We start from the raw sequence: 143,875 nt of genomic DNA on the forward strand, positions 1-143,875 counted from the left end.
TGTTTTTATTCAACCAAATTTAGCAATAGTTTTAGTGTGTAGGTGCAAAGTAGTTGATGACGTCATCGGGACACGCCCAATATGTAACGTGACCCAGAACAAAATACTGAGTTTTACGCAAGAAACTTACAGTTTTATCCTTAGTTTGTAGTATCATGTCAACTCTTACGTTAATCTTAAGAATTATAAGCATGCGTTTTCCGTTAGCACGAAATATTGAAAATAAGGACAAAAATTGTTCCCCGCTGACCACCTTCTTGAATGCAATTTCTACACTTTTTTTAGATTTTAATAAAACGCTTGCCTACGTTTCAAGAAAAATGTATTTTTATTCGATTTAGGCTTTTTTCTTCCTGAGAAAAGTAGGAATTTTCGTCAGCACCTGAAGTAAAACTGAATGTTGACTGATTGGTTGAAAGCATCGTAATTGGCATTGCTGCAGTAAGTTGGCTTCCTCATTGCTCACGTACGCTTCGATACATTTTTGGATGCGGCAAACTTTAATTACATCTTGCTTGTTTTCAAACAGCTTTAACAACGTTTACTGTAAGTCACTATAAACTGCGTAAGATATTATCTTGCCTTTGTGTCTTACAGCAGTTTTCTTATGTCCTTTGTTCAATTTAAGTATGCTTTAATTTTTGCCCATGGCTTTCATAGACTTCTGCAGTGAGCTGAAGGGGAAACCGCTCAAAACACGACCCGGTATAGAGCGATTTTCGCTTGACTTTGAAAAACAGTTTCCAGTTGTTAGCATGTTTTCTAATACATTGCCAAAAGATGCATAACTTCAGAGTTCTTAAAGTTTTGTTTCCTTGCTGAATTTAAAATTAGATGATTACCTGGTATGTTGAAAAGTTGTTTCATTCGCCAATAGTTTTTGAGTTCAGAACAAACTGATTTCTCACTGAAGGCGCCTTGTAGCGCACCTAATATGGAAATGGTATGGTATTGTTGGAAAGACCAATCAAAATTGCCGTAAACTGGTGGCGCTTACAAGAGAATATGGGAAGAACAGCTGAAAGGAAGCTAATGATTGGGATATTTCATTTGGATATTTTCGATGGATGTCTGCAATTTTTGCATCTGGTATGCCGCACCAAATTTATACATTCCCTCTTTCTGGTTTTCTCTCCAGTCTGGCATTTCTCTGGCCAGTTTTTATCCCTCGAAGTTGCAAGAAATTAGAAAATCACTTGTATTAGTTCGCTGAAATGCGTTGCGTGTTTGCCATCGTATCTGTTCGATAAACGAAACAAAATGCAGGATTTTTTTCGTTTGTTAGTCGTGTTCTGTTTGCTCTTTATCGACAGACGGGGATACTTAATTTAAATAATAATGACACGGCGGAAAGTATCGGTCAAGTGTCGGTCATGTATCGGTCGTGTTGGTCAAGTGTCGGTTAAGTATCGGTGAAGTGTCGGTCAATTGTTGGTCAAATATCGGTGAAGTATCGGTCAAGTATCGGTCATGTATCAGTCATGTATCGGTCGAGTATCGATGGACTAAGACTATATCGGTCGACATATTTATCGGTCGACAGTCGACCAATATATTGGTCGACTATTGACGGATATATCGGTGGACTGTCGGCCGACTATCGGTCGACTGTCGACCGAGTCCACCTATAGTACACAAGATCCCAAGAATCACATGTACGTGTCCATACTTCGTTCTGGTGCACTAAAGTGCCGAGGGAGTCAATAAGATAGCTCGTACATGTCCCGCGTACTATGTACTAGCGTACTAAAGTGCCGAAGGACTGAATGAGGTCACTCACATCTGCACTTAGTACTAACATACTTAAGTTCCGAGGGACGGAATGAGATAGGTTGCACACTTCTGTACTTAGTACTAAGGTACTAAAGTTCCGAGGGACTGAATGAGATGGTTCGCGCACGTCTGTACTTAGTACTAACGTACTTAAGTTCCGAGGGACTGAATGAGATAGGTCGCGCACGTCTGCACTTAGTACTAACCTACTAAAGTTCCAAGGGACTGAATGAGATAGGTTGTGCACTTCTGTACTTAGTACTAACGTACTTAAGTTCCGAGGGACTGAACGAGATGGGTTGCACACTTCTGTACTTAGTACTAATGTACTAAAGTTCCGAGGGACTGAATGAGATAGGTTGCGCACTTCTGTACTTAGTACTAACGTACTAAAGTTCCGAGGGACTGAATGAGATAGGTCGCGCACGTCTGCACTTAGTACTAACCTATCAAAGCGAAGGAATAAAGAACGTATGTCACAAACGTCTGTACTTAGTACTAATGTACTAATGTACCAAGGCAAATGAATAAAGAAAGTCCGTTACAAACGTCCATACTTAGTACTAACGTACTAACATACCATGGCGAATGAATAAAGAATGTACGTTACAAACGTCTGTACTTAGTACTAACATACTCACCTACCAAGGCAAATGAATAAAGAACATACGTTACAAACGTCTGTACTTAGTACTAACGTGCCAAGGAGAATGAATAAAGAAAGTCCGTTACAAACCTCCATACTTAGTACTAATGTACTAACGTACCATGGAGAATGAATGAAGAAAGTACGCTACACACATCTGTACAAAGTACTAACGTACTAACGTACCAAGGAGAATGAATGAAGAAAGTACGTTACACACATCCATAATTAGTACTAACGCACTAACGTACCAAGGCGAACGAATAAAGAAAGTCTGTTACAAACGTCCGTACTTAGCACTAATGTACTAACGTACCAAGGCGAATGAATAAAGAAAGTCCGTTACAAACGTCCGTACTTAGTACTAACGTACTAACGTACCATGGCGAATCAATAAAGAATGTTACAAACGTCTGTACTTAGTACTAACGTACCATGGCGAATGAATAAAGAAAGTACGTTACAAACGTCTGTACTTAGTACTAACGTACTCACCTACCAAGGCAAATGAATAAAGAACATACATTACAAACGTCCGTACTTAGTACTGACGCACTAACGTACCATGGCAAATGAATAAAGAAAGTCCGTTACAAACGTCCATACTTAGTACTAATGTACTAACGTACCAAGGAGAATGAATGAAGAAAGTACATAACACACATCCGTACTTAGTACTAACGTACCAAGGAGAATGAATGAAGAAAGTACGTTACACACATCTGTAATTAGTACTAACGCACTAATGTACCAAGGCAAACGAATAAAGAAAGTCCGTTACAAACGTCCATACTTAGCACTAACGTACTAATGTACCAAGGCGAATGAATAAAGAAAATACGTTGCAAACGTCCGTACTTAGTACTAACATAGTAACGTACCAAGACAAATGAATAAAGAAAGTACGTTGCAAACATCCGTACTCAGTACTAGCGTACTAATGTACTAAGGCAAATGAATAAAGAAAGTACGTTGCAAACGTCTGTACTTAGCGCTAACGTACTAACATACCAAGGCCAATGAATAAAGAAAGCACGTTACAAACGCCCATACATAGTACTAATGTACTAACATACCAAGGCAAATGAATAAAGAAAGTATGTTGCAAACGTCCGTACTTAGTACTAACGTACTAAGTACCAAGGCGAATGAATGAAGAAAGTACATTGCAAACGTCTGTACTTAGTACTAACATACTAACATACCAAGGGGAATGAATAAAGAAAGTATGTTACAAAAGTCTGTACTTAGTACTAATGTACTAACGTACCAAGGGGAATGAATAAAGGAAGTATGTCACAAACGTCTGTACTTAGTACTAATGTACTAACGTACCAAGGGGAATGAATGAAGAAAGTACGTTACAAACGTCTGTACTTAGTACTAACGTACTAACGTACCAAGGGGAATGAATAAGGAAAGTATGTTACAAATGTCTGTACTTAGTGCTAACGTACTAACGTACCAAAGTGAATGAATAAAGAAAGTACATTAAAAACATCTGTACTTAGTACTAACATACTTACGTACCAACGTACTTACGTGTACCAAGGCAAATGAATAGAGAAAGTACGTTACAAACATCTGTAATTAGTGTTTAGCCCTAACTGCAATAATATGTTAATGTGATCGCTCGGGTCTATGCACGCTAATGTGTGCAGTTATCCAAAGAGAAACCTTGGCGTATGAGCTCCCTTGTGAGGGTGGAGTAGTTAGAGTGGAACTCAATATCTAATTTTAAAACAACACTTAAAGCTCACTATTTCGTATGTCTCTAACTTTTACAAATATCTCTAGAGAAACCAACCGTTGCAAACCATTATCGAAATTTACCAAAAACAACGCACCAAAGCATGGATTCGGGGAATGTGCTGCCGGTTGCAGTTCGATTGCTTGAAACATGAACGAGATATTGACATTAATCCCGTTTTAAGGGGCATTAATGATCCTCTTTCGAGGCTTGGTCTGAGCTTCCACTAATGATACTACATTTAGGAAATAACACACTGGCTATGGGTAAAATTTGGGTGGCAGGGAAGGACGACTGGGGAGTAGGGGCCCAGGAAGGGGGCCCTCCTGGGGGAGTACAGATCGGGTGGTACTGGGGGTAGCCACCCTGGAATAAAAGTTCCAGACCTGCCTCCAGGGGTGAGGCCCATATCCCACAGTCCCAGGGGACTGAGGGAACCAGGAGGGGGAGCCCCTCCTGGGGGGAGTACAGATCAGGTGGTACCGGGGGTAGCCACCTTGGAATAGGTAATTTCTCCAGACCTGTCTCCAGTGGGCTAGAGCCTTACTGTGGGGTAAAGTGCAGCTAATGGGTGCACTTCCCTGCCACCGTCCTTTAATAGCAAACAACAGAAAGTCACCAAAATACAGTCTCTGTTCATTGCACCCTAAATGATAAGGTCTAAGGCTTGCAAGGAGACAGATAACCCTAGCCTATAGCCATTAATGGTATAATTATTATTATTATTATTTTATACTAAGCAAATGATATCATAAGTATATATGGATAAATGTTTTTCTAAAAGTAGTGGAATAGTAATGTTTAGTATCTATACACGACATTCTGAATTGTAGTGTCAAAGCTTGCCCCCATTTTTTTTTTGGGGGGGGGGGGGGGGAAAGACAGATTAGTAGCCTTATTCATGGTGCACATTTCTGTAGATCTAAATGATTTGTTTATTTGCTTGAAGATGGTCCTAAAGCATAGTATCAGGGGTTCAGATGTGGAGAGCAAGGGTCCCAGTCATGGGAGGGTGGGAGGGTAAAAGAAAAATCAGTGGCAAAGGATCGGCACAAACGAGAAGACTGAATACAACAAGGAGCGTGTGCTTGACTAGAGGTCAGGGGCATGAGGTGGACATGTGAGAGACATGACTGGAACCGTTGATACACTGTCTTTTACAGATGTAGATAACAGTGGCTTTACTTAGGAAATGAAAGGTTTGTTGTGATATCCAAAGGGGGTGATTGTTTTCAACTGGGAATCCCTGATGGACTTTGAGATCAGGAATTGGTGGCATGTTACCTATGTTACTGGGATTTACTTATGAGCATGACACGAGATTCATAGTGTTACATGTCTCTGAAATAAAGTGTTACAATGCAGAATGTGTGTGCCAGACTTTGAGATATTGTCTCTCAGGTCTCATTAACATCAGTTTATGGCTGCCATAAACTTAAACTAAGAGGTGGCATTTAGAGCTTTAAACTCGCTTAAACACAAGTTAAAGTTCCCAATTGTAATTGTAATTGTTTTAGAGGAGGGAGCAGAGGCTTGAAATAGTCGGCACGAAGTCAGGGGGCGCATTGATAACAGTGGCTTGTTTTCTTAAGAAAGGTCAGCACTCCAAGAAGTTCATTTTGCTGCCTTTAGACATCTTATGGATAATTATTGTAATTTTGACAAGTGTATTGAATATACGAATACATGTAAGCACGTTCCACAAGAACTACATGTCGGGCGTCTACATCTCGGCTATCTTCTTTAGTTTTTTACTCTTTCCCTTGTTGTCAAAATCATCCGATTTGTTCCCAATAACTTACTGTTTCTTGTTTTCGCAGACTTAATTTTCGGTACTTTTGTGACGTTTGGAAAAAACCCAAGAAATTAAAGTCCCCAAAAAAAAAACTTCTGCTAGATGTAATCGGTAACACAAAAGTAAAACATTGGTAGAGAAAATGCTATTATCAACCATTGTGCGATTCAGTTTACATGTTCATGCTCTCTTTCACTGACTCATATAACAGATTGAGAGAAGACATTTTTGAAAATGCAGAATTATGCACTTTTCAACGTTATCATTGAGTAATAGGGTTTAGCCCCCTTCAACACAATTTTCGGCTGCATCGCGACATTCAAGTCTTGCGACACCCTATTTTCATGAAATTAGGCTTGTATCCTTGTATTCTTGAAAAATACCTCGACGATGAAGACAAAGGTATCAAACCTACAAATTCATCGCACTGTGAGTTCATTATATTTGCTGGACATCATTCACGATTATTTCGGCTTTTCACTGTTAAAACGGGAGGGATAACAATGGGTTGACAGGCCTACACAACTCCTATCCACATGTAATAGCCGCTTTGAGAGTTTTGCTCAAACTAGTATATCTTTGAGGATCTGCCCCTTTTGTATTGTATGATAGGGGGATCTTTGAATATTTCGCTAAGCAATAATCCTGTTTTTAGGAGGACATTTCACCAGAGTAGAGCCGTTAGAGGTCATAGGTCTGTGTGGTTTCCGCTGTTATCCGCGCGTAATTTGTTGAGTTTGACAGCTCTGTTTTTTACCATGTGCTATTTTTTTTGGCTCATTTGATTGCAAGATATGTTTTAAGCTCTCTAAATATTAGCTCTGGAGGGACAAAGTTTGAAATATTCTGTGAGCATGTTGGTTACTTGCATTTTGTATTATTTTGCCAGGCCCGGCTGTTTGATTTACTGTTGCAAGTTATGCTGCTTGTTATCACGGGTGTCATATTTATCTTTGTCCGGCTTTGCCAGAGATAGCTGTAGCTTTCCTTGTTGAAAGCTATAAGTCTGTCTTAGAGAGACGTTTTTATGCTTCTTGCATCAATTTCATTGAGCTTTTTGTCCTTCCAGTTTGTTCGTTCTGGAACTGCAAAAGTAGGTGTTCACGCGCAAGTCTATGGACCGTTTTGCGTGTTGCTTATGATATTGTGTGGTTTTGTTCAGGCAAAAGCTCTGAATTTAGGAGTTCTTCCTACGATTGTTCATCCAGCTCCACGTTGTGGTTGTCATTGCTTTTATTTGCGATGTTGTCAGGTTTTCTGGAGACTGTTAATAGTCCCTCTTTTGTTAGGAGGCTCGTAGCCTTGTAGATCAGGCAAGACCACGGTTTCGATCCTTCTGGATCTCATCAGTTGCCGATAACAGGGAGTGGTAGAAACCAATGCTCGGTAACACTCCGCACCTGGCATATGTTTTTGGTATTATATACTTGTTCAGCAGATTGAGAATTCTTGATAGTGATTGGTAGTTTTGCCACCAGCAAATGGTGAGCATGAAGTCTTCGATCCTATTGTACACAGCTTGACACTGTGTTTTCTATGATGGCTATAACGCTTATTCTCTCCAGCATGTGCAATTTGAATTGAAGGATAAAGCGTAAGATAGTTATGTGTTGCATTTATACGGCATATCTCCAAGTTTTGGAGGGTTGCGTAGAGTATTTTGCATGCATTTCGTATGTTTATCCTTTGTTTTTAGTGTAGCTAATGTACACCTTGGACTCACATGCTGTAATTGGATTAAGTCTGTACTCGCACGTGATAGGAAGGGGCCTGCCTGGTAAAAATCAACAGTGATAACAATGGGTTGACAGGCCTACACAACTCCTATCCACGTGTAATAGCCGCTTTGAGAGTTTTGCTCAAACTAGTATATCTTAGAGGATCTGCCCCTTTTGTATTGTATGATAGGGGGATCTTTGAATATTTCGCTAAGCAATAATCCTGTTTTTAGGAGGACATTTCACCAGAGTAGAGCCGTTAGAGGTCATAGGTCTGCATGGTTTCCGCTGTTATCTGTGTGTAATCTGTTGAGTTTGACAGCTCTGTTTTTGGCCACGTGCTATTTTTTTTGGCTCATTTCATTGCAAGATATGTTTTAAGCTCTCTAAATATTAGCTCTGGAGGGACAAAGTTTGAAATATTCCATGAGCATGTTGGTTACTTGCATTTTGTATTATTTCGCCAGGCCCGGCTGTTTGATTTACTGTTGCAAGTTATGCTGCTTGTTATCACAGGCGTCATATTTATCTTTGTCCGGCTTTGCCAGAGATAGCTGTAGCTTTCCTTGTTTTTTTTTTTTGTGTGAAAATACATTCTTTATTGATACACATAAACCTATATACAGTACAATGCAATAAACTACAATTTTAACAGTTGCAAAATTAATACATTTATAAGCTATAGTAAATAAAAATAAAGAGAGATTAAATAATAATCATAATGACTTAACCAGAGTAGACCAAATCTGGAGCATCATTGCATGTAAATTTTAATCTAAATCTTCTAGCCTGTACTTAGAGGAGATTTTGCTGACAAAATCTGTGATGTGAAGAGAATTATTGCGTAACTTATTAGTATAGATAAAGTAGCGAGCAAAAAGCATGGTGTAATTAAATTTTTTCAGTAGTTCTTTATTGGCAGGATTGGAAAAAATCCGAAATAAATATTCTTGATTTGACGGTTTGAACGAAGAGTTATTACAGTTGTTGAACCATTGCACCACTTTCTACAAGAAATCCTTAGTAAAAAGACAGTCTGAAAAGGTATGATCTATCGAATCTTGTTCTCCACAATATGGGCAATCACTGTTGTTTTTGATGCCAAATCTACAGAGCTCTTTTTTAGTTACAACGATTCGGTGGAGAAATTTGAAGTGAAATTCCCTCAGCCTATTTTCTCTGGAAACCTGTTTAATCGATATAAAAATTTTTTCCCATTGTTTTGCACATATCGGCATAGATTTACTCCATTTAGTTGGTCCAGTATGTGGACTATTATTAACTTGTTTGTTCAATAACCAGTAGAAATCCTTTACCTTCGCAGTTTCAAAGTTTACCTTCGTTGAACTATCAAGATTGAAAATTGAGTGGTTTTGTAGAAAGATGCTCTTGGAGAGCGGTTCCAAGTTATTGTTCTTTGTCTTGGCCAGTAAGCTGTCTGGAATAGCACTTCTAACTTGATAGTAATTCAAGAAGTTAGTTTTACATTTATATTTCGCTTTAAAGGCTTGGTATGAGAGTAGCTGACCTTGTTCATCCAACAGGTCACTCATCAAAATAATTCCTTTTGAAAACCACTCTTGGATAAAAAACGGCTTGCCGTCTATTAGTATTTCCTGGTTATTAAATAAAACTGTTTGGCCCATATTATAATTATACAGAGTTTTAAGATCATCGAAGAAGGAGAGCATGTCCTTATAAAAGGTAGGTAATTTCGAATTAAGGAAAGTCACATCATAATTACAGCGCAGTAGAAAGTTTAAGCCACCTAGCCTTCTCAGGAAAAAATCAGGTACTGAATTCCAATTTGAGTTTGCATGTTTCAGCAGACGAGGTATCCATGCCAAACGCATGGCTTTTAACATTAGACCTACATCAGTCATACGAATACCACCTTCATCGTAATCTTGGTAAAGGCCTTCTCTTTTAATTTTGTCCTTTTTCTTGTTCCAAAGGAAACTAAAGAGTTTCCTTTTAACAGTTGTGATAGTATCTTTTGGCACATTGGTGTTAGAGGCTGAATACAGAATTTGTGATAATCCTAAAGATTTAATAATCAAAACTTTCCCAAACAAGGTGAGACTCCTTGAGCTCCACATATCGAGGTGGGTTTGGAGTTTTTGAACTTTTAAGTTGAAATTGTAGTGATCATTGTTTTTGTCGTCATAAGAGAAGTATATTCCCAGAATTTTAACAGGATCGCGTGGCCATGACAGTTGCAACGGTGTCGTTCTGTTGTTGTGCCATTTACCCAACCAAAGTGCCTTGGTCTTTTTGACATTGAGTTTTAAACCAGAAACAGGCACAAAGTCGTTAACTAAACAGAGGGCATTGTCAACAGAGGTAACATCTTCGCAAAAGAGGTTAGTATCATCTGCAAATTGGCTCACTTTAACTTCATTTCCATATATACCTGTAGCCGTTTTTGATGGATAGTTGGTGGTGGAATTCCTGGTAGAGGTCTACTTACTCGACTATGTTGATCATGAGAATAGCTGCTCCATTTTAGATTAAACGTTACTTTTAGACCTTATTTTAAATTATTTCCAATACTTCTTTACCTTAGCTCTTTCATATCGTTACAGACAGCAACATCTCTAACGTTACCATGTACTCTTGACCAAAATAAAGCAACTTGCCAATTTAATTACAAAGTGTCTTAATTGATCCATCTCAGTGTAGCAGACTCTATCAAAGCCGCACAACTTTATTCTCCTCTTACTTTACTCGGCCAACACATCTTAACACGACCTACGTGTACGCGATTCACTGAGAAATTTCTTTAAAACCACACAACTTGACTCTACTCGGTCTACCAGATGAACAAACTTTAAATCCACTCACCTTAAACCTTCCAAGCTGATCCTAACTTCTGACTCGACTTGACTCTCTACTCAAAATGGACTTTACTGTGCACTTTTGACTCGATTCTGCTCGACAGGACTCTCTAATCTACTGTACCCTAATGGACTTTAATGTACTCTTCTCGACTCGACTCAACTAGAGTTGTCTCTACTCGACTCAACTCGACTCTACGCAACTCTACTCTACTCTTCTCTACTCAACTGGACTCAACTCGACTCGACTCTACCTGACAGGACCCTTTCTGATTCAACTCGACTCTACTCTCTACTCAAGATGGACTTTAGTGTGCTCTTTTGACCTGATTCTACTCGACATGACTCTCTAATCTACTGTAGCCCAATGGACTTCAATGCACTCTTCTCGACTCGACTCAACTCGACTCTACACGACTCTACTCAACTCTAATCTTCTCTACTCAACTGGACTCGACTCGACTCTACCTGACCCGACCCTTTCTGATCCGACTCAACTCTACTCTCTACTCAAAATGGACTTTAGTGTGCTCTTTTGACCTGATTCTACTCGACATGACTCTCTAATCTACTGTAGCCCAATGGACTTTAATGCACTCTTCTCAACTCAACTCGACTAGAGTCGTCTCTACTCGACTCAACTCGACTCTACACGACTCTACTCTACTCTACTCTTCTCTACTCAGCTGGACTCAACTTGACTCGACTCGACTCTACCTGACCCGACCCTTTCTGATCAGACTTGACTCGACTCGACTCGACTCAAACAAATCACAAAAATTACTTCTAAGTAAACAGATCTTAGTCTGCTGGGCTAAACTGTATGAACTCATTCGTCCACAGTACACTTCCTGTTTTTTTACAAATTTCGTGAGGAGTAGCCTTTCAAAGCTTTGCCAGATTCTTTTAATTTTGAGCATCAATTCTCTTAAGTGCGTCATGGATATCGTGGGATGATGGAATGGTATTAAGATCTACGTTTCATGGGCACACGGTTTCAGCACAGGGAGGCCATACAAGCGGCGTGTCTGTTTGTATGTTCGAAATATAAAGAAATGTATGGAATATTGAAGAGTCTTAATATCATAAACTTATATCGAGTAATGTCTTTGTCAAAGCTCAAAATAAACATAAATTTACCTCAGTTCTTGGGTATTGTTGTTTCTGCGGCTCTAAATGGCGAATTAATTTGAGCGATTTGGTGGGTTTTGCATTGACTGTTACTACACGTTATAAGGAGACAAGCTTGTCTCCTTTTTGAGTGTCTAAGTTTTCAACTCTACGAGCACGCTAGATTAATATCAATATAACGTGGTGATAAAGCATAACCATTTCTTTTCGTCACGTTAAAAAGAAATCAGATTTTGGTCATAAATAGGGTAAGGGTTTTGGGAGGCGGGCCACACACCCCCACCTAATTTTTCTGGAACTACCCCCTCCCCACGGGTAAACGTTTGCTCTTCCTTTTAAAAGCTTGTTTTGAAATTTCCTTCCAGTTGTACCTAAGCGCACTCTTCTCCCACATAAACTCATTGAATTCTATATCAACGGAGAAAACTTGGACTCGAAATTGTAGGTTTTGTTGCTTCTGCAGACCTCGACATCCCGAGTCAATAATGTTTACAACAGGATGCGTTTGACAAAGAACTTTTATTGAGAAATATAATCTCATTAAATTTCTTTTTTTTTTACGGTTTGGTCGTTACTGTTTGTGAATACATACGTAATGAGTGCAAAGGCCCTACACGACCTTACTCTGCTTTAACAACTCTAGAACATCAATCAAAGCAATTTGAACATACTTAAATAAATAGTGTCCCCAATTAGTTTTTTTTTAAGCTGACTACTATCGACACTTAAATAAAGTCTTTCATTCATTAATTCATTCACTTGTATTACTGACTAGTGAGCTCATTAGCTCTCGTTCAAAGTCACCTCGGCACAATTAACGATCCTACCCGGCTTAGGAAACCAGACCTCTTAGCTCAGCTTAAATGACTCCAGGCAAACTATTTTCACATTGTCCCTTCTCTCCCTTCCCTCTCCTATACTGTGTCAATTACATGACATTTTGCATCCTGACTTCATTCACGGAAGCAACATTGTTTTTTCCCTTCCGTGGATCTATTGGTTACAACATTGGCTATCATGCATTGACAGAACCACGCGATACAGATAAGCGGCACATATGAATGAGGAAGGTTGCCGGCTGTAGCATGGAAAAAAAATCAAAGCACATTTTATTACTTCTTGTTATTTTACTTAGCCTGCGTGGCATACTCTCGCGTTCCTCTTGCACTCCTTTTGACCCTTTCCCTCCCCTTCTACGGCCTGCCACTCAGGCTATATTTTATTTATATCCACAATCTTGCATAGTCAAGGTTTTACACTCAAACCAGGGAAGAACACGTTGGCAGAGTAGAAGAAAAATAGCGAAGTTACAATAGCAAGGGAAATATCTTTATTTTCTTGATAGCGTATCAGTCCGTATTTATCTTGTAATAGATGAACTTCATTATAACCAGTCGTACTTACTGAAAGGTATTTATAAAATGTTAGGTAGCATTTTTGTTGTTGTTGTTTTGATGTCTATGAAATCATTAACAGCCAATGAATGAGTGTCTGTAAACTAAATCTAGGTGGGTAGAGTAGAAACGAAACAAACTAAACAAAGGAAAACAATGGTGTAGCCATGGTACAGCTGATGTCTAAATTCAACAATTATGCAACACGCCCGAGTTTTCCATGAACGCCAGAAAAAGTCAATGAGGTGCAGCCAAACCGGTTACATATATACATAAAGCCTTTACTTATAAACTATTAAAAAACATTAAAGCTAAAAGCTTGTGGGGTCGTGTACAGAATTAAAATGCAAGTTTAAATGATAAATATGCTAAGAATAACCAAAAGTAATAACAATGGGGTGACAGGCCTACACAAGTCCTATCCACGTGTAATAGCCGCTTTAAGAGTTTTGCTCGAACTAGTATACTTTTGAGGATCTGCCCCTTTTGTATGGTACGATAGGGGGATCTTTGAATATTTCACTAAGCAATAATCCTGTTTTTAGGAGGACATTTCACCAGAGTAGAGCCATTAGAGGTCATAGGTCTGCCTGGTTTCCGCTGTTATCTGCATGTAATTTGTAGAGTTCGACACCTCTGTTTTTTTGCCAAGTGCTAGTTTTTATTGGCTCATTTGTATTGCAAGATATGTTTTAAGCTCTCTAAATATTAGCTCTGGAGGGACAAATTTTAAAAATTCTGTGAACATGTTGGTCACTTGCATTTTGTATTATTATGCTGGGCACGGCTGTTTCATTAACTGTTGCAAGTTATGCTGCTTGTTATCATGGGTGTCATATTTATCTTTGTCCGGCTTCGCCAGAGATAGCAGTAGCTTTCCTTGTTGAAAGCTACAAGTCTCTCTTAGAGAGATGTGCTTATGCTTCTTGCATCAATTTCGAGCTTTTTGTCCTTCCAATTTGTTCGTTCTGGAGCTGCAAATGTAGATGTTCACGCGCAAGTCTGTGGACTGTTTTGCGTGTTGTTTATGATATTGGGTGGTTTTGTTCAGGCAAAAGCTCTGAATTTAGGAGTTCTTCCTACGATTGTTCATCCAGCTCCATGTTGTGGTTGTCATTGCTTTTATTTGCAATGTTGTCAGGTTTTCTTGAGACTGTTAATAGTCCCTCTTTTGTTAGGAGGCTCGTAGCCTTGTAGATCAGGCAAGACCGTGGTTTCGATCCTTCTGGATCTCATCTGTTGCCAATAACAGGGAGTGGTAGAGACCAATGCTCAGTAACACTCTGCACCTGGCATATTTTTTGGGTATTATATACTCGTTCGGCGGATCGAGAATTCTTGATTGTGATTGGTAGTTTTGCCACCAGTGAATGGTGAGCATGAAGTCTTCGATCCTATTGTACACAGCTTGACAGTGTGTTTTCTATGATGACTAAAACGCTTATTTTCTCCAGCATGTGTGATTTGAATTTAAGGATAAAGCGTAAGATAGTTATGCGTTGTATTTATGCGGCATATCTCACTGAAATTTCACTGAAATTCCAACTAAAAAAAGCTGCAAGAGCAAAGACTCACTAGACGTGTGCAACATCTGTCGAAGCAAGAAGAAAACGGGCCACATATGTTGCACCAATTGTAAGCAGTGGCAACATTTCAAATGTGCCAAAATTAACCTTCAAGAAGCAAAAGCAACCGGAGGGCATTTCAAATGCAACAAATGCAAAAACCAGTGACAAAAACAATAACTACACTTAGCCAACGTTTGTTAAATACATACCGACTCGCAAAAGCTCCTAACACGATAGTGATTATTGTGAACACCTAGATAAGGCTATAATGAAGCGATTTGAGTGACATCAGTTTGAGTTGAGAGAAGAAGAAAAAGGAATGCCTTAGTTCGACGGAATTTTAAAAATCTTCCAGGCCGGTTACAGCTAATTTTTTTTCCTTGCAAGATATGGTAACTTTCGTTTAGAAACATTAAAAGTTCATTTGAGTTCCACAAGTAGAGTACTGTCTGTTTATGGAAACATATTACTGGAGGTATATCACAATTCTATAGAATTTGATGGGAGGCAGTGCGTGATAAATATATAGTAGAGTCGACAAAGGTAGATTCGAGTCGAGTCAAGTAGAGATGCATTTATTAATATATTTTGTGGTAGAGTCAAGTCAGTCGAGTTGCGTCAAGTTAGGTGTTTTTTGGTAGAGTCGAGTCAGTCAGGTTTTAGTAGAATTAAGGGGAGGTAAAGTATAGTGGAGTCGAGATGATCGTCAAGGCATGACTGTTTTTGAGTCGAGTAGAGTCGAGTCGAGTCCAGTAGAGATGTGTCCGGTTATGTTTGGTAGAGTTGAGAAGAGTCTAGATGCGTGTGTTTGGTAGAGTAGAGGGTCGAGTAGAGTTACGTGATTTAGTATAGTCGAGAAAGGTAGGTTTGTGATGAGAAGAGATGCATAAGGTAATGTGATTTTCAAGTAGATGCAAGAACTCTACTACTGTTTGAGTTCGGCGATTTTTATAAATATTTCGTTTTCCAGAATCACGAAAAAAGGAAGACAATTTTTGTAATAACATGTTCTTACGCTAGAGGGAGTGCTTGACGAAAGCGAATTCATGAAAGGCTAAGTCCAAATAGTATATCTAAATCATTCTTGATAGAAGACTCTAACCATTCGGAGGACTCACGTCTCCACATCACGGAGAATAGAGTGGTAAAATCGTGAATAAAACCTTCCGGTCACGGATCACGAAGAATCATTTTCTAAATTCACATTTCACGGAAAAGCTAATCACGCATCACAAAAATACCCCTGTGCGACCGTCAAGAGACAAGTCGAAGATAACCATAATAATCTGCTTTACATTTTACATTACCTTCTCACATTATTTTGTCGACTTGACTATTACCTTGATCAAATGACGTTGAATGGTCGAGTCGAAGTTGATCAAAAATGGCGACACATTTGCCTTTTATCAAATAAATTCAGCCATTTAAAATGCTTGAATCTTCAACTCTAAACAGCCTGTTTGAACGGCGAGCTCTATCTGTTTAAAAACCGTTCAAACGCTTTGTCTTTACTGTTCTACACTGTTCAAACAGTTTCCTCTTTACCATTCAAAACACTTCCTTTAGCCCTTCAAAACCTCAAAATTAATGTCAAAAGACTGTAATTAAACCACTTAAAGAGTTCACAAATCTTAAGCCTTTTGTAAAAGACAATCACGCACAGGGTTTTCCTCTTCGGCCGGTGACCAGCGATCTTCGCCGCCTGTGAATGGCTACGTTGCCGGCAGCTTAAAGAATCCTTTCTGTTATATAATTTGTAGTATTCTTAAAAAAACAGAAACAGAAAAAGTACATATTTCCTGTGAGAAAATCGATAAACAGCAGCAAACGAAAAAGATTTCGAAAGACTTTTTTACTCGTGCACCGGCGCGTGACGTCCGATCCATTACAAGTTTGCACAATCAAGTCACGCATCACTGGCATCGCTTGAAAGCTTTGACAAGAGGCAGATCAAGGTACGTAATTTATTATACTTTTGCAGTTCTTATAAATATTCATCATTTGATGCAATGCTTAGGCGCTTTCATCATAGATTCAATTATGCCTTGCCCAACTAGAAATCGTCGTCCTCCCAAAGTAGTCAATCCAGCATCCATGGAGTTTGGCTAACTGCTGGCTTTACCACGCCAGACCTTGGTGTTGTTAGCCTCATCACGACATCTTGTGACAACTGGTTTAAAGGCGTGGCTCACCAAGTTCGTTCACGCATTTGAGCACACTATTCCACCAACTCCTGGCCCCATCAGTTTCTGCTTTTTAAGTGATATGATACTGCTATGTAGCGAGGAATATTTGCTATTGCTGAAAGTTTCCGCTTTTTAAGCGACAAGTTACCGCTACGTAGTGAGGAGTATTTGTTATTGGTGAAAGTTTCCCCTTTTTAAGCGATGAGTTACTGCTATGTAGCCAGGAATATTTGTTATTGCTAGAAGTTTCCACTTTTTTAATGATGAGATGGAATACCTGTTATTTTGTTTCATTATTGCTGGAAGTTTGGGCATTTTAATAAGTGATGAGTTACTGCTATGTAGCAAGGAAAATTTGTTGCTATATTGTTTTGTGTTTGTTGGGGGTTTCTGCTTTGTAAGCGAGGAGTTACCACTTAATGGCGAGGAATATTTGTTGTTAGATTATTTTTTGTTCATGTATCATTTCGTGTGTGGTGGAGGGATTCGCTTTGTAAGTTTAGATATACACCTGACTCCACTTTGTTACATAACTTGCACTTCGTGAAGTTTATTTGGTTTTATATGCACACTCGCGCGAGTCGCGTTGCCTTGTTAGAGTCCACTTATGGTGCTTTATTAAGCAAAGGGAATCTTGTTGCTATCTTTTGCGTTCATCAGTATTGTATATTATCTCGCACGCGAATTTTTTCTTTGTGTTTTTGCACGTGTGTTTAAGTTTCATTATTTTTATTATGCTGCTTATTTTCTTATCTTTGGTTGTATATTTTGATTATGTCGGAAGTGCTGTTGGGTTTGGCAGTGGATGCTTGCTATTTATTTCGTGGATATTATAGGTTATTCTACAGATCGGGCTTGAATTTTTGTGTTATTTCATTCACTAGTTTATATGCCAGTTTACCACTGTGCTTGTCTTTTCGATTTGTTTATGTTTTGTTCTTTATTTTATCTGTCCCTGAGGCCGGCTGTCAGTTGGTTCAGCTAGAGTGAAAGATCAGAACACTTAAGCAGAAGAGGACTTTCAAAACCACTGACAGTATTTTGACGAGTCTTAGATGATATCTTAACCGTCTCAATTGTGTGTTTTGACTTACATGTAGTTGTTTGGGACTCAGTTGCAAGCCTTTTGTTTAGCGTGTATTTTCTTTGCTGTAAAATTAACCAGTTTTTCCAAATATTTTCTGTTTTATCTCTTTAATTTTTTGTTTTTTAACCTTTCCCATTGTTGACACTGGGGGACCTTCTATGCATCTCTATTTTGGAACTGGTTCAGATTCTGGGGTCAACAAGGGGTTGGTTTCCCTGTCAAATTTTGCCTCTTGGAAGAGGGAGCCTCAGGACTTGCACATGCGGTCAAGTCAACTTATTCCTATCTGTTCTTTACCACAGGAAGCCAACCCTTTGTTCACCCACTTGCTTTTCCTTAGGCCCAGGCTTAAGTGTTTTTAATCATCTTCGTTTCCATGACCCGAACCATTCTAGAGCTGGTATGAATCATAGCAGTTTACCATTGTGTATTTCCTGGTTGGTTAAACTTTTTGTGCTATGGATCTTCTGGAGATAGTTCTGGTTGGTGTTAGGGTGAAGCTAGCGTTCACCCCATTTAGGGGAGAATTCTAAGAGAAGTTCTATCATACGCAATCGCTTTCTGCCATTCAGGTCAAGAACACTGCTGCTGGTGCACAGTTCTCTGATTTCATAACTGATACCATTGTTTAGTGTGGTACTCTGTAGTTTTAGCAGTTTGAGGTGAAGTTGGCATTGTGTCTCCGCCCCAAGTAGTTCTTCCTATTACAGTTGAACCGCCAAAGCCTTGTCTCTGCCATGTTAAAAAAAAATTGAATTTGTGGATCAGGGATCTTCCGGTTAAATTACATCACCTTTCAGATTTGCCTACAAGCAGGTATATCTTGCCTGTGCATCTCCAAACAAGACTTCACAATGAAAGTGGATATAAGCATGTCTGACTCCATCCATTGTAAGATAATTTTTTGAGGGGGGCTCAAGTGGGAATTTTCTTTGTGTTCCGTAGGCTGTCTCTTGGTTGGGGAGCAAGGGCCTCCATCTACCACAATCTCAGTCTTGTCATTTCGCACGCCACCTTATCACTTTATATTTGCAGCGGCTGCTCCTCTGGCGTGTTCTGTTTCTCCTCCAAGTGCACAGAGAGCCAAGGCTGCGTCTTCCATTGCGTGTTTCTTTTGATAGCAGCTGGCTATTTCATCACCACTGGTAAGTGACAGTGTGTCCTTTTCACAGTCACTTTTTGGGGTGCTTCCAGTGCGATTTTGTCTCATTCCCCCTCATTCCACCAAGTTTGGTATTTTGAGCAAAAGGATTTTATCACCTTTTCAGGTCAATCTTTAGACCCTGCAGCATTTCATGAGACCGGTCAATTCCTTTCGTTTAGATGTCCCTGGTTGCATGCTTTATGCCTGTTAGGTCTTTAATGTTGTATCCAAGCTTGCGCATTTTTCCAAGGTGGCTGCTAAAGTTCAGGGAAAACTCTGCTCAGATATGGTGATCTTTGTTTTCTCATTAACAAAAGAGTTTGCACAGAGAAGACATCAGGCAAGATACGATTTGACTAAACATTTAAAGAGCTTGTGAAACTTAGTGATCGCTGCAGTGTTTTGCTCTTTCAACGTTATATTCAAAGAGAAACTTGCTTTCAAAACTGTAATTTCTCTGGCGTCATAGCGCTAATGAGCTATACATTTTTTGTAAAGTTTGATTTCTCAAACCCGTATCACACAGAAAGTATTCAATACATCGGGCTCAAATTCTTTTGGGACAGTTAATAATGCTGTGCCCTTTCAATATTCAGAACTTACATTTTTGTAGTAGCTCCATCAGAAACTGTATTGCTTTTGCTAATGAGGCAAACAATGTAAACAAAGTTTCTCTCATTGGCATTTCTTCAGTGATTGGCCAGATGGCATTTCCTTGGAGGTCAGGGCAACATTGTACAGTCACCCAGTTTTGCGATGCCTCTAAATGCTTGTTGGGCGGTGTTGTCCTCAAAAGAGGGAAAAGGATGGAGTCCAGCGGAAGGTATGTTTGCAGATTGCAATTTAATTATAACTGGAAAACCGCTGGCACTAAAAATAATTAATAACCCATACACTTGTCAGAGGTTCTTACATAAAGTAGTTTGTGTCTTTCACATAGTGAAAACACGATCGATCCGCTATAAGTACTTATCGATCGACACACTGATCGCATGAGAGCAGTGAAATTTCTTCAAAGCCATCTGGATGGCCGCTCCACAGATGTTTCCATCAATTCCAGATTTGGCTCAGGTCTCCCCTCAACAACAGAAGATTGCCATCACAAATGAAGGAAATAAAGAAATGAAATAATATGTCTTAAGATTTTAACCGAGGGAATATACTAGCACAAGCTCAGTGTGCTTTCATTTTGGTACTCACAGGGAAGAAACCAAATTCAGCAGATATTTCAGATGATATTTCAGGTGTTTCTTCAAAAACGATAATTCATTGCAGGCTTAAAATAATAGGAGTATACTCTCTGCCCATCGCTTTGGCCGGTTTGCCACTTAGGTGGAAGCCATCTTATGGAGCAATTGTAAACAGTGTCATGTAACAGTCATGGTAAGTCTACCATCTGTACATTTCTGTGCCAGTGGTTTTCCAGTTATAATTAAATTTCAACCTGCAACCTGCAAAATGTACCCGCCGGGAGTTGAGGTTATTAATTAGACACTTCGGATGACAACAACTCTCTTGAAGCTAAGCATTTGAGGCTTTCCCTGCTTACTCTCAAGGATCACATCTGTGATTCTAGGGTTGATGTTCAAAGTTTCCTTGGAGTATTTGGAACTCACGAGATCCTTTGTTAACAAATCCGTCAAGGTGTTACTGTGAAGCCGTCAATTAATTGATTTTTTGCCATTGATGTCGTTATGTCCCTTCTCACGGCAATCCAGCTGTCAAACCATCACAGGCATGTTTTGTCCTTGATTGCATGCTGTCCAAGGGGGGCTTGAACTTGGTGGGGTACACTTTTGGTCCACATTCATTTGACCTCAAGTCGTAAGACCATTCTGCACAGATGCTACCTTATTTTTCTCCTTGCCCACTCTGGCCTCCCAAGGGGTTAATGCCTTTGAACAACCCATTCCATTAGGGAATAACATTTATGGTTAACTGCCCTTTGTTTTAGTCAAGCCACTCTTGAGATATTGTGGGGATCAGAATTCCCGTGAGGCCCTTACTTAGGTAGTTCCGGGCTTGCGTCTAAGGAATTTTTGGTGGGCTCCTCTTGGTTCTGTAGCAGTTGATCGTTCTTTGCTCCGCAGGAAAGGCGACAAAATCATGTTGACTCTCCCTTCTCACTCTGCATTTGTTTGGTCAGCACGTAACCTACAGTGTTCCAAGTTTTCCACATTTGATATGTTCTCTTTCAAGGTTGTGCGACCTTGGAAACCCCCTGTCACTGCGGTTCGAGTCTCTATCCCAATGATGTGAAGCAAATTTTTGCAGATATGTCTAGTGACCATCGTGCCTGTAATACCTGCTCTGCCCTAAGGACGAGATCCTGTTTATTATTAACGGCGAAGTACGCTTCCAAAACTAGAGTTTTCTTTTGGCTGCACACTTCATCAGCTTCAGAAGTTGGGTCTAGAGCAGCCATTTTCCACACTTCTTGCGTCGGTTACCCCGCCTGAGAGCTAGACTATATCGTCTCGTACTGCAGATGATGTTATCAAATTCGTCATTCATAAAAATAAATTAGGGCAAACAATGGTTCATGGCCCAGCATTCTCTGGAGTGATTTACAAGTGTCCCTGTCGTTTGGCCATTCGTAATATAGATTTAAGTGCTCAGCTAGCTCAGGTCCATCATTATGAGCTCAGGCTCCTTGGTCACGCTCAGCAAGCATGCAGGCCTGGCTGTTTCTCCATTGCAAGCAGTGCCATCGTTTTTTGTTAAGTTTCAGAAAGTATTTTGCTTTTTTACTGGAAGTAAGCATGTTTTCGTTCGAGAGGCTGTGCTTTTTGTCATTCATTTATTAATGGGCCATAATAGGGGGTCAGAATTGGGTCGGCTATTGGCTAGCCAGGTTTTCACATTAGAGGATCATTAGGGCTACCTGCTACAATTTACCCTCACTAAAACCTGATGCAAGGGCCCCCCTTTCGTTCCCTTCAATTTCCAGTTAACTGGATAACTTGTTACCTTTTCTGCGTGTGATTCACTTACGCTCTGCTTAGCTCCACATGTTTCTCTAGGGCGCCTGACTGTACTAGGGATGTTAGTTCCATAACCTTTTAATTTTTCAGCTCAACCATAATTAACCGACTTCGGGGATATCTGGCACAGTGGATATCTGGGTGTTTTTGTTTAATGTTTTGAGATTGTTGGGTTGTTCTCAACAGGATATTACACAGTACATACGGTGGTAGAGTGGGGAAATGGCTGAACATTACTCCCATATGTCACACATGACTGCATCTCTCTCAATTTTGAAGGGCAGTCAACTTGATTAGGACTCTAATCTCCCGTTTGCTTGTATAAATGAATGACATTTATTTCAGTTTGTTATCGTTACAATTAGCTCTCTTATCAGCTCTCGTCTTTCTGTTAGGGTTGTCCATTTATAATATTATGCATCTAAGAATGTGGAGATTTCTCAGTAATGGGAGGAGAGGTGGAATTAAAGTCATATTTCGTATGTTCTTGTCTGATTTTGTATATTTCTGGGCATTTTTCAGGGGTAGCGGTGGAGCTGTAGTGTGGTTTCAAGGATAGGAGCAGACTCCTCCCATAACTTAGTCTACCACGATGTGGTAATAAGTATGCAGTAAGGATACATCACTATTCTCACTGCATACATAATTAGCACATCACAGAAGTTGATTTGATCCCTCAAATTGCACCATGCTTTTATGCCCCAGGGTGGGATAATGCTTTGCGGTCTCTTTGTTTAAATTACCAGGTTTTGCCTTCAGTGATTATTGTAATTTTGCTGGCGTTCTGCTGGAGGAAGGTTTTGTTGCCCCACCCTCCTCCCCTGGAGCTGGTTGACACTGTCAGCCTTGTTTCTCGCTGCATACTTCAGCTGCCTTAGTAGTCACAGACTCATACATACATACATACATGCATAAACTTTATTAACGTATCTTTATATCTAGCTGATGGGGAAAAAAACTCTACTAATTGGGCACATTTAGTATAATTAATAACCTACAAACTATTTGCTAACAGACTATTAAAACTCCTCCCATAACTTAGTCTACTGCGATGTGGTAATAAGTATGCAGTGAGGATATATCACTAGAGAATATTTTGGACAATTACACAACCTTTATGTCGTATACTATATTTATATTTTTTGGTATACTATATTTATATAAAGCCAAGGTCAACAGCTGTCCTGTGTACCCTGTGCACGGACTGCACATGCCTCGCAGGTAGCTAATTTAAACTGACATTATTTCACTGCACAACTATGGAGTATATTTTTCAGTCAGTTTTTACTATTTAATTGACCGAGTGTTGTCTGTTTGCTAGGAGCAATCTATCTTTAAATGACCAAAAGTATGTTTGCGATGGTATAGCATTACTTACCAGTCAAACTTGCGTGACTGGAGAAATTCTGCATACACAGGTCTGAGCATAAAGTTATGTACCCACTCCCCACTCCAACACATTTCAGGAGCTAAATCGTATTAGCCCGGTCAAATGTGCTACATAACAACATAGGTAAGGTAAGGTTAAGTCTGCATGCGAGCTAAGTGGCCCATCAGGCTGGAGCTTATCCCGGTTTCTGTAGCATGAAGCGACTAGGAGTATTTCTACTCCCTGCTGGATGGGATGCTAGTCCATCGCAGGGTTACCCCCAGCATTAAGTTTGCCGGTACCCATTTATACACCTGGGTGGAGAGAGGCACTGTGAGAGTAAAATGTCTTGCCCAAGAACACGACACAATGTCCCCGGCCAGGGCTCGAACCCGGACCGCTCGATCCGGAGATGAGCACACTAACCATGAGGCCACCGCACCTCACACCATCAAAATTACAACATGAAAAAGATAAGTATTGCTTATATCGGGGGCCTTAAATCAGGGCCCTACGTGGGTATAAGTGGTACAAAAAATACGCTGAAAAAATGCTCAAAGTAAGCTTATGAAACCAGTATACAGCAGTATAAAGAATATGCTCTCTGTTCTTGAGAACAGCAAACACAGGAGGCAAGTACGCAATGCATTACAAAGCATTGAGGCCATTGTATTTAGCTTACTCATAATGGGAAGAACCGGCCAGTGAGGTACACAAAGTGAATAATAATAACAAACAAAAGAAGGAGTGTTTAAATCCGGGGGGTTTAAGTCTGGGGGGGGTGTATCACTGGAATAGTGTTTTTGTAAAAATAAATTTAAAAAAAAAATAAACAACTAATGCCAGCACAGACAGCACCTGATCTTGTTATACAAGGGTTAAATGTTAAATGTTTGTTTTTATAGTGGTCAATGTGCTTAGATAAACCTAAACCACTCCAGGAGACCGTTGAACAGAAACCAGAGAACTGCTACACAAGCTGAACAAATTCAGCGCATTGCTGTCATCTATTTGCCACCCAGTATGCGATCTGTGCCACATCAGGCACAGTTAATTGTGATGACAAACTCTGGCTCTGGATATGGCTATGCGAGAGGTGCTGATGCAGCAGGAACAATCCAGTGTCCAACAAATTTTCATTCCATCAGAGAATTTCTAAGGCATATGGCATGCCATTTACCCTGTTTGTGTGAAAATCCCTCTCAATATTTATTCTTTACAAGAACAAAGGGTCACTGAATGAGGCAGACTACATTCTCCAATTATCGAGAATTAAAACATGCTATTGGCGGTGGAGCGTTGGTGATACTACCAGACGACAATGTCTCGCTATCCAATGGCCAAATCCAGGTACAGCCAGCTCCATTCTCCCCACATGATCAAAGTTCCATCCAGCAGTCTACTGCCCGGCCAATAGCTTAACATCATCAGCATTACCATCTTCTTTACTGCAGCTAGCCATTATGAACACTTTGGCTTCAGCAACATGTAACCCACTGTGAGTACAGAATACCTCTTACTGAACTCTGGGGCGGATATGATTTTGAATAGTCTTCATGTAAAGTCTGACATCAGTGCTGTAATTAGTTTTTTGAAGATTTTTATTTGTTACTCTTTTAACATTAGACAAAATGACTGACTCCATTTTCGTCAAATATATGAAAACAAAAACATTCAGAAACATCCCAGCTACCTTAAGATGGCTTCATGGAGAATACAAAGTGGAGAAGAGGGAGGAGGAGGAGCAGCAGCAGGAGAAGAAGAAGAAGAGCACTGGTGGCCCGGAGATTATTGAATGAGATTTAGAGTTAGTTTTGTTTCATTAAATTGTTCTCTTTCAGTCGTTCTTATTGTTTCACCAATCATGCAACCCGAATATGTTCTGTTTATGTTATGAAATATTTCATTAATTATGCATAATTAATGAAATAAACGAGAGTTTAATCAAAAACTAGATATGCATCGACATTTGTCTGTGGGAGCCTTTCTAATGAAAACATGCATTAATGGCTCACGAATAACTAAATAATTAAAGATAAGATCACCTTTCCAGTTTGCTTTGGGCAAAAATTATAGTAACAAGTACAGTGACGATTAATATAGTCTGTTTCTTGCATCTTGTAACCAGCGTAAACAAAGTAGGTAGAATAATCTCCAAGCCGGATAGCTCTGAATGAGCTAGGTCTATTAATTCTTGAAGTTCCTGCAAAATGTTTGGAGATAAATCAAGGTCAATTTGTGGCATGTTCACCCTGTGCTCGTCTGCCTTGTGATCAGGACAAGGTCCTTCCCAGTCAATACCATACTGATCTCATAAACCTTCTACAAGGTCCCTATCAAATACCCCTCCCGGTGTGGCATAAAGGGAGTTCTGCAGGGTACTATTGTGCTCCCTTGCCAGCGGGTGTCTGTTATAAGCCTCAGCCCAATGCCTAAGAAGACTGTTTAACCTGGGTATAAAAACAAAATGTAAACAAAAAAGATGAAGTTCATCAGCTTGATCCAGAACGCCTAGTTCCTCTGTGAAATAAAACAAGAAATAAAAGATTGAGATAAAAAACCAAAACACGTCCCTCCAGTCTTCTAATTCTGCGATTGTGTACCAATCAACCAGCTATCAGACTTCCTCTGTAACAACCACGGACTTAACTCATTAAAACGGAGTCAAGATAATTCTCCCCACCTCTATCAGATCTGACTAGAGATGGAAGGCCATACTGTCCTGTACTTTGGTAAAAGCACCGCACAACTGTGCTGGTGCAGTTATTGTCAAAGCCCTGTAAATACGTTATTAATCGCGAGAAACCGGCAATCCCTCCAGCTATAGCTAAGTGCCAACGCACTAGGGCATGGTGTGTATCGATGTGCCATAATGCTTCTGCACCACCACCTTCTAACATGTACTTTAGACCAATAAATTGCTGCTCCAGCTGAATCAAACCTTTTCGTTGCTAGTCACGCTCTAAAGTGTTGAATTCTTAAACCATCGACAGCCTATTCGTGGAAAATGCAATTGAATATTTCAAATAAGCTGATCCAAGTCAACATCAGAAATTTGAGAATAAGTCTGGTCTAAGTCAATCCCATTGTCACACAACCTTCAACGGACAGTAGAGACACTCACGCCCAGGCAGTTTGCAATCCTACGAGTGTTGAAATTCTCCCCAACAAGATATGACAACTGGGCGAACATGACGGCATATCGTGGTCTACCAATATTAGAGCAATGAATGGAAGCATTGTATGCTGAGTTTGCACGGCTCTCTTCCACTTGGCTCACTGCATATGAATGCAATAAAAAAAACATATGTACTACATTGATGAGACGGTTGTATAATCCTCTGTCAATGACCTCAAAGAGGTTTACACAGTTCGACAAAAGATTTTCCAGTCAGGTGACACAATACTCCACAACATCTTGGTTTTCAGCCATGTCTAGCAGTTGCTATACATTGTACACCAAGCTAGGAGCTCTTCCAAAAAAGCTATCCAAACTACTAGGTTGTGCTCTTTCGTGGAAACGAGTAGCGGGAGCTCCGTAGGTATGCCCACTTAATAGTACAGTAATTACCAAAATTAACCAGTGAAAAAGTTTAGGGCAAGGCATTTCTTGTGAGCATAGAGTAGCAAACAGAAAAAAAATAAGGTTAATTGTTCCAAAAATATGGCAGAAAAAATCATTGAACAGGCTCCTGGATAAATTCAAAGACAAACTATTTTACACTTCAGACATTTAAAATAACAAGGATAAGGAGACAGGTTAGGGAATGGGTTACAAAAGAACTTGAAAAATGAATAGAAACGAGATCTTATCATGTATGATATCATGATGTCGTGATATCACCAAAGAGATATCATGACGTCAAGATATCTCTTATCAGGTGTCAAGATATTGGGATATCATGATCAAAACATCATGATATCAAGCAGATATCATGATATCTACTTTTGAGCGTGATGGCCTGCCATAAAACTACTCTGCTGTTCCAATTTGATGCTGAAACAAACCATTTGTCTTGATATACAAGCAAACACATCTCGAAAGCAGAAGAGAAGTGGAGATTTTTTATCAAGATGAAAGGAGAAGTATCACCTTACAGTCACCACATATGCAAATTAGTCAAGCTTTTTGTTCTCAACGAAACTGCTCCAAAACATTTACATTTACATCCCTGCAAAGTCACCCAGCCACCACATGAGCTCTATGCCATGTAAGATTACTCAATACAAATAAGCAATCCAAATAAAATATTACCCAAGACCACTGTGCGTGTCTAGTTTCATCAAATTGGGAACGCTTTGCACACTATCAACGCATTTCTTACTTGTTTGAAATTCCTTGTGTGTAGGGAATCCTAGAGTGCCTCCTCAGGTTTTGGCCTCTTGGCCGAAACTTTGCAGGAGCAATAAGTGACACTAGAAATAAAATTTAAATATACTCGCTGCACAAAAAGACTTTCAATACATGCACAAAAATTATTGCCCAGTTTGCTCCTCAAGTAAGATGGCACCAGAAACCATGTAAAGGCCTATTATCAGTTGAAAGAAATGCAAGGCCCAAACATTGAGACAAAACTTTTACTTCAGTAAACACTGCATTTGCCATTTTGCATAAAAAATACTTCAATTTTCTAACTTGCACAGACATGTCAGAAAATCGTGTGAAGGCAATATAGGTTAGTACCTTTTTGGCATTGCGATCGTGGTGCGATCGTTTGGTACATAAAGGGTTACTTTTCCAATTTGTCTCTCTTTGACAGTACCATAACCATTGCTTTTGGGTCATGAAAGCTGGCTTAGGCAAGCCAGCAGTGCTAAATTAACCTTTGCAATGATTATCGCTATTCCAAATAGGGCATTTCTCTGCACTTGGCTATTCTTGCTGTATTTAAATAATGTCCAAAGGAGGGAAGGTAATTTGCTCATCCTGCCAGCATGAGTACACAAACAAGTACAAACCAGAGTTTTCCCAATGTGGTGGGAAGTACGTTGGTGGGAAGTACGTTCCGTCCACGGCCAACAAGGTAAAGACAATACCAATTCCAGATGCTGTGAAAGTTATAACAAACGTATTTTCAACAAAAACAAGCTCTAGAAATGATCACTGCCTGACTGTTAGAGAGGGATTAAATTGGATCTGTTTGCATCCTGACTGTTTAAAGAATAGGGCAGCCTTTGTGTCAGTTGAAAGGGCAGAAATTTTTCCTTGTTAGCATGCTGACCTTGTGAAAAGTGGCTCCATTTCAAAACCCTTGGACATTTGGACACCGACAGACTTTGACATTGGCAACTACAAGGCCGGTGAAATTGTACAAACAGAAATAAAAAAGGTTGTTGAAAGTCTAAACACAGCTTCTCCTGCCGTTATCACCATTTGCGAGGACAGATTTGTAGTATATGGTTCTCCAACAGCAACTAACACTATTGGTTACTGCCATGCACAGAAAGAGGACACAACCTTTTGTGTGCAAGTAAAGACTGCAAGGCATGCGTTGCAAGATGCAAAAAGGAAAACAAAAAGGTGTTTGTCTTCATCTTCATTTCCTGTTGTTGAACAACAAGGTAACACAAAAGGTGTTCTTGGAGCTACCTCACAATCAGTCTGTACAGGAACCATCTGACTCTAGTGCAGTGGCAGGGCCCAGCAGTCAGTCTGATCCTTCGGCACCTTGCCCTGCAACAGATTATTCCAGTGCATCAAGAAAAGCAACCATAAAGCTTATTTCCAATAAAGCTTTGCTGTACGAAATACCAAAGGAAACCATATCTCTTATAGATCGCCTCAATGCCATAACTCTTATTGGAGTGCCACATCAAGAGGGTTGGCTGCTAGAATTTGCCCCCAAAGAAGGGAAGTGGGACTGTGGCTCGCTGCTGGGAACCTTGCGCTACCACCTTTTATGCTGAATCATACATAAATCGATGCGCTCTAACCTACAAAAGGCTGAATGGCAATACCCCAGAATATATAAATGATTTACTTATCAGAAACTCTGATACTCATAATAGATCAACCCGTTTTTGTAACATAAACTTAATGTGCCCGCAATTTAAGAGAATTACTGAAGGGGGTCGAGCGTTTACTGTGCGAGCCACAAAAGAATGGAACAAATTAAGTGTGGACATCAAACAGAGTACCAGTGTAACAAATTTTAAGCGCTCCCTTTTTAAAATAATTTTAGATAACCAAATTCTTAGCAAACTATTCCTGTAAATTTTTTTTTAAAATTTATAAATAATCACATTTTATAAATATTTTACGATGTATGTAGGCTTAATTATTTTATTTTAATTATTTTTAATATTGTTACGATTGTACTATTTCTTTCTTTTTCTAAAATTTTAATTTTTGAGGGCCATTAGGTTATCAGTTTTAATACTGTCAAATGTTACCCTCGTAAAATAAAGTCTTACCTACCTACCTACCTACCCCGGATCAAACGGAGAAGTCAAAGGAAAGGCTTATCTTTTCACAAAAATTAATCCATTTAGGATGGTATCTATTCATGCTTGGCAATGTACAGGTTGCAAAGCCATGCATCAAGCTGACAACCTCAAAATGGGTGAGACAATATTATTTTTACCACTTTTTATTGATGTTATAATTTCAGGTGTATTATATTTAGAGATGTGTTTTCTCTTCACTTGAAAATATCCTCTAATCCATTGTGTTGTGGTCTTTCTGGCAGTGTACAATGACAGCCCGGAGAGACACTAAAAATAAAATGAAATGAATTAATTTAAAAGCAAATTCATTTTAAAATTTAAAAATAAAAATTACAAGCTTGCAACTACCTGAACTACAGAAAAAACGAACGATGAAAAAGAAAAAACTTTCAACACCTGAAAAAGGAAAAATGCATAATGCTAGTGTTAGCAATTTCATGTCTGAATGAAAATTTGGAAAATTTTGCTTTCAGCCCGAAGTTCATTATAGACAGTCTTTGAAACCACTGCTTAAGTTAAAACATTTTTCCATTAAAACTTAATTTCATTATGCAAATTGAAAGGCTCGTCGCTGACTATAGAAACAGACGTGGTTAATGATTCGCACCACTCAGCTGGTAGGGCATCGATAACAGTATTTCACGGTGAGATGTTTAGTTCTCTCAACTTGTAATTACTTTTGAAAATAAACTCATTGTTAGTGGAGATTAGATCCCCCATTCTAAGAATTCCTTTTTCTGTGACATTTCTAAAATGCACAGATTTGCCTCCAATACAAATAAATTTATTGTTCCACAAAATAGCTTTTGAAAGATCTTGTCTATTTTCACCCTGTAAACTGCTGTGTTTTGCTGTGGAGATTTTTGCAAAACTTTTTAAGCATTTTTCGTAAAATGCTGGATGCTTTACAGGCAATTTCTTCAAATCAAAATCACAACGTAAGATAAATTTACCCCCAACAGGTTCAAGATATTGCAGAAGGATTTTTTCCAGTTGCTCGGTTGATCGCTTGCCAATTTCTTGCAACAAAGAACTCTCTGAGTTTCTATTATAGAATCTAAATGTGGAGCTTTAAGTCCACCGTCTTCAATGTCACTGATAAGAGCAGAACGTTTGACTTTATCCTTCCCCTTCCATATAAAATCAAAGATAATTTTATTCATGTCTTTCACAAATTCCTTATTTACTGATATCAACCTAGCACAATATGGGAAAATAGTAATGATAAAGGTTTTGACAATTTGAATCTAATGTGCCCAAAAAACTTTATTATTAAATTATTGAATTCTCCCAACAATGTTCAGATCCCTCCACCTCCAGGTTCGTTGTTTTTGAGATATTTTTTGTAAAAAAATACCTCTTAGTTGGCGCGTCAGGTATGTTATGGACGGGTCAATGGGTGAGTGAGTGAGTGAGCAAGTGAGTGAGAGATGTATGTATGTCACACCAATCAGATTGGATCTACCATGAACAGCCAATCAAAATTCATACAAAACTCCTCCCAAAAGGGCTAAGCTGTGGTCTCACTTTGTTCTAGCTACGTTTGGAAGATCAAAATGGGTAAGTGCTTCCTATTAAATTTTGTACCATACAGTGCTCAAATGTTAAGTTGCAGAAATTATGTAGTACAAAATCAGTTAAATCAAGGATTTGTACATATTAGCAGACTTTTGCGACTAAATTATGATCTTTTGTGTCAAATTAGCAAAAACGTCAAAAAAATCTCCAAGCAGTAACTTATTTAACTAGTTTGTGAATTCGATGTTTCTTTTCTATAAATATAAGCAACTTACATGAGTCTTTTTTAAGGTAACTATTATTATTACTTCTACTTTTACAGAAATTATTGTGATTTTTTGAATATCTTTATTTTGCGTTTTATATTTAAGAAATTGCATATTCATTATTCTCCAGTCAAACAAGAAGTTGAAGAGTTGATATCTTGTTATCACTCTTTCAGATCCCCGACTATATGTTTCAATTAAAAATGAACCAGATCTAGTGGACCAAACTGAAAGGTTACATCGTAAGTATTTGTTTTTCAACTGCTAGAATTTATTTCAAACTCTTTATTAAACCGAATTGCGTTAGTTATGCGAAACAAGTTTAAAATTCTTTGCATCCTTTTTTTTTTCTGAGAGCAAAATGGGGTTAAATGGGAGTTAAATGGGAGTTAAATTAGACTTACTGTCATTGCAAAACAACACAAGCCACTGCTGATAAAGAATTGTTTTCCGTATAATGCAATTTTACTGTCACGTCAGTAAAATATAGTTAATGGAACGTGACGCTCGTAATCAGTAAGCCTTTCATGGCGGCGTTGTTTTCAATTAAGCTATTGTGTAGGCAAGCTCCCAAGGCCAAGCAGACTCTGAGATACATTGTATTCTAGCTCAAACATTATGGCTTTGTTACCTCTAGCATATTATAACGATCAATAGCATTGGCCAAAAATATTAAAGCACTATTCACGGCTAAGAGTATACACGTGTAATGCTAAGCTGTCCGGTAGTACAGCTCTTTCTACTGGCCTTCCCAGCAGACAAGCGTCTAGCTATAAAAGCTCAAACAAACTGTTCAGAGTTCACTTTGGTGTTCTGTTGTACAGCGCAGTTAGCACTTGCTATACTATTGTTAAAAATTTCTTTTTTATGGCTCACCGCTCATGCCGTGCTTTGAACACAAACCCAGGAGAGGATCTCTCAAAGCTTTCCAGCAAAGTCCTCAAACTCCGTTTACAAGCCCTCAATCTTCCAATCACGGGCTCTAAAGGACACCTACTTAGCCGTCTCAAGCGGGCTATGCAGGGTAACACGGCTGCACCACAGCGAAAGCCACAAAAATGTCTGTCTCAGCCCAAAGCTTGGTGTGGGTGCTCAGCGAAAAGGACCGCCATCGAGTCGCAACCATCTGACAAAGCCGTAAACCTTCTATGCAGGCGAAATGTGCCATCAAGCCTCGAGCACGAGCAGGAACACAGCGCCCTGTCGGACAGAGCCTCCTTGTCCTCAATCGAGGAGATGTTGGAGTCCGATCCCGAGCCGGACATCCCAATTGTACCAAGTTCCCAACAGGACACCGGCCTCAGTCCCGTCCAGCGTTCAGCGATCGAAGCGATCGTGACACAATCGGTACACTCTGCATTCTCCACATTCCGTACACCGCCCGCAACAACTCCAAGCCCATTCACTCCTGGCATGGCTTCTCCTCTGGGTCTCTCGAGGCCAGTAGATAAAAGCTTGGAGGACAAGATACTCAGGGGTGAGTACATTGACTTTGCCTTTCTTTTGCCAGACAATCAATATCAATCCCAGATCCCTGAAATCCAGCTCCGCTTGGACGACCCGTCACCATGGTTAGAAGGAAAAAACCAGTTGTCGATACCTTTCAAAAGTGGCTCGACGCGTTCATGGTGTACATGATCGTCCTCGTCACCGCCTACCCACGTAGGGCACTCGAGCTGATTAAATATCAGCAAATTATTAGCAGAGCGGTCGCCAAATTTAAGGGCTTGGCCTGGCTATGGTACGACCAGCAATTCCGTCGCCGTGCAGCGTACGACTTATCCCTAAGCTGGGATAAGGTCGACCTCGAACTCTGGACGGTGACTTTCGCGGGCCTGGCTAAGCCCCACTGCAACATTTGCTCCAGCCCTTATCACGCTGAGGATGTCTGTCCTTCTGCTGAACTCAACAGAAAACCGCGTCGTTCCCAAACCGTGTGCTTCGACTTCAACAAGTCCTCCGGTTGCCGGCGCCACAACTGCAGCTACCCGCACGTGTGTCGCTGCTGCTACTCCAGTGACCACATCGCCCCAGACTGCACCAGGCAACAGTCCAGCCCCACTAGCAAGACCACGAAGCCCAGCGAGCGTAGCAAGAAGTAAAGTAGAGCAGCAATGGAGCCAGCGGAAGCCACTAGTATCCTCCCCTATTGTCATTTCTCACTTAGAATTAGAGTTAACTAATCATCCTGATCGTAATTTTGTTTTTAATTTGCTAAGTACGCTTAAGGAGGGCGCTCGCATTGGTTACTCCGGGCCACGTTCAGACCGGGTCTCCCCTAACCTTATTTTGGCAGTACAGCACCCGGATGTAGTTTCCTTGAATCTGCAAAAGGAAGTAGCTCTTGGGAGGGTAGTGGGTCCCTACCACTCCCCGCCCCTGCCCAAGTTTCAGTGTCACCCGGTGGGCATGGTTCCCAAAAAACATTCAACTGACTGGCACACTATCTACCACCTCTCCTACCCCCAGGGCGATAGCATTAACGATTACATTCCAAAGGACCCCTATTCCCTTAGTTATGTCCAGGTCGACGATGCCATCCATATTCTACAGTCCCTGGGAAGGGGAGCCTTCATGGCCAAGACTGATCTTAAATCAGCCTTCCGCCTGATACCAATTTATCCGGAGGACTGGAGCTTGCTGGGTATCCACTGGCAATCCCAATACTATGTAGACATGTACTTACCCTTTGGGCTTCGAAGCGCCCCGTTCCTTTTCAATCAGCTGTCGGACAGGCTTGAATGGATACTTAAAAGTAACTATGGCCTCCAGCATGTTATTCACATCCTAGACGACTTCTTCATTGCCGAACGGTCTAAATTGGCATGTTTATCAAGCTTTAGCACTCTGCTACGGGTGTTCATGTCCCTCAAGGCCCCTGTCGTAGCATCCAAGACAATAGGCTCCTCTCAGGAGATTGAGTTCATGGGAATTGTTTTAGACAGCATCCGCATGGAGGCCCGCTTACCAGAGGATAAACTCTCCAGGATTAATGAACTGTTGAATTCTTTCAAAATACGTCGCTCAGTACGCCTGGTCGAGTTACAATCACTCATTGGGACTCTTCAGTTTGCATGCAAGGTGGTTGTGCCCAGGAGAACCTTCCTTCAGCGGGCAATTAATTTGACCAGGGGGGTCCCAAGCCGCTTTCACCACATACGGCTTAATAAGGAGTTCTTTAAGGATCTAGAAATGTGGAAAGTTTTTCTCTTAAATTGGAACGGGCGTTCCTTTTTTCTAGAGTCTTCCCATACCCCAGCTCAGAATCTAGAGCTCTACACCGATGCTGCAGGCTCTATAGGCTTTGGTGGCTATTTCCAGGGAAGGTAGTTTCAGGGTCGCTGGCCTCCCCACATGCTCTTGAACCAAAAATGGGGAATAAGTATCAAATGGCAAGAACTCTTTCCCATCGTTGTCGCTTGCACCATGTGGCAACCCTCTCTTGCCGGGAAACGCCTTCAATTCTGGTGTGACAATATATCGGTCGTGTCTATTATAAATTCTGGGCATTCCAAAGTACCACGCATCATGGACTTGGTCAGGCAGCTCGTGCTCCTTTCTATGCAGCACAACTTTGTAGTCCGGGCTCGTCATGTCCCTGGGGTTTCAAATAAGATCGCTGATGCACTCTCCTGCGCCCTCGCTCCAAACGCCGACCAGAGTCCTTGTATCATCCCGCCTTCACTAATGACCCTTTGAGGGAGGAAGTCCTAATGTATGCCACCTGGGGTCTTGCCAGAACACAAATCGAGCTTACAGCTGTGGGGAAAAGCGCTTCCTAGAATTTTGCCTGATGAATCACCTCCTAGGCCCAGACGGGGACGTATTACCTGCCTCTGAAGGGACACTGGTTTATTTTGCATCCTATCTAGCTAGAACAGTGCGTCATAGCACTATTAAACTCTACCTAGCGGCCGTTCGTAATCTTCACATTACGGCAGGGTCTAACGACCCCCTTAAGGGTAAGCTCCTTCTCCAGAAAGTCCTGTGTGGCATTCTTCACTACCAGGGAGACCAGCGCATCCGTCGCCAACCAGTAACTCCTCGGGTCCTTTTAGCTATTTGTCCCGTCTTGCGGTCATGGCTCAGTCCGCGAGATTTTTCTATGATATGGGCCACTTTTAATTTGGCGTTTTTCGCCTTTCTCCGTTGCAGCAAGTTTACATACGCAGGGGTTCGTCAATTTAACCAACACTTTGATCTTTGTACTGATTGCATAGCCTTTCATCCCAACCTGGCAAGCCCGCAGCGTATGACGGTACATCTCAAGTCGTCCAAAACTGACATATCTAGGCAAGGGCAGTTCCTCACCATAGCCGGTACCTCGTCAGCCCTTTGTGCGGTTGCGGCCATGCAAAAGTACTTTCTTCTAGCTAGGCCAAAACAGGGGCCATTGTTTTACTTCCAGTCAGGTCGCTATCTTACCCGGGGTGTGGTGTCCAACCTCCTTAAGGACAGTTCTAGAGTTGCCGGCCTCCCTTATCAGTGTCTTAAAGGCCATAGCTTTCGCATAGGTGCGGCGTCAGTCGCAGCCACCGCTTGCTTGCCGGACTGGCTTATTAAAGTTCTAGGTCGCTGGTCCTCGGATTGCTACCAGCTTTATATTAGAACTCCTCAATCTACATTAGAGTCGGTCGCCCCCAGGATGGCTAATGTTTTGGGGGATTTCTCACTGATCTAACTCTTTTGTTTTGTTTTTCATATTTGCTTGGGGGGATGCATTGCCTCGCATGCATTGGTGGCGGTTAAGTCTGCACAGCGACTTCCCCCAAGCGTCTTGGCTACGTTGCCTATGAATATCACCCGCTACCAATACTCTTGTCCGATCCAGCACGTGCTGTCTTGCAGTCAGCTCGTAGTGCTGGGGAGATAAGTGAGGTTCTTGTTTCACACAATCTCCGGAAGTCGCACAGGCTTACCTAACGCAAGGCAGTGCTCCCCCATTAACGCCAACTTGGGGCATTGTTTGTTTTAATTAGTAATTTGCGTGATAACCAAACAACAAGTCACGATTAGATTATTTTGGAAGGAACAGTTACATTAAATGCAATTTTACTGTCACGTCAGTAAAATATAGTTAATGGAACATGACGCTCGTAATCAGTAAGCCTTTCATGGCGGCGTTGTTTTCAATTAAGCTATTGTGTAGGCAAGCTCCCAAGGCCAAGCAGACTCTGAGATACATTGTATTCTAGCTCAAACATGGCTTTGTTACCTCTAGCACATTATAACGATCGATAGCATTGGCCAAAAATATTAAAGCACTATTCATGGCTAAGAGTATACACGTGTAATGCTAAGCTGTCCGGTAGTACAGCTCTTTCTACTGGCCTTCCCAGCCGACAAGCGTCTAGCTATAAAAGCTCAAACAAACTGTTCAGAGTTCACTTTGGTGTTCTGTTGTACAGCGCAGTTAGCACTTGCTATACTATTGTTAAAAATTTTCCCTCCCTCCCTTTGGAGAAGAGGTTGGTTTGCTATTTCTTATTCTAATAAACTTGGGTCACTCCTGTGTGGTGCGGTTAAGTCTGCGCAGCAACTTCCCCCAAGCGTCTTGGCTACATTGCCTAAGAAAATCGCCCGCTACCAGTACTCTTGTCCAATCCAGCACGTGCTGTCTTGCAGTCAGCTCGTAGTGGTGGGGAGATAAGTGAGGTTCTTGTTTCACGCAATCTCCGGAAGTCGCACAGGCTTACCTAACGCAAGGCAGTGCTCCCCCATTAACGCCAACTTGGGGCATTGTTTGTTTTAATTAGTAATTTGCGTGATAACCAAACAGCAAGTCACAATTAGATTATTTTGAAAGGAACAGTTACATTAATGTGACCATGAACAGGAAAACGTACCTTAATGCTTATCCATTAGACAGGCAAAAGCGTTAAGCATCCATTAGTCATACGTTAGAAAGTTTTCTTAAAAACTTTAGGGCGTTAGCCCAACTGTTAGACATTAGCATCAGGCCGTTAGAACGGAGATTGCAACCGTTAGCAAGAGACATGTATCCGTTAGCTGTTAGCATCAGACCGTTAGATGGGACAGCATAAGCGTTAGCAAAAACTCTGTATCGGTTAGCACGGCTAGAGAAGCTTTTAGGATCCGTTAGAATAAACTAGCATACGTTAAACGGGTAACGATTCCGTTAGAATGGCATGACACGCATTGAAGTAGCACATGGTACATAGCCTAACACAGTGTGAAACGAGAGCAGCTCTTGGCTTCCATTTAGTTCAAAACAATCATGAGAGATAGCTGTCTTTTGACGAGAAGTTTGGCGATTATTATTTTTTGATGCCCTGATGATTGATAAATACAACTCAAATGAAGTTCAATAAAGCCTTCACACTATAATTATTAACACGATCCAAAACAAAACACGTTTGCCACTTTCGAAAACAGAAACAACAAGTAAAATCATAACAACGATCGTCATTATATCAATTGTTTTATTTATTCGGCAAAGTCCAGTTGTTTTGAGAACTTGTAATTTGTTACTGTAAGTCGTGAACAAACAAAAGTTAAAAATACCTTACAAATGCCATGAACGAACGAACCAAACACGGAGAAAACTCAACGAAAATGGCCATGGGATGAGTAAAGATGTTCTGCGTAGTAAACACTGATCACGTGTCAAGAACTTGTGCTCGTGTGTCAATGTCACAAAGTGTGGGTTCAAAAATTTGCATAAAGTTGTTTACATCTTCCAAGATGTGAGAAACGGTCATATTCCAGCGGAAAGTTTGATAAATATTATGATAGACCGTTGTCTGACTCTGAATCAGAAGAAACCAATTTAACTACATGTATGTGACACAAACAACTTTATCTGATGAAACCAGTGCCAACAAAATGCCCGTCACTTCGACACTAGCTTTGTGATTTCACAAGGTATCGCTTTTCGCATGCTCTGTCAAGAAAGTGTAATCTTTTGCGAATCCACAGCTGGAGAAAAGTTACTTTTAAAAAAACTCTAGACAAAGTCATTGTGTAAAAACAAGTACAAGCAACAAATCCATTTGAGTAAAACAATAAAAAATCTTCACCCTGCTCGACTTGTTTACACGTGGGTTTAGCGACGTTTCACGTCCCACACGATAATAAAGGACTCGAATTCTGAGTTTGTCTGTCTCGATGAGGAAGTGATAGTTATATCACTGAGTTTTGCTTTCAATGCTCACCGTGGAAATAATTTTTTAAATGTTTGTCCCATCGACGACTGATGAAATAGGGACTTTGTGATTCGTTTTTTTAAGAAACCGCAAGTGTAAGACATAATGGATTGGCACGGTTATGTGTTTATAACATTGGACTGAAAGCTATGCTGTTCGTTCGTTAAAAGTCCTTAGATGTAAACCGTTAGACAACCGTTAAATGTCCCTAGATGTAGGCCGTTAGACAACCGTTAAACGGCTTCAGTCATCCGTTAGAACAAATTGTGCAACTGTTAGAACGTGTTCTTCATCCGTTAGGCATACTTAGTTAGCCATTAGAACGTTAGGTGAGAGCGTTAGAACACTTTGATCATCCATTAGGCACAATTAGATAACCGTTAGAACATTAGGACAAAACGTTAGAATGTTGTCCGATCCTATCCTATATCTCTTTATGCCAAAAGGCACATAAGGCTTTGACATTCTCTTTCCAACCACTACGGTTTGCTGCGAAGTTTCTAACATTCGCCCATGACTGCCACCCAGCTGTTTTCCTTTTATCTTCAACCATTCTCCTCCATGTTGTTTTGGGTCGACCAGGCCTTCTTTTCCCTTCTGGCCTCCATTCCAGAGCTGTGATGCAATGTTCCTCTTTGTTTTTCCTCATTATATGTCCAATCCAATTCCATCTTCTACGTCTGATTTCATCACTTATTCTGTTCACTCCTGTGTTCTCCTGAATTTGTTGGTGGGAGATGGTCTGAGGCCACCTTATTCTTAAAATCCTCTTCATGCACTTGTATTGGAAACCGTCCAGCTTCTTTGCTTCTGTTTTCATAAGTTTCCCAGCATCACAGCCATACATCAAAACTGACCTAACAATTGAAAGGCCGCATGCAAGAACGTCCCCTAGATTTTTTGGCCATTTTGAAAGTGTTCAAAAATAGCTGAATTTTGGCATTTAGGCTTCGTTGTACCTCAGAAACATTGCTCTGGATTTTTTTTGGCTGGGGCGCTCTTCGTTCTCGAGAAATAACGTATGCAAAAAGCTGTTTTCCAAGCGGCATCTTTTGGAGATCTTTTGTTGAACAAAAAACAAAAGAAACATTTTGTTGAACAGCAAACAGGCAGACTGTTTATAGTGTATTCCACTGAGTCTTTGCTGTCTTAAAGTCAAAGGAAAATAGTATATAGCGTGGAAATCTGGGAACAGATTGTTTACATCGGTTATTGTGACGTAAACACAACACGTGAATCGATCGAGCGGCAAACGAAATACCATCGAACGAAAAAGAGATGTGCCGCATTAGAACTCTGTCAACTAATATCTTAAGCATAGTGTTAAAGTACCTTGTGTGCCTGCCTGGTGGTTGAGAGGCATCATAAAGCCTCGATAAACCCGTAAGTCATCAGCACGTTTTAAAGAATCAAAATGTGTTCTGAAACTTCGAAGGTAGCTGATATACCGTAATCGTGTTATCGGTGTTCGAAGTCAGATCGAGCCAGGCAGCAAAGTCCAAGAGCAGTTCTTGCCCAAGAAAAATACCATCTTGTGAGTTGTGGCCCATTTGCCAAGCGTTGCAAGTGTCAAAGTTTGGAAAGCGAAAACTGGTTTTTGACTTATAAAATTTCTCTTGTATCAACCACCATGTTTTCCCGCGCACGAGGTGTAAAGACCCTTCCCGGCATGCATTGCGATCACGTTCTGCTTGCGTTTCTCGAACTGGTAACTAGATTGTTTCGGCTTTTTTCATTTAAAGGTAATAATGGCCAACAAGCAGCGATCCATTGTAACATAGATCTGTGATCCAGGTTGCGTTGATTTTATTTCATATCGGCATGATTTGTAGTGTTTTGAACTTCTGGGATCAGCGGACATGCAGATGTATGGAGACCCGTACGTTGCGCAGACTGGTTAATTTGTTAATCTGTTAGGCGGTGCGTGACAAAGCTACGATCACGTTTGTCGAAAAATATGTATTTATCTTGTGATTTTTAGCCATTTAAGACGTTGCTGTATTTAGAAAAGTGCTTATTTGATGTTTATTTGTTCAGTGCAGATAATCATTGTCCCAGATAACCAAAGTAAGTTCCAGATGTTAACACTATTTTCCGGCTGCCATATTTTACCTATTTAAACCTGAAATCAACATTTTTGAACTTATATGTTGCGTGAAATTAACATTTTGCTGTTTTCTAAGTGAAATCAACATCCTTTCCGTCACGCGTTAAGTAAAATCAACATTTTTACCTGTTTAGACCTGAAATTAACAATTTTTAGTTTATAAGTTGCGTGAAATCGACATTTTGCTGTTTTCTAAGTGAAATCAACATCCTTGCCGTTACGCGTTAACGTGAAATCAGCATTTTTACCTATTTAGACCTGAAATCAACATTTTTGAGCTTATATGCAGCGTGAAATCAACATTTTGCTGTTTTCTAAGTGAAATCAACATCCTTTCCGTCACGCGTTACGTGAAATCAACATTTTTACCTGTTTAGATCTGAAATTAACAATTTTTAGTTTATAAGTTGCGTGAAATCATTTTGCTGTTTTCTAAGTGAAATCAACATCCTTGCCGTCACGCATTAACGTGAAATCAGCATTTTTACCTATTTAGACCTGAAATCAACATTTTCGAGCTTATACGCAGCGTGAAATCAACATTTCTGTTTTCTAAGTGAAATCAACATCCTTTCCGTCACGCGTTACGTGAAATCAACATTTTTATCTGTTTAGACATGAAATTAACAATTTTTAGTTTATAAATTGCGTGAAATCAACATTTTGCTGTTTTCTAAGTGAAATCAACATCCTTGCCGTCACGCATTAACGTAAAATCAGCATTTTTACCTATTTAGACCTGAAATTAACATTTTTGAGCTTATACGTTGCGTGAAATTAACATTTTGCTGTTTTCTAAGTGAAATCAACATCCTTGCCGTTACGCGTTAACGTGAAATCAGCATTTTTACCTATTTAGACCTGAAATCAACATTTTTGAGTTTATACGCTGCGTAAAATTAACACTGTGCTGTATTCTAAGTGAAATCAACATCCCTACCGTCACGGGTTAACATGAAATCAACATTTAAACCTTTTTTGACCTAAAATCGACATTCTTGAGCTTTTACGTTGCGTAAAATTGACATTTTGCTTCTTTCTAAGAGAAATCAACATCCTTGCCGCTGCGCGTTAACATGAGTCAACATTTTAAGCACTTTTGACCTGAAATCAAGAAATTTGAGCTTATATAAGCTGCGTGAAATTGATATTTTGCTGGTTTCTAAGTAAAATCAAAGTCCTTGCGGTCGTGGCGGGCCGATCCTTTGTTATAATAAACCGAGGCGAGACTTTGACTTATAACAAAGGCTTGGCTTGGCTATTATAACAAAGGATCGGCTCTGTTTATCATAACAAAGGCCTGGCTTCGTTTATTTGAAGGACTCGGCAGGAAAAGGGCGTCAGGTATTTTAATCAAAGGTGAACTTTGTCGAAAACGCTCCAAATTTCGCATGCAGTTTCGTTCAGGTATGTTAAGCAATGTCCCGTAGTTTTCGCGCTAAAGTTTGCTTCGTTCTCGAGATATTGGGTATGCAATAAACCACTCGGTTTTTCCAACCTGTGTGCCTTTTTTGCATACGTTATTTCTCGAGAACGAAAAGCAATCCAGCGAAAAAACGTCAGAGCAATGTTTCTCAGGTGAAACGAAGCCCACATGCCAAAATTCAGCTAGTTTTAAGCACTTTCAAAAATGGCCGAAAAATCTAGGGGACGTTCTTGCACGCTGCCTTTCAATTGTTTTAAACAATTGTACCTTCGTCTTTCTGCCAATCTCACTGGTGCCCCATATTCTTTGCATCCTATAAAAAGCCTGTCTAGCTTTACTCAGCCTATGCTGTATGTCCTTGGTTGTTCCACCTTCTTTGTCCAGCAGTGCGCCTAAGTACACAAACTCTTCCACCTCTTCTACCTGTTCACCATTAATCTCTATTTCTTGGTCTTTTTTGGCATTCACCTGCATGACTTTTGACTTCTTTGCATTGATCTTAAGACCGACTCTTGCAGCTTCATCGGCTAGTCTGTTGGTCTTATCTCTTATGTCGATGTACCTAGACGACAACAAAGCGATGTCGTCTGCAAAGTCTAAGTCTTCTAAGATCGAGGTGAACTTCCACCGTATACCAGTTCTTCTACCTTCCGTAGTTCTGCTCATGACCCAGTCAATTGCAAGTAGAAATAGGAAACCAGACATGACACAACCTTGCTTTACTCCTGACTGGACTTGAAACCATTCTGTTGTTTCACCCTCATCTAGAACTGCACACTCAAAGTTGCTGTACATCGCCTTCACCAATTCGATAAGCTCTTCTAGGATTCCGTACATTGACATGATGTTCCACAAACTTTCTCTATGTACAGAATTGAACGCTTTCTCAAAGTCTATGAAATGGGTGTACAGAATTGCGTTCCATTCATTGACTTGTTCAAGTATATTCCTGAGAGCAAAGATCTGATCAGTGGTACTTCTGTTCTCTCGAAAACCTGCTTGTTCCTTCCTCAGGATGTTGTTGACACCTTTTTTGATTCTACTTATCAACACTCTTCCAAAGATCTTACTGATGACTGGTAACAGTGTAATACCTCTCCAATTTGTACATTCGCGTAGGTCACCCTTCTTGGCTAACTTTACTATCAATCCTCTATTCCAACTTTTTGGTGCTACGCCCTCTTCTTTCACCTTGTTAAACAGTTTTGTTAGTTCCTGCATTCTCTCATCTAAATCTGTTTTTAGAAGTTTAGCTACTACGTTATCGAGTCCAGCTGCCTTTCCATTTTTCGTTGCTCTTATAGCACTTTTCACTTCGGTTGGTCAAAATGGCCCAATATCAAATTCTCTGTCATTTTGCCTTCTTTCCATTTCACGGGGCTGAATGGGCCTTTCAGGTGGGTCTTTGTTGAGTACTGCGTCAAAGTGTTCTTCCCAGATCTTCAGTCTTCTGCTCCCCTCATTTGTCGGTCTTCCGTTTTTATCGTTTAGTGATGTACTCGCTCTTCTCATCTCACCCGTCAAGGTCTTCAATATTTGATGTAAATCTTCAGTTCTTCCATTTTCTGCCGCTCTCTCAGCGTTTCCTGCCATCTCATTCAACCAGCGCCTCTTGTCTTCACGTGCACTCCTTTTCACTTCCTGGTCCTTTCCTTTATACTGCTCCCTTATTCTTTGTTTGACTCTTTCTGAACGTGTACTTTCGAGCTTCAGTTTAAGTTGTCTCCTTTCTTCTACTTTCTTCCACGTTCCTCCGCATAACCAGGGTTTGCTTGCCCTCTTGGCTGTCCCTAGTACCATTTTGGCAGTTGCAACATAGATATTCTCCATTCTGTTGTTCGTTTGATCCGCATTTTCTTCTTCTTCCAATCCCTCTAGGGCCAGGAATCTGTTTCTGACCTCAATGTTGTATTTGTTGCGTATTTCTTCATCTGTCAGCTTTTGCATGTCAAATCTTGTTCGACCTTCCTTTTCCCTTGGACTTCTCTTTAACTTCAGCTTAAGCCTAGTCTCCACTAGGTAATGGTCACTTCCCACATCTGCGCCTCGTCGAACTAGTGTCCATAACTGATGATCTGTATTCCTTAGCTATCATTGTGTGGTCTATCTGGTTTTTAGTTTTGCCATTTGGTGATGTCCATGTTGCTTTATGAATCTCCTTATGAGGGAAAATAGTTCCTGTAATAACTAACCCATTCATCTCACAGAACTCACACAGCCTTTCACCATTTTCATTCCTGACTCCTCTTCCGTGGTGTCCCAATACTTCTCTTTCCTCATTTGTTCCTTTCCCTACTTTAGCATTAAGGTCTCCAGTGATAATCAGAATGTCATTTCTGCTGCATTTTTGCATTGTACTTTCTAGCTGCTCGTAGAATTCATCTTTGCTCTCCACGCAGACATCATTGGTTGGGGAGTATACATGTATCAGTGTCAGTTTCCTATACTTTGAATAGAACCTTGCCCTGATGATCCTACTACTTTCAGGTGTCCACTCCATAAGGCATTTAGCCGCTTGCTGGGACATCATAATTGCCACAGCTCCTTGATGAATCTCTTCGTCACCGCTGTAAATTAGTACCTGCCCTGTGTTTAGTTTTAATTTTCCGCTTCCTCTCCACCTGCATTCGCTGATACCCAGAATGTCCAACCTATATCTTTCCATCTCTTGTGCTACTTGGCCAGCTTTTCCAGTCTCAAACATTGTTCTAACATTCCAATTTCCAATCCTGGTTTCGAGCTTCGGATTCACGATCGAAGCTGTCGGCTTTTGGGTTTCCTTTCGGCTTTGACCCAAATGCGTCATTCTGCTACTGTGAGCCCTCGTCGTTTCACCGATGTTGGTAGCAATTTGAATGTCTTCCGTTTCTGTAATAAACTTGTTTTTACGGGAGTGGGTTATCAACCCCCAGCCCAACCCCCAACCTAGGGGACCAGGGAGGTCACACCTTGTCTGGCCTCTACCCTTCGACCTGTTTGGCATGGGTGACCCTACCAGGAGTACAAGACTCCAGCCGACATAGCTCTAGGGGTCACTGAGACACACAAACCATCCCACGGCGGTAAGGTGGTGACCTATTGTGAAGGCTGTTAACTATCTGTTAGCTATCTGTTCGTTAGCAACCGTTTAACGGATAAGCGTTAAGGTATGTTTTCCCGTTCACGGTCACATATTTCCTACAAGCCAACCAGTTTACCATTGAAATTCATTTCTGTGATAATATACGTTTAGTTCTTTTTATTTCATAGTTTTACTGCATTCTTCAATAAGAAATAGAGTATTCATTTTAGTTATTCACTCGCCTTGAAATAAACATGTCTTGCCCAAGTCCTCTTTCACGAAACCTTAGTGGATTGCCAACAATAACTAGATTAATATTCGAGGCAGGAGGGGGGGAGAATTTTTGTTTCTTTAGATGGTACCTATGTCTATTTTAATACATGATTTATGAATAAAAATCACTTGTCACCATGTGTGTATTTTGGTTTTTGTTTCTATGGTGACTTTGGCTGCATATCAAATACTCTCTTGGGATATCTCCTTTCAAGGGAAACTTGGAATGTTTTATTCAGTGCAAGTCTGCCTGGTTCTTTTAGTTTTGTGTACCTGCTAATATCCAACACATGATCACATGTAAAAGAGAAAATTTCAGAATCATCTTGCTTATTCGTTTGTAAGACCAGCTGTGAAGTTTAAACTTTTTTTCTATAGAAGCAATATTTATGGCCTGAGAAGCCCTGGGAAGATCAAAAGTTAACATCAATACAAATTTAGTGTCCTTAAGTCCCTTAAAATATTTTGTTATGGTGATCACATATCTAATGGTGGGAGGTGCGGTGGCCTCATGGTTGGTGCACTCGACTCCTGCATGGGTGTTCCGGGTTTGAGCTCTGGCTGGGGACATTGTGTTGTGTTCTTGAGCAAGACACTTTACTTTGGGTAAATGGGTACTGGCAAATTTAATGCTGGGGGTAATCCTGCAATGGACTAGCATCCCATCTAGGGGGGAGTAGAAATACTCCCAGTCACTTCATGCTACACAAACTGGGATAAGCTCCAGCCTGATAAGCCACCTGGCTCATATTTAGACTTACATATCTAATGACATCATAATTTTAGCCTCTTTCAGGCATTCAGTTAATTGGGTTACAGTGCGAAAAACAGAGGGTAAAAAGGGGGTAGAAGACCATGAGAGAAAACCAAAGAACACCTGTAAGCTATCTTAACAAAAGGTCATTTCAGTATAACAGGATCTGGTATACCCTTTGGTTAGTCAATTTTGACAGATTTTGTTCATACTCAAGTGTTTCTGATGCAGATTAGCTTTATAATATCAACTGGCGGCAGTCACTATTTAAATTATACCAAGAATTATAAGTAAGCTAAGAGTAAGTTATATTATGTACATGTATTTTGTCTGCACTACACAACCAAAAAAAATGCACTCAAAGGTTATGAGGCATAGGTATATTTGTCAGAAGAGTCCAGCATATCCAAGATATGTTTTGATTGACACATCAATTGAGATAATTTACAGCAAAATGGATAAACAATATATCAATATCCTACATGCACCAAACTGGACAGGGGTTACAAGGCGATCATTTAAACAACAGATTGAAATAATTTATAAATTAGAGAACACTATTTGTACAACAGCAGGGAACAAATTAACCTTATTGGACAATGCGAATGGCAAGGCTGTCTGTAGAATGTCACAAATCTCTCAACCCTTTCTTTCTACAAAAATACTAATCCTGCAACTTTGTTTAAGAGCAGCTTGCTCTAACGATCACCTATACCTATGAAGGATAGAAAAATTCGATTTTCTGAAACTTTGTCAGGAAGGTTTTCACTAACTTATTTCAAAACTGTACCTTTGAGGTTGTTTGCATTTTTATTTTCTTGTGGAGACAGCCTTACGGATTTTGCCCCCAAAAAAGAAAAACTTGACCCCAAAATTACACTTTTCGTGAGCGCTAGCAAGCCAAATTAATAAGCGTGACTGGAAAAGCTTACCCATAGTACTAAAATATCATCTTTAAGCAGTTATTTAACATTGTCAGATTAGCATGAAATTTAAACCTGAATTTTTATCAAATTTTTAAACTTATATGCTTTGATGTTGCGTCACGTCAAAATTTAGGTCAATTTCGTGGACCAGAAAGTCCATCTGGTACATGGATTTACCTGCCCAAACTATTTTTCTGGTTAAGAGTATCCCTTAAGCTAAGTTTGTATCGCAAATCTAGCTTGGGTAAATAAAACCCAAAAAATTGAGAACGTCTTGAAGACTAGGCACTTGAGCTAATCACCTGACATTTTGACCTTTCACGCTGTGATCACTATCTCCAACAAATGTTTGCCTGTGGGTCTTGTCTCCACTAAAATAGAAGGGAGAAGCTCTTAGACTTTTACAGACTAACTCTTTAAGAACAAGATTTGAAGAGAACATTATTAAATTCAAATCACGTCTCCTTGCTAGAGGTTATCCAAAAAATCTGATTGAGACACTCCTATCAGATATCAGATTCACAGAAAGGGTATCAGTGCTACAACAAAAATACAAAAGCCAAAAAGATATCTTGCCTTTTGTAACACAATATCAACCGTCAGTGCCTAATCTCAAACATGTTTTAATGCAAAAATGGCACTTGATACAAAACCAGCCTTCACTACGGCAAATTTTCAAAGAGCCACCACTCACATCTTTTAAAAGGGGGAAATCCCTTAAAGACATAAAGGGGATTTTGCAATACATGAAATGTTATGCCTTTGGCACTCACCAAATACCTTTACATGATGTACAATGTACATCACATCAACATTCACAATTCTTTTTACTTTCATTGTAACTTTTTTGTGTCATTTTCCCTAACTCAAAGACAGGACTTCCCCATTAGGTAATAATTTGCCTCTGGAATCTCTATGAATTCACAGGGAGTGATAATAATTAAATCATGACTAATTTTAGCAAAGGAGGCATTCAAATGTCAGATTTTAATTTTAAGTTTATAACTTTACATTACTCTTCGTATATATATAACCTCTCAATAATTGCACCTGTAGACAGAAGGTGTGCCGGGGGAAAAAATGTTCTAAACTTTCTGAACTTTTCCCCCTTACCTGTAATAGGATGACTATTATGAACTACGATTTGCCACCAAAACCAACATCAGGTTATGTATACACATGTATATTTTGTTGTCTCCTGTAATCATAAAAAAATAAAAATTTAAAACCCTCCCCAAAGTTCATACTTAATAACACTGCTACATGTAGCGCTGTTACTGGAAATTAATTTAAGTAAATTTGTCGAAACAGCTCTGTCAAAATTGTGTCTAGCAGTTAAGGCAGGATAACAGAATATACACGTAGTACACAGCAAAGGCCAGAGATACACACATGTTGTTCATTAGTTAGGATTTTGTGAGCTTCTGTGCTACATGTAGGTATGGTGGAAAATAATGGACTTTCAAAAATGAAGGTTCCTGAGACATTTTGACAGCATGGAGAGGAATGAATATATAAATTTACAAAAGAAAGAGAAGTTCTTGTCCTGTCCAGTTCTCTGTCATAAAAATATCATTTACATACATTTATTAAATATGCTTTGTGTTTAAAGCTGATACAATGCACACTCTGATTGGCTAATTCTAGTGCATTATTTACATTTACATGGTATATGACGGTACAATCATAAAACATCACGTGCCACTAAAATAAAAAATAAAAAATAAAAATGCCTAATTCATAATAATTGAAAAATACTTAATACTAAAACGGATCTAATTCTTTACTTGAAAATTATTCTCCCATAATGCCCATGGGCCAATTACGAGCACGCTAAAAGGTCCTAACACAAAGTAAAAGGAAATAAAGAAAACTATTGCTTTTTTTCCTGAAAATTGTAGCGACTGAAAACAATGATTGAACACTCTGAGTGCATTCTATCACCCTGAGAGACAAAATTTAAGGAGAATAGAGAATTCACAAAGTTATATCACAAATGAATTGGTACTGGACAGGCCAAAGGAAACAGCCAGGAAGAAACTGAAACTTTTTCAACAAGCAAAAAAGTATGCATGCACAACAAAAAAAACAGTCAGTGACATTCGGTTAATGAGTTAGTTAATAACAAAATTAGTGTGAAGAAAATAGCAGAGAGAGAGAGTGGAGAGAGGAGAGCACTCTCACCAACTAAATTGTGTATATATGTATGTAAAAGTTATTTTTATTACCGAGAAATGGTCAGGGCAAGAACTTCTATGCCCTAATTTTTTTCTAAGTATGTAAATGTCATTTACACTGTTCAATTTACCAAGTAAAGCTCTTCACATTTTTTTTTCATTAGTTCTATCTCAATTTTGAGGAACATTTCATATTAAGTGTAAATACTGCATTGGGGAATAACCTCTCATTAAGAAAATAGAGCTCATGTACCCCCAACCAAAAGCAGTGGCACTAATAAAATGAAATAGTAAATCAAAATCAAAGTAGAGCTTTATTCGCAGACAGGATTTACATGCACAATCGTCTACTCGACATTTGGACTATATAAGCATTTCACTAAACTGAACTAATTGGACAGACAACAAAATAAAACGAGGAAATCTACATTATAAACACAATATGCACATCACTTCATCCGAGTATCAACAGGAAATCCCTTCCCAATCAAAGGTAACCGAATGAAAGAAAGGATAAAGAAAATTCATTTAAGCTTGCAGTGTTAAAGTTTAATAATTATTCATGCTTAAATTTGAATATTGCAGTGTGTATATGTTTGCCGACAGCTTAATTTAGCTTTGCAGTCATTTTATTGGTGGCAGCTTTGCCAGTCTTCAACCAAATTAACCTGGGAATTCACCCAAGCACTTTGCCAAACCGAATAAATTGAACTAACAAAACGAGGAAATCTCCATACTTTGTAATCACAATATGCAAATCTCCACATAGGAATGTCAAAAGTAAATTTAGCAAATCCTGTTTGCTTCAGCTTAAAATGGTTTGTACACCTTTCTTGGTTTTCAACAACAGAAGAAGAAATTTTAGCAGTCTACGACGCGGCTGTACTGACTAACTCAGAGAAAACTTCAAAACTCGCCCGGCTGTGTTTACAAATACAGTTTTGGTTAAGCTTATTTTTAGATGTGAGGTTATAAGCTTAAGTCGACAACAAAAATCGACAGAAAACTTAATTTGTTTACAACTTACAACGACCTCCACAAAGCGATTCATGTGTTATTGTTTAGAGATGAGCGAAATTAAAACGATGTAATCTATAAAATGTCTCACAGCATGGCTTCAAATAAGGAAGACTTTAAATAGGATTCCAATTGAAAAAAGCTTACATCGCCAAGGCAGCTTGTTAATTTTCATAGCAAACGCAACAACTAAAGTCACTTACCGCAAGTTAGCGATTCAGTTCGGCCAGTGTAAATCTTCCAGCTGGCAGAAACTTGTAGCAAAATTTGTGAAGACTGAAATGAAGTAATTTTTTTGATAGCTCGACGAATCAACCACTTTCTTCCGCTGTGTTTAGTTTCGTAATTTCTCTAAACACTCGGACACGCTTGATTTCTCTTGTTCATCACCTGACCAAATCATGTGACTTTTCTTGCAAGGCTGCACAGTGTCACGCTGTGCGAATTTTAAAAACTTGGCACTGCAGTCTTCCGAGTCAATTTGTCGGGTACTTTTGCCTCCTTTCCATGGCCCTCGTTAGCTTTAGGTTAATGGCATTGCTCGGTATTGTTTTACCTCCTTTCTCTATCCCTTGACTTGCTATAATTCACGGCATTGTTCAGTACTGTTTTGCCTCTTTCCCCAGTGCTAGCCCGCTCTTTTTCGCGATCTTCTTTGCTACTTCTTTGCCTGTTAATTCTTGATTTCTGTTTTTTTGCTTCAGTGCAACCCTATCTTAAGAACATTAGATCAACCTCCGCTATCGTTTGTCGACACAACAAACAGAAATGAATTTTCTTTTCTTTAAAAATCCCGCCAAGAAAAATAGCATTCTTCTGGTACAAACTGAGGGTGCATGTCTCTGTCAACATATTAACTGGAGTATGGCAGCCATGTTGGGCAACTGCGCCGTCGTTGTAGTCGTTGTCGTGTGTACGCGCCCACGAGCAATACCGCTAGACGTGTAAACCATGAGAAAAACCATTCATGGGTTTCCTTTTCTTTCCCATATGAGTATGGGGCTCTGCTTGGCAGCCCCTTTGGGCCACCAGAACTGCATTATTACATGTACTCGAAACAACAATGGCCACCATATCAAACGCTCACATCATATGAGCTTACTCAATTCCTCCCAGAAGAACTAGCGATACGCGACACGTAGACAAATAAATTCCTCTGACGGTAACATAGTGGAGGCTGAAGCCCCCACAAAAACGAATCACAAAGTGCCGATTTCATCAGTCATCGATGATTCAAACATTTAAGAAATTATTCCATGGTGAGCATTGAAAGCAAAACTCAGTGATATGAACTATCACTTCCTCATCGAGACAGATGAACTCAGTCCTTCATTATCATGTGGGACGTGAACCTAACGTCGCTAAACCCACGTGTAGACAATTTAACTCGCCAGTTGGGGTGAACGTTTTTTATTGTTTGACCCAAATGGATTTGTCGCTTGTACTTATTTTTACCCAATGACTTTGTATAAAATTTTTTAAAAGTAACTGTTTTATCCAGTTGTGGATTCGCAATGATTACACTTTCTTGACAGAATATGCGAAAAGCGGTACCTTTTGAAGTCATGAAGCTAGTCTCGAAGCCACGTACGTTTTGCTGGCACTGGTTTCATCAGATAAAGTTGTTTTTGTCACATACGTATAGTTTAAAGTGCCCCTGACCCCAATTTTTTTTTAGCCGTCTGAAAAACTCTGTTGTTGCTGATCACATTGATGAAAAAATTATAGTCGTACGATTTTTGCTCGATTTTCTGCGAATTTTTAAAGTTCGCAAATTACGCGCCATTTTGGTTCACCGCCGAGTTTTAAGGATATTGGGTTGAGTTTGGTCTAGGACGTCAACTGGGGAAGCCATTTCGTGTGGTCTAGAGACGCTGAGTGAGCAGCAGAGGAAATATTTTTCTACAATGCCCGATAGATGTGTTGCTGCGAATTGCAGTAATGTCGCAGATCCTGCGAAATGAATCTTTGTGCACAACATACCTTTCTTTGGTGATTCTCGACCCGAGGCAATCAAACAACGAAAGAAATGGGTCAACTTTGTCAAAGGCAAACAAGCCAAATGGGAACCAACAAAGCACTCTGCAGTGTGTTCAGTGCACTTTAAGCCGGATGACTACATCTTTCAGTACACCTTGGTGCCAGAGCTAGCCAAGCCCTCCGTGCCCAGGCTAAAAAGAGACGAGATCGGAGTTGTTGTCTTTCCGACGATTCACGCGATCAATGTGGATACATCTTTACCCCAAAGCGGAAGGGCCAAAAGAAAGGTGTGAATATTTCTCTTTGTGCCACCAGAACGAAACTTGTTTTGTTTTTGCCATGTGTTTCTATGCTTTACGCTGTTCGTCAGTTACTTCTTAAAGGTTCTACGAGATGCTCTAACAGAAGCATCGCCTAGTACGTCGTCGATAGAAAGTAGCGCAAAACCTTCTGAGCATATGGGAGAGGAAGCGAGCACGGAGGAGATGCCAGAAGATGTAACTGAGGAGATGCAAGAAGTTTATAATAATGTACGGACCGAGAACCCAGAAGACTTGAATGATTCCAGTTGTGCATGCTGTCTTGCCTTGAAAGGAGACAACAGGAAGCTGAGAAATCAGGTTAAGTCACTGCAGAGCAAATTGAAGGAGAGAAGAAAGAATCTGAGAAAGACTCAAACTCAAGGTGTGTATTCAGGTAAAATTTAGACGTGCATTTTTTCATTGGAAACGATAAGAGCTAATTGGAAATAATAATGTGCATACTTTTGATTCAATCAGAAAAAAAGTCATTGAGCAGTAAATGGTTGCCAAAGAAACCATTTTGAGTGAAGATTCAGATAGGCCACACAGTGACCATGAGGAGGAGTGTGCTGAGTTAGATGAAGGTGAAGAGACAGGTGAAGGTGACAATGGCACAGAGTATGAAGACGAAACAGGTACTACAACCGAAACAGAGACGGAGACAGAGGAAGAAATTGAAAACAGTAATAGGTGACCACTAGGATACTCAGAACTATGTGTCTTCAAAAAAAACAATTTTTGAAACTGAGCACTGTACCTACTAATCTACTCTTTCAGACATAAGCTTAATTTAGCTTTATAGTACGTGAAAAACTTACATTGCATTAACTATTGGGGGTCAATTTATTTTTATTTATTTTACATTGTTTTATACCCACTGTGCAATTTTCACATTTGTAGTATCAATGATATATACCTGCATGATCATGTCTGTTTTGTCTACAGGTTATCAGTTGCTGGTACAAATTTGAGGACAGAACCTAAACACATTGTGTTTCTCAGCCAATTGTTGCTTCTGTTTCAATTCTGTCATGTCTGCAAGACAGAAAATCCAGAGCTGGAGGCCAAGCAAGTTGGAACAGAGGCTGTCATTACCACCAGCTGTTCCAACCCCAAATGCCCTAAACAGGTGAATACCTGGCATAGTCAGCCTTCAATGCCAAATTCACAGATACCGGCTGGAAATTTCCTCCTTTGTATGGCTGTTCTTCTGGCTGGAAGTTCTGCCACAAAAGTGTTCCAAGTCTTCAAGCATATGGGCCTTTGCTGTGTTTCACTTAACACATTCTTCAAATACCAATGGGTTAGTGCTGAACATATTAGATAGACAGATATTACACTGAAACCAGTTGAAGCTAATCAAACAACTACAAGTACCTACACAAGGGGGAAATAAGCAGGCATGTAACAAAGTGCGGCTGTGCAACCTCTGGTAAACTCTGGGTCCACTATCCTCTCAGCAACCACTGACCATAGCTAATTGCTACTAATGGCTGAGTACTCTGCTAATCGCTGCACCTACAAGTGTTGCCTGTTGTTCTAATATTGCATTGTGTGGTTCTAGAAAATATCCATACTCCCTCCCACAGAAAGGATTGGAATTTCCTGGGGGGTGGGGGTGGGGGTTCTATGAGACCAAAAAATTGAAAGAAACATATGACTTTTAACTGGAATTTCCAGAGGGGTAGGGAGAGGTATAGATATTTTCTGGAACTACGCATTCCTTTATATGATTATTTTTGTATTTTTGTTATAGAGCAAATTGTTTTCAACAATATTGATGTACTGGGAAAGCAATCAAGCCAAGTTGCTAGCCAAAGTGAAAGCTGTCCAAGGGGTCTCCATTGCTGGTGATGGCAGACATGATAGCATGGGGCATAATGCAAAGTTTGGTGCATATACCATGTTCTGCTGCACTATCCCCATGATCATACACTTTGTTCTTATACAGGTACAATACATTTTTGCAATTTTAATGCTTTCTTTCAGATGAGAGAGGTGTCTTAGATCAAAAGCCCTTCAGAGAGAGTCCATGTCTATTGACCTGTCTCAGTTCATTATCAGCCTTCCCTCAGTCTTCTTTATTAGCCCTAAAAATTTATCCAGAATCCTGATTAATGCCTACAGTTCTCAATTTCGCTAACATGTACTTTCATATAAAAGGTTACTCATTTGTCATACTCACGGGACTTACTTTGCTTTATTTAGTTGCTATTTTAAAACCCATAGTAAGAATTACAAACTGACTAATAAGCAATATATTAGATTGCTATAAAAATGACAATTTGAACCAGTTGACTACTTGCTTTTGCACATGTAGGTCATTGCCAGTGCTAAACGTTATTATTTATTTACCTACTTTCAATATTGCAGAGAAACCAGGCAGGAAGTAGTCCTGCAATGGAGTTTATAGTGTTCAAGGAATGCATCAACTTCCTCCTTGCTTATGGCATAATTATAAAATGTTTTATCTCAGACCGCCATGTTAGCATTGTGTCACACATGAAGAAGGTGTTAACTGAAATAACACATTACTTCGACATTTGGCACTTGAAGAAAAGTAAGAGCTAGGTTCAGGTTGAGTCAGAAATAAATTATTAATCTATTGATTACTTGCACAGGGTTTTAGAAATTGACATAATTGGGAATGTCTTTCATGTTGTCAGTTATATATATGTATATACAGATAGATAATTATGTACTTAACAAAAGTATGCCTGTACATACATATCATGTATATGATTGTGCTAAGAAGCATTCCCATTTGCTGGCAGGTGGCTCACTATTTGCCTTTTTTTGTATATTCAGTTCATCCAGTATGTTTTATGCTCTTGGTCTCATTGAGGTAATAAAATATGTTACTTGGTCAGTTCTTTATATTTTGTTGCTTTTTTTGTTAGAAATCAGGAAAGTGTTGAGCAAAATTTCGAAAGAAAAAGGCTGTGAGGCACTATGTGATTGGATCAAGCCGTGTGAAAATCACCTATACTGGAGTGCGGCATCTACACATAGTGGCAATGGACTGGTTATCTATGCGAAATTTAAGGCATTCCTGAGCCATATTGTAAATAAGCATTCCTCACTGCCTGATGCTCTCTTCAACATATGTGCCCATGGAATAATAAGTCCAAGAAAGTGGCTTAGTGTTGGTAAGAGTGGTTTAAGTTTTCATCTTTTTACCAGGGGCACATGGTCCCAAAATTTGTCTCAAATGTAATACACGACCCCTCAAGCATGTAGTGCTTAAATGATAGTTGTGTTTTAAATAAAGGATTGTACTTTACTTTACTTACCAGTGATATGTCACAAAATGTACATGTACAGCTTATTTATTTATTAATAATTTTATTCGCACCTTATTTATATCTTTTTCTCAGGTTCTATTGTATATGAGAAGCTTTGCTCTGCTCTGACCAACAATAGTCTAGTGAAAGGAATTAAACAGGCCTCTCCATTTGCACAGACAAGCTGTCTTGAGGGATTTCACTCACTTTTAAACCAGTTCGCCCCGAAGATGATAGCCTATTCCTATGTTGGGATGTACTGCAGGTATTCATCATCATTTTGCTTACGACTTGATATCTACACATGTAGATATGGTGTTGGTAAAAAGAAAAAGCCACTGCAGTCCTAAACTCTGCTAACATTTCCATATTTTGCCTTCTTAGGCATATCCTGGCTATAGTGCACTTCAATTTTAACCTCCAAAGAGAGGTTAAAAAGAGAGATGGTGTGGAGCAGGTAAAGGTGTCTTACCCCAAGTTCAAAAATAGGGAAGCCACTGTGCACAATGCAAGAATTGTACAGAATTTTGGTAAGCAATATTTCTATATACCATCTCTTCTAGTTAGTGCAGTTATGTGTGTCATTTTTGTCCAGATGATATTTTTTATCCTGATGAACTAGCTTTTTCCATTGCACATGTTACATGTAAACATGTACATGTAATTTGTTGACAGTGATGGTTGTCTACTTGATGATTCATGTTGGTAATATGCTTGGTGACTTACTTTTTTGTAGATTATGTGGAAGAAATTTTTCAGACTTATCTGAAGACCAGTAAAGACAATTTAGACGATGCTGCCAGGAGGCTTAGAAGAATGACCCTGGCTCCTATGAACATGATGTTGGAAAAACAACCTAGAGGAGAGGCTATTAAAAAAGGGAAAAGAGAAAGAGTCTGGTTGTTGCTGATGTCCCTCCCACAACTCCTGGTACTTGTTGCATGCTCATTTTTCCTTTTAACAATGTGAATTACACATTTTTACACTGTTATTAGTTTTGCTGAGACAAGAGTCAAACAATTTTGAAAGGTAGACACTGTGTAAAATTAATTTTCTTTGCTACTATATCACATGTAGCTCATGCACCCGAATGCCAAATGACATGACATTTTGCAATATACTTCTGTTGGTTTATTTATTTCTGTCTTAGTGTCTCAAGCAACTGCAAGCACCACTAACAAGACAGCACCAAGAAGGCCTGCCAAGTCAAATGCAGACAGCACTGCACCCTCAAGAAGGCCCAAAAAAAGGTCAAATGCAGACAGCACTGCAGCTTCAGGCATACCTGCAGAAAGGCCTGCAGGAACAAGGCTTCGTCCACAAAAAGACAAAAAAAGGGTCTAATGCTAGCAGAAAAAGACAAAAAATACTTGTATGTTGCATTTGTTATTGACTTTTCAAACTTTGTGTGTTATTTGCTTTGAAGTTTTTCATATTTAAAGTACAACAATAAGGCTAAATGCCACAAAAAGTGTTTAGTGTTTTAAATATAAATAATTAAATAAATACAACATTCGAGAAAATATACTATTAGAGTAGCATAAAGTATAATTGGAGGGAAGAATGCAAAAAAAAGAAAACAAAACAGGGAGTGGTTCATCAAAGACACAGCATCCTAATTCTCTTCATCAAGGTCAAAGCCAGTGAATTTTTCTTCCTAAGAAGTTGGAAATTCTTTTCTGATCTTCGTATATGCACATGCTGGAAGAGGAATTCTTTTTTTGCCAAGAAAACCATAGACCAGGCGACAGAATTCCCTGTATGCAATGTTACAGAGGTAACTGTGAACAAGACGTAAAGGAAATAAGCAAAATGCATGTATTTTGCCAAAAATATATATATCGGTACATCCCTCAATCGGTGAACTTAGTTTTGTAAATTATGAAAAAGCCCGGGATCTGCTAGAGTGGTTTCAGCAATTTCATGGCAATTATTGGTTTTATTATATAAAAACCAATGAAATACCGGGTGAGCTTTCGCGGAAAAAGCATACCTCCACAGGTGAACAAGATCACCATTGCTATGGTTACATAATAACTGGTGCCTTTTGCAGCGAAAGTGAACTGGGTTGACTTTTTATTGGTGGTTATCTAATAAATATTCTTCAACACTCAAAGGGAATTTTCGTATCTCTGCGCGGCTATGTAATATCCTGTATCTCTGTAAAGTTTTATCGATTCCCAAGCCACTAAGACACATTCTTGTACGACTGTGGCCCTCCTGCCTCAGAAAGTTCACGAACGAGTTTCAAAACAAGTGGATAAATTAAAGCGGAACTTACCGTTCTTCCAAACTGGTTTCTCTGTATCTTTCTCTCGATTTCGTTCGAAATCGGTCAGCTGCCACGTGAAGACTCCACTTTTCAAGACACACAGGTTTGAAGCCAGGATGCGCAGTTATGCATTGGAGTGTCAAATCAGCTTGTATGTCTCGTTGAACGAGATCGCTGTTTAAGGCCTCTTCGCACCCTTCTAGTTCTTTACAACAATAGCACTTGCTTAAGTTCTGTAGTAGCTGTCGATCACAGTTTCCACAAGAACACCTTTGGAAAGGAGAGATTCGGCATAAAAATTTAATTCGGCTTACTGTGCAACAAACGTCTGATTTTATAGCGACATACCAGGAATCCACTCGTGTTGTCCCATTGAGTCTTTTCTCCGACATTCGCTCCAGTTTTTCGTTCTCCTTTTGCTCCTTTTCATACTCTTTCAACCATTCCTCATCTGCTATCGGTTCATCCGTATCAGCCAGGTCACAGCTGTCCAGACTTTCTTCACTTTTATTTGACGTAACTTCCAAATCACCATCTTCCTCTTCCAGTTCATACTCTGGGAGAGAACAGACATCAGAGTCCTCGGACTCGACCGAATAATCGGAATCTATGTTGTCAGATGCCATTTCTTAATGCATATAAATGATTTCGGTGACTGCAAGTCACAATAAGGAGATTTAAGGTCGGAATTTTCAGATGAAACCCAGCTGATCGCACGATCGTCTCAAACACTAAGAACTTGGCTTCCCCCGCTGACATCACAGCTACATTAGGCCCAGATCTCCTTTCGCGTGGCCGTGAACCAGAAGATCGCAAGTTTCAACCTTCATAGATATGCGAGGATTTGATCGATTACCTTAATTTTTTTTTAATCTTCACCAAGTTATGTATTCTTTTTGAAAAGCAGTAGAGAAAATTTGGGATTAGGGGCACTTTAAAATTGGTTTCTTCTGATAGAGTCAGACAACAGTCTATCAAAATATTCATCAAACTTTTTGCCGGAATATGGTCATTTCTCACATCTTGGAAGATGTAAACAACTTTATGCAAATTTTTGAACCCGTACTTTTGTGAATTGAAACCAAATAATTATTCTACTTCAGTTTGAAGACCTCTTAATTTTTGATGATAACAAATTGCGATTAAAGGGAACAGAAGGTTATTGATCACGTGGGATCCCATCTCGTAGTTTGTAGCACTTTATTAAGAAATTATACCCATGAATGAAGTCCTTTACACACGAGCATAAGTTCTTGACACGTGATGTGTGTTTACTTTGCAGAACATCATTATTCATTGCATCCTGCATGAAACGAGCAGATCTGCAGCGGATCTGCTGCAGACGTTAAGCTTGAATACTCTTTGTGATTTTAAGACTGCAGATGAAAAACAGATTAACAACAGATCTGCAGATTATCTGCAGCGTCTGCAGATGATCTACAACACGTTGAAGTCCAAAAACCGGATTGATAAACCATTCATTGTATTGCGACTTCGGTATAAACCTCAGTTGGATCAGTTATTACTAGTTCATTTTGAGATTGATAAAATAGTTCAATTCTACAGATAAAAAGATAGTTGAAAATTGAAAATGCATAAATAAGAAGCATAAATGGTCCGCCACTTACGTACGACGTGTTAGTAAATCAAATGTTATGTCAATTGAACACTTAAATTAAATGATAAATACACTTTCGACCTTAATTTATCCTTATTATATAGGAATTAGCCACATATACCTGACACATTCTTTCAATAAAATTTAAGAGCAGTGCAGGGTGTATTGGTGTTAAATTTCCTGTTCAAAACATTCAGGGAAAAACATTTCATAGATCGACATATCACTGTTGATAGAAGAACGATATGAAAGTTGAAGTCAACACGTGAATGAATCATGAGAAGTGGAATAAGATGGTTAAATTTCTTTACTATGACTATTTTTCTTACCTACAACAGTTTCAAAACATGAGGAGACGTTCTTAAAATCTTGACGTCTACTACACCCCGGAAATGGCAGTGGTGAAATACATCACGTTTCACACCATCATTATCTTACAAGAATGAGTCAGTAATGCAAACCCTGATTTGCATAACCGGATGACTAAGTGGCATGTTATTAGTGACAAGAAATGTGATGCCTCAATTTGGGGATACAAACATGTAGGTAAAGGTAAAGAATGCGATCCCACCGATGCATCGGCCGACAAATCACCGACGCGTTAGTCGACACATCACCAACACATCACCGACACACTACCGACACGTTGGTCAGCAAATTGATGCGTCGGCCGACACACTACCGACATGGTCGAAATATTTTCCCTTTTTAACTATTATTTTGTTATCTCTTTCAGTTGGAAGCAAGAACAACTTCATAAGAAAGGACGAAAATGTGATAGCTAAATAGCCGCCATTTTTAAAATGAAACCCTAGTACCGAGGTCTTCTCGATGTTTTGTCAAGGGTCGGTTACCAAAGGGAGTTTATTAGCAAGTCGGCCGACATATTGATCTCACCGACATGTTTATTTTTTGTTCATTCAGAAGTTTATACTCTTTATTGATCATTGACTTTCTAATATGTGGTGGCTCCTAAAGGAGCCGTTTTTAATTGCAATTTTACTGCAGTGGAAACTGTTCAGCGATGTCTTCTAGCAACTGCTCAAATGCTCGGTCTTTCCCGAAGTTCCAGAACCAGGTGAACTCATCCAAGTAGCTGGGTATGTATTCATACAGGGTACCAGGAGCAGCCGCAGGTAGCCGCAGCCCCAGGATCTCCAGAAGCTGAGCCTAACTACAGATCCATTTGTCGACAGCTGCAGCAGAAAAATCAACAACTTGGCAAGGCCTACCAAGATCTGAAGGCCCAATTCGACGAGCTCAAAGACAGTTGCCAAGAGAGGGAGGAGCAGGTAGCTCAGTCTCAACAGGACGCTGACGAGATGGCAGACTTGGTCCGGCAGAATGAACAGCGTATCGCCGCCTACAAAGAGCAGTTGAAAGAAAGAGATGACCGTATTAAGGCCCTGGAGCAGCAGCTACGAACTTTGCAGAACTCCTCAGAGCCATCAACTGGAACTAATCGTGAAGCTGCTGCGAAGGTCAACCGGAACGACCTTGCGGAAATCCATCGACGATACGTGGCGGTGCTCTCGACTCTGAACGAGAAGAAATGTAGCCTGAACAACGCTTACAGACTCGCACGCACAGCACGCAGCACGATCAGAGACTTCCTCGGCATAGCGGAGCTGCGAATTGTCAACGAAGTGACGTACAAAAGCACCTTGGAGAGGCTGGGAGACCCGAAACTTTCAGTGAAAAGGATCGAGCAGGAGTGTCGAAGGCAGCTGGGTGATCTGTTGCCGTTGGTGAAACGACTTCGCGTTGCGAAGAAGCTGTTACCACTGGCGTTGGATGCCTTCTATTCCTAGAGGGCTCTGTCAACAACAAAAAAACGGCTCCTTTAGGAGCCACCAAGTTTGAAAAAGTCAATGACGAAGTCAATAAAGTTTAGCTTAATAAATAAAGATAAAGTCTCCGCCGATGCGTCGCTCGACAGTCAGCCGACGCGTTGCCCGACAGTCGGCTAACGTGTTTGCCGAAGTGAGAACTGGGTTCTAATAACAGTTGTCGTAATGGGAACGGGGTTCTAAGAGCACGAAAAACAAGATGGCAGTCAAAAGTAAACTTCTTATTTTCATATCATAGTGAAAGTTTTCCATCGAAGGCATGTCAGTTCAGTTTGGAAAAGGTACGTTTAGCCTTGCAACAATTCAAAAAGGCTCAAATGAGTCACCGACACGGCACCGACGCAGTTTGTACGTTACAAGGTTAAAAAGTGGCCGACATGTCGGTCGACTGTCGGCCGACAGTCAACTGACGCGTCAGCCAACACGTCGGTAGGATCGGATTCTTTACATTTACCAACATGTAAGTATATCACAGCCATGAAAATGAAATAAATGTACAAATTATCTTTACCTGTATTTGCTCTTCTTGACAAAGAGAAAAAACCACAAGTGAAATCTCATCGGCCGCTGCGAATATGACAGATTCTCCTGGCTCATACCCGACACCTGTGACACTTGAAACGTCCAATAAGAGTAGGAGATGTTGCTAACACTGATATTCCTTTCAGTTGAAGTGTCATATTCCAATTTTGCATGGAAACAAGGCAGTCTGTAAGAAATTGCGCTTTGACATAAAAAGATGGCTTTCGCTATGATTCTTTGGATGGAAGAAGATTTATATAGCGTCGCAAGAGCTTCGCAAGTACATTATGCCGGACAAATCTTTGAGGGCTTAGAGCCATGGTTGACTGGGAGGAGGGAAAGAAAGGAAGGAAAACCGGTAAAAAAACTCCCTACCCAGGGAAAATTATTAAGACTGGAGGTTGGTGGTTTTTCAACTGTTTTAAGACCTCTTATAATGTAACATTCCAGTTTAACTAAACTCTGATGATTGTTCAAAAAACAGGGTAATTATTGGAGGTGAACAGCAAATCGAGAAACAATTTTATTCACAGCATTCGTCCCAAAATCAAATTAACTAAGTTTGGAGTAACGGTGACGTGATTTACAGATAATTTTTACTGTTTGAGCAGATTTACGTGCACATTGCACATATGTAGCTGTAGTTAATAGTAACATCTGAAGAACAGTTCAGGAGGCTTGGATCATTTAAATGGGTAGTTTTTGAAGCGAACAGACAATCCAGCCATGCAATTTCTTCACTAGAATAAATTATTTTTGGCGTGCAAAAGAGAGGTAAATGAGACCTTATGAAGCCTGTGAGCTTTTATCTGTTGCTTCCTATAGATATTTATGTACAAAATATAAAATCTCTGAAAACAAACTGGAGTAGGACTGAGTGGCACTTTAGTTATGTAGTCAACTTACACAAGAAGGTTGGCAATTTCTGGCTTTTATTCTGTACCTAAAACCATTCAACTCTTTTGTAGACTTTTCACCCTGACAAGGCAGCGGAAACTAACTCCAACTCGGTAGGTTCAACAATCGATTTAATAACCAATTTCGTATTACGATCAAACTGTCTAGTAGTATTAGTAGTACAATCAAACTCGCTATATACGCACAGGCTAGTATTAAGCAGTTCTGTTTGATTTAAGTTAATGTTTAGGTCGAGAACTTGCCGTCTGGTAATCAAGATGAGAGTAAAAAATACCACGTTGCAGGTCCTGGGAAACAAGAGCTTGTGCCAGGACCTGGAAGCTACATATCCTCAGCTAAACTTCACTCCATTCACAGTCAATGCGATAAAGACCCCAAGAAATTATACTTGCTGTTAATTGAAGCCTTCTTCAGTGAGGAGACTCTGGCAACAAGTCTTGCCCATGGCTCCCAAACACAGACAAGCAAAGCGGGTGTGCTTAGCAAGGCTCAGAATCAAGATGTGTTGAAGACTTTAAAGGGTAAGGGCATCAGGCAGCAACCTGTAGCAACATACGCACACAAACACACATGATCAGAGATGATGTGTCAGACTTTTGTAATCATATTGCTATAATTGTGATAATAATAAACTGACTACTTTTAAAAGTAATACATACATGTAGATTACAAATATATTTTTATTTTTTATAGTGTATGTTGGAAGGTTTGCCATTCTCAACGAAGTGGAGTTTTCCATGTCCCAGATGAACCGCATTTTAACAAAGTTGGAACAGCCAAAAGAAAAAACTACAGATGAGCTGTAACTAAATAAGAATGGAAAGTTCTACTAAGGTACATGTATTTTTGTGACTGTGACCATCTCTACGAAATGAAAACAGCTGACAGTTTTTCTCTCAGTATCAGTATAATAGTAACAATATGTATTCAAGTTATTTATTTCTTCCTTTGGCGTGAAATGGGCAAAATTGATATTACACTGATGTGAAACTAAATGCTTAAATCATTGATAAAACTCCCTCAGTAGTTTTTTTCCATTTTGGTGCTAACAAAAAAACAGATGTCAAGATAATTCTTCACTCAGTAACTTGCAGTGCTCAAATTGCCGTGTGACATACTCATTGTATTTTGGACTTAAGAAATGAAGAAAACATAGTGAGAAAAAGGGCTTATTGAAGCAAATGGAAGAAGTTGTTAAACGGAAAAAAAACATTTTTTTTGATAACGCAATCGAACAATGTAAACAAACGAGTATTAGTTGAGTGAAGAGAATGAAACATTTTGTCCAATCACTAAAAATATTTACAAAGAGTAATGTGTTAGTAATTTCTGACAGCATGGATTAATCTCATGTTTAGTTTATGTTTAGAGCAGTGTGTGAATCAAGTCATTTGCGGGTGTATTATGTTTATTCCAAGTATTTGGATGTGTGCTGTTGAACACATGAAATCTACAATGCTTGGTGGTAAACTCATTTATTGAGAATACTGTATGTCTTGAAAAACCTGGATTTACTCACTGCAGTGACTTAGAAACCGACCTTATCAAAAGGTCACCCCAAAAGTAACATTTAATCATTGTTCGCATATTGTGAATAATCTTTTGACTGGTCTGTAAAACTATGCCAAGTTGGCTTCAGGTTTTACTTTTATTGCTACCTGCTAGAATACAATGTATTATCTAAACTTGTTACAAATGTGTAAGCGTACTTACTCAGTATGCGATAACAGTGGGAGTCAAGTTTCCGTCAGTGTTCCGTAAACTCTTGGTGGTGACCTCTCTTAATTACAGTCTTCACTTGGCCCTGGTGTGCTGGAATAGACTTTAGGCCACAGTAGAATGCTGCACCATGAACCGAGTATCTAATGAACGAATATTTTTTTATATCTGTTGATATATCTAAGTAAGCTATGAAGCAAATGAAAAAATATATACATAAGGCGAACAGAAACACAATAAGCGATCGCTGTTGTGCATTATTCAGGTACTCTACTTACCTCTTTCGTTCCTTTAAACTGCCTTCATGTCAAGCAGGTGCCAAGCGCAGATGAGAAAGAAATGAATCTCACTCAGTATCCAGTTTACTTGATCTCGTTTCTGTAAATGACCTGCCAAGTGAACCAAAAAAAGCGAGTGAAGTCTAGCCTGTGAGCAAGCTCCCTTGTTGCTCGCAGGCTACGTGAAGCCTAGATTTTTGAAAGGAGTGGTTGCTACCCAAGGTTTTTTTACTCATTTGGAATGCGTGGAAAATGTCACGCTAAGAAAGTACTTTAAATTCCTGTTAGCATTATTATTTGCTTATCTGTCAACATTAATTGTTTACTTTCGATGAATAACAGACTGACCTCCTCTGTCTATCTTTTAAATAAACGTTGTTTGATTGGTGCATTTTGTGGGCTTTTTGTTTAACATAATATGCTGATTTCGTCTGCAGAGCGTCTGCAAATTTGCAGACTTATTGCAGATCATTGCTGCAGACACTCTGCAGACATTCTGCAGATGATCTGCAGATAATCTGTAGATTGTCTCCAGATCTGCTACAGATGTGCCAGCAGATCTGTAACAGACTATAAACAGATCTGCTCGTTTCGAACGGGATGGCCATTTTGGCCGAGTTTTCTCCGCGTCTGTTTATGCCCGTTTATGGCATTTGTAAGGTATTTTTAACTTTTGTTTGTTCATGAATTACAGTAACAAATTACAAGCTCTGGAAACAACCGGACTTTGCTGAAATAATAAAACAGTTCATGTAATCATGATCGTTGTTATGATTTTACATGTTGTTTTTGTTCTCAAAAGCGGCAAACGTGTTTGGTTTTGGATCGTGTAAGAATCATTATAGTATGAAGGGTTTATTGAATTTCATTTGAGTTGTATTTATCAATCATCAGGGCATCAAAAAATAATAATCGTTAAACTTCTCGTCAAAAGATAGCCATCTCTCACAATTGTTTTGAACTAGATGGAAGGCCAAGAGCTGCTCTCGCTTCACACTGTGTTAGGCTACCACATTCTCTTTCAAAACACGTGTCATGTCATTCTAACAGAATTGTTACCCATTTAACGAATGCTAGTTTATTCTGACGGATCCTAATGGCCTCGCTAGCTGTGCTGATGGATACAGAGTTTTTGCTAACGGTTATGCTGTCCCGTGTAATGGTCTGATGCTAACAGATACATGTCTCTTGCTAACGGTTGCACTCTCCATTTTAACAACCTGGTGCTAACATCTAACGGTTGGGCTAACGCCTCAAACTTTTTCAAGAAAACTTTCTAATGGATGACTAACGGGTGCGTAACTTTTTTGCCCGTTAAACAGATAAGTGTTAAGGTACATTTTCTCACACACGGTCACAATTTTGTAATGTGACGTTTACATCCAATGTGCCTTATTTTTCCATCAATAGCAAATATATTTCTTTCGCTTGTATATTTTGATGCATGATCTACATGAATGTTTGCAGGAATAAAAAGCAAGGAAAGGAGGGTGCTACTGCATTGCGAGAAGCACTTGGAAAGCTGTCCATCCTACGGTCTTTTAGTAAGAAAGGTGACATACAAATTTCCATGCTGCCTTGTATTACCATAACAATGCAGGATGATGGTATCTCCATTTGAACCAGCTTTATCGATATGATTATGTTATCTTTGTCAGTACTTATTTTTATCATTGTTGCTATAATTATTGTTTTCTTAAATGCGGTAACCCAGATGTCCCTAACAATTACTGCCCTATTTCATTACTGCCAATAGTTTCAAAAATTACTGAAAGGCTGGTACATGGGCAACTTATAGAGTATCTAATTAGAAACAATAAATTGGCAGTACATCAGAGGGGAAACAGAAATTTTCGCTCGACAGAAACAGCTCTGTTGTACGTTGCAGATCAGTTACTCCAGGCTATGGATGACAAGAAGTCTCGATCATGGTCTCATTTGATATGTCTAAAGCATTTGACAGTATTCAACACAATATCTTGTTATCCAAGCTACAAAGTCTCAACTTTTTTCAGGGTGCGTTAGATTGGTTCCGGAGTTACCTTTCTGACCGACAACAGTGCGTTCGAATTGGTGATGCAGTTTCTAAAGTACTCCCACTCGATTTCGGAGTTCCGCAAGGTTCTATTTTAGGTCCAGTTCTGTTTACAATCTACATTAACGGCCTCCTTTCTGTTCCTAAACGTTGTCTATCTGTCTCCTATATTGATGACTGCAAACTGTATTTGTCCTTCTCACCTGTTGAATTAACCACGTATATCTCTGCCTTGAATGAAGATCTTATGAGAATATCTCAGTGGTGCTGTAAAAACTCCCTCTTGATCAATCCGGACGAAACTAAAGTTCTAGCTGTCAGAGTACCACAACTTTTGCAGAACTGTCATCATTCAGATAACACTGTTTGACAAATAATTAACATGTGTGCCTGTTGTTAAAGACTTAGGTGTTCTTCTCAACACATGCCTCAGTTACAACAAACATATCACTAAGACTGCTTTGAATTGTCTTCTTAAACTGAAACAAATTAACAGAATTAAGCATCTCCTGGATAGGAAAACGCTTTTGTTAGTAATAAATTCCTTTGTTTTTAGTAAACTTCACTATTGTTCAACTGTTTGGAGTAATACCAGCAACAGCAACATTGGCAAGTTACAATAAGTCCAAAATTTTGCTGGACAAATTATTCTGGGGCTAAGAAAGTATGACCATATTTCAGATGGGCTGCGATCACTGAAATGGCTTCCTATTAGAGAGAAACTTACTCTAAACGATGTAACTATGGTGCATTGATGTATTAAAAAACTCGTTCCAGACTACCTTGCTGATATGTTCAAACTAAGTTCCCAACTCCATAATAGACAAACTCGATTGTCTGGTGCCTTGGACATACCCTTATGTTGCCTGTCAACAGGGCAGCACTCTTTTGCTTTCAGAGGAGCCAAACTCTGGAATTCTTTGAATAATAATATTAAGTCCTTAAAATGCCCCAAGAATTTTAGGCATCATTTTGGAAATGTTTTATTAGGTTAATTTTTTTCTTTTTAGATATATATATTTGAAATATTCTTGATATATTTATTGAAATTATAATATTAGTGTACTTATATTCTTAATTAAATTTAAATTTTTAATTGTAATTGTATTGAGCTGAAAAACCCACTTAGGGAGCATCAATAAAGTTTGTATGTATGTATGTATGTATGTAACTTCAGAGAAGTTCAGGTCTCACGAGTAATCATCGTTTTATTGCTACAGAACTGTTTCGTATGGTACAAGGACCACACTCATCAGGCAATTTTAACGACTGAACTGTATGTATGTATGTAACTTCAGAGAGGTTCAGGTCTCACGAGTAATCATCGTTTTATTGCTACAGAACTGTTTCGTATGGTACAAGGACCACACTCATCAGGCAATTTGAACGACTGAACTGTATGTATGTATGTATGTATGTATGTATTGTTATTGTTATTATTATTCCTTGCTACTTTAAAGTAAGAAATACTGTAATTCCTGCAATTCTGATTAAGTGTAAAACTTTAATCTTCAGGCCAAATTACAGCTAAAAATTGTTGCTACTTGTGTTGGCTTCTTTGTTGTCCATATGTGTTTATAGTTAAAGTACATGTTGTGATCATGGACCAGTATAAGGACTGTTTTGCCTGCAGCTTATTCAATGTACAGTATTGTGCAAAAGTAATTAGACCGAAATGCGTGAATTTCGTTCTGTCTCTGCGAACTTTCGAAGACAATTCGAGCGTCTTTCTTGCAATGTCTTGAGCGTTATTTTTTTAAAACAAAGGATGAAAATTTGTGGCATTTTCAACAACAGAACGAAAATTCCTTACCACAGGGATAATTCCGCTTGCAGTATGAGAAATATTGCAGTGTAGTGTGCTGGGCATTACTGAGCCATCAATGTACCATTCTCTTGTGTACAATCGCAGATGCTTTATTCCTCTAAAAAATTCCCTGTTGTTTATGTGTTAATCCGTCTTTCATGGCAAAGAACATAGAGAAATTGAATCTTTTGATCGTTTTCAATGACACGAACTCGCTAACTTAATCTTTGCCACATCACTTTGCCGGCAAGGCAGGTACAAAAGTCAAACTGCTAGTCTGGGTAAACTCGGATGAAAGTAAAATTCTTAATAAGGTCTTTTTGAAGGCCTACTTCACCTCAAAAATTCATCCAAAGTGACATCAAATTCAGTGATCGATGGACAAGCAGACATGTTGTTTATCTAGTGCAAGGTCTCCATATGGCCGCACCACCTGCCCAGTCCCCTCAGCTGTTATCACGTTAGCCACGTTCTTGTCTGCCTGCCATGATGGATAGAATATCATTCACGACAATCCCTCTTTATTTCACACTTGTTGAATAAGAGATGGAGACATGCGACTGCACTTGAGCATGTTGGAAGTGCAAAGAAATGGGATTAGGGAAGGAAAAGTGTTCAGAAGGTAAATGCAAAAGGGAGAGACGGCTGCCATGAGCCAAAGGATTCTTACGCAAACTGAGCCAAAATGAGATGCTGTTATTTAAGCTTATACCGTACTCCTGCTGTAACAGACTGGCCTGGATAGTTCAGTAATAGCTTTGAACCTTCGACAGTAATATCGCAAATCGCGCAGAGCCTGGGTTCATTGTACTACCACAAGTAGCATTTCTTGTTCAATGAAAACAGGTTGGCAAACAGACCATTTGAGCTTGCAAACTTTAAGACTAATAAACAAAGTGATCTCAGCTTTCTCTGGACATAAGCAAGGTAAGTTTGTGAGAAAAGGCTTTGAGATATTGCTATCACTTACGATGACATTAAGGTTTTCATCGCACATGTTCTTGTTTTGCTCTGGCTTAATTCATCTTACTACTGGGAATCGATAGGAAACTTAATGAACAGAGTGAATTTTTGCTAGAAAGTTCAAAGGAAAATTGGAGAAGAGCGAATTTTCGCTCGCAAAATCGGGCCAAATTATCAGTAGACATGAAGTACTGCTCAAAAATTCGCATCAACTAAAACAATGGGCAGTGGGAAAATTCACTGAATTTTCTTCAGACTTTCGAGGTGAACAAAACTTCGCCCTTTTTCGTCAGAAAGCCCAGAAATTTGTGAATTTCATTGAATCATGCTCACGCTGTATGAACCCAATTTGTTTGTCAGGATGAAGTGATATCCTATCTATGTGGCACTTAATTTGACAAACATTTCAGCATGTAAGTTCTTGAGACGGAATGTGCACTAAGACCGAGCCATATTGCAAATATCTGGCACATGATGAAAAATCAAAATCTTTCATATTCCTCCCAGAAATAGCCCATGGTAAGCCTAGAAACGTGGTGGGTCTTTTTTAGGCCCAACTTGCATTTTTTTGTCAAGAATGTTAAAAAGAATGAGATGTTTGATCAGCTGCAGTGGCTTATAAATTTGGTTTTGGAAAATGGGAAACTATGTCCAAAACTATAATTTTCTGCAAAACCTTGCACAAGTGCTCAAGTCATTGATGATGAAGCTTGGAGATGCTGTTTACTGTGGCACTAAGAGCAAAGAAACTTGTTTGATTGGTGTCTACCACTCCAATTCATGGTCAGCTTGCAAAGAAAGATTGGTTGCATTTATTAAGGAAATGGAATCAAGTGCATTGTAATTCCAACAAGTGCCCTAACCTCCCAGATATACGATATGTTGTAAACTGGGGTCTAGCAAAGACTATTCTTGACCAGCTACAAGAAGCAAGAAGAGTTGGAAGGGACAGATTACAATCATATGTTGTGGCTTTCTATCATGGACAACAACTTGCACATTGTGAAAAGGAGGTGAAGGAGTCTACGCATTCTTCAGGCTGCTTCAGGGTTGCTACTTTTCAATCACTAGACAATTCTATCCAACCACTGCATCTGCATCTGCCTCATGACTGCTGTAATTACTGCAGCTCAGTTTTTCAATGTGCTGGCAGCAAATGCAGTGCAGAAATTCCACCCTTTGTGTAAGTAAGTGACAGTTCAGAGGTTGAGCATCCTCAAAAGAGAACAGTGACACCTGATAACATGCGTGATGTTAAGTTGGCATTGATGGAAGTTCTCAATTAATCAAAGGAAGCTTGTTTGCTTGATAGCACTTCATCACACGGTTTTTCAACACAACTGCTGGATTTCAAAAAACTGTGGCACACACATGAAACATAATGGTGAACTTCCAATTACTGGTGTATTATTAAATGCTGTCAAAACAAGCCGGGTTTGTACCATGCAAGGTGGCACTTGACTCACAAAGTGTAGGTTTTTTGTTGGCTTCTTTTGCACACATATTATGACTAAAATAATTACATTTATTTGTAACCATATGAGGAAGTAGCAGATCCCATTAAAATAGTGCTCAATACACATATAGTGTAGAGCTGAGTATATGAGTAATAACGAAGAGGCAAGATTTGCTGTTACTCCGAGTTTCGTGCTTACGCACTCATCAGACAGTATTTAATGATAAGCATTCCTATCAACTAGATATATATACACGGTATTAAACAATAGGCTAATTGCTGGACTAGTTGCATTACAATAAGTGATAGTTATACTGGAAAACAATAGGTGTGAAGACAGAAATTACGGGGACGAGTATAAACTGCGTGGGTGCAGTACAATATAAAGAAAGTGTCAAGCGTTCTTCAAGTAGAATTTGTTCTCGTGCCGGCATTTAGAAATAAGTTCTGATCTTTTGTTTAGTAGATTGTCGTTGCTATGTTTGATAATCATTAGTTTTTCTGTGAGGCAGAGGTCGCATCGTTTGGAAATGTTGTTGTAGGGTCTTGCACGGCTAATAATTGACCATTTGATGTTGAAGTCTTGTTTTTTGTCGTGTAGTTGCCAGATGTATTTAGAAAGCTCGGTGCTGTTGATGTGTTTTCTGTGCTTAAATGTGGATTTGTGCTGCGAGAATCTCTGTTTGAATGTTCCTTCTGTCAGTCCAATGTAGTTCTTGGTTGTGTTGTTAGTTGTAACTTGTGCGTTGTAGATTACACTGGAAGTCAGGCATTTGTTGTCTAGCGGGCATTGGTCTTTTTTGCGGCAGTTGCATTGCTCTTCGGTGATTGCGTTGGCGTTGTTGTCGGCGTTTGTTATTTTCATGTTGTGTTTGTTGATTACTGTTTTCATGTTGTCCATGCAACTGTAGCTGACTTTGACGTTGTTTTTGTTGAAGAGGCTGTGGTATTTATGTTGGTTCGGAAAGTGCTTAGATATGAGCTTCAGGAATGTTCTACCGATGTTTGTCTTTACGTTTTTACTAAATGGAGGGTTGTACCATATAATGTTTCTTTGTCTGTTGCGTCGGGGGCATGTTGGTTGATTGTCTTCGTTGTAAATTAGTGTTTCAGAGTATCCGCTGGCTTTCAAAGCAGTTTCGTAGATTGGTTTGGCCTTGTTGAATTCGTGTTCGTTGCATGAGTTGGCGGAAATACGGCGATTGATGGATGCTGGAAGTTGCTTTATTATGTTAGGTGGGTGGTTAGACTTTGTGTTGATGTACTGCGGCTCGTCGTTAGGCTTTCTGTAGGGGCAGTAGGTACCTTTTGTAAGATCGAAGGTGACGTCCAGGTAGTTAACAATTTTCATGTTAGTCTGTATGGTAATGTTAAGTCCATATGTCTTGAAGCGTCTTGTTATGTCCTTCCTTGTACGGTCTGCTTGAGGTCCGGAGATGTTTTTGAAGATGGCAAGTCCGTCGTCTCTGTAAAGCCCGATGTTGTCTATCCCGTATATGTTACACAGGTCGTCGAGAATGAATAAGCCTACGAGCTCGCATACTTCGGCTCCGTCGAAGCTGCCCATGGTCTTAACCAATGGAAAAACTCATCATCCGTCATCAACTGGTTCTCCTCTATACAACACAAAGATCAACATACCTTCGCCGTATTTGACATTGAGAACTTCTACCCTTCCATTACTGAGAAACTTCTTACAGACGCAATCAACTTCGCCAAACAATTCACTTCCATTACGGACCGCGACATCGATATTATTATGCATTCAAGAAAATCCCTTCTCTTTGACAGTAACACCGCCTGGATCAAGAAAAACAACAGTTCTTTTGACGTTACCATGGGCAGCTTCGACGGAGCCGAAGTATGCGAGCTCGTAGGCTTATTCATTCTCGACGACCTGTGTAACATATACGGGATAGACAACATCGGGCTTTACAGAGACGACGGACTTGCCATCTTCAAAAACATCTCCGGACCTCAAGCAGACCGTACAAGGAAGGACATAACAAGACGCTTCAAGACATATGGACTTAACATTACCATACAGACTAACATGAAAATTGTTAACTACCTGGACGTCACCTTCGATCTTACAAAAGGTACCTACTGCCCCTACAGAAAGCCTAACGACGAGCCGCAGTACATCAACACAAAGTCTAACCACCCACCTAACATAATAAAGCAACTTCCAGCATCCATCAATCGCCGTATTTCCGCCAACTCATGCAACGAACAAGAATTCAACAAGGCCAAACCAATCTACGAAACTGCTTTGAAAGCCAGCGGATACTCTGAAACACTAATTTACAACGAAGACAATCAACCAACACGCCCCCGACGCAACAGACAAAGAAACATTATATGGTACAACCCTCCATTTAGTAAAAACGTAAAGACAAACATCGGTAGAACATTCCTGAAGCTCATATCTAAGCACTTTCCGAACCAACATAAATACCACAGCCTCTTCAACAAAAACAACGTCAAAGTCAGCTACAGTTGCATGGACAACATGAAAACAGTAATCAACAAACACAACATGAAAATAACAAACGCCGACAACAACGCCAACGCAATCACCGAAGAGCAATGCAACTGCCGCAAAAAAGACCAATGCCCGCTAGACAACAAATGCCTGACTTCCAGTGTAATCTACAACGCACAAGTTACAACTAACAACACAACCAAGAACTACATTGGACTGACAGAAGGAACATTCAAACAGAGATTCTCGCAGCACAAATCCACATTTGTGACCTGATTTGGGAAAACGTACCCTAACGGATATCCGTTTAACGGTTTGAAAGCGTTTTCTACCCGTTTAGTATCCGTTAAAACGGTTTCCAAAAGCGTTTAAACGGTTTCTAGAAGCGTTTAATCCGTTTTTTGATCCGTTTCATAAAATTGGCAAAACGTTTTTAAAAGACCATTATCCGTTTAAACGGAAGGACAATCCGTTTAAACGGGAGGGCAATCCATTTAAATGGAAGAACTATCCGTTTAACAGCAAACTTCTTCCGTTTTATAGAAAGTCTTAGTCCGTTTTATAGAACGGCTCGGTCCGTTTTATAGTAAGCCGTCCCAGTTTACATTGTCAGAACCAATCCCTCTGTCTTTCCTTTTGCCGTAACCATTGAGCCATAGTTTAGGAAACAACGTACAGCAGTTGCAAATGCCACGAAACAATGTCAACAAACAGCGGCAGAAGTTATAATATTTATTACGCTGGATCGTTCGAACACTTCGTTTCACTTCGAACATTTCGTTTGTTGTTTACTTAATATTATTACTTTGCTGTCTTTTATGTACCTTTCAGATAATTGTAAGACTAAAACAAAGAGTGAATCTTTTTCAAAGTTGAAGGTTTCGCTTTCTATGCCTATCTTATCGCAGTCACTTTATTCCTGGTTTATTTATTTTATCAATCAATTCGGCAAGCAAAACACACTTCAAATTTGCATACTGTAATTTCACTTTTTCCTAGAAAATCGCTTCTAGGAAAAAAGCTTCCAGTTTTGTTTATCATTGTTCTGAGCATCAACAGAAACACATGGTTATTGCTCGCAGACAATACTATCAGCTCTCATTTGAATATTCCATCCAGCGTGACTTGTAGCACAACAAGAATTTGTAATCACTGTGATTCGCTTCACTGAATTGAATACCTCACAGCTATTTTAGCTTACCTTGATGTATTGAGTAAAGATCTCATTTCTAAAAGCTCCCCGCAATCTCTTGTTTGGTGTTGAAACTCTTTAAAAAGCAGAATAAACTCTGATTGCTGACATAACGCAATTTTGTTGCGATCATCTGCTGGCACGTGCGCGAACTTCTGTTTGGTTAGTGACCAATTAGAAGCCGTGATTTGATCATCGATGACGCGTTGCTGCGGTAACAGCTCTCTCTCTCTCTCTCATATCTTGTGTTCCAAGTGCAAAGTCATAATTCTTGAAAACACTATCAGTTAAACATGGAGGAATCTTACATCGAGCAAAATGAAAATGAAGAAGAAGTGATTAACAGGGTCAAGCGATTTTTGCAAGAAGGATGCGGGTGCTCAAGAGGACCTAACTGTGGTCCTTGCTCTGGCTATTTTTCTGAAGAAAGTGTTATGTCAAACTTGAACAACTGCCTTGAATTATCAAGCGCAGAATTAGACTTGGTTATTCTGGCCAACATTCAAGCGTTCACCAGAATCGATCACATTGGCGATAAACGAAATCGAAGTCCTCGCTGTAATTTCCTGTTTCAATCATTAACCATCTGCAAGGAAATGTTTCTTCATCTGTATGGATTAAGTTACTCAAGATTTCGCCGACTAAAGGAACATTATGAAAACTATGGCATTTCACCAAGAACGCATGGAAACTGCAAAAGATTACCAAGCAACACACTCCCTACAACTGTGGTTGAAGATGTTAAATTATTCCTTACAAACTATGTTGAGGAGAACGCGATCTCGCTTCCTGGGAGGATTCCTGGTTATAAGAGTGACGACATAAAACTGTTGTCTGCAAGCGAAACGAAGATGAGCGTGTGGCGCGATTTTGTTGCGGCGTGTACAGCCTCAGAGAAGCAGGCGGTAAGCTATTCTAAGTTTAAAGATCTATGGGAACAATTTCACCCTAATGTGGTTGTAGCAAAACCAATGACTGACTTGTGCGTGACTTGCCAGCAAAACACTTCGAAACTTGTAAGATCGGCGAATCTTCCGGACGGAGAGAAATCAGAATGTGTCCGCGCTCAACAAGAACATCTCGACACTGTTAAAAGTGAGAGAGAGTTATACAACGAGGTTTGCGAGGAAGCGAAAAACACTTTTGAAACTGTGGAGCCGCCTATCCGATTAAGCGAATGTCATGAACCGTGCTCAATGAACGGTACAGTTCACTATTCGTTCGACTACGCGCAACAGATCCACTTTCCTAGCAACCCGATGCAACCAGGGCCCATCTACTTTAAGACCCCACGAAAATGTGGCATTTTCGGTGTCATGTGTGAAGGAGCAGGGCGCCAAGTAAATTATCTCATTGACGAAGCTAGTACAGTCGGAAAAGGAGCGAATTCCACAATTAGCTACGTCCACCACTACTTGGAGACCCACGGACTTGGAGAAACTCGTGCTTACTTACATGCTGACAATTGTACGGGGCAGAATAAAAACAATTACTTTTTGTGGTATTTCGCATGGAGAGTAATAAACGAACTGCATCAATCAATTAACTATTCCTTCTTAATCGCCGGACACACGAAATTTGCCCCAGACCGCTGCTTTGGCCTGATCAAGCGAGCATACAAAGTGAACTTTATATCGTCGCTCTACGAATTTGCACGAATGGTTGACTGTTGTAGTACTACAGGAGTAAAGCGCAGTTGGTGGGAACGCATGACGGCCAGGAAATTGTTCCCGTGTACGACTGGGCGGCATTTCTTTCGGAGTACTTCACAAAGCTCCCAAACATTAAGAAGTACCATCACTTTCATTTTTCCATGGACGAACCGGGAAAAGTTTACTTTAAGGAACACCGATTTTCACAAGAACGTTCTCTTATGTTATTAAAGGATCCTACAGTTATGCCCCCATTAGTTCTGCCATGCAAACTTCGCCCAGAAGGCCTTAGCCAGGAAAGAAAACAGTATTTGTATCGGGAGATACGACCATTCTGCAAATATGGAACCGAGGACCTAGTTGCACCAGCTCCCTGATTTGAATTAGTGTTACACTAAAATTGTAACTAATTTCTGCGCACAAAATTCAAAGATTTTGTATTCCTGATGTAAATATACCTTTAATGATTGTAAATATCTGCTTTTTGATTTGTAAAATAAAAATAATTTAAATGTTACTTCAATTTTAGTTTAAATTCACTGTCATTGGGATCACGATACGGGGTTTTTCGGATTTTGTTTGAAGCTATGGTAAAATTAGTGGAAGATAAGTGACTCCATCACAACACTTTTTTTCATTATGGAAAGAAAACAAACCCAATCTTCGATTTTTAACCGGGTTCTAAAGCGTGCGGAATCACTTGAAGTGAACAAAACGGTACGGTTGTAGTGTTTACAAAAGTTTTTACACCGCGCGCGTGTATACAGTGCCGCAATGTGTGATTTTTTTTTCAAAATTATAACCCACGCGCAATTTTTCATTTTTTTAATCAACAAAGGAATCTTCAATTCGCAATATCTAAAACTCAATGCCGTCTGAAAAGGTTTTAGTCACGCGTAAACCCGCGCGCTTTGTGTTAACTTTTTTTATACCCACGCGCAATGTGCGAAAATATGTTAATTCAAAGTGAGAATTTATGCTCATTAACAATGGTTCCCATAACCATTGTTGATCTCATTAACGATTCCTCCAATACCAACGCGTGTTTCTTTAGAGTGAAAATTTGGATCCTATTGACCCCGTATAAAAGGGCCACTTTATTGCGGTTGTTCATAACAGCTTTATCAGCCGTAAGTGAAAGTTGAATCCGGCCATTTGCAAACAATATTTTGAACATGTCTGTTAACGATAAAGTTAAAGTTCTTTGGAAAACTAACTGCCATTGGAGAGATCGTCCGCATTGGCCGAAGAGAAAAGAGATCAAATTCGCACGGGGCGATTTGGAAGAAACTTCTGCTACGCCGTTAAAAGTAGGAGACCTTGTGAAAGTCAAATTCGGCTCACGTTGGTACGACGCTGAGGTGGCAGAGAATTGGGAACCAAAGACAAAGAAAGGTAAGTAACTGATCAAATTCAGATTTACCGATTGTAACATTGAAGACAGGCCTAAGTTACAAGTTTCATTTCATCGAGCGAGAGCAAAGCCTTTTTCTTTTGGCTACACAGATTTACCGATTTGTATAACATTGAAGACCTAAGTTAGGACAAGTTTCATTTTTAGCTAATAAATTTTTTCATTTCCGCAGGAAAGAAATCAACTGTGCCGGTGAACGATGAAGTGTCTTCCGCCCAAGAAAAAGTTCCACCCCCAGTTTCAGACCATCCGTACCAGAAGTTCTTAGCCGAACAGAACGCGCGGGAACTACAGTTGGACGCCGCTCGCACAGCAAAACGAGCGAACGTACACTTGGCTGAGCAAGCAGATGTCGCCGAAAAGAAAACGAGTGGGGCTGACACTGATCACACAGCTAAACGGGCAAAGCTACACACAGATGTCGTCGAAAAGAATGGGAGTGAGCCTGAAACGGATTGGACAGCAAAAAGGGCTAGGCTGCAGGTTGAACAACCGGACGTTACCCTTGTACGCCGACAACTGGAGGCAAAGACGGAGGAATGTCAGCGCCTAAACAGCAAACTAAATAAAATTGAAAGTGAAATGAGAGTCCAGGAACAGTTGAGCGAGGTATATACCCTTGTCTTCAATCCACTAATTTCGCTGACTAAATCTCAGAATTGCGTTCGTTTCGCCAACGAGTAGAGTAGTTGCGCCAACGTTTAGTACGCTAGCGTAGTCACTCTTTTCTCGCAGCATTTTTACAAAGCTTCCGAACATTTTTGTCTGAACCAATTTGTTAGAAATTATTAGAAGAGAGTTTCGGTTAGAAAGAGCTTTGTCACCGCTCAATACAAAGGTTCTGAAGCAAAAATTCTCAATGATCTACAGCCAGAACAAAGCCGACATAACTTATTTATACTGGATTCTGTTGGCAATTAATCCGAAAAGAAGACGGAAAAAACTTAAACCGGATACGGTAACGTTAAAAACTTCAATCACAAGCTTAGCAATATATATTCACTCGAAGTTGTATCATTTTGTAAGCTGTTCGGATTTATTTTTAACTGTGTGCGTATGTAAGAGGCATGGGATAAATTACTTATGCAATGTTTTCTAGTGGCATACTGTGAAATATCCCACTCGTGACTTGATTTTTCCTTGAAAGGCTCGTGTGTATACAAAGAAAAATCAAGTCACGAGTGGGATATTTCACAGTATACCACTCGAAATCATTGCATAACTGGTATTTACATCCACTATATCGCAACAATCTTACGTAGTCTCTAAATGATTTCAACTTTGGTATTACTGGGAACCATTACATGTATTGATCTTACTATACTCGTTAATCAAACACGCGACCTATCCTTAAGTTTTTTTTTTAACGAGTATTCGTATATGACATTAATACCACCTTGTATTTGTTTCCTTTTTATTGTCTTACAGATGATAGTGGGAATTCAAGACTCGTTGCGAGCTATTGAGCACAAAATGACGGCTTGTTTTGACAAAATGGAAGAGCGTCTGGTGTCCTTAGAGGAGAAAATGGTCAGACAGAGTGACTTGGTGAGTAAGAATTATTTGCTACAAACATTTAATGCGCTCAAGTTGAGTGGGATGTATATTTGATTTACTGTAAAAAAGATACAGGTGTTTTGATGATCATACATACTTAGCCTTTGTTGCACATTACCCTTACCTCAGCTCAGGCGCATACTTTGTACTTCATGTCATATGATTAATACACAACCTGGTAAATAATTACTAGTTAAAGTATAGACATAGAATAGATTAAAATTTAAAGAAATTGGCATTTTCCTTGAAATCCTAAACCTCAATTGGCTGATTATAACAAAACAACTGATAATTCCATATTTGTTTCTTTATTAGATTCCTGAACCTGATGATTTTGCTCCAATCCTGCATGATATACCGCTCACTCCGCTCGACACCAGTGACCTTTCCACCATCGACACCAGCGCGTTGAGGGAGACCCTGTATGTAGATGAGTCTTGTTCCCGTTCTCCAGCAGTGAAGCTGCCTCCCAGCAATCCAGCAGTACAGTTACCTTCGAGCAGTCCAGCAGTACAGCTTCCCCCGCCCAGCAGTCCAGCCATACAGCTTCCCCCGCTCAGCAGTCCAGCAGTGCAGTTTCCTCTCCCCAGCAGTCCAGGCAGAGTTGGCGAGGAACTCATCCGGAACTGTGTAACACCTAGAAAGGTACGTGGAGTCCAGGAGGCACTGCGCCGAGAAAAGAATCTCTACAGGTGCGCACTGAAGCTGGTTCCAATCTTGTTTACAAAAGCAGAGCTTGCAAACAGCAACACAGATGGGTCACATAAGAAAGGGTCCCTGGATAGCGGCAGACTGAACTCCTTGAAAACTTTAATATTTACACAGTTTCCTGTTACCTCAAATGAGGAAAAAGAAAAAATCTGGCGGGGTATAAAAGGCAAGATTAACAACAAGTGTCGATCTATTACATATGCATCAGCTCGACTTTTTTAACTGTAATTAGGCTAACTAGGATAAGGGTCGAAATTTCAGATGTGAATGTTTTTTTGTAAATTTAAGATAGGACAAAACATGTAACATTGATTTAGTTGTAAAATAAATTCAATTGTTTATTTGAACAAGTCTCCGCTTGAAGTCAATGAATGAACGAATGAATGAATTCAACAAAGCGGTGAAATCGGTACGAACGAAAGTTTACAAAAAAATTAATATTGTGCTCTCTTGTAAACTTTCAGCTACTTTTGTTCGCACCGATTTCACCGCTTTGTTGACTTCATAATGTAGCGAAGCGCGCGCGCCTAGTCTTAAAATAGAATGCATGTGGAAGCCCGCACATAAGCGTGCTCTTAGTAGAAGTGTTCGTTTCTAAAAAGTTTCTTTAGAAAAGGTTTCAGACAGACAAACGATCAATTCAATCAGGTCAAATTACGCTTGTATTGTTAACAACGTACGAAAATTGGGTTTATTTTCATCTGGTCGGTATTAGGCTCGATTTAAGTGTCCATGTAAAACTAAAGGGAACCTATACTAACATAATAAGGATGTGTATGGGAGTTAAAAGTTTTAAAAGAGATGAGTATAAAATATTGCCGGGAAAAAACGTATAACCTCTAGCTCTCTCTGGTGGAATATTTTGTTTTATTTCCGTGGCAACCAACGACCAATCATCGCACACACTATTAACGGAAACCGCTGATCATGGACACAGCAGCTAATATGGCGTGTTACATGGCGACGTGAAAATTATTGCCGTCTTCGCCTTCTTCGCGGTCTCCGCAGGCTTATTCTCTTTGGACACAGACCAAACGGAAACATTGAGGGAATCTAAACCACTTTTTTATAAGCGATGTATCCTTTATTGAAGCGAAGTTTTGCCTTCGAACCAGCCATTTGTTCGATCACTGTACTGGCTCAGCTGGACTGGCGATGTGATTACATAATTTCTCAGGCGATCAAAAATAAAGAAGGAAGGTATATTTTAATGGCATTTGTTCTGTTGACTCGAAATCAATTTCTTCTAATCTTGACTTGGACTCGCTAACTGTAAGGATAAAGCAGACGGCGCGGTAAGACAATTTTCATGTGGCGATTTGCAATGAACGGAGCAAAATAATCTTGTCATGTCCACGACATTAATACGCACTTAGTGTAGAAATTATTTTACGTTTGAATGTTGTTCATTTCTACCGTTTCAAGAAAACGTTTGATTGAAGCGACCAACTGTTTAATTATGTCTCTGTCCGTTTAAACGTTTTGTTGACGTTTTTACGCATCCGTTCGAACGGTTTAGGAAACCGTTTTATGATTTGAGGAAATCGTTTAATTATTTTGCTCATCCGTTTAAACGGTTGCTCAAACCGTTTTAACGGTTTGAGCAACCGTTTAAACACTTTTGATGGCCGTTTTCTATCCGTTTGTTTACCGTTTTTTCAGGCCGTTAAACGGATATCCGTTAGTGTATGTTTTCCCAAATCAGGTCACATTTAAGCACAGAAAACACATCAACAGCACCGAGCTTTCTAAATACATCTGGCAACTACACGACAAAAAACAAGACTTCAACATCAAATGGTCAATTATTAGCCGTGCAAGACCCTACAACAACATTTCCAAACGATGCGACCTCTGCCTCACAGAAAAACTAATGATTATCAAACATAGCAACGACAATCTACCAAACAAAAGATCAGAACTTATTTCTAAATGCCGGCACGAGAACAAATTCTACTTGAAGAACGCTTGACACTTTCTTTATATTGTACTGCACCCACGCAGTTTATACTCGTCCCCGTAATTTCTGTCTTCACACCTATTGTTTTCCAGTATAACTATCACTTATTGTAATGCAACTAGTCCAGCAATTAGCCTATTGTTTAATACCGTGTATATATATCTAGTTGATAGGAATGCTTATCATTAAATACTGTCTGATGAGTGCGTAAGCACGAAACTCGGAGTAACAGCAAATCTTGCCTCTTCGTTATTACTCATATACATTTATTTGTATTTAACTCTGGAGGAAGGGAGAGAGGACTGGTACTAGTTTTCTCTGACATGCGCTCTATGCACTTCATTTGCCATGTGCTTGTGCACAGCGTAGCTTCCTTCAATGCAAGTTTCTATCCAGAATTCTTCTTTACAGTATGTATCTCAATGTTTACACTATGGCTTCTAGAAAGAGCAGCAGGACAACAAAACCTCTGCTTAAACTGAAAGATTTCGACATCGACGGCTTAATGGCAGAATCAACACCACAACAGATGAGCGAAGCAGTTGAAAGTGAACTGAGTCAGTTGAGTCCATGATCAAAGACCTCTCTCCGACAAAATTTAAAGCAGAGCAGTCCACTGTAGAGCAAGAGAGAGCGAGAGAAGATCTTTGAAACCAGAACTTAAGCTAGAATTGGACCTCACTCATACCAAACTCGAGCTGTTGAAGCTACAGCAAGATTAAGCGCAGCCCAGTGCCCCCGAGATGGCGACAACGATCACAACGCCTGATGATAATCCTATCGCAAAACCAACCTTAAAAAGCCTTCAGTAAGATCCTACCGTTCAATCAGAGCTTAAATCTCTCATGGACTTTTTGGGAGATCCAGTTTTACTGGGTTTAACTGAAGAGGAGCAGGATCCAGCTCAACAGCTGGTAAAGCCCACTACTTCAAGAGGTAAACGTCCTTTACTTATACCTGATTTCATTAGTTCCCTCCCCATAGTTCTGCAGGAGGATAAGGAGACCGTGCTTGGAACCTCTGGTGATGCTAGAATTGTGTTAAAATCCTCTCAGGAAAAGAAGCTATCCCTTGACAAAATTTCATTCCCACAGTGGTCAGCGGCTAACCTCCGTATGATGCATACTCTCATGAAAGATGGGCTTCTTTCGTCCAGCCAGGAAATTCTCGATTATATTGTGTACAGTTCAAAAATTTCTGAACTAGCAAAGTGTTACCCTTTGCCAAAAGTGATGTAGTATGATGATTTGCACCACAAAATGCAATTTGCCATAAGCTTTAAATGGGGGTCTGACAGCCAATTCATATCCCATCAAACGCTTCACAGACCAGATCCATCGACTCCCACATCCACACGTCCACCTCTTCGCAAAGCGTCCTGTCCAGTCATAAACCTAGCAACAGGGAAGCATGTTTGCTTTGAATTCCAACGGCGTGAAGGTTGCCTCTTTGGCTCCTCCTGTAGATATGATCATGTTTGCATCAAACCACAATGTATGGGAACCCACCCACAATGGCAACACCAGTCTGCTACTGCTCAAGACCCCCAATACTGAACCCACACTCAACTGCAGAGATCTCTCCTAATTGTACTCTAACGGCAGAACTAGCTGGAGATATCTCGACCACATTGTTACATGAAGGGACCAATCCTGCCTTAATGACATGCTGTCCCACAGAGTGTGGGGGAAGTTTACCTATTAAAGCAGGTGCCTTTTTGGAATCTATGCAGCAGCCCCAAGCAGCCAAGGTCTCCACAGACTTAATTTTTGGGACCTGGGCAGCAGAACTATCAAATTATCCCGACATGGAATTTATTCTAGATGGTGTTAAAAATGGATTTCAGCTACTCCCTCCTGATTCAACGGTCTCACATGCCTTTACACCCAACAATAAATCTGCTCTATGACCTGGAGCTAAAGATCAAATTGAAGTGCAACTGGTTATGGGTCTTCAAGAAGACCATTTTTCTGTAGCAGACAAGTCCCACATGCCCATAATCGTTAATGTACTTGGGGCCGTACCTACAAAGGACTCAAATGAACTATGGATGATCATGGATTGCAGCCGACCCTTAATGGCAAATGCTAACTCATACATGGATTTAGAACATTACAAGTATGTTACTGTTGATGATGCAGCAAACCTCTGTCAACCAGGTTGCTGGTTGGCAAAAGTTGACTTAAAACATGCTTACAGAAGTGTTGGTACTCCCCCAGACAGCTGGCAACTTACAGGGATGTCTTGGTGTTTCAAGGACTCTAAACATTCTACCTACCTCTATGATAAGCGACTCCCTTTTGGAGCCAGGGCCTCACCAATGATTTTTTGCCTCACACAATCAGTCTGTCAAATGATGGCCTGAAGAGGGTATAATTTGTTGGCGTACCTGGATGACTTCCTCATCATTGAACCAACTCAGCTTCAGTGCAAAGCAGCTTTTGACATTCTACTAAACTTACTAGGGTCTCTTGGCTTCACTGTCAACTGGACAAAAGTTGTCTTCCCAGCCCAATGTCTGGTTTTTCTGGGAGTTGAAATTGACACTGTTAAGTGTGAACTCCGCCTCTCAGAAGATTGTGTATCTGAGTTGTTATTCATCCTCAAGGAAACCAGTTCAAAACGTAAATGCTCCAAGCTTCACCTCCAACGACTCATTGGCAAGCTCAATTGGGCAGCACATGTTGTTTGAGGGGGCCACATGTTTCTCAGGCGTCTTATCACCTTGGCAAATGCTGTTAAATGCCCGTATCTCCGTGTTTATTTAAACTTATGTGCTAGAGCTGACCTCCTGTGGTGGACCTCCCCCTTGCCTGCACACAACAGTAAAACATTTTTCCGCTCAGCAACCCCAGAACTTCCTACAGCAGTGCCTACAGATGATTCCCTGTCTGGTGGGGGATGCATATGGGAAACTGACTGGATGTATGTTAACTGGGCATTAGACTACCCAGCTCTCTGCTCTCTGCACATCAATTCCAAGGAAACATTCACAATCGTTTTGGCAGCACATCATTGGGCACCCTTTTGGTCAGGTTATCAAGTGGTCAACAAGTCGGACAGCCAGGTGGCTGTGGCTATCTTAAACAAAGGTTCAACCTGTTGCCCAGTAATGATGGACTGGCTTTGTTCTCTGTTTTGGCTTAAGGAGGATTACAATTTCAGCCTGTTAGTCAAACACATTCCAGGAACAACCAAAACCCTAGCAGATAGTGTTTCACCCTTGACAATGTACACTACTGGTCAACGTTCCAGGCATGGCTCTCTGAATCCCCTGTATCATATGATTTAGAATGTCACATGTCATCATTGTCTCTTACACTCCTTAGATACAAAGGATCAGCAGCAACTTGACCGCGAAGTCATCAGTTTCCGGCGTCAAGCATATGCTCCTACTACCAAGTCCACCTATCTGAGTCAAATGCGCTCATACCTCTCCTTTTGTGTATACTATGGTTGCCAGCCTATCCCGGCATCAGTATCAACCCTTAACCGCTACACAGCCTTCCTAGCAAGATCACTTTCAGCATCCTCCATCCCAGCTTATTTGAATGCAGTTCGCATCCTACATCTTGAGCACGGACTTGTGGACCCAACCAAAAACAATTTTCAGCTGGCAACTATACTTCGGGGAATTAAACGCATAAAAAGTTTATCAGTATCCCAAAAGAAACCAATTACGCCTCAGATCCTGTTAGCCTTCAAGAATCACTTAAACTTAGATGATCCTTTGCATGCAACATTTTGGGCAGTCTGTCTGGTAGCTTTCTTTGGCCTCCTCCGTAAAGCTAACTTGCTATGCAGAGGATTAACACATTTCAACCCATCAAAACATCTGCATTGAGGGGACATCCTCTTCTTTACGGACTGGACCATCATTATCAACAGATGGTCAAAAACAATCCAATTTAGCCAGCGCATTTTGACTATTCCTTTACCACGCATTGCCCAGCACCCACTCTGCTTTTATACAACTCTCAAGCATGCTTTCAGCTTAGTACCAGCGTCCTTATCAGGCCCAGCCTTTGTCATTCCAGCTTCAACCAAAGGAGGTCTGGTCCCTCTGACATATGGAAAGTTTAACTCCCTACTTAAATTATTGACAACCACCATGAACTTGAATCCATCTAAATTTAGCGGACATAGTTTTCGATCAGGCGGGGCCACTCTGGCCGTTCAAGCTCAAATCCCAGCAGAACTTATTAAACATTTAAGGAGACCGGCAGTCAGATGCGTATAGATCTTATATTCACATCCCAGTTTAAGACAGAATGCAAGCAGTTAGTCAGCTGGCTTTGTTTGTTTAGATTTTCTTCCTTCCTCTGTTATTCGTCTGGGGTTAGGTCGTTCCTCCCTTAGGAAAATTTCTATTAAATTGAAGGGATCACTTCCGAGCCCTTCCCTTTTACCCCAGACTTTATTGTTGTAGTTTTGTTTCTTTGCCTTTTGTTTAGAGAGTTAAGTCTAAAATAATTACATTTATTTGTATTTAACTCTGGAGGAAGGGAGAGAGGACTGGTACTAGTTTTCTCTGACATGTGCTCTATGCACTTCATTCGCCATGTGCTTGTGCACAGCGTAGCTTCGCTCCCCCCCTTCCCCCCTAATTATTTGTTGCTGTTATATTTCTTGTACATTTACCTTTTCCAGTTGGAAAAATTTCTATTAAATGGAAGGGATCACTTCCGAGCCCTTTCCCTTTTACCCCAGACTTAATTGTTGTAGTTTTGTTTCTTCGCCTTTCGTTTAGAGAGTTAAAAAGACATACGTCCAGAATAGCTAGGGTGACAAAATTGCAGCAGAACATGGAGTAGTAAAGGCTAAGGTTCTTGGGTCACAGAGGACACTCCTGCCCAACAAATCATAGAGTACTCTCCCCTCCCTTCCCCCCTACCTTTCCTTCACACCCAGATCTTGATGTTGATCTGCCTGCTGGAAAAATGTGCATGTATTCAAGTCATACAAGTTCACAAAAGTTTTTTATTGCATTTCATTCAAGGCTATAGGTAAGGTTTCTTATGAGACGACACTTCTTTTCCAATGTGGAACCGCTTATCTCTATATATATTGCACGTAAAATACATCAAAATAAGTAGACTCATTTGCAAGCATTTTCAGTGTTGATCTGAAAAATCTGTCGACCCATAAATGTGTTCCAACAATAATAATAACAGCTTTATTGAAGTGTCCATGTATTTAGTATCAACTACTAACTGGGGACAAGCTCACAGGGCGTTTCTTTCCCTTTGTTATCTTTTCAATCAGGAAGCAAAAGAGTAAACAAAAGACAGGGTAAAAATCGTTTAAGCTTATCAAAATCAAGTATTTGGGAATTTCTTTCCAAGTTTTTGTGCATTTTAGATCCCACTTAGAGTTCAGATCAATGTACTAAAATAATCAAGACAACTATAGAGAACACAACTTTAATCTAAACTTAACTTGATCCCGGTTGAACATGGACAACTCAACATGAAAAACTTCAGTGTTTAAACTGCAAAGCTGTGAACGAAGGTCCAGCTTGATTGAACGTTAGATCTCACAGGAGATCTAATCAGCCAAACTTGAAAAGTAAAACGATAATACGTCACTTCTGCAAGGCTGACACAATGTCGTAGAGTTAAAACAATATTTTGGCTGGTCTCAGGTTTAGATGTTACTAAATTATAAAAATGAAATTACAATATTATACAATGGTGCTGATGTCTGTCCTTTATTCAACAGCTGTTTAGTTCATTAAACGTTCGTTTCGCTCATATAAATTCATTAAGGTTGAGGAATAAGACACATTCTCATCAAAGCTTACCACATCAGCATGAGATTTAATCATTCTCAGGTCACTTTCCAGCAAACAAATGCACATCTCCTGGTCATTTTGAACGCCTGCACGACTCAAATGCTCATGAAATTCAGTATCAAGTTGGCCATAGTACTAATTCAAACATTCGAAGTCAACTCCACTTCAATCTAGCGAAACACCTAATATTAATGATCGTGTAAAAGCTACAAAATCATCAATATTCGGGCTGGCACAATGCACGCATTGAGTAGTAGTCTTGCACTGACTGCACGGTTACTATTCCAATATGGCGGCGGGCTCGGTTACTATTCCAACATGGCGTTGGACTCAGGAGCTCTCGTTCGGACCGACTAATTATGAACAGTGTCTACACCTGAGTGAGTGAGCAAGTGACACATTTGCATATCGGAGTCCCCGCAACAAACACGTTTCTACGCTTCGCATAGCCATGAGTTTAAAAAGAAAGTGAAAGTCTTTAACTGTAACACCAGAAGAAAAAGAAAAACAATTGATTGTAAGACATGAATATGAGAAAAGAAGAAGGGTAAATGAAAGTGAGGAATCTAAGGAAAAGAGGCTAGCCCAGCAGTGTCTGAACAGGAAAAAGAAACATGCAAATGAATCTTCTGAATCAAGAAAAAAGAGGCTGGCAACCCATTCTCAGTATCAAAGACAGAAAATTGCAAACGAATCAGCAGAATGTAGGGAAGAGAGACTGTTAAACCAATGTCAATATCAGAATGAAAAAATTGCAAATGAATCAGTAAACCAATGTTAATATCAGAAAGAAAAAATTGCAAATGAAGCTGCAGACCATAGAAAAGAGAGACTAGTAAACCAGCGTCAATATCAGAAAGAGAAAAATGTATATAACTCAACCATTACTGATGAAATCAGAAAATTTCATGCTGATGTCTCTAGAGGTCCAGAGTACAGTTGCTCTTGTTGTAACCAGTTGTGGTATAAACACAGTGTTGTCACTACTGAAAAACTTAGGCTTTCCCACCCTGCTGCAGGAAAATATTTACTAACTAAAACAAGTGTTGATGGTATTGAGTGGATCATACCACCCTCAGCGCAGCTAAGAATGGAATGTCCTTTCCAGCTAAACCAGACTTTTTTATTTGAATGAGTTAGGGTGCAGAATATTGGCACCTCGGTTGGCTTTTCAAAAGCTTCTGCAAGCTCCCAGAGGAAATCAGTTCAAAATGAAAGGAACTGTAAGTGAAAGTGAAGAATGATCATTGCAGTTAATTTTCCAATTTAAGCAATTGGAAAGAAGAAGCCTGAAAAAAATCAGGGCTTCAATGGGATTCGAACCCGTGACCTCCGAGATACCGGTGCGATGCTCTACCAACTGAGCTATGAAGCCACACATTGGGAGCGAGGTCAATTAGTTGAGTTCATATCTTCCTGTGAGGAGTGAAATGATGTGAAGTTTATATGAAATAATTCATACATGAACTGCGGTTGAAGATGAAAGTGAAGAATGATCATCGCAGTTAATTTTCCAATTTAAGCAATTGGAAAGAAGCCTGAAAAAAAATCAGGGCTTCAACGGGATTCGAACCCGTGACCTCCGCAATACCGGTGCGATGCTCTACCAACTGAGCTATGAAGCCACACATTGGGAGCGAGGTCAATTAGTTGAGTTCATATCTTCCCGTGAGGAGTGAAATGATATATAGTTCATATATGAATTATTTCATATAAACTTCACATCAAAAGGAACTGTGGTAAATGTCCCAGCAGATGTTAACAATACTGTCAACATGTTATCATGACTGCCACAAGAAAGTGGAAGAATTAAAGTTCAATTAAAAAGACAATTAGAATATAAGAGTTATGCCTTGTCGTTGAATGTTAGACCTAATAAAATTTTGCAGGTAACAAACTGGCTAGCTCCAAATCACCGATTTCGCTCAGACTTTACACAAATATTGCGTTTGGTGTGTAAATGATTATGGCAAAAACTTAGGTCAAAATATTTCATACCCTTCAAGTTATGGTGACTCCATCCAAACATGGCCATCTGTCACTAATTTATGCATATTTCATTAGCTGTCTTTGATTTAGTATTTCTATAACAAGAAAGGCCATGTGAAAATGAAATCCACTGGATCATGTTCTACTATTATCAGTCTCAAAGCACAGATATTCGTTTCACCCAAACAATTTGATTTCTCTCCATGACTCCATCTTAAGTAAGGTGCATATTTCGTAGTGTTGTGAACAGCCTTTTGAGTAGCTGTCAAGAAAGCTACTCAAAAGGCCTTTTAAAATCCCGGGAGAGCAATCACTGCTGTTTTAACATACAGATTGCTTTTAAAATCCATCACAAAACACTCCACCATCTTTCACTTAGACGTTGAAAAGTCAGCGCTTTCTTTTCCTTTTAGCTCAGTCAGTACGTCATGTATGTAATATTTAACTAGTTAAATTATGTTAATGTAAATGAGGTGATGTCAACTTGATTATCGTCTCGAGTTACGGACACGTGTTACTGTGAACTTTGATCCCGACGATCAATACGCCTCGAGTTTTTACTGACATTGTATTTGTGCGTTTTCTCCGAGTATTCTGAGTTTTTCTTCGACGCTATGTCTTCTAGAAAAGGCAAATGTCCAGGGTGCAAGACCCGAAAATCCAGTCACCAGTTCAGTACACCAGGAAAGAACTGTACGGGCCCCAGTGATGGAACGGAGATTCAGGAATCTCCAACGTCAGATGAGGTGTCAACGTCGGTTCTTTTGGAGGCCATTCGCAACCTTTCTTCACAAATGGAGACCCTTCAAGCGTAGCACAACAATTTAAAAAAGCAAGTCCAATCGCCTCTGCCTCAGCCTCCTCCGGTTCTCGTCGAACAGGCCAGCAAAACAAACCAACAACCCTCTCAACAGACACTGATCACGACCTTCTCCCCAGCTCCAGCTGCGAATACCACAACAGCACTAACAAGAAGCATGTCCGAGAAGCTTTTGCAGGCGGCCACTAAGTATGAGTACATTGATTTCTCTGATCTATTATCCACCCTTAGCCCGTTCGCAAATTTGCCCAACAACGGAAGCATACCCCCTCCCCAGAGCGATATAAACTGTGTAACTTACGTAATCAAGGGGCCTCGAAAACGCCAAATCGACTCGTTTGACACCTGGTTACAAGCGTGGAATGCATACGAAAAGGTGGTAATGGCCGCACAACCATCACGTTATACTGAGCTTGCCTCATCGTGAACAGATTCAATTTGCCAATTGTAAATTTTGCTGGTCATTGGTGTATGTTTGACATTCACTCCAGCATGGCATACGCCAAACAATTTCAACTCGGAAACAGCGCAAGTCTTGATGCCATTGATACCACGCCATATGCAACCGCGTTAGATGCCTCTGCCTTATGCCCTCACCCCCGCCAATGCTCGTGTTGTAAGTCCTTTGACCATTTGGTCAAGGACTGTACATTTCTTGCACAAGACCAGATGGAGGAGAATTCACTACAAAAATCGACCGGATATGGCGCCAGGACCTCTGTCGGTAATCAAAACCTCTCTGGGAAATACACCAGGTGGTACTCGCCCGCAGGCCAGGAAGGATGCAATCTTTACCAGCGAAAAGCCCGCTCCCAAGGTACCCAATGTAAGCGAGCCCACATCTGCAAATCTTGTAATAGCAGAATAATAGTTCGCACTAATTTTGCATTATATTGTTTTTCTCTCTCTGGCTGTCATGTATACTAAAACACTTGTAATTTACTCAGTATTTAAGAATTTCTCAGCTGCACATCTACTACTACAGTATCAAAATTCATTTTGATGTATAGTTGTATCTATCTACTGGCACATTTCTTTAGTACTAAAAATTCCCATCATAAGATTTTACATTTTGTGAAGTACATGTACAGGTAAGAGGTTAAGTCCATAAAGTGAATTGAGTTTGTTTGTTCCACAGAAGCAGAGCAGTCCACATTACAGCCTGCAAGCGTGCCAAGTGACAGTACCCCAAGCACCAGTAGCCAAGGCAAAAGAAGGCCCTACAATTGTTCAATATGTAAAAAACCAGTGCGTTTGCACAAAACTAAATGCAAAAAATTTACTAGTCTGGGCAAAATAACCTCAATTTTCATTGTTTGCTGACAGAGTTAAAGTATATCTATTCACTGCAAACTTGTACTGGTCTCCATGGGGAGATATTACTCTTGATAGCCATTTGATAGTAGAGTTTCATTTTTATTTTCAAGTTACCAAATACAGGGTAGACAGGGTAGAGCCTCAGCTTTCGTCTCTGTATTGCAGTTTCAAAAACTATTATCACTGAACAAAACAGCTAGAGCTTAGCTTTAATTTGAGAAAAAATTACTGTTTTATTCAAATCTAAAACAAATGGAGAGTGAATATATAAATGTTTCTGTTGCTGCAAGAATTGTAAGGACACTCAGACGTGTGAATAATTCAATTGTTTTGGGTAGTGGTCACTCTCTATCCGTAAAACTGGCATATCCTCTTGACTGATTTGAGTGGTATTTTGTTCTGATACTGTGATAAACACAGGCTGGAAGTGGCCTGGTGTTGCCCCAGCCAATGTACCCACAAAGCCATCATGTGGTCCATCTGTATCCAACAGATCTAAGGAACCTAAAGTAGATGAAACATTTTGAAATATCTATTGGGAATCCCAGAAAATTGTTCATACCCAGTTACTGCTCCCCCACCCTATAAACTCAGCAAAACGTTCCTAGATGCTTTATAGGTTGTGTCAAAAATAGAGCTTTGACAGTAAGATTGCATCAAGTACAAAAAAAAAATAGCTGGATTTGGAAGTGCTGACCACAAAGAAAATAAATAGGAATTGGGGAAAAACAGCATGCAGGTTTCCTCAGCCATCGAGATATAGGAAAACGTGTTTAGCATTATAGCTCAAGAAATGTTACGTCAAATTTAAATATTCCTATGTCTTACTCGTTTTCTGACACTCCACTGCAGCGGCGATAGCTGCCTCCTTCCTTTTTCCTCAACAAGGGGGCCACTTGAGTGAGAACGGCTCGGTTTGTAATTGCACCATAGTCCTCATGTTGGGTGATACATGTTATGTACTTGATTGAACCATCAAAAAGCATCTTTGCGGACGAACTAGTTACTTCCCGGCAACAACGGTACTCGAGTGAGCCAACTAATGTGACGGTGTTGCAGTGACCACAGCTACACCTAAATAAAAGTAAACAGTGGCAGAGTTTATGTAAACAACCTTCCGAGTAAGTGAAGAAACCAGCGATAGCTCAAATAATTTCACATACCAAGTATCCACAAGCACGGTTCCTTCGTATCTTGCCTCAAAAACAGCTGGTGTCAAACCATCGAGGTCTCTTTCTTCGTGATCACTATCTTCCTCATGTGGAATGTTGGTGAGCGGCTCTTCGCAATATGGTCATATTTCGCTCTCTCTAACCCTCCAATCCTCGTCCAAATCTTCGCTTTCATGCAAGCTTCCAGCAACACATAAGGATTCATTCGTTTCTGAGTCGCTAGCTATTTCACAAATTTAACTAAATAGGCTTAAAACTGAGAAGAAATCGCACACAAACTCGAAGCTGCCATGCAACAAATTGACTAAAATCACTTATGTAAGAAAAGATGCGGAACTTTGATCAAACCAGCTGATGTCACACGCAAAATTTCTCACCCCAGTCTCCGGGACAATTTTGAAGGGAAAATGGAGTGTGTTTTGGTCACTAAAATGCAAGTAAAAAAAATAAATTTTTAAATCAATATTTTATTGTTACACATGTAAGTGAAGGAAAAGAGCCAAAAAAATTTTGTGTCATATACACTTTAAAGGTTTCTTGATATTCTAAAAGTAAAGAGCAGCACTTTTCCAGTTTGGTGTGTTGGGCTATCAATTTCCTTTCCACAAAGCATGTGAATCAATATGGTTCAGTAGGCTGAATAAACAATCACCTTGTACATAAAATGCATCTTGCTAATGTCAGTTTGATTATTTCACATAATATTTATTACTGTCAGTAACAGCTTGTGTTTACCAAGTGTTCAATACTGTTTACAATTAAAAAACAAATCTTACCTTACAGCAAGTATGCAGTATATTCATTTTAGATGATACACAGTTTCCACCAGCAGCTGCACCAACAACCTCTTCTTCCCCAAAGGATAAAGTTTAAGAAACCTTCAAATTTCGCATACCAGCAGAGCTCCAAAGCAGGAAAGGCAGGCCAGCTGAGATCATAGTTCACGAGTTCATTTGAGACTAAGTGGCCTGTCTTCAACAGTCTGGAATATCCCGATAAATTAGGACGGTCATGACGTCATGAAGCTATTGTTAGCAAGGAAAATGGCAGACCTTTTATGTGGACAAAGAAAATATGTTGTTTCCAGTCTCGCATAGAGTCTGGCCAGCATTATCTAGGACTTTTTGCAACCAAACTTTGAGAAGGAGAATACACCGAATGCAAATATGGCAGACCACTCGGGCGGCCCAGGACAAGTTGCATGAAGTCGAGGCTAGTTAGGCCTCGAACTTGTTTACAAAACACGTATTCAGCAACGCGTCTCTTGCACTTGTCGAAGTTTTAGCGAAGTTTTTACTATGCCTACGGGTTGTTGTGTCCCTCAGTGTCACCAGAAAGGGGTTAAATTGCCAACAGGAGAGAAAGTGTCGTTTTTTGCGTTTCCAAAATCACCCGAAAGAAGAAAACAGTGGATTCACGCGATCTGCCGAGATGAAGGAAAACAGTGGCAGATCACACCCGATACAAAAGTATGTTCATTGCACTTCAGACGAGAGGATCTCAGGACATCTTTAAACAGCCGACAATATATTGCCGAACGCGGTGTGCCTTCACGGTTTGCTTGGTCTGTTCCTTCTCCAACAAAAAGAAAAGCACTTACCGAAAGGGTTTCCATGCCTATGAAGAAAACGTTGTTTACACCTGAGGTGAGTTCTGAAACGAACGATGAAGGTTCGACTGCTCCTGAAACCGTGCATGTAGATTCAGGAATTCCAGATTCAGCATGTCAAACAAGCGAAATGGATCAAATAAAACGAATTCAGGAACTTGAGATCCAGCTTCTGCAAGCTCAACAGGAGTTAACAAGTCTTCGCCTCGAGAACACTGAACTAAAGAGAAAGCTTGCTGAAAGTGACAGCCAGCAGGAAGAAATTTCTTCTCGTTTATTTTCACTTGATTGCTTCAAGTCTGATGCCGATATTAGTTTTTACATGGGTCTTCCCAATTATGCCACTTTCACAGCCATTTATGAGTTCTTGAATCCTGGCGAGGACTGTGAAAATATTCACCCTCGGAGCAGCTCAGACATCCCAGAGGAGTTTTACAACTCAGACAGCTCCGATGAGGAGGAAGACGTCCAAGCGGCGAAGAAAGGACGCCAATGAAAAATTAGGCCAGTAGATGAATTTTTTATTGTTTTGTGTCGCTTAAGAAGAGGGTTTTCTGAACGACATCTAGCCAATCTTTATGGTGTGGCACAATCTACTATAAGCAGAATGTTTATACCGTGGATCAATTTTATGTACTTGAAATTTGGTCAAGTCTGTTTTTGGCCATCTAAGGAAGTTATTCAAAAAACCATGCCAGCTGATTTCAAAGAGAAATTCCCCTCAACAAGCATTGTAATAGACTGCACTGAGGTTTTTTGTGAGATGCCTAGTAGTCTGCTTCTGAACTCTGAGCTTTTCAGCTCATATAAGAACCATGTGACACTAAAGGGGCTTGTTGGAATTTCCCCAAGTGGGGCCATCACCTTCGTGAGCCAGCTTTACACTGGGAGTATTTCTGATCGGGAAATTGTGCTGCGAAGTGGTTTACTGTCCCAAGCATTTGATGATGGGGATTCAGTGATGGCCGACAAAGGTTTTCAAATTCAAGACATTTTACCCCTGGCTGTAAGTTTAAACATCCCACCCTTTCTTGGAGGCAACAGTCAGATGTCAGCAGAGGATGTGGTCAGAACTCAACAAATTGCCAGTGTGAGAATTCATGTGGAAAGGGCAATTAACAAAATTAAAAACGTTTGGATCTGGGAAGGAGTTGTACCTTTGAGTTTATTCGGAGTTGTAAATCAGATGTGGACTGTATGCGCATTCCTCTGCAATACTCAGGATCCACTTATATCAGGATAAGTAAAGTTTTCTAGTCTGCGTGTAACTGTCTCGTATATTTTCCTCAAATAGGAAACCCCTGGCTAAAGCTAACAATAATTATTATAAGTTGTTTGGACAAATATTTTGTCATTTTGTCATACTTTTTAACATTCTCTACATTTTATTGATAAAATTATTTCAAGGTTTTACAATCTAATTTGGTTTGCTCAAAAATACCAGCACTTAAATAACATGAGTAAAGATTTTTATCATATGCATTGTCATGTATATTTACAGAGAATTATTACTCCTTCTGCGGCTAACTACTGTTGTTTGTACAAAATAATGGACAGTATTAAACAGGAACATAACATTACTGTTTTGTTAAATTGGAGTACTAAATAACATCAGTATTGTTATAATGGTTCTCTTGCTGCTAAAGCTAGAAAGTGCCTGAAGTAATACAACTTTAGTGTTTCCCTTAAATTATTCCAGTACTGAACATCAAATGGGATGCGCTCGATACTCATTCCTTTGCTGGTGTAGACAACAAAATTGCACCACCTGGCCCCAGTTACCCCCATCAAACCCTGAACTTGAGTAAAGTACTTATGCGTTCGCTTAAGTTTTGGCATCCCGTTCACTTCTTCCAAAAAGAAATTACTATCCGAACATGCATCTAGAGGAGTCACTAGATATTTGGTCTCAGGGCACTTAACTTCAGAGAGTCCAAAAGGGTTTGAACACCCGGGGTCAATGACCTTTCCATCGGGGGAGGCACCTAAGTATGGGGAATCAGAGCTTATGACAAGTCCTGACTTAAAGACCTGTACAGGCCTGCGAATTGACATCATGTACTTCTGGTACTGTTCCAATGCAATAGGCTCATATTTGAGACCATGATTCGTGTACCTTGAAGTGAAGGGTTTTGGGTTCAGCAGATTCTTCACTAGGGTCTCATGGTTCCTTTTCCTGTCCCGTATCAGGCCAAAGTTTGAAGCAGTGAACCTCAATTTCCTTTCATCCTTCCACTCTTGGCAGTTTGACTGACCTTGTGTTTTTCTTTCAATTTCATTTACTTTGTTCTCATCTGCTTTTAGTTTTTCTAGTAAAGATCTCTCATCCCCAGAAATATCAGCTGGTATTTCAAATTGTTCATTTAATTGGCTGAGGGGGAATCTGGGATATTCAGTTATTTGCAAGTCATTAGAGTTGTCTGAGTCTAACCTGGGCACAGATGAAATGTCACAGAACACTTTAAAGTTATCTTCAGTCACAGATAGTTGATAGCTGCAATAGGACCGCTGTGGACTTTTACCAAACTTAGTTTTCAACAGTGGTGTTGTTTCTGACCTTGGAGTCATAACTTGTGCCAAGGCCATTTTGGGGTTTATCTCCTTCAAATGCTCCAGTAATTTGGATTCATCTGTCTGCTGATTCTTCAGGGATTTCCCTGCCTCGTATAGTAGACATTTAACACCAGGGTCTCTAGACTTTGATGGCTGGTCTTGATCTAGGGAAGTTTTGTTTACCAAAACTTCCATAACCGGCTGTGGATTTATTGAGTCTCCTCTGCCCTTGCGATGCCATTGCTGCAAACTTGATGTGCAGCTACGTTTTGGCTGCATGTCCTCTTCACTGTTAAGGTCAGTAATACTTTTGCATTCATATAAGGTGAACTTGCATAATTTGAGCAAAAGAGCTAGAATATGATTGCAGTACCCAACCTGACCAGCAACACAGGAGCAAGAGGCGTCAATGACCTCCCCACTTAAAATACACAACGCGACCTTTAAGTTGTGCGGAGGATCGTTTTTTCTAAAACTGTGGTGGCAATGACAATGGAAATAAAAATAGTTATCGTCGCTTGCTGCTGACAAGGCCTTTAAATATTCGTCGTTAAGAAACGTTGTGGCTTTTCGCACGTTAGTCGGTACAGAGTGACTGTTTCTGGAGTCTACGTTTTTACCAGACTTTGAGATGTGACTGTTCATTTCAGCACGAGAGAAAAAAGGCATTCGCTTTAAGTTGCTGGACCAGCCTTGCGAAGGGTACTTTGGTAGCAGCTGCAAACTGGAAGTAGTTTTCGAACTGTCGCCGTCGCTTGCATTTTGGTGTTCCTTGCGTTTTGTGTAAATGCTGTGAGGATCTGGATCCACAATATTTCGGTCAAGGCCCTTTTTGATATACTCTTCAACCCTTGAAATGAGGAAATAATAAAGTAATCTCCTTAGTTTAGAAGGCTACAGCATGGTCTAAGTTCAGGGGTTCTTCGCACGTGTAAACATTTGACAAGTTGTAAATTCGAAGCAATCTTGCACCTTACCTCTTCACTAAAGCAGCTTTTGTTTTTAAACCCTTTAATGAATCTCGTCTGCATTTTAGCCAAAAACGGAGTTCTTCGTTTTTTAATGCTGCTGGGGCTCTACCGGCAAGAGAAGCTCCGGGAATATCATCCTCAGTAAGCACACGTGGAGCCATTCGTGACGATCAAAACATCAGGGAAAAATCGCTGGAGGCCTAACTAGCCTCGACTTCGTGCAACTCGTCCTGGGCCACCCGAGTGGTCCGCCATATTTGCATTCGGTGTATAAGCAGCCATTTTGGTAGTGGCAGAACGTTGACTGTCCTCTAATCATTGAGTTTTTTTGGTGTCAAGCGACGATGTAGAAGCGATTTTGTGGCCAAATATTAAGGTTAGTATAGAGTACGCGTTATTTTCTAGTATTCACATATTTTTCATTGAGCTGTGTATATTTTTTACTGGTTCTAGTGTTGTTAAAGTTTCATCATGCCAAATTACACGGTTGTAAACAATGCCAATATTTTGTAAACTCTCTTTGAATTTGAGGTGTTACAAGTGTACCTGAACCGCTGTTGTTGTAAGGCTTGAGTAATGCATCGTTCCTTCATTTGTATGACAGTTGTTTTGAATTTCTCTCTCTTAAGTAGATGGAAGAGCATATTCGACTGCTTGAGACACTTTGCCGAATTTTTTTGGAAAAAACAAAGTCAAAAGAGAGGAAAGAAGATGTCGCTAAGTAGGCGCACGAAATTAAACAAATTTGGGAGGTCTCTTTTTTGGTGGATTCACCGAATGTGCACCACAGTTTTATCACTGGAGAGCCAGCAGCCTATTGAAAACCACGTACAGCACAGAAGTGGCAGCGAAACAGACAGGCCAGGGGTAGTGCAGTGATTCCCTGTGAATGGATGCTATCAGTATCCCAAGGAATGGCACAAAGGGTAGAGAGATTGTTTGTGCTCATTTACCAGACATTGAGGGCCATGCAAACATGTAAGTTAAGGTTTGTAGGGGGCATTGTACTCTTTTTTTTTTTTTTGGCATTTTTTAAAAACCATACACACTGCAGCTGTTCCTAGTAGATGATGATTCTTTTCACCTCCCCATGAAGCTTGAATGTACCAGAAAGTAATATTTTTGCTAAACAATTTTTATGAACGCAAAGACTGAAAAGGTACAAGAGTTGAGAATGTAGTGTCGAGTGTTGAGCATTACTAATTGTGTAACTAGTGCAAAACATTAATTGGTTGTGAACGGGAAACATATCAGTTTGGTTACGACTGTAAAAAAAAATAGAAAACATAGGAGTTATCAGACCACTTGAGGGCAATCTCTTTTTTAGTGAGACTAAGGTGGTAACTACATTCAAAATAAATTCATATGTTAAAACGAAAAATACATTTGTAATAATATTGACATCTGCAAGCAATGCAATAATCTTCTAAGTGCTTGTGATCTGTTTCAGGTCCTGCATTCTGCTAAGAGGCAAATTCAAGGTCGAGAGTACCTAAAGAGTGAATAAAATAAAATGGATTTCACTTTCAAGACTGAATTTGGTTTGTATACTTTAAATAAATATATCATAAAACCTTGGGACATGTGGATGGATTGTGAATGATCCCTTGTCAACCTGTCCAGGAATTATATTGATATTTTTGGGTAAATAACTTGTGAAAGTCAGCAATTATATGTAAGTTTTCATAATTTAAATGTGGAAATCAGACATGATATCTTTTAGCACAGTGACAAATAGATACAAGAAATATTTGAAATAAATCCCAAAATAGAGAAATTTCAGATTTACAAAGAATATATTAACAGAAGTTTTGACTATCCCTGCATCTGACAACAGTAAATTTTTGGATACATTTTTTCAAGCTTAGTTTATTTCGTATAAAAGAAAAAGAATTTCTCACTCGTATACGTTATTGAAAATTCTGTTTTAATGATGACTTCATTTCCGCGATTTAGCCAAAACGTATAACATTTTGGACATTTACAATTTATCTTTACTGGCATATAAGAACACGTGCGTGCTGTCGATTTCGGCCCAATAATCCCCAGATAAGAGGAAAGCCCCAATTCTCATATCGATCATTTCTGTGCTTAGAAAAATGCAGAGTAACAATGCTTACCGATTGTAAGGTCTCTTTCCAAAGGATGATAGCAGCTCGTCAAACGTGGCCCACATTGCTTTCCGTGGTGCTTCCTTCGGTCCAAGGATAATCGTTATCTGGGCAGAATGGTCTGTGACTTGGGACGCGAACACAAACTTTCTTTTTAGTTTATAATTTGGACAGTATTTAACTCAATTCGAGATAAATATATACCTCCTGAAGGCCCGCATTCATGGCATTGGAAAGTATTAGCGACTCTCTTTGTCTGCCATCTTGAATCTCTTGGTTTGTTGTGAAACACAACACTCCAACCAAAGCACGCATTCTCATTGGTTGAAACGTGAGTTTTGTGACATCACAGATGTCCTAATTTATCGGGATATTCTGGACTGTTCAAGCTTTATATGGGAGTGACACAATGGACATATCAATATAAACAGCTGTAAAGTGACCAGCTCGCAGATGGCTTGATAGCTCAGTTAGTAGAGCACTGCACTGGTATCGCAGAGGTCATGAGTTCAAATCCCGTTCAGGCCTGCATTTTCTTCAGGCTTCAATTGCACAACTGCTCAAGTTGAGTGTATACCTGCAATGATCATGTCTGTCGTAGTATCATTAAGCAACCTGTCTCGGTTTCCGGTCTGTGGTCGCTTGTTAATTCCCAGGAGCCCGATATATATAAGCAGTATTCATAATGCAACTTGTAACTTTTTCTATATCACGCTTGTGTGATTTAAGTGTGTGTTTTTCCTTCGCCGTACGCCTCCTAGTTTCCTCGAGAACTACAACATGGTGTCAGGAGTGGTTGTCAATTTGTGAACTGCTCACTGCTACTGTTTCTTCAGCGAACCAGGCTGACAGTTATTCCTGTTTTACGCTCGTCGGAACCAACATGGCGGAACTTGCAGGTTTACTTATCTCAACAGTGGATTGGCATTCGCCGGATGCTCCGCAAGTGTTCAAGAAGTTTAAAGCTCAATGTCAACTTTTCTTCCCTGGCCCACTGAAAGAAAAATCGCAGGAAGAACAAAATAAGCTACCTTCTTGTCTAGTTGGGTGACAATGGCATCGAACTAGATTCCACGTGGGCCTTATCTGCCGTGGAAATGAAACTCAATACCAACTGGACTCGCTTTGAGAACTACTTGTCTCCAAAGAGCAACTCTTGGCTCTCAAGGTACAAGCTCAGGACCCTGAAGCAAGAACCTGGTGAGACAGTGCATTCATTTGTTAAGAAAATTTGAATTCTGGTCGAAGAATGTTGGTTTACGAGCCCTGATGTGAATATCATTGATGCTCTTATCTTTGGATCTAATTCCAAGCGTACGCAAACCAAGCTCGTAGACAAGGACACCACTCTCACACTTGATACCACTCTGGATATCACCCAGACTGAAGAGGTAACAACTAACCAAATTAAAGAAATTTCACCTGGTACTTCAACTCACGTTGACCCATTAAATTGTGATCCTCCCATCAGGCCCCGCAGCCCCACCATTCTTTTGTGTGGATGTTGCAGCCTTGAGCACGATGTTGCTGAGCTATCTTGTCCTGCTTTGGTTCAAAATGTAGTGCATGCGGAAAAGAGAATCCCTGGAGAAATGTCTGTCGTTCATCAGTCTGACAAAAAGGGAAAAACTAAGCATGGTGGTCAAAAGCTTCCTAAACCCTCAAAAAGGGAAACATGATAGAAAGAAGCATTTCCACAGCCTTGAAGCTCATGATCAAAGTGAAAACAGCTCTCCTAAACATCATTTCCAGATCAGCTATACTTCCATACCTTGTCAGTTAATCAAGTCACCAAGAATGACACTGCAGCCTTCCCAAAGGTGGAAGTGGTCTCAGATCACTGTAAGAAATCTCTCTTGTGTAAGGTTGATACTGGCACTGAGGGAAACATTGTCTCTCTGAGTACGTAGAAGTCGCTCTTCCCAAATGCATACTGTAACCCTGGTGGGATTCCCACTAGCTTCACACCATCTAGCACCATCATCACTACGTTTGGTGGACATGCTGTTGGTCATCATGGCACTTGATGACCAACTACTCAAACTGGATTATGGTGGCTCCTGTAAATCATGCCCATTCCATGTTGTTGATGCTGATGGTCCAACATATTAGGCCTACCAACTTGTGCAGATTTGAACCTGATAACCATGAATTTCAGTATCACAAACCATGAAGGGGCTTTCAAGCCAAGCACTCCACCTTGACCTATGTGCAACCCAGATCCAGTTGCTGAAGAGCAGGTGCTCAAACAGTTCAATGATTGCTTTGAAGGTGTTGGTTGCTTTCAGGGCAAATATCACATTACAGTTGATCCTTCCATTCCCCCAGTTATGCACCCTCCATGAAGAGTTCCAGAGGTTCTCAGGGAGCCCTTGAAGAAGGAACTTGATTCATTGGTTTAGCAAATCTTAGCAAAAGTTACTGATCCTACTGACTGGGTCAACTCCCTTGTGTGCGTCGCTAAGAGCACTGGTGCACTGCGGCTTTGCTTGGACCCTAAAGATCTGAACTGTGCTATCAAGAGGCCACACTAGTTTACACCTACATTAGAGGATGTTCTACCTAAACTTAATGGTGCTAAATGCTTCGCAATCCTTGATGCACGCAGCAGTTACTGGAATATCAAGGTTACCCAGGAGAGCTCGCTTTTGACAACCTTTAATTCACCGTTTGGAAGATACAGACTGTTATGTCTGCCTTTCGGCCTAGTTTGTGCCCAGGACATTTTCCAAAGGAAGGTGGACAAAAACTTTGGTGATTTACCATGTGTCACTGGAATTGTGGATGCCAATGTTGTGTATAACCACAACAGTGATTTTAGTGATCATGATGAAGACCTTCGTGCTGTTCTTTAGTGTGCTTGCGAGACTGGTCTTTGCTTAAACCTGAACAAATGTAAATTCAGGTGCACTCAAATTCCCTTCTTTGGCCATATCATAGGTGCTGAAGGTCTCCAGCCTGATCCACAGAAGATTAGCCTGCAGAGTAGGCGAGATTTTTTCGAGTGAGCCCTCACATCGTAAAAGTGAATTTTTCATGCAGTGGAAGGCTGGAGAGAAGTTCTACCAAGGGGGTGAACGATAGGTAAGAGAAAGGATAGGGGATGGGGTGGGGCAAAGAAAATCTTGGCTGCCCGAGTTCATTGTTCTTTAAAGAAACTCTGTTCGCCCATGAATGGAGTTTCTGATTGGTGTGGCTTGACCCTACCTGTCAATTGTCTGTCAATCACCAGTCAAATTCCTTCGTTTGATTTGTGCGGGAAAGAAACATGGCGAACTCTGTCGAAAGTGGTATTGTTAGTTTCAATTCTGCTCTCGAGGAATCTCTTAAGTGTTTATGTGAACTTGGAATGTCTTGGAAATTACCAACAGAGCAAAGACGTAATTTCCACACTGGTATCCAGAAATGTTTGGGAAAAACTTAAAGAATCTGACCCACCCAGTCAATCAGCCATTATTGGGCACCCGAAAGAAGGCAGAGTTACTGTCTGAGAATTTCCATCCATTTGCATTGAGTGTTTTCTGCTTTAAACAAGTCATGTCTTTCCGTAAATATTCTCTCCGCTTCTTATACTTGTTTTTTGGTTGGTTATTTTCGAACGATTGCTGTTTTTGAAAGCGTTATCATGGTAGTTTGTGTGGGTCTCTGAGCTCAAAATGGCAACGAGCCAGCCAAGGAAGGGACGTCCACGACGACCAGAAGGTATAAAACGCTGAAATTAAGAGAGTCAATATACAATCTTTGGATTGAGCAAAAGGAGACCCTTGGTGCTCAAAGAATTACCAATGGCGAGTTCACTGAGATGCTGCTCCATCAAAACCTCGGCATTACTAGATTCACTACAGATCGAGATCACGATAGATCGAGTGAGCTTGTGCTCCCAGGGACTGCAACACCAATGCAAGGTACATGTTAAGACTTCACAAGATAACTTCAAGAGAGAACCTAAAATTTGGGTTAGTCTTTCACACTATTTAAGCAAGCTTTCTTTCCTGTTTTAATTCAAGTCATCATAAGGGCAAGCATTTCCAGTTCGTCTTGTGGAAATATTTACAATGTAAATGTGTGACAAATTACTGATGCTGATATTTTTTTGACCTTCACAGGAAGGCAGTTGTTTTTGCAGTCGACCCCAGTGGGAAGAGCTGGTACCATTGGTGAAATACCAGTTTCCCCTGTACCGTTCAGCAGTGCTCCAGACAACACATCAGTTAGCAAGTGTTTGTCGTTAACTTTGAACATACTAATGGTTGCATCCATGTTTCAATGTTCGTCACATACAAAGACTGTGCAATGATTTTCACAAATCACACATGAGAAGTAAAAATGATTTCGTTATTTTACCGTATTTTCAGCAGTGAAGTTGACGTAACTGGTACCTCAATGCTTACACCTGAGGATCAAGAAGAACCAACAGGGCACCAGACTCTGTTGGATAAAATGATGACATGGAATCCTGGCTTCTCTTCCATGGAAGGAAATCTGCACTCAGAAGTGGTCAACGAAGAAGAGTAAGGCAGTTTTCTTTCCATTCTTACTTGTATTATATTGGACTGTATCTGTTCTCATTTTAGTTCTAATCTTTTTGTTGTTAGGCTTGTACAAGCATATTTATTAGTGTGTTTTTGCTAAAGCTAATGCTACATGTAGAATGCTAGAAAGCCAGATAGTGTGTTGTCATACATTATTCTTTATTCTCCTCATTTGAATTTGAATTTCAAGTAATTCATTACATGTATATTCAGAACTGTTGATCATATGAAAATGTGCACTTTTTAATATTTCAATTTTAATACCTGTTTTGCCTTGATCACACACACTGCAATATTTGCAGCACTTGGGAGTACAATAAGTTGTAATTTCTAGTGTAAAAAATATATTACAAAGGTTAGAGGTCCACTGCAAACTGTTCTGGCTAAACCCAATTTGACGCTCGATGCAGTTAAAGGAGTTGGACTGGCTTGTTACCGTAATTTCTGGCAGATTACCCACGGGTAATGCGTTAATTTTTCAGTAAACTACCGTTGCTGCGGGTAATAGGGTGGTGCGGGTTATCTGATAATTTTTTAATCTTCCCGTAAGTATTTAACAGTAATTATTATAGTACTGACAGAAGATAAAACAAAGCTAAGAGTCATTAAATATACGCTTGCCACAAACCTGTGTAATGCCTCATTTGTTTAAACAAGAAACACGTCCTATCAACTCTTGTATCGTGCTTTATTTGCTATAAAATTCTTTTAAACGTTGATCGATTATAGCTGATGCAGTTGGATGAAATCATACAAAAAAAAATTCCATACAAACAAATTTTTCGCTACGCGTTTGTGCTTTGATAGTTTTCTTACCTTGTCAATTTCACAGCTAGTTTTTTTTTTGCTTAGAAAAATTCTCACTTAAACCTTTTAACGTGTCTTTTATTGTGGAAAACACAAAGCCTAACTGAAACATGATGCCGACGTTTGTCGGCACGCGTGCAGTGAAAAATAGCATTGACTGTGATAAAAAAAAATGTAAGAATACTCGACGCATCAGCGAAATATTCCTAGCTAGCGCAGCCTTGAGTTATAGAGTATTTTCCCGTTTCAAGCAATTTCTTAGACCCAGTAGAACCTGAGATACCATAAATATCTTGGTGATCTGTTGAATTCATGGCGCCGCATAATTAGTGGAACGTGATAAAAAATATAATTGTCGGCACGAGTGTAAACAAAACACTGACAAGTGAAGAAATAATACAAAAATACTCGACGCATCAGTGGAAAATTTACAGTTAGTACTGCCTTGATTTAAAAAGTATTTTCCCGTTTCAAGCGATTTCTAAGACCAAGTAGATCCCGAGATATTGTTTTTTTGAGAAAATTGCGAGCCGAATTTTACAAGTCAGTTCAACTCTCAATGAATATCGAAAACAATGGGTGTGAAAATTTACTAATTGCACGCTGGAAATTGCTTTGTTAACAAAAACAATGAATAAAGTTTTCTTCGATGCAAAATCGTTATAAAAGGCTAACTGACTCAATAAGTTTTACAGACATCAATCATTTACGATAAGTGCATCCACAAGTCAGTTACGAGTTTAATACGAGTTCAATTTAAAAATGCCTGGTTTGAAACGCCCACGACAAAGTTTCACATTTGAGTACAAGCTGAGAGTTATCGCCCGGGCAGATGAAATCGGTAACAGAGCAGCAGCACGAGAGTTTGAGATCGACGAATCCATGATCCGTTACTGGCGAAAGAAGAAGGCTGTAATGACGAAAATGCCAAAGCGTCAACGCACCTGCCGTACTGGTAAAGTGAAGTTTCCTGCATTGGAGAGAACTTTGAAAGAGTGGGTCATCAGCCAAAGAGAAAAGAGCCGTGCAGTCACCACCGTTATGATCCGTTTCAAAGCGAAGGAATTGGCAAAACAGATGAATGTCGCTGAATTTGTTGGTGGTCCGAGCTGGTGTAGCGGATTCATGCGCCGAAATCGCCTATCCGTGCGTGTGAGAACCACTCTTGGCCAGAAGCTGCTAGATGACTGGGAGGAGAAAGTTGTGAACTTTCGCGAGTTTGTTTCGCGAAGAAAAGAGGAGCTTGGCATCCAAGCAGATCGTGTTTTCAACATGGATGAAGTTCCGATGTCATTTGATGCTCCTCATTCCAGAACTGTTGATTCAACCGGCACTGAAAGCGTTCCTGTTTCAACCACCGGTCACGAGAAAACTGGCTTCACTGTTGTACTTGCGTGCTCGGAGTCAGGGAAAAAGCTCAAACTAATGGTCATCTTTAAATGCAAAACAATGCCAAAAGAAAAGCTCCCAGATGGTGTGGTTGTCCACTGCCACGGCAAAGGATGGATGGATTGCGACGGAATGGCTGTTTGGGGCGAGAAAGTTTGGCGACCAAGACCTGTGTCTTTCTTCGACAGAACATCGCTTCTGATCTTCGACAGTTTCAGCGCGCACATTGATGAAGATGTTCGGAACACTTTCAAAAACGAGCACAAAACAACCACTGCAGTGATTCCTGGCGGCCTTACTAAGAAATTGCAGCCATTAGACATTTCTGTGAATCGCTCATTTAAAAACCATATCCGTGCCGAGTGGGAAAAGTGGATGTCGGAGGGCCTACACACCTTCACCGAAACCGGGAAAATGAGGAGGGCAACACATGCGGAAGTCTGCGATTGGGTTATTCGAGCATGGAGGGCAGTGAAAACAACGTCAATCACAAATGGTTTCAGCAAGGCAGGCATTACGGGTTGTGCCGAGGATAGAGCGAGCGATGAGTCGGACATCAGTGACTATGACGAAATGGAATCCGCGACCGCTCTGGATCCTGTTATGGATGCCCATTTAATTGACTTGTTTAATAGTGACACGGAAGATGAGGACTTTAATGGATTTTAAACTGAACTTGATCAAACTGAACACTAGCCTGGGATCATTTAGGTTTTAGTGAAGGAATGCATGTTTCAGGTATTTTTCGAACATTTTAGAAGTGAATGAACTGTTTGTTATTTCTAGTGTTTTAAAATAGTTTTGAAGATCGTTTTTACTTAGCATATTAAGAACTGTTTGTTATTTCTAGTGTTTTAAAAGAGTTTTGAAGATCGTTTTTACTTAGCACATTAAAGGTATTGTTATAAGTTCTAAATTGCAGTTTTGCTGTTTTGCGGGTACTTTTTGACTGCCCCTCACCCCTACCCCATAAGGATCTTTTACATTCGTCCCAGCTTTCTCTCAACCTTACAAAAATGGCGCTCAACGATCGATTGCTCCAACAACGAACGCTTCGCATTCTGTTAAGTCTTAAACATCAAAACATTGGATATTTAACTTGTAAAATCAAACTTAAGAAAGTAATGCTGAGGAGAGTGCTTTTAACTGCCCTATTGGTGGCCAAGTAGCAGAAACTTTTATCTTATTCCAAATGGACACGAACATGAAAGGCTTAGTCTCGCTCGATCACTTCAAATTTGTGAGTTCTCGAACTATTTAGCATAACTTTCTTTTGTTTTTTGGTGCGGGTTATCTGCCAGTGCGGGAAATCTGCTGAATCTTTTTTCTCATTTTGGCAAAAAACGACCAGTGCAGGTAATCTGCCGTGCGGGTAAACTGCCGGAAATTACAGTACTCTGTTGAGAAATGAGGGTGTCAATTTCCCAAAGACAATTGTGTTTTGTAACACAATCAATCAAATAGCATTAGTCACAAATTATTTAATGTCCAAGCTGGGAAATCAAGTGTTTTCTCCTGCATATTCTCCTGTGCAGGATAACGGTTTGATTGGAATTTATCATTCAAATTCCTGGAAAAGTAGTAAAAACAGACTGATGGACCAGTTCAAGGGTTGTGGAGTTGAACGTGTCATTGTGACAACAGCACTTTTGCGATCTCCGTTTTATAGTTAACTGGGGCCCAGCACAATCAATCCTAGACCAACATCAAGAGGCTGGAAGAGCTGGGAGGCACAGGAAGAAGTCACGTCATTATAATTTATCACGGTCAGGAAGTTGGACATTGCGAAACGAAGTGAAAGACTTTGTCCGTGCAAGAGGCTGTTTTCGTGTTTTGGCCTATAAAACTCTGGAAAATTTAATTCAGCCCCTCTCCATGACTGTAGCTCTCTTTGTTCTGAGCTTTGCAAGTGTGGGGGTGAAAGTTGCAGTGCAACCACTCTACCCTTTGACGTTAGTGAACAAGTAGTGGAGAACCTTTCTGACACTAAGGGACATCTTAGGCAGGTTATCTGACAGGACAGAAATGTATTAAAGGAAGCCTTGTACGAGGTTCTTAATGGGATGAGCAGTGAAGCCCTGTGCTAGATGAAAGCTCAAGTCATGGTTTCTCTGCACAACTAATTGGTGATATCACACCAAACTGTGAGAGCATTTTTACTCTAGAAGATTTCGTCACTGGTTATCCTGTATTTCCCATTTCAAACGTCCTGAAAGTGTTGGAAGTTATTCAAGAAGTGTTTATGGACATCCCTAACTTCAAGGAATCATTGGCACTCATCACCCAAAATTTTCATGGGTCATTCTTGCAAGTGGAACCGGATACCAATGAGTGGTTTGACTTTGAAAGTATTACTTTACGTATAGACAGTGACCCAGAACTGCAGGAACTCTAATGTTCTTGTTTATATTATAAAAATATTTACGTTAAGACTGTGCAGCCCAGAGGTTACAGAAAGCGAGAAGACTGTAGTAATATTTTAGTTTCTTGAAAAGCTGAGGTTTTCAATTCACTAATTTTTTTTTGTGTTTGCCAAGACAAAAATGTAGAATTGTTTCTCTCATGAAAAGTGTACCTTGATTTGAATATGTAATAGGACTACATGCTGTCCAATTTGGAATTGGATGGAAAAAATTCCGAGGACAGCCAAAATCGGACAAGGCTGCAGGCCAAGTCCAATTTGGCTGTCAGAGTTTCTTGAATTTCTTAAATCCAATTATTTCCAAATTGGACAAGCATGTAGTCCTGTTACTTATTAATTTTATAACTCGTGAGGTAATACAGCTTTAACATGCAAACTGCGGTGATAAACATGGCGTATAAGGCTAGTTGCTGGGACTGCCAGGATTTCTACATTGGAAAAACAAAACGTAGATTGCATGACAGAAAAACTGAACATTTTAAATTGATCACAAGTAGCTGTCATGCTTCTGCTACTACAGACCACATCACGTCAACTGGTCACAACTCCAAATGGGACCACTTTGATATATTAGCAAAAGGTCAGACAGATACACATTGCAAGATAAAACAGACTCTGTTAATAAGGGAATTAAAACCCACCCTAAATGATAATGTAAGCAGCGAAAAGCTTTATCTTTATTAGTTTGCATTCTTTATATTCAAATTTTTCTCAGCTTCTGTCATTGTAATTGTTAATTAGTTACTTATTTTAAATTGTAATTTAGTTGTTACTTCTATTCCTAACAGTCACTTCTGAAGATGTATGTTGAAACATATGAAACGTCAAGTAAATGAACTTTGCTTTTTTAACATGCGTTTTATTGCCATGTTTATCACCACAGTTTGCGTGTTATTTCTTATCAAGTTACGATGGCCAAAGAAAAAGAGTAATACAGCTTTGCAAGGAAAACTACAGTAACTGTCTCTGAAAAAAAACAGACTGGGCCCTTCCGATCTCCTGAAACTTGGGAAAGCTTCGAAAATATCCGGTTATCTTCGGAGATCGCCGGAGATTGTCACAAGTCCTCAGAAATCCTGGGAAGTGTTTGGGTGATCTTTAGAAATCCTTGGAAGTGTTCAGGCAGTCTTCAGAAGAACTCAAGTGATCTTTGGAAATCTTCGGAGATGTTCGGGTGATATTCGGAAATCTTCAGAAATGTTCGGGTGATCTTTGGAAGTCTTTGGAATTGTTCAGGTGATCTTCGGAAATCTTTGGAAGTGTTCAGGGATCTTCGGAAATCTACGGGAGTGTTCGGGTGATCTTTGCAAATCTTCGGAAGGTTTTGTGTGGCCTTCAATAATCTTCGGAAGGTTAATAGCTTAATTTCATTGGCTGAGACAAACTGTCCTCTTTTTTCCCAAATTGGACAGTTTCTGCGTTTTTACTCAAAGTCCTTATTGAAAACTGTCCAAATTAAATCCCAAAATTGGACAGTTTTCAGAAATTAAAGGATAACAGCTGTGCTGAATATACTGGATTAACTGACTGCTATATTGTTATGTACTTAAATCATTCTTTTGAGTGACATTGTTGAGTATTATATTGAAGCTCATAGCAAACAATGTAATGAAATTTTGTAGCAACCTATACTTTTGTTTTTCATTAGTCAATTGAACTTATTGTTCATACAGTGTATGTATCCTGATTTTTTCCTTCTGAAGACAGCTTAACATTTACTTTCTTGTTATTAAACAAAACAAGTGAATTAATGCAGGAGTATGGGAATAACAAACTCCCAAGATACTGGTTTTTGATTAATACTTAAGAAAATTTAGGATAGTGGCCTCGCCTATTTCAATGAATCATTGATTTTACTGTTTGAAGCAGACATTCTCACAGTTTGTGGACATGAAATGTCGGAAAAATACAACAGTTTTTGGTGAACCAAAATACTTCATGATACTGAAAGTATATTCATGGAAAACGTGCACTGTATACTAACATTTTTGTTTTGATAGTACACCCTGTGATGACATTTTGACTCTTTGTCCACAATTAAGATCGTCTTTCCTGTTGGTAGATGGTGCCCCATAGGTCAATATGCTCTCTAAGCCAATGGTACAAGTCCCTGTAGTCAAGGCCATGCAGCAGATTACGTTCAAACTTTGGAAAGGATGGATACCCCTCTTTACCAGATTGTTTGTTAAAAGCAACTTGTGTCATCAGGTCAATAATGATCTGATTTACCGCTTCTTCCTCCTTTGGTATCCTTCTTCCAAAGTGGTGTTCTGTTACAATGCAGTCTCTGTCAACTGAATGGTAGATGAGCTTGATGTCTTGATTCAAGTGTCCCTGCTGTTCTTTCTGCATTTTGCTCATCAAGGTTGGCTCCAAGATTACCCCACATACACTTTATGCCTTTGTTGTCATGTTCCTTTTGCAAGTCTAGGGAAATATTCCATCCTGGCAGGCCACTGACATTGTAGGTACGGTTCCACTTCAGCTGTAGTGCTTGAGATGGGGGGAGGATAGCAATGCACTTCACTAAATACAAGAGAACTGTATAGGCATACTTATAATGGCCATGGTTCTTGTAAAGCAGTAAGGCAAGTTTGTAGGCATCAAAGAGCCTGTCACCATCTCCTTCTTTCACAGCATCCTTAAATGCAAATAACACAAGCTCAAATGCAAGTCTGGCTCTGTCATAATTGAATTTATGGTCAGCTTTATTCTCTTCCAGGGGAGTCTCATCCGCTTCTAGCTTTTGGCCATGTTGCTGCTCTTCATGTTTACAGAGACAAAGAAGTATAGAATAAATCTTAAGTGTGGGACTGTTTATCTGAACACAGTTTGTGGTTTTGTTGCACTATTAATGTTTACACTTTTCTTAAGATAAAGTGAGGGATTTTGTAGTATTGGTACACCATGTAAGCTCACCTGTTACAGGCTATTTATTGTCTTGAAGACTAAACCACAATGCACTCTGCAAAAGTAATAACCAAATGGATCTCGTATGTCAGAGCCATTATCAAATGACAGGCTGTGTGCTTCAACTTCATGCCTGAAAGGTACAAAGAGAGTACCTTTGATAAGATAACAGAGCATACTTTATTGTCTTTCAAGTTAAATCTGAAACCCAAACACTGATATTTTATGACAATATAGTTTAATATAAGCCTTTTGATCCACATCAAACTTTGCCTGTTATGGTTTAAATTTTTTAAGACAATAAGCCTTTTGTTGTCTGTCCATAGAGATTTTTTTGTCCTAATTTGCAAAATTATAATCGGGTCAAATCAGATTCAGTCGGCAACTTGTTGCTGATGACAAATTTTTCCCAACGGTAGCCTACTTGGGAAAATGAAGACAAACTAACTAGGGGTACGTCAACAGATTTGACTACGCTTTTGTCATACCATGCGTGCATGTTTTGACCTAACCCAGCCTAACTGTACTTTACTTTCATTTTAGTCATCAAGTAAGTATTATTTTTTAGCTCATGTTTTAGCGAGCAAGTGGCAATGAGTAGTTGGAAGCAATAAGAACAGGGCGGCTGTTTCATTTTATCTCAGTTTAATATGCTTTATATGCTATGCTACTTTGAAAATGACTTTTGTTTAAAATTTGGCGTGGCTTAATAATTATTTAACCAATTGCACCGGGATCTAAGAAAACAATAAACGAAAACAGAACTGTTGCCGATCAGCAAGAAGACAAGTTTTTCTTTTGCACCTTTTCATGATTAAATGATTTCACATTTCACATATTGTTGCACTGCTAAAAGCAACCAAATAAAAAAGGAATAGGAAGGAAAAAATACAATGAAGACACACTGCTTGATGTCGAGAGTGTGTGAAAAGGCGGGTTTACTTAAACTATAGTTAGGCCTCGTGTTTTGTTTTTTGGTCTATTGAAGCAAGTAAACATCACTGTTGAAGGTAAAACAATAGGTGCAATTTTCGTACCTTTTTCCATTTCAGTGATTTTATTCTCCGGTTGGCCAAAAATTCTCAAGCAAAAATCTTTATCATTGCATTCATAGAGTGAAAAACAAATGAGTGTGAATGTTTGGAATTGCCTGCGCAAACTGTTGTTTTTTCCCCTTTTTTTCGTGACAACTCCTTACCTTGCATGCACTCACATTTGTCACAGATTTGTCTTTAAACCTTGCCCATGTGACACTGTTCAAAGATAAATGGGGGCGGGCCATTCACTAAGAGTATTGGTCTGGTGTTGAAAAGCTCATAAATTTCATTCATGATGCTTGCATGTAAAACTCTCGTAAACGCAAGTTATAATTACTTTGGACAATCTCTGAGAGAAGAGCAAAGAAACATGAGTAAGTTTTATGAAACATCGAAAGCACTCGATAAGCATACAGACACTCACGGTCACATTCAGTACTTTGTCCGCTGGCATGGCTATGGAAAGAACTACGATAGCTGGGTGGAGAAAACTGATACAAACGAGTGCCTAAAACAAGTGTTCAGGACATGCCACCAAGGAACTCCAGGCTTGCTGCAGACTTTGGCAGTGTTAGTTGCAGAGAAGCTGAACATGAAGAAACCGCCAACAACCAGCATCGTGTGATGTGCGTTTGTTTTTTGATCATTCGGGGTGTTTGTGCTGTCAAGACAGGAATGAAGCCCCTGTCACTTGTAAAGACGTGGTGTGGAGAGTAGTGTGCGGTTCAACTCTTTTAAGAGGGAATTTCCACTAACTTAGAGCCGGAGGTGGCACATGATGAAAAATCAAAATTTTTCTTATTTCGTCCAGAGATGGTCAGCCTAGAACCGTGGCAGGATTTTTTCTTGAAATACTTTTTAATCCCACCAAAAACGTACAAAACTGTTGAGGCCATACCGTTTTGTAATAAACAACCAAAATGGATATGACTCGTACCTTCTCAGGAACTTTGCTCTGTATATTCCACATCATACAAAACCCAGTTTTGAGCTTAGAAATTAAGAGTGCGTGTCCACAAAAATCAAAAATTGAGCGGCAAATTTCAAAATTTCAAAATCGGTCAAACATTGGCTATTAGTAGTCCATATTGAACTATTTATTGCTATGTGGTTCATTTGTCAAATGGGGTTTTGTTTCCGCAGAAAATGACGATACTCAATTTCGGGGCCAGGCACTGGAAAATTAGACTCAAAAATTAGCCATTTTGAAGCTAACAGCTTGCCATAACTATACACCCAGAAGACATTCACTTGAATTCAGCTTATTCTACAACTTTTGCAGGTTTTATTTTACAATTCCTATGACATTTGAAAAACATTTAGAAAATACAGCGGCTAATGGTATGCTTGTTTTATCACTAACTTGTATGATATTTTTTACGTGAACAGTGCATATGCAGTGCGTTTACTGTATTCTTTTCAGGTGAATTATACTGTTTTACCGGTACAAGAGTTAATTAATTGATACCATTTCTATTTTTTAAACAGCTGCCAATTGTAAGGAATTTATGGTTTAAAGAATCAAGATTTCATCATTAATCACTAGGGGCTACGCAATTTTTGATATAAAGCCTTGAAATGAACTATTTGTCATTGTTGTTATGGTTGCTAAAGTAGTTAATGGGCATTCTGGGCCAGGTCGTGTCAGTTGACCTTGGAATTGAACCATCTTTGACCACGTTGACCTTGACCAAAGGATTTCAACCATCTTTGACCACGTTGACCCTGATCAAAGGATTTTGACCATCTTTGACCACGTTGACCCTGACCAAAGGATTTCGACCATCTTTGACCACGTTGACCCTGACCAAAGGATTTTGACCATCTTTGTCCACTTTGACCCTGATCAAAGGATTTCGACCATCTTTGTCCACTTTGACCTTGACCAAAGGATTTCGACCATCTTTGACCACATTGACCCTGATCAAAGGATTTCAACCATCTTTGACCACTTTGACCTTGGGACAATAAAACCCCCTCAAAAAAGAATTTATTCATTAAATAAATTATTCCAAAAACCTCACACAGGAGGAAACTCAGTATCCCTCGGGACGACCATCAACTTTTCTTTGACGAAACCCCTCCCCAGCCCATCCTTCAGATAGTACAGAACCGGCTCACCCTCTTTCACAATGGATCTATTGATTCTGTAAACTTTCAATGACCAGTTGGGATCTGTGGCTCTCTTCTTACCGCCTTCAAGCTCGCTAGAGGCATATAGATATCTCACGTTCACCGAAGAATTCAATCGCTTCTCTCTCAAACCAACAGGTCTCGAATATCTCATTGAACTCTTCGCATTGACCGCCTTCTCCTTTATCGCGTCAACCGGTCTCTTCCCAGTCAAACGAGTAACCTCGTTGTTCAGAGCTCTCATGACTTCTGGAAGCCTCTTCACCCATTCTCTTGATCTCTCAGAGGATTTCATGTTCATCTCTTGAGAATATTGAAAGCTGAAAAGACGTTCACTCAACGTGCGATTGAAACGTTCAACAATCCCCTGATCACAATAAACGTCCACATTTCCCGTCCTGATCCTCACATCGTGCTTCGCCATTTCTTTCCTTACTTCACCCATGAATTCACGTCCGGGTTCAACCTGAAGAACTGAAGGCCACTTTAATGGTCCTTTGTCAATTCTCTGAAAAGCCCTTGAAACTTCTGAAGACTCCTTGGAAGACAATGGTTCTGCGGCGTTGAATCTGCTCGCGACATCAATGACCATCAACGCATACTTCTAGATCTTCCTTCCTCTCAGGAGTCGGTCATGAGGGAGGAAAAGAAAATCGGCTTGATGAACTGAATTCAGGGATGAGACATCAAACTTTGGTCTCGGGATATTCTTTGGAACCGGGAGATAAATCTGCCAGATGGCCTGCTTCATCAGCCAGAGTTTTGCTTCATCCTCAGAAACTCCAGCTTCCCGAGCCAACTTCTTCACGGCATCCAATCCCTTCCAGAAACCTTTGGGGCTGCAATAAATTCTTGATAGAGTCTTGTCACTCATTTTTTATTACAGGAAATGACTCACTACCAATCCAATCGCCAGGGCCGAAGCTCCAACGTAAATTAACTCTCCCTGTTTTTGTTGAACACTCGGTTAGTAAAAGTTTCAATGTGTAGTCCGTGTTGTCGAAATTATGTTTCGCTCTATCTTTGATTTTGCAATCAGTGGCTATCCAACCCAGTAACTTTGTTCTGTTTTCTCGATATTTCTGATATTCTTTTTCATATTTTTCCACAGCGAGATCGTGTCTTTTCTTTTCTTGACTGGCTGGATCACCACTCAAATATTTTGCCAGGTAATTCCCTCCGATGAATGCCGTGGCATTGATAATTGCTCCTCCAATCATTATCGCAATGCTCGCCATTTTAATATTATTAAACCTTAATAACAATGAAAATTTATTCATTAGAAAGCTCTCCTCGAATCTCTTTTCTTAACATGATCATCGCAGCCTCAACAAATAAGCAGAAAGTGGCAAATCTGAAGGCGGAAACAGTTATCTCACTCATTCAACTTTATTTAACTTGGTAAAATCTTTTGATCTTCGAGATACCGTTTTGTAGCGATCGAAGCCGCCACTATCACCGTGAATTTACATAATTCATCAAATTCACTGAAGGATCAGAAGTCATCAGCTCTCTGACGACTTTTTTTGCTATCCATCCATATCCAGCCGCTATTCCAGTGATCGTCGCGACATCAGTCAATGTTTTTACAAGCTTATTATCAGACATTTTAGAGGATATAATAAATATAGCTCGCTTGAGTCGCAGACGCTGTTGCTGACCATGGGTTTTATTTTTGATGATGTTTGATCTTCGCATCGCTCGCTTCTTGCGGGAACTTCAGGCACACTCTCTTGCTCAATCTTTTTAGGTTTAACGAGAGACATCACCTCTTCTCTCTTGAGATATAACCCAGCGAGACGATACTCACCGCTGCAAGAACTTGAGTGAGTGAGAATGAAGAAAAAGGAGAAGAATTTCCATTATTTTCATTTTTAACATTCGAGCCAATATGAGTTCCTTTCTGACATGCGGCCAACCGCTCTCTCGTTCCTGACTCGCATTCCGCCTCAAGAATGTTTATTACATCTTTCAAGGCTTCTAGCTCAGTCATTTCCATTTTAGTACTCGAGATTAATTTCAAAAGGATGTCTTAGGGAGAAAATTAGTTTTGAATATTCCTTTTTTTTCAACTCGGAAATCTTTTTCAACCTCTCAAATTTCGTCAATCCTCCTCCGTAATTGTCAAAAATCTCTTTCATGTCCCTCCGAGAAGGGTATAGAACAGGACCAAAAAGGTGATATTCTTGCAGAATGGCTTGGCGATGCTCGTCATCTGCTGAGTTGTTACCCAGACCTGATTCCACTGTCTCGTGCTGAATGCCAAGTTTACCAACTCATTCATCCTCTTTTTCACATTCTTCGAACTGGTGCAATCATCGAGAATGATCAGGGAATTTGTTCCCTCAAACACGAAACTCACTATCCTCAGCCAATCATCGATTTGATCTTGATTAGGAGACAACATGAAGAAATCTCTGTCATCCTCGGCAAAACCCTGATATATCCTATTGAATGTATAAGTCGGACAGAGAAGGATCACGTAGTCAAACTTTCCTCTGAATTCATTGCTTAGTATTTCGACCAAATATTTGGTCTCTCCCGAGTTCATGGGACCGACTATCAATGCTTTGAACAAGGGGGGAATTTCATATATCCCATGATGCATTGCTTCGAACTATATTATCAACTGTTATGTACCACGTGATCTTCTCATTTCAAAATGGACGCGATCAAGGAAACACGATGGCAGGCTGAACAATTCCGAAATCAAAACCTTCTTTACCTTTATTGTGTTGATTTAAGTTATGTTTTTGAACTCACAATTCCCAGTTTGCCGTTCTTAAAATTGGAGTGCGTGTTTGCACATGTTTGTTTCCCGTCTTCTCTCTCCGAGAGAAGAATGGTGGTTTTACCTCGAAGTCATAAACTGCTCGGCAAGCTGAAAGACATTACTTCACTGTGTGTTATTGAGACAATTTCAAGCGTGGATTTCGAGGTAATAAACCTATTCTTTCTTTACTTGATTAACCTATAATTTTGTAAGTGTTTGAGTTTCGATTGTATTTAATGCGTGTACTTTTACGTGGTTTGACAGATTCATCCTGAAGAAGTGGAAGACGACAAGGGTACGTTGTTGATTTGGGATTTTCAACTCCAGGAGACGAACCTTTCCGTAACATCATCTCGATGTCTTGTTCGTCTGAAGATTCCTAGTGCACCGAACAACATTCCCTCGATGCCTCCGTTAGACTTGACAGTCGTGGACTGCAACTGCAGTAATTTTCCCCGACGAGGAAACGTCCTTTTAGAAATTGTAGCACAGGGCCCCGCAAGAGGGATACAAAAATTATCAATCTCTGAAAACAATCGTTCAGAAGACGATGAGGTAAACATGGAAGGAAACTTGAGTGAAGAGGAAGATGAGGAGGGGTTCGATTTTGACTCTAGTGTTCCCAACCCCAGCAATGGTGCAAGAGAGTTCATTCCTGATGCGAGTGGTCCTTCGGGTAAAGCGGCTGAAGATTCATGTACCTTATTCACGGAAACTTTCACTTTGAAAGGCAGCAGCTTTCATGAGCATTTCCAGCTTGGTCTAAAGATGTGCAAAGAGGCCTTAATTAAAAAGGACACTGTCCCAGTGAAGCTCGTTTATGAGCCCATTAACCGAAGAGACGAGAACGCTATACTTGTTCACACTGAATGTGTCAACACATGGAGACCAATCGGCTATATACCTGGTATCAAAGTACCCAAAGTAACACAAGCCATTGAAGACAAAGAAATAACAAAGATTGTGTTAACAAATGTAAAATACCAGTTTATTTTTCCTATTTCAAGTTTTAAGTACTTTGCCACAATCTCAATCACTAAGGAAAAGTGGAGAAAAAACAGAGACTCCTATAAGTTTAATGACGATATTTGATTTGTCATCAGTTTCCATGAGTACATTTCGACTCTTCAAGACAGACACCATTGTGCGCACTTACTGTATGTGTTTGTCCTGCTTATGAGCTTAGTGACTGAATAACAGCATGCAGAGACCAACCCGGTGTCCCAATTTGGAGGTGTCAGTGAATGAAGGGTTGATTGTTGCATAAATGGATATTTTGTTGCCTTACATTATTAAGAGCAAGGTTTCAAGAAATATTTTGCATTTCTTTGGTCACGAAACTTCTTTCTCCCCAAACAGTGTTCAATAGAGCTGTCACTCTATTGAACATCATCAAATCTATCCCAAATTCAATTTAATTATCACATTAATTATTATAATTGGACACCATCACTTCAACTAATGACTAATAAGTAACTTTTTATTTAGTTTAGTTCTGTTAAATCAGTTCAGCATCTTTTCTTAAGGTAATTTCCTGTAAACATTTTTTCACTCAAACTCACAGCATTGGAATAATTTAACTACAGAAACATCTTGATATGGCACTAACTTGCCAATAATAATAATTCAAAAGTATATTATAGTGGTTAAATTTTGAAATTTTATATTGCATGTAAACTGTTGTGTCCATGTTACAAGGGATAAGAAATTTGATGGACAATGTTGCAACTGTTAAAAAATGTATGGTAGCTCATGTTGCTCTTGTTAATGTTATAAATAAATGACTATCACATGAATTTGATAATATTAACCTTGTGATTTTTTTTACAATACACGACAGCACTGATACGAGACAAGAAACCTAGAAATAAGCGCAAATGCTTGAGATAAACACTTTTCCTGATTCAAAAATGGACAAAAATTTTAACAAACAATATTATTAATCTGACTTAACATGAGGTTTTTTTCCCTTCCTTTCCATTGGCTGAGATCCCACTGCATCACCTTCAAATAAGTCCAGACAACTCTTATTTATAAAATCTGATTTACAACTACAACCTGTAAGTTGCTTCAGAACCCACAGTTTAAAAATGGTGTTTTGACTGAGATAGTATGAGAACAAAGTATAAATAACTATTATTAATTTAACATCCACGCATACTTGAGTATCCCTTTACTCGTTAGAGTGTCATTTGGCAAACAACGTCATAACTTTGTGAACATTTGACAGATTTCTATGAATTTTTAGCCCATGAAAATTGTCATGTAAACATCCGCTCATTGAAGGCATAACCTTCCTATCTAAGACATGTTTGACAACACCCACACATTTCCACCTCCTTCATTGCTACTGATGAGCATCTCAGTGGTTGCAAATGGTATATTGCACACAGGCAGAAGAAAGTCTTAATTTGCTGATTTGGGAAAAACTGCCATTTGCCTTAGGGGGTGAAGAGTTATAGGCAGTACCTAGTAATAGATGTAGGTGATGAGGCATGACCATTGCACACCTATTAGGCAAGTAATGTATTATTGGGTGCAGCTGTACTGGCCCACTGGGCACCTGGATTTCAAAATACTATTCATGACCTACTTATAAAGCTAAAAATAATCTAATAAATATGCTAAATAATGTTAACAAGCCAATGCACAACCCTTGTACCCAATTTCTTGACAGAATATACCAGATTACCATGGGATGGTATTATTGATGATGACTCAAAACACACTTATGCAAAGAAAGGTACTACTTTGTCCATAATAATTATTGGGGATTTGCTTGATACCATTATTTAGCATCAATTGATGAGGAGTAAGTTAACAACATAATATTTATTTAGCTAGGTGCTGGAGGAAGATAATTTCCAGGCCTATGGAATGACTGGCGTATGGTCTACCGATGATGGGCAGGAAGATGAGCTCTTCCCACAACAAATATTGAACTATCCTCCCTCTGATGTATTCACAATCGGTGTCGACGCAAAGGGTGATTCCGTGCATCCACATCTTCATCAGCATCTGGTCTGTTATCAAATGAGGGATACGCCTCATCTGAATATCGTTCATTCAGTGTCCAGTAATGGAACGGTAAATCTGCATCCATTCGTTTAGAGAACTCCCTGATTAAAATAATAATGAATGAGAGTTAACACAAAATCATGTCAGATCTGCTAAAATGTGGCTTGTACATACCTGTAGTGATAAAAGTGGCCCAAATTTATTAATAGGCAGAGTTGCTGCATAAAGCTTTAAAACTTAGAAGGTTGAATAATGATAAAGCAGTCCACATAAAATTCCTGGGATTCCATGTTACGTATCTGACAATCATTTTGTTTCACTACTTGCTGTATTAATGTAAATAACAAGATTTTATTACCTGATGCTCTTGGGCCAATATGGCTTGAACTGCTTTAATGTAAAGATGGAACCCAGATCCCTATGACAAACACAGAAGTAGGCCTCAAGGTCATCTGTTTCAGCAGCCCTGGGGTGCTCTTCATACCCAACTACTCCATTAGCCATGTGGCGGAGCTCTTGACTCTCTATGTTTGTGGTCACTTCAATCACTGTCTCTTGGGAAAAACCCCGTATGCCTCCAACAGGCCTTTTAGAAATTAAAAGAAGTACATCTTTCAGAATGATAAATACAATGCTTGCAATAAACCCTGTAACAACAGGTATCACAGCTGAAATTAAATAATTTATTTATTTGGTTGATTGCTGGTGCATTGCCAAACCAGAATTTTAATTAGATTTATATGTAGGAAATTTTGAAACAAATCAGCAAGAGTTAAACTGCTTGATCAAGAATAATAATATTTGGTAAACAAATTGCAGTACTATGATTGTCTTCTGTGGGTCAATGCTTTTTTTGTTGTTTACCTAACAGCAAACGAAACAGTATTTAGCTTTGTTACATCCTCTCCTGAAATTGTCTTTAAACAAAGATAGCCAGCAGGAAACTTGCAGGGCAACCCTGGTATTTTAGAATTTCAATGGTAAATAGACCTGTACAAAAACTAACCCTGAATGAATTCCAGTACTAGGCACATGAAAACACAGCTGTCCAAGCATGCAACTTAAATTTGACAAAGCTTGAACATCCAATATCAAGTAGTTGAAGATAACACAACTTTCAAAAAAAAAGCTATACCTGTTTATGTCAATGGTTGAAAAGTCATAGCACTCGTCATACCAAGACATCCACTCTTCCAAGATGAAGTTCAACATTTGGTAGTTGAACCTGCATCGCTGGAGCTGGCTCAAACCCTGACCATCAGAAGACTCATGCCACTGAGCAACAATCCTTACATAGTTTGCCTCTTCAACATTGCCATGCCTCTGAAGCGAATCTGCAACATGATATGAAAGGAGACATTCTGCATCCTTTACACTTTGGCGTTGTTTGCCAACCAGGGCTGCATGTGTGAGACTACTGAGTGGGTCAGCTAAGACATCTGAAAAGGCCTCATAGTTAAAGGCCTCATATCCACCATCTCTGATATGTTGAGCAATTCTCTTTAGGAGATGGTTGTGATCAGCACGATCATGTCGAACACTACTGGTAACAGGGTCAACCTCTGGAACATACAGATGCTGAGTGAAATCCACTCCTTCTTCTTGCAGTTCCCTTACCCTGTTCCTGAAAGTGTAGGTGGCAACCAAAGACCTCAGCTTGTCAAGAAGGGATTCTTCAGTATTTTTTCGGAAAGGATAGGGAGTATATCCTGCAGGGACAAGCTTTCCTCTCATGTATGGGACAGCATCCTCCACACTTAGCCCACTATGGATTAACTCATCAAGCTGCAACACTACATGGTCTGGAATGGCACTGTTGGGTCTGGCAACAATAGGACTCCCATCTGCTGCAGCTGAAAATAAGATATCATGGACTATATAGAATATGTTGATGAACAAAACCCCATAAACAATTATCAATGCCATGCATGCATTATTTTGAAGCTGCCACAGGCAATGCTTCATCAGACTAAGAACTTGCTAGTAAACACACCCAGAAAAAACCCAGGTCTGATTGCCCAGGGCAAGTAACTTTTGCTCTTGGGCAAATGAAAATGGAAGATTGTTGGTCCAGTGGTCAAGCGAAAGTAGCAAGTGATATTTTACCAGGGACAACTGGATTTCAAATATTTATTTTAAACTGTTTGACACCAGACATCAGTAAAGACCACTGAAACTATATACATCTAGTGCAGTTAAAACATATCCGTACTATTTTCATCAGTACTGCATTTCTGTAAAACAACTTACTGTTGGTCAAAATCAGCATTTCTAGCAAAGTGTCTTTTCTCAACTTTTGTACACTTTCCCGGGCATCATGGATTAACTGCCATAAGTGAAGAGCCCTTGTTTCACCTCTTGATTGAAGAGAACAGAACTCTCCATCTGTAACAGTGCCTACAGGAGATAGAGGATGGCAATAGCAAATAAATTATCCCAGAATTTAACACTGAGTGTTACAAACTGGAACTAATCTTTATAAATGATAAAATGAGGAAAAATTGGTATAAACTGTTTGACATTGAAATGTTGATTTAATTTAACCATTCTGCTTTCCAAATATTAAACAACTTTAAATTCAATAGCATTTATTATTAATATTAATGTTGTTTTGTTAGTTAATTTTGTTAAACTCATCCAAGTCAATATTAATTAATTACAGGAAAAAGACCTGTCTTTTAAAACAAAAGTGAATGAAATTTCTAGCCGAACTACCATTCATATCACGCTTACAAACAAGATTTAGTCCTCTGTCTTGCATTACTCATGTCATGAGCAACATCATATCATTATTCATATCATGCTTACCTACAAGATTTAGTCCTCTCTCTTGCATTACTCGTTTTACATCCTTGTTCAGATCATGAATATACTGGTCCCTCAAACTCCGGTAAGGAACATATCTAATTGGCAGGGCATACAGCTTATGGCTCCTTCTTTCGTCAGAGAGCATTAGGACCAAAACATGAGTTGCTGCTATTCTCTTCTTTTTGAACAGGTTTCGAAGGTAAGTTTTGGCCTCGGAAAACAGCCCTCTAAGAGAGGTCCTGATGGCCCCCAGATCATGTCCTATGACTGGGTTTAGGTAGCTAAGTTGCTCCTCGTATGCCCCCTTCAGCTGTTGAGCTTGCTGCAGAAGTGTTTGAAACTCCACAATGTTCCAGTTCACACTCTTCAGCTTTTCTTCAGGTGTTGACCTGTTGTCAAATTTCTTCCTATAATCTTCAACAGCTGACTTGAAACCCTCATCAAGGAAAGGGATGTCATCAGCTAACCTGTCAACACACTTTCTTAATTCCACCTCAAGACCATGCCGGGTTTGGACCACAGTTAGACTACCCACCAAGCTTACTCTACCATCATACACCCTCCGCAACTCCTGCAACTTCCCATCACCCAAGTCCACATCTCCATTCCACACCCCCGAAACAGACTCCATCAATGCCTCCTTAAGGTCAGTAGCATCCAGCTTCAACCAGAATCTACCCTCTGGATTTGCTTTCTTTAGCTGATCAAATGCTGCCACCTGTGAAGGTTATAAAATTAATTTAATATCTTAATTTAATATCACACCAGCACCAGGTTCATCAAAACCACATTAATCCAACTAACCTGAGATAAGCCACAATTTTGATTCTTGTTTTGTGACTTTTTGAGGAGGCTTTCTGTTTATATTGTTTGGTCGTCAATTTTGAATTTGAATAGTCTCAAATATAAGCAGTGAAAAACATTTCTATTATTACTCTGGTTAACTTTTAATCCTGGGTTAGCATTAGCTAGCTTTTGAACAACCTGGTCCAGTATTCCAAAGTAATGACAGTAACTTTAAACTATACACATTCCATACAAAACACATGCTTAATGATCACAAGAAAACAAATTGGAACCTCAAAAACTAGTATTATTGTTTGAGACTGTTCTTAGAGATAATGTTTACTATTAGGTAATTGAAGGTCATTGTGTGTAAATGATATTACTCTTAGTTTCCTCCAGTCACTCCAGACCAGAACTGGATGTTTACAAAAACTCCTTTGAAAGAATACAATGAAACAAACCAGAGACCTGCACATCAGTTGTTGAAGTAAACAATGACTTCTTGTCTGTTCTGTATTGAGTTGCTTTACTTGAGCAGGGAACATTTACATGAGCCTGCATAAAAAGCCAAAAAAAAAAATGAAATCATGGTACATCAGAAGAACAGAAGGGAACAGTACATGTATATCAATAAAGCTAGCAGTCTTCATTCGTGCATAATTAAAAGAACCAAGTTGATGCTCAGCACAACTGCACTAACAACATGCATTTTATACTAATGGAAGCAAGATTATCACCCATTATACATTTTTCAGAGCACAGAAACGCTAAGTGGGAAAATACTTTTAGACTCAAATTACCTTAAGTGGGTCTCTCATATCCTGTGGATCAAGGCCACTCCACATTGGACCAGCTAAGAGCCTCTGCATTCGTTCCGGGAATTCAGTAACCATGGTTTCATGCCATAATCTAAAGTCTTCAGGTTCTTTGATCTGTAGAAGAGAAAATTAAGATCAAAACTTTGTTGAGAGTGAGCAGAAGAATTTTATAGCAGTTTTAAATATTGGTGGCATGTAAGCAAAGCACTGAAAATAATCAATAAAATTAAGATCAAATCAGTACTAACAATTTCAACACTAACAAGGTACAGACAGAACAGGCAGGCACATGACATTTGTGCATGTGAAGTATTCATTACAGGCCGGGTTGCATTAACCAAGGCAGCATCTGATGAAATGATATTGTATGTGCTACTAATATTTGCACTACTGAATTAGCATCTCCAGTAACTACACTCTTCCTGATATGACAAACTTATCAAACTTATGAGAAGATACAGACTGGGTTGTTACCTGCATGACATTTGTGCATGTGAAGAATTCCATACAGTACTGCATTAAACCAAATGGCATCCGGTGGATTGGTATAAGGGGACCTGACTTGTCTGGTCTGTCCTGTGCCAGTCCTTGGCAGAATTTAAACACCAAATTCACCTTGTTATTATCCTCCAACCTCTTCATTGCCTCAAGAGAAAGCTGGATGAATGATCTTGGATTTGATGTGATACCTTTCTTACAAGCTACCCACGTGTACAACTTGTCCAATATGGCTATCACATCGACAAACTCCTTCTGTTCAAACAAGTTAAACATAATGCCTGTAATTGCAGACACAAAGGAATCTCCTCTTGTGCCACGTCCAAGAGATGCCAAGCCTTCCACTACAAGATCACAGATCTGATTAGCGGTAAGGCTCTTCATTTTCCCGAGTAATGCTGGTGAGACACTGAGGGGTTGCCTTTCTTCAGGGGCAGAATGACCTGGCGATTCCTCCATGTAACACTCTACCGTGATACCAAGGGCATCTTCCGCCTCCGACACAGTTTTGTATTTACGCTTCAGCTCACACATGACTTGCTGCCGAATACTGCTACCTATGGGAGTTCAAGATATATCTACATTATAACTGTGTGAAATAAAACCCACATCATGCATCAGTGGTGCCCTCAAGGCATGTAGGATACAAACTACATGTATAATAGAATAACATCAGTTTTCGATATAACTAGCAGAAATTCCCGGCATATGAGGAACTAGCCAGAGCTCTTTAAAAACGAGGTAATTTGAAATAAAAGCAAGCAGTTATTGACATTAAATAACAGGCCAATAAGTTGTTGGATATAGTATATTTATATTCCTCCATATTATTAAGAATGAAACATCGTAATATTTTTTTTTGTCACATGGATAACACAATAATTCAAGAACTAATAAAGATGCAGGTATGCACAACTAAAATATTTGGCAAAGGAAAACCCTTGATAAGGAAATTAAGGAAAATAAAATTACAAAAAAGTTACAAAAAAGTTACAAAAAATTACTAACAAATTTGGAAAAAAACAGCTAAATCATAATGTTGTCTCAGATATAATAAATAATTAAATACATAGATAAATACATAAATAAATAATAAATAACTAATATTTGACTAACAAGCAGCAGCTTTATTCCAGTAGTCACGGCGATTGCCGAATGTGGGCCATTCAGAGCCATCTTTTTTTAACTCATCAAAGAGAGCAACAAACTGAACCAAGGCGACCTGCTCCTTTTTTTGCCATGAGAAAGATATCCTCGAGGTTGATGGTAACTGTTTCGGACTTTTTGGCGATCTTACCAACCTAGCCCTTTGAAGGAGGCGACGTGATGCCTGATATAGGAAAAACAAAATTACAAACACATTTGAAAAATCTCATTTCAGTTAGCAGAAACTTAGCTGGAACTACATACAAGCCCACGTTGAACTTATAACAGAGAAAAATGATTTATACCTTCCGTGAAGGACTTGCCCTTTCTCCAAAGCCAAGTGTACGCCTGGCGGGTGAGTGACTACTTTCAGTGATCTCTTCACGAGATTTTTTGTCGGCTGGTTTGTGTGGAGTGTTGCCAGTCGCCACGTGCGATCACTTCTGCGATCCACCATGGTGTATAAAAACAATATTCATCTAAAAGAATGATTTACAGACATTTAAATATACACAGGGAATTAACGTGAACACATATGAAATATTAAAAGCGCTTTTAACAGGGTCAATAAATATAAATAAGCGAGCACACGGTGAAATTGGCGCAATATTCGCGGCATTCGTACTACAGAATTCAACACCTTCGCTTTGCATTTTGGCGGAGAAACGGTTGAAAAATTCCGAATTTCGTAACGGACAAACTTGTTGAAATCGCGAAGTCAAAAGAGGTCAGAGAGGTCAACTAATATCACATATCTCTTCTCTGCCTACATGAATAATCTTTTCAATGCAAACTCAACTGAAAAAGTCACACTCACCTGATTGTTTAAGAGCAGTCAACCATTCCTTCATTTGCAATGCAAAACAGTGAAACAAAGAGAGGTCCTAAACAGAGAGAATATGAAATCTATTGAGCAGTGAAACATTTCTTTGCGTCATGGAAGCATAAAAAAAATAAAGGCGATCTTTTCAACTTACCTGAAGTAAGCTCCGTTGCAGAGAAACGCCGAATAAATTTCACAGTCAAAACCGTCGAAAACTCGAAAGCGTGGGGCATGAAGTGAATAAAACGCCGCAAAGCGTCATGGGATATCTGAAAATCCCCCCCTTGCTTTGAACGGAATATTATCTGGATTCATTTTACTATTTTTTATTCTTCTGTGACCATGTGCATAACTTTGAATTCCATCCCTCATTATCACTCTCTTGTCATCATCACGCGCAAGGGTCACCTTGTTGACCATCTCTGTGAAAATCTCATGCCGATGTGATCTGATCACGTTCATCTTTCTCATCTGAAGTTTTTCCTTGAACAAGCAGTCTTTATAATCCTGATGTGAAATTTTCTTTTTTACAACAGACTTTTTCACTCCCTTGCACTTCTCTTCTTTTCCAATGTGCATTTTGAAACTGTATAATTTAGCTCTTGATCCAACGAACTCTTCAATGATCTTCCCCACCGCCTCATCTTTCATCATTCCAATGACTTTCTTGTTGCATCTTTGAATCCCACTCCGATGATCTGCTGGAAAATCACTTGTGTCAAACTTACCTTCAACGTTTGACTTGATGTCTTCATAGAAATCTTCAGTCTCAAGCTCATACATCAGACTGTCGATGTCCATGAATAATAATTTTGCCCTGGATCCATACTTCTTATTCATGTAGTCGTAATGAAAGTCGTACATCAACGTCTTACTTATTTCGAGAATACTCATTCCACAATAGACTGGTTTGTTGAGGACCAGCTTCATTCGTTTCATGTGAATCGCGACCAAATTTCATCAAATATTGTCAAATGCTTGAAATTCGGTCTCGCTGATAACTTTTCTGCGGACTTCCTATTATTGACTAACTTCACATTGACTCGTTTCCTGATGTTCTCCATCGTCTCCCCAAAGACGGAGTTGTTCATCAACTTGAAGAAATCTTCTTCGAAGCTGTTCTTTGCTCCTTTCCTGAGATCCGCGTTTTTCTCAATATAACTTTACAACCATGGCTTCTCATCAAATCAGATCCCATGATGAATCTTTTTAAACTTCATTCCAAGCGCGAGGCACTGCTTCATGAAGTTCCTCAGGGTACTCCATGTCCACCTCGAGGATGCAAGGAATGTTTTCACAGTTTTCCATCTCTCTCTCAGTCATCCATTTGAATCCACCCACTGGAAGTGGTTCACACATCGCCCATCCATAAAGATTATTGCATCGAGATATTGAATGAACTTGCTCGGTTTGGTACGATCATAATCTTCACCCATGTATTTATTATTGGCCCTTCCAAAATGATTCGAGATCATTGAGATTCCTCCATGCGCTCCCCTTTCAAATAGAAGTAACATGTCAACGTCGGTCAACAATTCAAGATCCACTCCAGTCATTTTCAAAGCGGCATCCCAGGCCAAACCGGGGGCGGTGAAATACCAAGCGGGATTGAGATCATAATTGTCAAGACAGACGTTTCTGAATTCTTCAAAGACGTCAGTGAGGAGGAGGACATCGGATTTGAGATACAGATCGTGATATTCACCCAAGTTCTCAATCTCAAACTCATTCCACACTCTCTCAGCGTGATGGTAATCCTCATCAGAGATGTGAGAATCATTGAGTCTCAAATAAAATGCTTCTTTAGGAGGCAATTGATTTTCTTTGAACTTTTTGAAATCACTCGTGTAATCGTAAGGATAAACTCCCTTTCTCGTGAGCAACTGAATCTTCTCAGGGAAATGTTTCTTGGTTAAGCAGAGATGTGTGACAATGGATTCACAGACAAGATTACTGACGAGACCATCAAGGGAGGAGGCCATAAATTTGAAGCTATCTATGAATCTGATCTCATGCTTGATTTTGACTTCTTTTCCATCCTTGTTTTCATAAGATCCCACTTCAATTTCTTTGCTGAAGCTGATGTATTTTTTCTCATTATTCAGAGTGCATGTCATGTCCCCCTCGCTCTTGCCGAGATTCTTGATGAACAAATGTGAGTCGTAATTGGTGAGGTTATGAAATATCACGGGAGTGAACTTTGGCTTCTTGAAATTCAAGTTACATATTTTATGCACGGCTCCTCGATATTTTCCCGTGAAATGACAGTGATCTCTGACCTTGTCAATGACTCCATTTTATTCAATGGTAAATCACAGATCCAACATTTCTCTGCTCGGTTGAACTTGATCCTTTCCTCATCAGTGAATATCATCTTCTTGGAAAAGTTGAATTCTTTGTGAATCTTTTTGATATCTCTTTCAAGCCTCTCAACGAAGATCCGACTGACGTCTTCATCTTCACTCTCTGCTCTGTAGATGACAGGTTCTTGAGACCACATCTCATCGTCGAAGCAAACTATGTGGTAACAAAACCCACATGGCATGTGCTTTTGATCGCTCCGTGAAACTCTTTTCACCATTGGGTTCACAAGTGTTGATCAGTTTGACCACTGCTTCAAATTCCACGTAGATGACAAAGGGAACCCTTATCGAGCGACAATGATTTTTGAATTTAATCTTCTCACCATCCTTAGGCATGATAATATTCTCCTCCTCATTTTTCCAACAATCCATTTCATGCCTTTCCAATCCATCTTCATCGTTGAAGTGATTCATGCAATTTCTGCAGAAATACAATTTTCCATGATAAGCTGTTGCATGTATTGATACCAATCTGCTGAAGTCCTTTATCACGCAGTAGTGACCGCACTCTTTTCCTTTCCCATCACTTATGAACAATAAATTTACTGCATTCTTTTTCTTGCTGAATCTCTTAGGATATATCCTCCTTGCCTCATAACCGTATACATTGACTGAGATCCCCTGATTTCGTTTTTCAAATGTGGATATATCATCTATCTTCACGGGAAATTCAATTCCAGTGAAATCAAGATTGTTTTCATATTCCCTGAGAGAAGAAAGTCTTTCGGGATGATTTTTAGAGGGATGCAAATGCCTCAGAACGGACCATTTGAAACATTGGTTATCATCCTTGTTTTGGATATTAATCACGGCTTTCTTTCCTTTAAGGAATTTTGGCAGTTTGATATAAGATGAACCTCTCAGGGGGATGTAATCAACCAGATGAACGTCAAGAGATAGGACTCTCTGAAACCTCCAATTGCTCCCTTGTTGATTGAAATTTTGAATTCTTTCTTCAATGGTGTCCACCATGACGTTGTATAGCTCGGATTCATTGGTCGCCTCAAGATTCACGATCGTCTTGGTTTGGAAATGCGCTTCAAGAATTTTAATCTCTTCACTGAATAATTCTTGTCTTGTCATCTTGGAATTTAAGATCAACATCACCCTTGTCTGACGATTCTCTCTCATGAGTCGCAATACTTCTGTTTTGCATCTTTGCATGAACTCCCTTGGTCCACTGAATGATGGACCTAAAATCCTAAATTGTCTTGTGAAACTGCACAATGCACTTGCAGTCTGAGTGACCGTGAATTGGGGGTGTCGTCTATTTATCTCTTTGATCCTGTTGATTTTCATCTCTCGCTCTGTTTCCTCCAATTCCAAGGTCAACTGACACGACCTGGCCCAGAATGCCCATTATCTAACTACTGCTAATTATAAAAAAGTTGTGATACTAATTATAGGAATTTTCCCACTGTCTGTCTCATGCTATGCAGCTCAGCAATGGCGCTTTCATGCTCTTTTCAGAGAATAACTGGAACAGACTGCTCATTTGATAGGCTAGATAAAAGCAAGAGCCTTGAAATTGTTACTTTACACAATTGCTCAAAGGATATTTAGAATCATTGTTCTCACTGATCATTTTCTGGAGTGACAACGGAAAGTGAACTTATACTTGCTAGAGTGGGTATTTTCTGCGAGGACAAGACGCAGAGATTAGACACAATCTGCCCACACCACAGACATGAACTCGGACTTAGCTGGCGGCGAAACACTTTCAAGTGCTGTGTGCCACAAATCGTATCCCAACATGGAGCAAATTGAATGTGAGAGGTCTCAGAGATACGGTTAAGAGAAGGAGCATTTTTACGTATTTGAAAGATCAGGAAGCCAATTTTTATTTTCTGCAAGAAACGTTTTCCAAAGTAAGCAACGAAGCCGTTTGGAGAAATGAATGGGGAGGTGAAATTTACTTTTCTCACGGGACTTCTCATAGCAAAGGTGTTTGTATCTTGATTAATCGAATTTATTCAATAAAAGTATTTTACGCTTTTTTTTGTGCAGTGTTTTATGATTTTTTTTGTTTCATGATTTACAAATTTGGTCATGAGAACTACTTCGTCTTTCCTCTCAACACGTTCCTCCCTGCCAACAGCGTTTTCCTCATCTGCCTCATCCGTTTTGCTTTCTTCTTGAATTCTTCCAGTGAGATCCTCCAAAGGAGCTGCATTGTTTAGGAGTGTCCGTTGCCCGTAGGCGCTGATGAGCAGAGTGCCTGGGTTATCCTTGGTCGACTTTGCTCCGATGCTCAGTTGTCGTGTGCTGTTACCATAGGTTGTTGCCTGATGCCTGATCTTCACCACATCCTCTTTGCTTCCTTTTCTTGCCACAGGACAAGGGACCTTTGGAATGTCTTCAAAGCTAAACATCCCTTTAGGAACATCATAATAGGAGTCTTGCAAGGTGAAATAGCTGAAGCCACAATTGCTAATTCGCGTGAGAGCTTCTTCTACAGCAGCAGAAAACTGATAGCAGAACTGTTGAACTGTTGGCATCTCATACATGGATCTCAGTTTTGAGTTGAAATGCTCCATGAGAAGAATTACCAAAGCTTTAATATCTACTTTGCTTAAAGTGCCTATAAACCCAAAAATCATTTTTGGCTCATGTAAATCTTTGTATATTTCTGAGTAAAATGGCAAAAAAATTTTTATTTTCAGTCAAAACTGGAATTTTTTATGAATTTTTGAAGTCCGGGTTTGTCTGCCCCACGACCGGGTAAAAGGGAGACTGGGGCTAGTGACATAAAACCCGCACATTAGCAACAGGGAAAACAAAGCAATAACAGAGACAAAACAACAAAAGCGGAGACGTAGTTTTCGTTGTATGCGGATGAAAACAATTTTTATTTGGCCAACATTTGTAATTAGCATACACGTTGATCAAGAAATGGCTTCAAACAACTTCAGTTTGTCCTCCAGTTCGATTCTGAAGTCTCAGAAATGGAAGATTACGAGTTGGAAGTCGAAGGTTCGCCAAACTCGAGCTACATGGCTAGCGACGAGGAAGGCATGCAAGAGGCATATGCCAACGATCTGCTAGCAGACGAAGAATGGTTAGCGTTGTATGAAAGGGACAGAAAGGAGGAAGAGGTGCTAGAGATGCTCCAAAAGCGCCTTAATGGTACAGAAAAAGTCCGAAATTGGTAAGTTGCTATGATAATCGCACTCCTGTCGTTGCAATCAACAAGTGCGAGTTTGTTGTTGTCAACATCCAAAGTGTTACATCTACATTTTCATGCCCTAAATATTACTTCCATGTGAATTTCATTTGCAGGTGTCAGTGCGGAAATTGCGACCTTCAGTTTTTGCAAAATATCAGCGAGTGTTACTGCTGTTGTGAGCTGGAGGGATGCGTGGAAGCTCTGACTAGCAACCTGCTGCTTCAAGACCTTCCTGAAGACGCCAAGCTTACATGCATTACTCAGCATCCAGGCTTTAACCCTGTCTGCCTGCAGAAATGGAGCCTGCGGTTAGCATCACACAAGTACATTGCATCTTTGTCTCTGAAATAATGGAGACAGGTCGCAGTTAGTATTTGCACTTGAACATACAGTACTCTGCGCAACCGTGAATGAAAAGGAAAATGAAAGAAACAATCTCAATCAACGATAAAAAACCTCAGCTCGTTTCGAAAGGTAGACTGACCGATACTGAAAAATATCTCGCCTTTCGTTTGCTTTGTTCGCTTTCAGATTCATCTGCAGCTTTGTTGCTTGAAAGACGAGCATGCTTGTTGGAAAAACGCAAGCTCCGATTTCGTCCCTCTTGAGCCTCCAAATCAGATCATTGGCAAATCAGTTTGTGTATGCTTCCTCTGAGAAGTGCTCAGAGCACATCGCCAAATGCTTGCTGGGTTCCCAATGTGCCCATTCTGATTTTACAAAATCGATCCACTTTCTCCTTCGCCTCTGCTTTTTGGAGTCAGCTTTACCATAAAAAGGTATGGGATGAAGCAGTATCCCTTTCTCTTTGTTGCAAACATTGCTACAACCAAAAACAACACATCTCTCAGGCATATTGCTTCGGTTCTGGTCAGCTATGATCAAAATCACAACACGCTGTAACATGCGAAAATCATAGTCCGGGTTTTACATCACAAATTACACTCGACCCATTCCCTTTCTGCAAGTTCTGCGGCTTGGCAATGGGTTATTGAATCTCGATTTTCCGCCACTTTAAAAATTCATAGAAAATTCCGGTTTTGACCAAAAACAAAAATTTTTGGGCTATTTTGCTCAGAATTATAAAAGATTTGTTTAAGCCAAAAATAATGTCAACTGAAAGAGTATAAGCAAGGATATAATTTTGGGATGCAATTCTTTCCAATTAATTTGAGTAGCAAAAAAACCAAAACGTCAAATGCTTTGTAATCTACAAAATGACGAGATATCGTAAAGATGGTTTTTGAAATGCACAGATACTTTACTTAACATATTTTTAATCAGCGTAAAGTAACAACTCCAATTTTCCAAAAAAAACATAGACACAGAAGGGTAATCTGAACAAAAATGAAAAGTTGTGAACCACAACTAACCTAACAAGCTGCCTTCTGGGTCTAGCAGTAGGCTTCCCACCACTTTCCACTGTTCAACGGCATTAGCTGCAGAATTTTTTTTGCCCTTCTGAACGTAAACAGAAATATCATAGACTGGCATCTTCCAAAGTACGTCCAGTCCCCCAATTTGGGACCGGCCAAATTTGTTTGTTAAATTGAGGGTTCGTTATACTGAAAACCTCAATATAACGAATTTGAGGGGAAACGATCAAAATGTTCATTATATCAAGCTCATAGTTAATGATTGATTTGTAACACAGGTGACTTCTGTCATGCAATTCAATGCAATTTTTGTCACCCAGAAGTGCTGCATTTTGAGATGCAATTCATTAAGCATGGTGGCTTTCGATATCAATTATTTTCACTTTTGAGCAGACACGCACCTTTTGTTTACAAAAGAACGACACTTTCAGAGTAGCGATTAAAAAATGTTGCAACATAGAGGTTATACAGAAAATTGTCTATGTAAACAAGGAAACATTGCAATTCATTATATCAAAAATGTTCGGTGTGCAGCCAGGCTGTTAAAAATTGGTAAAAAAGGAAAGGAATTAAATGGTTGTCACTGGCTAAAAATATGGTTATCGGACGTTTCGGCCACTACTGTTGCCTTCTTCAGCAAAAGATGGAAAATGCAAATGTTAAACGGCGTCCTGCTAGAATATGTAATAGATGTGTGATAAAACTAAATGAGCAATAGTCTCTAGAGTATTCTTAATGAGTGTAAAAATTCTTAATGCCATTGTACACGTTCGGTAGCGCTGTGTGTTCGTTTATAGCGTTCCTGTCTCGCACAGAATGCCAAGCTTCAAGAATTAGTCTTTGTTTCCATACTGATGATGTCGACAATTTCAATGTTCTCCAAATCTATTTGGTGACCGTTGAGCATATGGTGTTTGGCCAATAAAGAGTTTTTGTCCAATGTTGCTATAGCCTTTGCGTGTTCTTTCATACGTGTTTTTAACGCACATGATGACTGACCAACATAAACACAGTCACAATCTTTACATTTGATCTTGTAAACAATGCCTCTGGAAGCCTCTTTCTCGATCTTGTCTCTAGGTTTTTCCGAAAGAGTCGCAAACGTTCTTCGACGTTTCAATATCAAGGTCGCCCATAAACCTATTCATACCATCTCGAACATACTCAAAAAATATATGGGGATATTGTTCGAATATCATTTGTTATATCGAGGTCTTCGTTAAATAGAGGTTCATTAAATTGAGGTTCCACTGTAGTTTAATATAGCAATAAATTCTCTGTAATGAATTCACTTTTTACATGACAGAAATCAAAGTGATGAAAATGTATTCCATTGCACCAAAAGAAAGTATACATACAATTTTACCTACCAGTATTCTTTGACCATGCCTACCTACCATACAGTTTTTCCCTGGTCTATGATAATGACCTGTTTTAACGATTACTAGCACTGCATGAAATAACAAATATTAGGGGATATAAGGTGCCCATATATGTGATGTATACGGAGTAATATACTGGCATATAAGGATATTGATGTATAAGGACTGAGTAATCAGCAGCATACGTTTGACTCCTTATTTCTTTGTATACTGAATGTTACACATAACTGTACACTAAGTGTTAGGACATCGTATATCCATTACTTCACCAACAATTACGAAGATGTAATTATGTAAATTCACAAAATTTACTTATCTTCAACTACTGAAGGTATTTAACGCGACATATGTGAACAAGCAACAGAAGTTTTCAGTCAACTCTGATAAACTTGAACAGTTCCCACCCCAAAGTCAAACGGCACTAGCTAAATACAGAGACTCATTCCGCACCGTCTGATGAAAGATTATCATCTTTTCCTTGCTGATCTGCAGCATCTAGATTGTATAAAAGTTTCCTCTTTCTGTCAAGAGCCTTCATCAAAGTGTCTTAGACTCTGCAGAGTTCAGGAACACAAGCAAAACATGGAACCCATGGCAAGCAAAGTTTGCAAATGCATAGGCAATGCAGTTTACAATGAGGAGCCAATACAGTGCTTTCCAGGGATTGGTGCAGAAGACAAATTTGTCTTTAACAACGCAAGCAGCTTAAAGTTGTTTAGTTTACTTTCTGTTGAGAGAAGAAGAGAGGACGAAACCACATACGAGCCAGTGAGAAATGATATATTAGAGTATCTGGAAAATGTTTGGCACGTAGAGAAGAACTTTAAAGGATGCTACAGCGAGGACTATCGCACATTTACATCGTCAAAAACAGCGTGTACTGACAAGTACAGTGTATCCATTTTCCAAGAAAATGAGGATTGGAAATCAGCGAAACCTTTGGAGAGATTTGATCATAAGCCCCTCCCAGACTACAAGAGATGGAGAGACCAGGGAGCTTCATTACCTCAGTTGTGAGGCAAGACGTGAAATTCCAAGGGGACCTTGGGATGAGTGTCCTGGATTATTTCTTCCAGAAAAAACACTGGAATTTGCTTTCCATGTCTTACCTTCTCCCCTGGAAGAAGAATTGAAGGTAATAGCCCATCCAGCTTGGATCCCTGTCAACGATGCATCACAGTTTTTATGCCAAAGCGCAAAAAGAATTAAGACAGCAAAAAGAAGATTTGAAATGCAAGGCTTGGAAGTTGCATCCTCTCTACAAAGAAAACAAGGCAACCCTCATTGAGAGAGCAGGAGGCTGTTCGAACCTGAACTTAAACAAGTACAAACTGGTGCAGCAAGTAACCCAATTCGCTTAAATGACGAAACTGCCCTGCTGTTATAAAGAGGCTAAGGACTGGAATACAAAGCAGACTGGGGGCAATCTTTGACAGACAATATTCTACAATAAATTAATGAGGTCCTTGGATGCCGAGGTGCCGTTACAATGAAACACGCTGTTCATGCTGGGACAGTCAGGGAAAAAGACAAAGAAAGTACTGGCACCTCCACAAATGTTCAAGGTAGTTCGGAAAGAGGAGAGCAGGAGAAGCAGCCAGATCAACAGACAAGAGGTGAGAGAAAAAAGAGCAAGAAGCAGCAGTGGTTGGAAGACCAGGAAGACAAGGAACACGGCTTCTTTAAACATATGATGGGTGACATGAAGCAACAAAGACAGGACATGAAGGATTTCATGTCGTCCTTTCAACAGAAGGAAAATCAACAAATGTAAACCATTGACACATTTCTTGGTGCTATGACCCAATTCCTCTAGTCCAGTTAGGCTAACAACAACAATATCGACAAGGAATGACTCAGGTCAATGAGAAAGGAAACTTTCAACGGAACTTTATTATTATATATAAATCGCCGTTCATAAGGAGTCATTCTGTTTTGTTCTGAACGCTCATTTTACACAAGCAAATACGAATTTGATTAATGCTTATAAGCTATGATTTTTCATGAACAAGAACTGTAACAAAACTTATGTGAATTCACATTTATTTGTTTATCTTGTGATGCTTGAGGTGTTTCCTAGTCAATGTAGTCCATGAGGGCATCCCTAACATCCTTACCATCTCTGATTATGTCATTACACTGCTGTCTGTTATTTGGGTCTTGATCATCTGGAGCATTATCACCATCCCAGTAGTCATCAGCATTCATGTAGAAATGTATTTTCCTTCGGACGTTCAGCATGAGTACGCATGTGATTTATGCTAACACATCTTGTGTTAGCACATGGAGTCTCTCAAGACTCCAGTTGGAATATATATAAGGAGTGAATAGGTGATATATTCACCAAGTGCGACACTACTCGACAGTGCTTGTAGTTTTCTTGTTTGTTTCATCGTGTTTGAGATGCCCTCGAGTCCCGAAACTTTGAAGAACCCTAAAGAGTCTGCTACAGAGGACGTTTTCGGACGTTTTAAAACGTACCTTGACCACAAGATTGAAAATCTCTCATTGGGATTAAGCTCGCAATCGTCAAGTGAAACTGGAAAATTGCAAAGAGCCTCTAAGGCTGGCAAGCTTAAGTTCCAAGGCAACAAAGACCAGTCCTTGTTTAACTCCGAACTTCAGGCGACGGTAGACGAAGCCGCTAACTTTCTTGGCTTGCACGACGTCGACAAAGCTGGTAAAAAGGTGATGACTTAAGAAAAAGTTTGCGACATCGTCAGAAGATCATAACACTCGCAGACAAGAGCGAAGCAGGTTGGCTTGCAGTGAAGGAATATGAGGCGGAGGAGTTAGCTAGTGATTCGGACGACAAGAAGAGGATCAGGAAGGCGCAGGAGAGAGCTTTGAAGAAGAAGCAAGATGCTTTTAAGAAAGGCGAGAAGAATGACTCCCCTCTACACTCATACTTCTCGCGCTGCTGACGACCGGTCTCTTTCTCGAGGTATGCTCCTTGCCCTTTATTTGTTTTTTCAACGTGGCAGGCAGGTGCTCTCACTCTGCCTGCCTTACAGTCTTGTGTATTTGTGTTATGCTTCAGCGTTCTGGAGAAGGAAAATGATTTTCTTTCATACGAACGGAGTGAGGGAGAAGGAATGTTGTACAAAACAGCACAGGCTACTGCTACTTTGGAAGAATATTTCTCACATATTTTTTCACACATTGCATTATTTCAAAAATCCTTTTGCCACTATAACTCGTTATGGTTGAGGGTACAAGATATTAATCAGTGACATCCAAATTTCACACACACTGAGGCGTAAAACTGAGAACAGTGTCATAATTGCAAAGTTTTGTAGCCATAAAGTGAAAACCAGCCTTTACAAAGCATGGATAAAGCTGTTAAACATCAAAGCAACTGATTTGTTCTGTGGGATCGAAAGACCGGCTATTCCTCAATGAGAATTTAACCAAGTATCAAACCAGCAAACCAAAGACGAAGAGATGGATGCATAAGAAGTGTGTGGACAATGGATGGTAAAGCTTATGTTAGAACTTCCCCTGACAGGAATCCTACCACAATCTTCTCAGAAAATGACTTAGATGCCCTTTAAAATGTACTAATAATAGAGCTGAAGACAGGGAGGGTAGGAAGGGTACGCTCTTGCTTAGGAGGATTTTGCTGAAGGCCATGTCTCTTGAATAACTTTTTTAATTTTCATTGCTTTTCTTTGCTTCACCAGCATACGATTTAATTCCCTATTATAACCAGCTACGATCGACAAATTCTGTAATCAGTCATCAGCAATATTATCTGCTGATAATATAGCTGAAAGGTTGTTATGCTACTGCTATAACTATCTTCCTCCCTCCAAAATATTAAGGTTTGCAAAATGTAGTATCTACTTTTACTCAAAATCTACATGGTCAAAATTTCTATTATTATTATTATTATCATTATTATTAGTAGTAGTAGTATTATTACATAAGCTTTCCAGTAAAGATTCGCTCTTTTTAAGATCATATGCATAACTGTTCACCATGATAATTTTATTGTTAGACTTGAGACTAATTTTCGACGAAACTTGTTCACAAATGTATACACTGTAACCTAACCTGAATTTAAAAAGCGATTGATTTTCTCTTTAGAGGTATCAGTAAAAGATAAGTCTTAAGAAACACACGTTTAGTCAACATAACGGTACAATATTTTAATGCCAAAATTTTTGACAACTTCAAGTAGCATTGATCTTGCTGTCACACAATGAAGGAGGCAACGGACTTGCCTTCCACTCTTTGGGTTTTTGAACTGTTAAGATATTCCAAAACGTTTTTGCTTTCAGAAAGTCTGGAAAATTATATCATACCTATCAATATTAAGAAAGACATTCGGGGAGGAGTGACATTGTAGTCCGACAGTTACTTAGAGCCATTATTTTTATCATTTCAAAGCCAATAATTGATGTCTTAATATACTTTTAAAAGTTATTTTTGCAGGTTTGTCTAAGCGTCTTTACCTCGTTCCATGGAATTTCCCAAAACTGGATTAGAATCGTCCAAAAGAAAGAGGACATTGGAGACGGGTGGGGAAAGCATGCAAACTGGCCAAACCAACTAAGCGAGGAAACAACATAAAAGGTGGACCCCACGATTATGAACTCAGAAAGAGACTCACTAGCATTGTATTATGACCCTTGAGAAAAACTGAAGGAATATACTAGTTATTCTCCAGTTGTAATATTATTTTTACTATTAACTTTGTTAATCACGCTATCCCTTTACTACTACCCTGGTGCCTGTCATTCAGAGTGGAAATTCTTACAAGTCATATATAGTATTTCAGCAATAATTTTAGTCTGTAGCTTATTTCAATAACATCACTGCAAGCAACTGAGGTACCGGCAATGTATGGAGTAACTAAAAAGAAACACACCTGCAAGGTACATTGATGTCACGGTCTTCTTTGAAACAGCATAGTTACGATCCGAAATGAATGAGTGGCATTTAAGTGGGAACTGGTTGCCTCAAGTAATTAAGTTCTTGTACAATTATTGTTAATCTTAAGTATTATGCTAAAATTTTTACCACTGTACATAGTAGCATGATGCACGTCCATACTGTTTGCTGACTGCTGACCACAGTTTCATATATTCTGTAACTTTATTGCAATATTTTTTCCGCTTGGCCCAGCCACTTAGCTCGATTAGCCTTAGCTATTTCTAAGTGGCTGTGCTCTGTTTTTCATTGCTATTTTTTCACATTGCATGTATTTATTTTTATTGTAAAATTTTTCTGGGCACGAAATAAAGATTGTTGTTGTTGTATGCAAAGACTGCTAAGAATTTTATTACTCTTTTTGTTTTAGCAAGGAGTGGAACTGAAAATAACATTGGTAAGCTAAAGAGTATAGCCTATACAATTGTTTTGGTCTTCATGATGAGCAGTTGTCACCAGTTAATTGTGAACATCATTTAGTATCAAACCCTTCCTTGCATGGAACCATTGTTAACTATATTGTAATAGGAATGTTAAGTAAACTCAATTACAGTCACCTTAATCTAATGGCCATTTGTTAAACATTCTCACTTGTTCTACCTACCAAGAATTGTAAATCAGTGTGTTTAGCTCATTTTTTAAAATTGTTTTGAAACAGGTGATGAAGAAATGCCCATAACCCCAAGCAGTGCAATCTGTAAAGGGCCCCTGTAGGGCCCCAGTGGAAGCCCGCTGTGCCACCTGCTGCTATACTACCAGCTGTGCCAGTCCTGCTGTTGCTTGTTCTACCTACCAAGAGTTATTATTTAGTGAGTGTGATAATTACCATTATTATTCAAATTATTTTGAAACAGGTAATGAAGAAATGCCCATAGGCATTGCTGCAGGAGGGGGCCCAGAAGAAGCACCTGCAGGAGCCCCTGCTGCAACAGCAGGTGAACCAGGAGCAGCCACCAGCAGGAGCCCCACCAAAGGCAGCTGTTGTGCCACCTAGGCCAGCTGCCTCACCTGAGGGACTGACCATGAAACAACACAGGAGTAAGTGATAACTGAAACAATTGATTATATCAATATTTGCAAATGGACATATGGTAGCTTTTTTAAATGGAAGTTACAATCAGATATATCATTACAAAAGTAAAAATCTAAGACTTCTTTATATTAGGTGAGACCTGGAAGTACTATGGCCCCATTTGAAATGGTCAAAACTTGTTGTGGACTCAGTTGGCTGTGCCTCACGAGTCCACCACATTTTGACCACTGTGATGATGCATACTCTTGTCGCTTAGAGTACCGATAATGCTAAACCACATTCGATTTGCTAATTTGAACAGTTAATGAAATCATCTTACAGGCAGATATTTTCTATGCCATTCTGCGTCTAGGAAAAATAAAAAACAATTACCATGTTTTTCTCTCTTTAAAAATTCTCACTATATTAGAATGATGAGTACAACCATTCAACTTCTTTGGTTGACACCAATTTTATAATTTTTTTAGTGAAGTTTACCTTTGTTTCCATTTAATATTTCACCCCCAATGATAATAAACTTACAACAACAAATGCAGTATTAAAACCTCTTAGGCTTTAATTTCTCTTTGTCTTATTGTCTTCATCATATTTGTCAGAATTTGAAACAAAGGAAACATCACAGCCCAACTGGTTTGACAATTGAAACCAGTAGCATGTGAGGAAGACACTCATACAGGGAGTGCCCCTCAGCAGCCTAACACTTTTGGCGTGGTGGTCAGGGTGGCCGCCAAAGCCGTGGTGGCCACCGCATGGGTGGGAAAACCACCAATGTTTCCTTAAAAATTTTTTAGTTTGTAATTATTTTTTCTGTATTTTGCCTATGTTCATTTTCAGAACATTATGTGTTTTACAAAAATTTCTGTACTTTTAAAATGTTCATTTTCATTCA

At 39.7% G+C, this 143,875-nt stretch overlaps 11 protein-coding genes, 1 non-coding gene and 5 pseudogenes across 15 annotated transcripts; 9 read left to right on the plus strand and 8 right to left on the minus strand.

Annotated features, from left to right (window-relative positions):
• The first annotated feature begins 33,178 nt into the window (after positions 1-33,178).
• Positions 33,179-37,880, plus strand: LOC145487434 (uncharacterized; annotated as a pseudogene).
• A 3,696-nt stretch (positions 37,881-41,576) lies between these two features.
• LOC145486348 (uncharacterized) lies at positions 41,577-77,432 on the plus strand (annotated as a pseudogene). Its single transcript, XR_014049269.1, has 2 exons — positions 41,577-41,779; positions 74,262-77,432. The product of XR_014049269.1 is annotated as an uncharacterized LOC145486348 (transcript).
• On the minus strand, positions 44,339-45,295 carry LOC145486367 (protein CFDP2-like). The gene has a single exon (XM_081465013.1). The coding sequence runs from the start codon at positions 45,293-45,295 to the stop codon at positions 44,339-44,341; it is 957 nt and encodes a 318-aa protein (XP_081321139.1).
• LOC145487234 (uncharacterized) lies at positions 49,244-57,489 on the plus strand. Its single transcript, XM_081465958.1, has 2 exons — positions 49,244-53,492; positions 53,748-57,489. The coding sequence occupies exons 1-2, from the start codon at positions 53,302-53,304 to the stop codon at positions 54,127-54,129; spliced, it is 573 nt and encodes a 190-aa protein (XP_081322084.1). The 5' UTR covers positions 49,244-53,301; the 3' UTR covers positions 54,130-57,489.
• LOC145487217 (uncharacterized) lies at positions 57,561-59,478 on the minus strand. The gene is made up of 2 exons (XM_081465941.1): positions 58,707-59,478; positions 57,561-58,628 (listed from the first exon to the last, which is right to left on the minus strand). Exons 1-2 carry the CDS (start codon positions 58,982-58,984, stop codon positions 58,364-58,366), a joined length of 543 nt encoding a protein of 180 aa, XP_081322067.1. The 5' UTR covers positions 58,985-59,478; the 3' UTR covers positions 57,561-58,363.
• LOC145486387 (uncharacterized) lies at positions 68,473-87,637 on the plus strand. Its single transcript, XM_081465036.1, has 2 exons — positions 68,473-71,615; positions 82,784-87,637. Exon 2 carries the CDS (start codon positions 83,341-83,343, stop codon positions 83,731-83,733), a length of 393 nt encoding a protein of 130 aa, XP_081321162.1. The 5' UTR covers positions 68,473-71,615; positions 82,784-83,340; the 3' UTR covers positions 83,734-87,637.
• Positions 77,565-82,250, plus strand: LOC145487384 (uncharacterized). Its single transcript, XM_081466147.1, has 4 exons — positions 77,565-78,248; positions 78,440-78,876; positions 79,696-79,815; positions 80,140-82,250. Exons 1-4 carry the CDS (start codon positions 78,029-78,031, stop codon positions 80,755-80,757), a joined length of 1,395 nt encoding a protein of 464 aa, XP_081322273.1. The 5' UTR covers positions 77,565-78,028; the 3' UTR covers positions 80,758-82,250.
• Positions 87,638-89,841: 2,204 nt separating the features above from the next.
• Trnat-ggu (transfer RNA threonine (anticodon GGU)) lies at positions 89,842-89,914 on the minus strand. Its single transcript has one exon. It is a non-coding gene; the product is annotated as a tRNA-Thr (tRNA).
• Positions 89,915-92,092: 2,178 nt separating this feature from the next.
• Positions 92,093-93,706, minus strand: LOC145487801 (uncharacterized; annotated as a pseudogene). The gene is made up of 3 exons (XR_014049454.1): positions 93,579-93,706; positions 93,244-93,489; positions 92,093-92,919 (listed from the first exon to the last, which is right to left on the minus strand). The product of XR_014049454.1 is annotated as an uncharacterized LOC145487801 (transcript).
• Positions 93,707-94,151: 445 nt separating this feature from the next.
• On the plus strand, positions 94,152-95,692 carry LOC145486371 (uncharacterized). Its single transcript, XM_081465017.1, has one exon. The coding sequence runs from the start codon at positions 94,886-94,888 to the stop codon at positions 95,690-95,692; it is 807 nt and encodes a 268-aa protein (XP_081321143.1). The 5' UTR covers positions 94,152-94,885.
• Positions 95,693-95,887: 195 nt separating this feature from the next.
• Positions 95,888-96,439, plus strand: LOC145487803 (uncharacterized). The gene has a single exon (XM_081466603.1). It carries the CDS (start codon positions 95,888-95,890, stop codon positions 96,437-96,439), a length of 552 nt encoding a protein of 183 aa, XP_081322729.1.
• A 372-nt stretch (positions 96,440-96,811) lies between these two features.
• On the minus strand, positions 96,812-99,247 carry LOC145486394 (uncharacterized). Its single transcript, XM_081465041.1, has 2 exons — positions 98,727-99,247; positions 96,812-98,599 (listed from the first exon to the last, which is right to left on the minus strand). The coding sequence occupies exons 1-2, from the start codon at positions 98,879-98,881 to the stop codon at positions 96,817-96,819; spliced, it is 1,938 nt and encodes a 645-aa protein (XP_081321167.1). The 5' UTR covers positions 98,882-99,247; the 3' UTR covers positions 96,812-96,816.
• A 22,577-nt stretch (positions 99,248-121,824) lies between these two features.
• On the minus strand, positions 121,825-127,671 carry LOC145486341 (uncharacterized). 2 transcript variants are annotated; one of them, XM_081464977.1, is made up of 9 exons: positions 126,739-127,671; positions 126,247-126,378; positions 125,915-126,001; positions 124,661-125,378; positions 124,103-124,249; positions 122,988-123,705; positions 122,211-122,438; positions 122,013-122,026; positions 121,825-121,914 (listed from the first exon to the last, which is right to left on the minus strand). In XM_081464977.1, the coding sequence occupies exons 1-9, from the start codon at positions 127,294-127,296 to the stop codon at positions 121,901-121,903; spliced, it is 2,616 nt and encodes an 871-aa protein (XP_081321103.1). In that variant the 5' UTR covers positions 127,297-127,671; the 3' UTR covers positions 121,825-121,900. The 2 variants fall into 2 exon arrangements, with proteins under 2 accessions (XP_081321103.1, XP_081321104.1); XM_081464978.1 differs by lacking the exons at positions 121,825-121,914; positions 122,013-122,026 and having other exon boundaries at positions 122,349-123,705.
• A 237-nt stretch (positions 127,672-127,908) lies between these two features.
• LOC145487312 (uncharacterized) lies at positions 127,909-129,677 on the minus strand. The gene has a single exon (XM_081466065.1). It carries the CDS (start codon positions 129,668-129,670, stop codon positions 128,990-128,992), a length of 681 nt encoding a protein of 226 aa, XP_081322191.1. The 5' UTR covers positions 129,671-129,677; the 3' UTR covers positions 127,909-128,989.
• A 1,555-nt stretch (positions 129,678-131,232) lies between these two features.
• Positions 131,233-132,393, minus strand: LOC145487311 (uncharacterized). Its single transcript, XM_081466064.1, has one exon. The coding sequence runs from the start codon at positions 132,391-132,393 to the stop codon at positions 131,233-131,235; it is 1,161 nt and encodes a 386-aa protein (XP_081322190.1).
• Positions 132,394-139,414: 7,021 nt separating this feature from the next.
• LOC145486370 (uncharacterized) lies at positions 139,415-140,381 on the plus strand (annotated as a pseudogene).
• Positions 140,382-140,392: 11 nt separating this feature from the next.
• LOC145486355 (uncharacterized) overlaps positions 140,393-143,875 on the plus strand; it is a 6,361-nt pseudogene continuing 2,878 nt past the window's right edge.

The sequence above is a fragment of the Orbicella franksi genome, chromosome 5, assembly GCF_964199315.1.
Source record: "Orbicella franksi chromosome 5, jaOrbFran1.1, whole genome shotgun sequence".
Taxonomy (NCBI): Eukaryota; Metazoa; Cnidaria; class Anthozoa; order Scleractinia; family Merulinidae; genus Orbicella; species Orbicella franksi.

Excerpts from the sequence above, each read along its gene's own strand:
- LOC145486394 (XM_081465041.1), bottom strand. The coding sequence starts at position 98,881 with ATGGCTCCACGTGTGCTTACTGAGGATGATATTCCCGGAGCTTCTCTT. Across the intron at positions 98,600-98,726 it reads AAAGCTGCTTTAGTGAAGAG|GGTTGAAGAGTATATCAAAA; the intron begins GTAAGGTGCAAG and ends CCTCATTTCAAG.
- LOC145487312 (XM_081466065.1), bottom strand. The coding sequence starts at position 129,670 with ATGAAACGAATGAAGCTGGTCCTCAACAAACCAGTCTATTGTGGAATG.
- LOC145486367 (XM_081465013.1), bottom strand. The coding sequence starts at position 45,295 with ATGCCAAACAGGTCGAAGGGTAGAGGCCAGACAAGGTGTGACCTCCCT.
- LOC145487803 (XM_081466603.1), top strand. The coding sequence starts at position 95,888 with ATGCCAGCTGATTTCAAAGAGAAATTCCCCTCAACAAGCATTGTAATA.
- LOC145487217 (XM_081465941.1), bottom strand. The coding sequence starts at position 58,984 with ATGGCATCTGACAACATAGATTCCGATTATTCGGTCGAGTCCGAGGAC. Across the intron at positions 58,629-58,706 it reads ACAACACGAGTGGATTCCTG|GTGTTCTTGTGGAAACTGTG; the intron begins GTATGTCGCTAT and ends TCCTTTCCAAAG.
- LOC145487234 (XM_081465958.1), top strand. The coding sequence starts at position 53,302 with ATGGTTGCCAAAGAAACCATTTTGAGTGAAGATTCAGATAGGCCACAC. Across the intron at positions 53,493-53,747 it reads GAAATTGAAAACAGTAATAG|GTTATCAGTTGCTGGTACAA; the intron begins GTGACCACTAGG and ends TTTTGTCTACAG.
- LOC145486387 (XM_081465036.1), top strand. The coding sequence starts at position 83,341 with ATGGACTTTTTGGGAGATCCAGTTTTACTGGGTTTAACTGAAGAGGAG.
- LOC145487384 (XM_081466147.1), top strand. The coding sequence starts at position 78,029 with ATGTCTGTTAACGATAAAGTTAAAGTTCTTTGGAAAACTAACTGCCAT. Across the intron at positions 78,249-78,439 it reads GGAACCAAAGACAAAGAAAG|GAAAGAAATCAACTGTGCCG; the intron begins GTAAGTAACTGA and ends TCATTTCCGCAG. Across the intron at positions 79,816-80,139 it reads TGGTCAGACAGAGTGACTTG|ATTCCTGAACCTGATGATTT; the intron begins GTGAGTAAGAAT and ends TTTCTTTATTAG.
- LOC145487311 (XM_081466064.1), bottom strand. The coding sequence starts at position 132,393 with ATGAAAATCAACAGGATCAAAGAGATAAATAGACGACACCCCCAATTC.
- LOC145486371 (XM_081465017.1), top strand. The coding sequence starts at position 94,886 with ATGCCTACGGGTTGTTGTGTCCCTCAGTGTCACCAGAAAGGGGTTAAA.
- LOC145486341 (XM_081464977.1), bottom strand. The coding sequence starts at position 127,296 with ATGTGTGAGCTGAAGCGTAAATACAAAACTGTGTCGGAGGCGGAAGAT. Across the intron at positions 126,002-126,246 it reads ATATGAGAGACCCACTTAAG|GCTCATGTAAATGTTCCCTG; the intron begins GTAATTTGAGTC and ends CTTTTTATGCAG. Across the intron at positions 125,379-125,914 it reads CTTCAACAACTGATGTGCAG|GTGGCAGCATTTGATCAGCT; the intron begins GTCTCTGGTTTG and ends TAACCTTCACAG.